The 140,833-nt window shown below is 46.4% G+C and overlaps 7 protein-coding genes across 13 annotated transcripts in view; 4 read left to right on the top strand and 3 right to left on the bottom strand.

Annotated features, from left to right (window-relative positions):
• Positions 1 to 6,365, top strand: part of LOC134396472 (major histocompatibility complex class I-related gene protein-like) — a 13,061-nt gene extending 6,696 nt beyond the window's left edge. Inside the window, exons 3-6 of the mRNA XM_063122996.1 lie at positions 1,747 to 2,034; positions 3,487 to 3,564; positions 4,401 to 4,434; positions 5,297 to 6,365. Of these exons, the coding sequence (XP_062979066.1) occupies positions 1,747 to 2,034; positions 3,487 to 3,564; positions 4,401 to 4,420 (386 nt within the window). The 3' untranslated portion in view covers positions 4,421 to 4,434; positions 5,297 to 6,365. The remainder of the gene's footprint in view (positions 1 to 1,746; positions 2,035 to 3,486; positions 3,565 to 4,400; positions 4,435 to 5,296) is intronic.
• Positions 6,366 to 22,813: 16,448 nt separating this feature from the next.
• Positions 22,814 to 77,569, top strand: LOC134396329 (zinc finger protein 345-like). 4 transcript variants are annotated; one of them, XM_063122791.1, is made up of 5 exons: positions 52,027 to 52,059; positions 57,879 to 57,958; positions 58,900 to 59,026; positions 59,270 to 60,646; positions 74,776 to 77,569. In XM_063122791.1, exons 2-5 carry the CDS (start codon positions 57,887 to 57,889, stop codon positions 76,719 to 76,721), a joined length of 3,522 nt encoding a protein of 1,173 aa, XP_062978861.1. In that variant the 5' UTR covers positions 52,027 to 52,059; positions 57,879 to 57,886; the 3' UTR covers positions 76,722 to 77,569. The 4 variants fall into 4 exon arrangements, with proteins under 4 accessions (XP_062978860.1, XP_062978861.1, XP_062978859.1 ...); XM_063122789.1 differs by lacking the exon at positions 59,270 to 60,646 and having other exon boundaries at positions 74,635 to 77,569; XM_063122790.1 differs by lacking the exons at positions 52,027 to 52,059; positions 57,879 to 57,958; positions 58,900 to 59,026; positions 59,270 to 60,646 and adding exons at positions 22,814 to 22,964; positions 26,437 to 26,563 and having other exon boundaries at positions 74,635 to 77,569.
• Positions 39,191 to 44,218, bottom strand: LOC134396940 (zinc finger protein 664-like). 2 transcript variants are annotated; one of them, XM_063123551.1, is made up of 5 exons: positions 44,154 to 44,218; positions 43,157 to 43,236; positions 41,833 to 41,959; positions 41,145 to 41,600; positions 39,191 to 41,060 (listed from the first exon to the last, which is right to left on the bottom strand). In XM_063123551.1, the coding sequence occupies exons 1-5, from the start codon at positions 44,200 to 44,202 to the stop codon at positions 40,690 to 40,692; spliced, it is 1,083 nt and encodes a 360-aa protein (XP_062979621.1). In that variant the 5' UTR covers positions 44,203 to 44,218; the 3' UTR covers positions 39,191 to 40,689. The 2 variants fall into 2 exon arrangements, with proteins under 2 accessions (XP_062979621.1, XP_062979620.1); XM_063123550.1 differs by having other exon boundaries at positions 39,191 to 41,600.
• Positions 77,570 to 81,631: 4,062 nt separating the features above from the next.
• Positions 81,632 to 87,303, top strand: LOC134396978 (zinc finger protein 1 homolog). The gene is made up of 5 exons (XM_063123594.1): positions 81,632 to 81,645; positions 83,164 to 83,243; positions 86,541 to 86,667; positions 86,904 to 87,134; positions 87,299 to 87,303. The coding sequence occupies exons 2-5, from the start codon at positions 83,172 to 83,174 to the stop codon at positions 87,301 to 87,303; spliced, it is 435 nt and encodes a 144-aa protein (XP_062979664.1). The 5' UTR covers positions 81,632 to 81,645; positions 83,164 to 83,171.
• A 5,898-nt stretch (positions 87,304 to 93,201) lies between these two features.
• On the top strand, positions 93,202 to 112,787 carry LOC134396348 (gastrula zinc finger protein XlCGF26.1-like). Of its 3 annotated transcripts, XM_063122815.1 has the most exons (6): positions 93,202 to 93,250; positions 94,612 to 94,691; positions 95,621 to 95,747; positions 95,992 to 96,050; positions 109,498 to 109,624; positions 109,869 to 112,787. In XM_063122815.1, the coding sequence occupies exons 1-6, from the start codon at positions 93,217 to 93,219 to the stop codon at positions 111,512 to 111,514; spliced, it is 2,073 nt and encodes a 690-aa protein (XP_062978885.1). In that variant the 5' UTR covers positions 93,202 to 93,216; the 3' UTR covers positions 111,515 to 112,787. The 3 variants fall into 3 exon arrangements, with proteins under 3 accessions (XP_062978885.1, XP_062978886.1, XP_062978887.1); XM_063122816.1 differs by lacking the exons at positions 95,992 to 96,050; positions 109,498 to 109,624; XM_063122817.1 differs by lacking the exons at positions 93,202 to 93,250; positions 94,612 to 94,691; positions 95,621 to 95,747; positions 95,992 to 96,050 and adding an exon at positions 108,684 to 108,775.
• A 9,716-nt stretch (positions 112,788 to 122,503) lies between these two features.
• Positions 122,504 to 129,497, bottom strand: LOC134395736 (putative zinc finger protein 56). Its single transcript, XM_063121899.1, has 6 exons — positions 129,405 to 129,497; positions 129,170 to 129,221; positions 125,670 to 125,749; positions 124,475 to 124,601; positions 123,889 to 124,224; positions 122,504 to 122,676 (listed from the first exon to the last, which is right to left on the bottom strand). The coding sequence occupies exons 1-6, from the start codon at positions 129,495 to 129,497 to the stop codon at positions 122,504 to 122,506; spliced, it is 861 nt and encodes a 286-aa protein (XP_062977969.1).
• An 8,780-nt stretch (positions 129,498 to 138,277) lies between these two features.
• Positions 138,278 to 140,833, bottom strand: part of LOC134395735 (zinc finger protein ZFP2-like) — a 10,680-nt gene continuing 8,124 nt past the window's right edge. Inside the window, exons 4-5 of the mRNA XM_063121898.1 lie at positions 140,811 to 140,833; positions 138,278 to 140,585 (exon numbers count right to left, since the gene is read on the bottom strand). The exon at positions 140,811 to 140,833 is cut by the window's right edge and continues 104 nt beyond it. Of these exons, the coding sequence (XP_062977968.1) occupies positions 138,943 to 140,585; positions 140,811 to 140,833 (1,666 nt within the window). The 3' untranslated portion in view covers positions 138,278 to 138,942. The remainder of the gene's footprint in view (positions 140,586 to 140,810) is intronic.

The following is a 140,833-nucleotide window of genomic DNA, read 5'->3' as shown; positions in this document are numbered from 1 at the left end:
TGTAGAACGAAAGGGAACTTGATGTTTCAAAGCTTTTTCACCTTATAATCAGGAAAAACCTTCACCCAGAATTGGTCCAGTCTATATTCTTTGAAAAACGATTTCAATGAACGATCACAAGTCACGTCAGCAAGTGCACCTTGCTCTTCCGCAGATAGAGTTGTTGGTTGCACATCACCACATTCAAAAGGATTCCTTCTCCCTGAGTTTTCAGGATTAGGTGCAGGGAAGTAATCTCTGAAGATTGTCGCTAAATCACGCAGGTGCTTTTGTGCATGATGTCACCGTTGAAGCAAACGGAGCCTGGGAGATGGCGTATTTTGTTTTATTAAAATGCGGACCTTGCAGAGCTAATATGTGAGTGGTGCCACGGAGCCTCTGGGTGGGTTATGCGGACCCCCTGGGGTCCACGGACCAGTGTTGTCCCTCAACCAGGGATTTAAAGGCCTGTTTCCCCGGCGCATTAATAGCCAATCAAACACACGAGGCTGGAGAATACACTTTATCCATTTACTTCCGAAACTGCAGTATGGGGGTGCTCTCCGGTTCCACAAGATGGAGGCGCCCAGAACAAAGGAATCTCACAGTATATATAGGCCCTGACTACAAGAGGGTGTTAGTCTCTTTCTAACCCTTCTATTGGTCAGTTCTGGATTAGCAAGTTATGTTACATTCAATTTTCAAGTTAAGGTGCACAATCTCAACGAGTCATAGGTTACATTGGATGCTCTATTGGTCGAAAGTTTTTCCCTTTGTCTGCTAGGACATGATGTCCACCATTAAGGAATGCAAATCTGGCATATAGCCATATGCAGCCACTCTTTGGCAAAGAAGCCATCTTTAACCCTTGGCACATTACATTCATCAGAGAGATGAAACCTCTCCCTGGGGCCATCACCACCAATTGGGAACCACTATTTTAGAGCAACTCGGAGGACTATAAGAGATTCTGTGTCTTTCCAGGACCTTATGCTTTTTCACGGAAATGAATAGGAAACTCTGTAAAATCTGAAAAGAGGTTAATGGAGGAACCAAGGGATCATCTACACCAAGCAGGATATTCCATTATGAAAGCGGTATATAAAAGGCAGAAGCCACGCCACTGCTTGATAGCGGTCTTGAAGTGCACTGATGACTGTTGGGGGGCCCATGGACACAGACCATATCCCGCTATCATACCACTTTCATAGTGTTATATCCTGCTTGGTGTAGATGTGTCACGGGCCCCAATAGTTGTTGGTGCACTTCGGTACCACTATAAAGCAGTACTGCGGCTCCTGCGTTTTATATACTGCTTTCCTACCACTTTCGTAGTGGAATAGCCTGCTTGGTGTAGATGAGCCCCAAGAGAGATGTTTAGGAGAGCAAAGAACCGCAAGAGCAGCGTCCCTCCCTTGAAGGGAATAGTCAACATCAGTTTGAGTACAGTTCAGTTTATGACATTCATTTCAGAAGAATCTGAATCAAACTGAGTCATGGAGACAGGTGACGTTTGCCCCTAAGATACACCGGAACGGTCTCAGAACCATGTGCTCTATTTGGGTATTCAGATGCCAATGAAGGCTGAGGAATCCCCTAGCTTTGAGGTCTTTCAAAATCTCTTGGGTGGTCCTACAGGGAGGGATGTTCAGTCTGTGGTGGGACAAAATGCCCACAGGGGTTGTTTTCCTGCTCTAAGAGCAAAGCATCCATCCTGCCAAGCGCTGGAGAGGCTCTGGGTTAACTCTGAAGCTGCCTGTCTTGCAGAGCCCCCCGTGGTGAGGGTACTGAGCCAGGCGGACGATGATGGCACGGAGACCCTCTTCTGCCAGGCCAAGGGCTTCTACCCCATGGACATCGATGTCACCTGGAGGAAGGACGGGGAGGTCATGGAGCATAAAACCTTCCACAGGGATGTTGGCCCTAATTTGGACGGGACCTACCACGCCTGGATCAGCATCCAGGTCGACCCCAAGGATCGGGACCGCTACCGGTGCCACGTGGAGCATGACAGCCTGCTGGAGCCCCTGGACATGGCCTTGGAGGAGAGTGGTGGTAAGGACTGGGGTGGGGCGTGTCGTTATCATTATTATTATTTAGGATGACCCTATGGAAAGGAGGACCGGGCTCCTGTATCTTTAACAGTTGCATAGAAAAGGGAATTTCAGCAGGTGTCATTTGTATATATGGGGAACCTGGTGAAATTCCCTCTTCATCACAACAGTGAAAGCGGCAGGAGCCCTGCCCAGAGGGACCAGATATAAAAAAGGGCAGGGTTCCTGCCGCTTTCACTGTTGTGATGAAGAGGAAATTTCACCAGGTTCCCCATATATACAAAAGACACCTGCTGAAATTTCCTTTTCTATGCAACTGTTAAAGATACAGAAGTCCTGTCCTCCTTTTCATATGGTCAACCTGTAGGCATGCGATTGCACCCTAAGTGTTAAAGAGACATCCTGTTTGTTTATGACGTCATGAAAATGACCCGCAAACTTCCATGAGTGGCTAGTCACAAGCATGCTTTAAATCGTTCATTTAGCGATCCTGGTAATCTCAAGTTACAGGAAGCCAGATTCCGTCTGGACATCAGGAAAAATGTAAACACAATAAAAACATAAACACAATAAAATAGCAATTTAAAACAGCAAAAACAATAAAATGGCAGACTGTTCTTTGGATATTTTGCTGTCTTCTCACTCTGTCATAAGAAGAGAGGGGTCAATAATCAGAACAAAAGAATCAAAAAGTACCAATAATACATGTAAAAACTATTGTAGTAAGTGACAACTATTTATAACACACTGAACAATGACTGTGAACATATAAAAGCAATGATAAATGCCAAACACTCCCAAGTGGTGTTTCATTTCTTCATCAGATCACTCTTAACTCTGGGCATGTTTAGCCTGGAGAAGAGGAGACTGAGGGGAGACATGAGAGCCCTCTTCAAATACTTGAAAGGCTGTCACACAGAGGAGGGCCGGGATCTCTTCTCGATCCTTCCAGAGTGCAGGACACGGAATAACGGGCTCAAGTTACAGGAAGCCAGATTCCAGCTGGACATCAGGAAAAACTTCCCAACTGTTAGAACAGTACGACAATGGAACCTAGGGAGGTGGTGGGCTCTCCCACACTAGAGGCCTTCAAGAGGCAGCTGGACAACCATCTGTCAGGGATGCTTTAGGGTGGATTCCTGCATTGAGCAGGGGGTTGGACTCGATGGCCTTGTAGGCCCCTTCCAACTCTGCTATTCTATGGTTCTATGAAATGCAGGAAGCTGGTCTTGAACAGCCACTGGATGATAATCTTCCTTCAGTTAGAGGAAGCAACATATTGGACAAACACTGAATTGTGTATTGCGTCTAATGAGCATCATACCTCCCAAAGCTAGGTCAGATGGAGAAACCAAAGGTGCTCAGTCCTACAGCCGTGGAAGGCCTCCCCCATAACACGAGAAAGTTGTTTTGGGGTTTCCTTGCTTTACTCTTTCTCTCAATTTATCTTTAGCATACTACTTGGGGTTCATTATCGTCGGCGTCACCATCATCCTGCTAGCAGCTGTGAGTGTTGGGATCTCTTTGCACAGTAAGTCAACTTCCCTGCTGAGTCTACCCCTTATTTGCAGTTGGAGGTGGGGAGATCCAGTTTAGCCCATGACTTTGAGAGCTTCATCACACCAGCGTTAGACTGTGCAATCACTGTGAACAGCATGCAAAGGACTCCGAAGTTTTCCACCTTATAATCTGCTTTGATTGTGAAGTACAATGGAACCAGTGACCTAGGGAGGTTGTGGGTTCTTTTCCCACACTGGAGGCCTTCAAGAGGCAGCTGGAGAACCATCTGTCAGGGAGGCTTTAGGATGGATTCCTGCATTGAGCAGGGGGTTGGACTCGATGGCCTTGTAGGCCCCTTCCAACTCTGCTATTCTATGATTCTATGATTCTATACTCCCAGGCACCCTGCTTTAATTGTGCTTCAAAAGGAAAAGATTCGCCGTATTTAGCCCCTGCTTTTTGAGCTTATCTTCCAAGCTGCCGCCGAGCGCAGGAGGAGGATTTTAAAGAAATGCTTACATCTGCGTAAGCTTTAAAGATAAAGACACCAAAATTGGCACATTAATAGATATTAGAGAGAGCTCTAAGCATACCAAAGTTGAATTGAATAGCGTCATCCGTTGATTTTTTATGATTTTTTTTTTTTACATTTCCCCCCTTCAATTCACTTCCTGGTATGCAAAGGATCGCTGTTGCCAGGTAGCAAAACAACAGCAGCAGCGAAAGCTTAGTGCTACGGGGATAATCCGGGGAAGCAGGTACATGTGATAAAGCTCTAAGACAGGAAAAGTCCCCACCCCCCCTTCAAACTGTCAGTCACGAGTTCTGCTCAGGGAGAGGCTGACGCCGTGTTCCTTCTCTCTGCAGGGAGCAACCAGGCCATCTAACAGCCCCGAACGAGGTGAGTGGTAGATGAAGGGGGTCATTGGTGGGGGGCGGGGGTGGAAAGAGGCCCATACCGCGAGAGGGAGAGCCCAATAATAACCAGCCACTGTGTCTGAAGAAGCCCCTCTCTTCAGTGGGGAGGCATTGGGGCTACGGAGAAGATTGAGGTGAGGCATGATAGCACTTTTCAAAGACTTCAAAGGTTGTCACACACAGGAGGGCCAGGATCTCTTCTCCATCCTCCCAGAGTGCAGGACACGGAATAACGGGCTCAAGTTAAAGGAAGCCAGATTCCAGCTGGACATCAGGAAAAACTTCCTGACTGTTAGAGCAGTGCGACAATGGAATCAGTTACCTAGGGAGGTGGTGGACCCTCCCACACGAGAGGCCTTCAAGAGGCAGCTGGACAAGCATCTGTCAGGGATGCTTTAGGGTGGATTCCTGCATTGAGCAGGGGGTTGGACTCGATGGCCTTGTTAGGCCCCTTCCAGCTCTATGGTTCTATGAAATCTATGAAATGGGAATTTCTGCAAGTGTCATTTGTATATATGGAGAACCTGGTGAAATTTCCTCTGCATCACACCAGTCAAAGCTGCAGTGCCCTGCCCTCTTTTAAATCTGGTCACTCTAGTATAGCTCCTGCACTTTATCTGTTGTGATGAAGAGGGAATTTCACCAGGTGCTCCGTATATACAAATGACACCTGCTGAAATCCCATTTTCTATGCAACTGTTAAAGATTCAGGAGCCCTGTCCTCCTTTTCATAGGGTCACCCTTCCCAGAAGCCTTTGCAAGAAGCCATGGTTTGCCAGCCACTAGGCCATACAGTTTCACTCTGGAGTTTCCCTCTGTGTTTCTCTCCCTCTCTCTCTCTGCAGATGAACTCTGGTCTAGTAGGACTCCTGATGGAGAAGAGTTGATCCCTCCATGTTCTGAATTCTACTCTGTCCTTCAGTGTGTTCCTTTGGGTGTCTCAGATCCTTTCTGATTGCAAAGAGCTTAGCTGGATCTGATTTGCTTCCTGGCAGGGCGGCAGCCCTAAGAGTAACAGCTTCTAGACAGAGCAAGAGAAGATGGAGGAGGGTGTTATGGTCCATCAAATAAGGGGTGGGGGGCAGGAAATACTTGGGAATCCTTCTGACTGCAGAGAGCTGAGATGGACTCACAATGGCTTTCTCCTGCTCTTCTTCCTTTTCTTCTTCCTTCTCAAGGCAATTGCCACTTTTGACCTAATCCTGGAAGAACAGGCCAACTTGGTCTATATCATGGAAATCTCGTTGGACAAATGGGGAGGTGCAAACTTCTCCCAAATGTTTCCTGAAAGACTTCCAGTGCAGCAGCAGGCATGACTGAGGGATGGGGACCAGGGCCAGCAGTGGTCCACGTGGAATCCATCTCTCCGGTCAGATACCTTCTCCAACAATCTTTTCAGTTTTGAGCGTCTGCACCTGGTCTTGAGAACCTGAGTCAGGACTGGGCCTTGTGGCATTACACCCCACAAGTCAGTTCCCAAATGTGTGTCTGCAGTTTGTAAGTCTGTGGTGAGTTTAGAATGTTAGCCTGAGTGGGCGGAGTTAGAATGTCTTGGGAGGGGGAGGAGTGATATATAAGGGAAGGACTGAGGGGATTGGGAGGGACTTTTAAGGTCCTCTTAGAGTCTTTAGTGCTCTCTGTGTTTAGAGTACTTAAGTTCTGGGAAATTTGAGTTTCAGGGTAGAGAGTGGTGTCTTTGGAGTGTGGTGTGCACATAGTTGATGTATATTAATCAATACAGATCATAAAGAAAACTCAAGAGGGATTGTGTGAGAGAAAGGAAAGCGCGTATGTGAATGAGTGAAAGGATTGGATGAAAGCTTTCAAAAAGGTTTTTAAATGTTTTATTTGAAACAAAGCTTGTGAACTTTTAAAAATAAATTTCAATTATTTTGTTTTTAACTACCACAAAAACCCCACGTGTCTGTTTGGCATTTATCATCTGAGGTTTACACATTTAGCACCCACTCTGACAATAATTCACCTCAGCACATATAACTCACAGTTTTATTTTATATATTGAAATCCATTCTCCATTTTAAACCCCTTTCTCCACAGAGTTTGGAGGAAGGTAGTTTTTATCCCTCGCCTCAGGCGTATCAAGCGGTGGTGCTTGGCTTGAGCAGGGAGTAGCCGCGGCCAGGCTTGGGGCGTTACTAGACGAGGCTCTAGCGCGCGTTACCTTCCGCAGTCACGTCGAGGCTTCCAGATGACGTTCACGAGGATCCGCCGTTATCCTGCGGCGAAGCCTCTTTCTCCCGACTTTAAAAAAGTGAGTTCTAGTGCGCCTTTTCCTGCCGTCCCGCGGTAATTTGGAGTACGTGTGGGAGGATGTGAGGTCACTGCGGTCCGCACTGGGCAGGAAAAGGCGTGCTAAGGGGGAGTGGTCAGCGGCTTCGGTCAAGCCGCCTCCGCCATTTGCGCGCAGTCTGCCAGCTGGGGCAGCGCGGCGGAGTGGCTTTTTTTTTTTACTCACCCACTGATAGTTTGCGCAGGAACGGAGGAACGGAAAAGTGGCTAGTGTGCTGCTGGGGTGTGTGGGGGATGGGTGGGGGATGTGCGCCTGTTCTAGTGTTTTTTTTTATTTCCCCAGTGACAGTTTGCGCAGGACCGGAGGACCGGAAAAGTGGCTGGTGACTCCTTGCGGTGGGCAGCTACCGTGGCCGCATAATGGCGGTGCTGTACGCTGCCTGTTAGTGTGGGTACCAGGCTGGCAGAGGGCAGAGCTGTTTGTGGGCTGCTGCCATGGCTACGGCCAGATGTGGGTTGGCTCCTTGGGATGGGGCACAGGGCACAGAGGCGGTCATCGCCGCCGACACCTCAGAGGCATGATGGGAGATGTAGGCACAGAGTGGCCATGCAGACGATTGACCTCGGGTCATATGACACCCGCCACGACCCCCATCAGGAAGTGAGCGCATCAATGTTGACCCTCAACAGCACCAGCAGCACTTCAGCTGGCACTGGCACTGCCGCCGCCGCCGCCGCTGCCGCCGGGGCCGGCGGCGGCATCGCTGACGGCTGCGCAAGTTTGCGGTCTTTCGGACGTGCGCAAACCGTGCAGCGAGCGAAAAAAAAAGCCGCGGCAATCAGGCCGGTGTGGCTGCGCAACCGTGCTCGCGGCGGCAGCAGCACAACCGGCGCAAACTTCCGCCACAAATCGAAGGCAGGTGTGGAGCATGAGGCGTCACGGCTGAACGGGAAAAGCCGCTTTCACCGCTCCTCAACGACGGAACACCCGGTAGGTCTAGCAACGCCCTTGGTGTTCAGAGCTTGTGTCGTGACAGTAGTCTGTTCCTTTTCCTTGGCACCCAAGTTGTGCATCAAATTCACAGTGTTTTATTTTATATATTGAAATCCTTCCCCATTTAAACCCCTTTCTCCACATAGTTTGGAGGAAGGTGGTTTTTATCCCCTGCCTCAGGCGTATCAAGCTGTGGGGCTTGGCTTGAGCAGGGAGCAGCCGCGGCCAGGCTTGGTGTTCAGAGCCTGTGTCGTGGCAGGCCTTTTCAGTGGTGGCCCCAAACATGTGCAACTTCCTCCCTGTATTGCTTTAATGAGGCTGTTAATTTTATTTCTGTATTAAATGTGTTTTCATATTTTAATAAAAAAAAAATCATTTTTTGTTTTGTAAGCTGTCTTGGGAGGGCTCTGCCCTGTAAAGTGTGCTAGAAATACAGGTATAAATAAGGTGGTGTACGCTTCCTTAAGAAAGCCCAGGGGTCTGTAATAGTAGGGCCAGATATAAAACAGAATAGTGTGTAGTGATTGGAGCATCAGGCTAGGACTGGGGAGACCCAGGTTCAAACCCCCACTTGGCCACACTGCTCCCATGCAACCATGTGGGTATTTTTGCCCCTGTTCCTCCCACCACTGAAAAGGCCCCGCAAGAGTTTGGAATTTGGCCCTCAGACTGAAAGTGGTTCTGCAGCCCAGCGTTAAGGAGCCCCCCCCCATACACACTCCTCCCCTCCCCCTCTTGGCAAAGTGCTCCATGACTAAAGCGAGGGAGAGGTTCTGAACATAGCCTCGTTTACATGGCCCCGAGAGATCACTACATTCAGGGAAGGGATTTCTAGGGTGGCGGGGAAGTGCCTCATCTTAACAACAACAGTGAAATTCCCTCTTCATCACACCAGTTAAAGCTGCAGGAGCCCTTCCTTCTTGATCAGATACAAAAGAGGACAGGGTACCTGCAGCTTTAACTGTGGTGATGAAGAGGGAATGTCACCAGGTGCTTCCTGCATAGGAATGACACCTGCTGAAATGCCCTTTTTGCCACAACTGTTGAAGATACAGGAGCCCAGAGCTTCATCCCACGTGCCTGCTTCCCTGGATTATCCCCATATCGCTTTCACCATTGTTGTTTTTGCTACCAGGCGACAGCGATCCTTTGCATACCAGGAAGTGAGTTTAAGGGAGGAAATGTAAAAAAATCATTAAAAAATCAAAGGATGGCCCAATTCAATTCAAGTTTGGTATGCTTAAAGCTCTCCCTAATATCTATTACTGTGCCAATTTTGGTGTCTTTATCTTTAAAGCTTACTCAGATGTAAGCATTTCTTTGAAATCCTGCTCCTGCGCCCCAGTGGCTACTCGGAAGATACGCTCAAAAAGTAGTGGCTAAATACAGCGAATCTTTTGGCTTTATTGCACAATTAAGGCAGGACGCATGGGAGTACTTCACAATCAAAGCAGATTATAAGGTGGAAAGCTTTGGAGTCCTTTGCATGCAGTTCGCAGTGACTGCACCAGTATAATTCTGGTGTGATAAAGCTCCCTGTCCTCCTTTTCACATGGTAAGCCTACCTCCTTGCTTCCTCCCCAAACACAAACACAATTTCTTGGAAGGGAACTGTGAAAAATGCAGGGAGCAAACTTTCCCTTTCTCTTTCCAGCATCCAACAGCCTGGCGGTGCGTCGTCTGCCCAGCAACCACAGTCGAAATCTGATCTCCATTTTTCGATTGGCCAAAGGCTCCCCCCTCGACCAATCCCAAGGCTCCTTTGGTGGAGTGAGAGTGGAGTCCACCCGCCAGGCAGTGGGCTGCAAGGGACAGAAGCCCTGTGGCGTTTGGCAGCTCCGGTTGGAGATGGGGCGGCGAAGGAGAACCACCTTGCTCCTAACCCTAAACAATTCCAACAAGGAGAAAAGATAGAAGACAACAGAGGAAACCAATGTGGCTCCACAAAAAGCTTAGAGATGACCTGAAAACAAAAAAGGATACATATAGGAAGTGGAAGGAAGGCCAGGCTACAAAAGAAGAGTACAGACAAGTGGCGCAGAAGTGCCGAAATGGCGTCAGGAAGGCTAAAGCTGAGAATGAGCTGAGATTAGCAAGGGATGCTAAAAGCAATAAAAAGGCTTTCTTCAGATACGAGAATAGTAAAACACACAGGAAAGAAATGGTGGTTCAACTGCTTAATGACGATGGCAAATTGATAACAGATGACAAAGAAAAGGCTGAAGTGCTCAATTCCTACTTTGCCTCAGTCTTCTCCCAAAAGCGGGTCTATGACCCCCCTGGAAAAAGTGAAGCAGAAGTTGAGGGGGCAGGATTGCAGTTTGAGATTGATAAACAAATGGTCAAAGAACACCTAATTTCCTTGAAAGAGTTCAAATCTCCAGGATATGTGTGCATTAATAGACCTCACAACAGTAGTCTAGTCACACAAATACTAAGGTATACATGAAGAGCGGCCAGAAAAATGTCTTCCAAGAGCCATGTCAGGGTTCAAAAGCTGGGATGTGTGATTGTGCCCCTTATTAATTTCTTGCTCAGTTTTAGCTGCATGCATATAGCAATGTCCAAAGGCCCAAATGGGAAAGTGAATCCCCTTGATTCTGAGGGATTGTTGACTTCACCAGAGCTCAGCCAATCCCTGAGGCTCAGGCTGCCTTGGTGGCTCAGGCCGCTGGGTCTTTGTGACATCACAGGTTCATCTCAACCAATGGATGAAGAGGGCTTGCTCACTAGGGTAACGGCCGCTTCAGAGGAAAACACGCAGCAACAGCAGGAGGCAACTGATCCTGGACAGGGCAGTGAACTGCCGAGAAGACTGGAGTGGTGGGAAGGAGTGGTCCAGCAATGGGTTGGTGGAGGAGAAAGAAGAATTGGAAGATGCCACCTTATCCTAAGTAGGGATGAGGTGGAGTTATATTCATTTTGAGGAAAGTTGCTGAGGATGACAGTTGTGGAGGTCTAGTGGTTTGTGTGAAGAATACCAGGTCAAGATGGTTCCAAGACGGTTCTAGTTTAAGGAAGACACTGTGCAACAATGAACAAGAGGCAGAAGGTAGGTCAACCAAGAAGAAGAGAAGAGTAGTCGTTGTGGGAGACTCCCTGCTGCGTGGGATTGAAACCCAAGTATGTCGTGAAGACCCATGGACTCGCCAGGTGTGCTGTCTCCCTGGAGCACAGATTGGAGATGTGACTGAAGGGTTACCGAAGCTCATAAAGCCCACAGACACATACCCCTTTCTTCTCATCCATGTGGGAACAAATGATGTCGCCAAGCAGAGCTACGAAGAAATCATTTCAGACTTTGAAGCTCTGGGAAGGAAACTGAAGAACTTTGGGGCCCAGGTAGTTTTCTCATGCATCCTCCCGGTTCTTGGAAGAGGATTAGAAAGGGAAAGAAAAATACTCCGGATGAAAGACTGGCTACGAAGGTGGTGCCAACGTGAGAGTTTTGGATTCTGGGACCACGGGCTACACTACTTGGAACATGGACTGCTGGCAAGGGATGAGTTGCATCTCACAAGGGCTGGAAAGAATGTGTTTGGCCACAGCATGAAGAACTTGATCAGGAGGGCTTTAAACTGAATCTTACGGGGCCGGGAGACGTAAACTTTGAGGCAACAATGGATGAAAGCCAATGCACCACAGTACAGAGAACAGCTCCAATAGTGCCCCAAAATAGTGTCTGTGACAATGAAGGAACAAAGCCAGACTATAAATATTGTATTGTATTGTATATTGTATATTATATTGTATTTTATATTATGGTTTTATACTGTTGTTTTATACTTTGAATGGTTTTAATTTTTGTGAACTGCCCAGAGAGCTCCGGCTATTGGGCGGTATAGAAATGTAATAAATAAATAAATAAAACACATGGTCTTCTATGTCTATATACTAATGCCCAGAGCATGGGAAACAGAATGAACTTTAACTCTTTTTACATGAAGGCAAATACAACTTGATAGGTATAACTGAAACTTGGTGGGATGACTCCCATGACTGGAATATAGCAATTGAAGGATATAACTTGTTCAAAAAGAACAGAAGAAATAGAAAGGGAGGTGGAGTTGCACTATATGTTAAAAATACCTATCCCTGCACAGAAATACAGGCGGATGAGACTGGGAGCCCCGTCGAGAGCATCTGGATTAAAATAAATGGGGCAAGGAATAAAAAGAACATGATAATCGGAGTCTACTACCGACTACCCAATCAAGGAGAAGACGAGGACGAAACTTTTGAGAATCAAATTGCCAGTGTTTCAAGAAAGTGTGATGTAGTAGTGATGGGGGACTTCAATTACCCTGATATCTGTTGGGAGACCAATACTGCCAAAAGCGGCCCTTCCAAGAAATTCCTGACATGTGTGGGTGATAACTTTCTCCTACAGAAAGTTGAGGAAGGAACATAGAGGATCGGCAATCCTTGACTTGATATTGACCAACAGGGATGACTTAGTGGATAAAGTGGCAGTTACGGGAACTCTGGGAGAAAGTGACCATGTCATACTTGAATTCTTGATTATGAAGGAGACAAAAGTTTAGTGTAGCCATACACGTACTCTGGATTTTAGGAAAGCTGATTTTAATAAACTCAGAACTATGATAAGTAGGGTCCCATGGCAAATGAGCCTAATGAGAAAAGGAGTGTAGGATGGGTGGGAGTATTTAAAAAAGGACATTTTAAAGGCACAGTTACAAACAATTCCAACAAGGAGAAAAGGTAGAAGACAACAGAGGAAACCAATGTGGCTCCACAAAAAGCTTAGAGATGACCTGAAAACAAAAAGGGATACATATAGGAAGTGGAAGGAAGGCCAGGCTACAAAAGAAGAGTACAGACAAGTGGCGCAGAAGTGCCGAAATGGCGTCAGGAAGGCTAAAGCTGTGAATGAGCTGAGATTAGCGAGGGATGCTAAAAGCAATAAAAAGGCTTTCTTCAGATACGTGAGTAGTAAAAGACAGAGGAAAGAAATGGTGGTTCAACTGCTTAATGAGGATGGCAAATTGACAACAAATGACAAAGAAAAGGCTGAAGTGCTCAATTTCTACTTTGCCTCAGTCTTCTCCCAAAAGCGGGTCTATGACCCCCCTGGAAAAAGTGAAGCAGAAGTTGAGGGCAGGATTGCAGTTTGAGATTGATAAACAAATGGTCAAAGAGCGCCTAATTTCCTTGAATGAGTTCAAATCTCCAGGGCCCGATGAACTGCATCCTAGAGTAATGAAGGAGCTAGCAGAAGAACTCTCAGAACCTTTGTCTATTATCTTTGCAAAATCATGGAAGACGGGTGAGGTGCCGGACGACTGGAGGAGGGCTAACGTCCCTATCTTCAAAAAGGGCAAAAGGAGGAACCTGGGAACTACAGACCAGTCAGTCTGACATCCATCCCTGGGAAAATTCTGGAGCAGATTATAAAGAAGTCAATCTGTAAACACCTTGAAATCAATGCAATGATCACTGGAAGCCAACGTGGATTTGTCAAGAACAAGTCCTGTCAGACTAATTTGATCTCATTTTTTGATCAGGTAACCTCCCTTGTGGACTGTATAGAATCATCCCAGCCCTGGGAAGGCAGGCAACTGAGAATTCAGTCCTTCCAGGCCTCCCACTGGCTTGTGACCTGGTAGGGTGGGATATACAAGAGACTTACGTGGCCCATCTTCCACAGCCTGGGAGACCTGACCTTGATGGAAGCCCCTGCTTTTCAGCCAAGGACTTTTTCCATAGGAATGGGGTGGCAGGAGGAGGTCTCTGCAGGAGATGGGATTTCAGTGGTCTCTCCTTTATTTATGAAAACATTTCTACCCTACCTTATATCACTGGGATCCCAGGGTGGAGTTCAGATAAAATCAGAACAATGTAATCATAAATATAACACCCACAGCTAAAAATGTATTAAATCATGAACAAATTAAAACCTGTAGAAAATTTGTAAAAACAATAAAAACAATTAAAACTACGTGCAACCATGGAGAACCAGGGTGCCTTTAGAGCAGCCTTCCTCAACCTGGGGCGCTCCAGATGTGTTGGACTGCACCTCCCAGAATGCCCCAGCCAGCTGCAAAGTTTAGAGCATTGCCAACTATTATTATTATTATTATTATTATTATTATTATTTATTTATATAGCACCATCAATGTACATGGGTGTTTCAAACGTGTCCAGTGAGGCAGAGCAACCGCCTGACAGCCACGTTTCTCTGCCAGGGCTGAATGTTTGTTACTTAACCTTATCAGCTGCTCTTTCGTATTTAAACCAGAGCAAAGAAAAAATTATGGAAAATGGTGTTTAAGAGCAGTAAACTTTGGTGGAAACAACGCTTTGATAACCCGGAAGCTTCTCCACTTTCCCTCGAAGGCCCTGACCCATAGGCATGCGCAGCACATTTCATTAGATGGTTCGCCAGGGATTTTTTTTTAAGGTAAACATTGATTGAATATACAGTAATAAAGGACTTTTTTCATTCATCAAACAAATGAAATAAACGAAAACTGAAGTAAACTGTATTTTTTTAATTAACAAATAATCTGTACTGCACTGTTGTAATTATTTGATTGGGACTGAAGTAGAGGAGCACTAATTTTACTGTACTTATTGTCTTTAAATATGGTTAAATATCCCCCAGTTACCTTGCTATTCTATTTCTACAATTCTTTTTCTCCTGTCTTTTTTTCATCTTCTCTTTGTTTTCAGGTTGAATCCTATGCACTTTTACCTCAGAGTAAGTTCTATTGATCTCAGTGGGGCTTCCTTCTGAGTAGACGTACCTAGGATTGTGCTGCAGCTCTGTTTTAAAGTGACACAAGATACACACATACCATGTTTACCAAAAGAACGGCTTGAAAAAAGGGGGTTGGACACCCTAAAATCAGCAAGGGCAGATAGGAATGGTTTTAGCAAGCATTCTGAAAAAGGTGCTGCTGAATGAACCCTCCTGAGCCAGGAGGTCCCGGGGGGCGGGCATTGCAGTTCTCCCCCCTTCCCCTTTTCTTTCCTCTTGCTGGAGTCCAGACTGGGGTGGGTGGTGGGGCAGCGATGAGGAGAGAAGGCACGTAAACATACAGCTTCTCTCTCTCTCTCTGTTTCCCCCATACATTACAGTACCTGCAGGGCTGATGACGAGAGGAGGGCAGGGCAATCTTACTACTTACACAAACAGTCCCCTCCTTGGCTCCACCATGTGCTGCTTCCTGGCCCCAGCGTGGCTGCTGCTCCCACCTTGTTCAGCAACTGTCAGCTGGGAGCAGGGAGCGGCTGAGTGAGTGAGTGAAAGAGTGAGTGAGCTGGGTGGGTGGGGGCAGCGGCTGCACCAGTGAAAAAAACCTTCCAGAGGAGGAGCGGGGTGGGGAGCAGCTGAATTTGTCACTCTTTCCTACAGCTAGCACCGGCCCTGCTACTGCAGGGGGGTATCCGCACGTCGCTCCCAGAGCGATTCTATGCAGTCCCAGTGCACCCCGAAAACTATAGTGTGACTTCCCTGTAAAAGAAACGACGAAGAGCCATCCATGTCACTGCTGGCGCCGGCGAGGAGAGCTCTCCGCCGGCGAGGAGAGCTTGGCAAAAGAAGGAGGGGTGGAGAGCTTCTTCCGTTTTTCACCCCGCCTTCTTTTGCCGAGCTCTCCTCGGCGGCGGCGGTGGCAGTGGCGGCGGCATGGATGGCTCTTCGTCGTTTCTTTTACAGGGAAGTCAGACTGTCGTTTACGGGGTGCACTGGGACCGCATAGAATCGCTCTGGGAGCGACGTGCGGATCCCCCCAGATTAGGGTGTTCAACTGAACCCTTTGAACCTGTTGTCCGCACGCCAATGCCCTGACCCTATTTACATTTATTCTGTGTGCGGAAACCAAGGGCTTTTTTGTGATGCTTACGAAGGACTTTGGTCGAGAACTTCTGTTGTGATCTCTTAACAGTGGTTGTTTATTGGGATTGTAAATGCTTATAGGGAGTTACTGGAATTACCGCAATAAAAGGTTTGCCTGTAACATGTGCCTCACCAGGAAGACCGGTTCTGGCAGTTCGCAGCGTTCTCCCCAGTCGGCTGTGAGAGGCAAGATCGGGAGTTGGCTCTCTGACTCCCTCTTCTGAGGCCAGAGCACTGGTCCATGTTTTTACATCAGATCCACGGTTTTTTGCATCATGCTGGTTCCTTGAAATATATTAGGACTGTGCAGTGCCTCGGGCCAAGGCCCCGAATCCAAACTGAAGCGGGCTGATTCGGGGGCCCTCAGCACGGTTCCAAGGCGGTTCGGGCGAAGCCCAAGGCACCCTGAAGTTGAAGCAAATTGGTGCTTTGGAGTGGCCCTCGGCAGTCCCTTACCTGCTGCCTCTGCCACCGCTGTCATCTGCCACCACTGTCCACCGTCCGCCTCCATCCTTGCGTCTGGCAGCTTCTGCCGCTGCCGCATATGACCAGGGCCAGATCTACACGTCGTTGTGAAGGCGCCTTTTTTAAAGACGTACCTAAAAGAAGCGCCTCTTTCTTTACTGTGTGTACTGTGAGCTAGGCAGCGCCGCCTGCGGAAGAATCTCTACCCCATTCAAAGATGCTGCTCGGGCCGCTTCCCCCTCGCGTGTTCTTCCATTCAAATAATCCCCCCTCCCACCTGGCGGCTCTTCTGGCGCATCCCGGCGGTGGCGGCTCCTCCTGCAAAACACTTTTCTCCCTTGGTGTGTTTGTATTTGCATTTGTGTGCGCGCTGCGGACGAGTTCAGCTCCTGCCTCTCGCTCTCCCCCGCGGTTTCATCTCCCCGGGACTCTCTTCGGTGTGTGCTCACACACGCAAACACACCGAAGGAGAAAAGTGTTTTGCAGGAGGAGTGTTTTGCATGATTCCAATGTCGTACTGCTCTAACAGTCAGGACGTTTTTCCTGATGTCCAGCTGGAATCTGGCTTCCTTTAACTTGAGCCCGTTATTCTGTGTCCTGCACTCTGGGAGGATCGAGAAGAGATCCTGGCTCTCCTCTGTGTGACAACCTTTCAAGTATTTGAAGAGTGCTATCATGTCTCCCCTCAATCTTCTCTTCTCCAGGCTAAACATGCCCTGTCTTGAGGGGTATTATTTTTATAAACCCTTTATTCACTATACCAGTGAATTAGCAGAGTAACAACGGTTCTTAACTATGAAAGTCAGCAAAGACCAAATTAACTTCAAGACAGAGTCTGTTTTGTTTGGTACAAAAATAAAGTATTTTACTGATAGAAAATAACACAGTTTATGGCAATACAAATTTACACCAACATACTCACACACTTGGTCATACACATTACAGCAGGGCTCACAGCAGCAGAGAGAGAATATTTTAATCTGGTTACAAAGTTCCAAAACTCTCTTTATATACACTTCCCTGAACAAATGATGAAACCACTAATTGGCAATGGCAAGACAATTAGACTTTTGCATCATCCCAATAAGTCAATAAAGTCCACCTGCAAACTTGACCTTTAAGCTGATTGACTGATGCTGAGTCTTCAGTTTCTTCCAGGTTTTGCAGACTTGTACAGAAATATGGAAATCACAAAAACCAGTCCTAATCTAGGACTTCAACACCCTGTTGTTTCAGTCTCTCTTCATAGGGCTTTGTTTCCAGACGCCTGATCATCCTGGTTGCCCTCCTCTGAACACGCTCCAGCTTGTCTGCATCTTTCTTGAATTGTGGAGCCCAGAACTGGACGCAATACTCTAGATGAGGCCTAACCAGGGCCGAATAGAGAGGAACCAGTACCTCACGTGATTTGGAAGCTATACTTCTATTAATGCAGCCCAAAATAGCCCCAAAAAGTCCTGGATCTCCCACCAATCAGTTTCAGGGGATGACCCCAGGGTTCTAGTATTTTGAAAGAGGGAGAAAAATGTCTCCCTATCCACATTCTCCATATGATGCATAATTTTGTACACCTCTATCATGTCTCCCCTTAGCCTCCTTTTCTCAGGCTAAACAATCCCAGCTGATATAACCTTCCCTCATAGGGGAGATTCTCCAGCCCCTTCATCATTTCAGTTGCTCTTTCCTGCACTTTTTCCAGCTCCATATATCCTTCTTTAAGTGTGGTGACCAGAACTGTACACAGTATTCTAAGTGTGGTCGCACCATCGATTTGTATAAGGGCAGTATGATACTGGCTGTTTTATTCTCAATTCCTTTTCTTTACAGCGGCCACACACTGGGTGGACATTTTTATCGATCTGTCCACCACAACCCCAAGATCTTTTTCTTGTTCGGTCACCGCCAGCTCAGATCCCATTAGGTTATACTTGAAGCTGGGGTTTTTTGCCCCAATGTGCATCACTTTACACTTGCTTCCATTGAACCGTATCTGCCTTTTGGACGCCCACCCTTCCAGCTTGGAGAGATCCCTTTGGAGCTCTTCACAATCCCTTTGTGTTTTAACAACCTTAAATAAATTGGTGTCATCCAATTGGCAAACTTGGCCACTTCACTGCTCACTCCTAATTCCAGATCATTTATGAACAAGCTTGCTCCATTTTAGTTCCTTAAAAGGAAATGTGCTTTTCTTTGCTCTTTTACGTTGTCCTTTTGTCGTTGGAATTAGCAATTCTCTGTCCCCATACTTCTTTTCCTGTCTGGTTTTATCCATCCCACCCAAGGGTTAAAGGAAGCGAGCTCTGCTTCCTGGAGGGGCAGGAAGTTCGAAAATTGGGCGGGAGGAAGAGACTTTCTGCTGCTGCGTTTTGTAGTCCAGGAAAGGAAAGTAACCTGGTGAGGTTTCATGGCGTGGGAGCCGCGAGGGAGGGAGGGAAGGAGGGAGGGGAGGCTGGTCTGGGGGTCGTGGGTGGGTGTGCAAGATGTCGGGGGGGGGGGTTGCATTGCAAGGGGAGGCATCGATATTTTGCTTTTGGGGGAGGGGAGAGAGAAAAGCCCCCTCCCCATTCCTCTTTTGGGCTCGTAAGGGAGGGGGGCTTGAAGCCATGCTGCCCAGTCGCCATGATTTGCATGGCTGCTATCGCAGGACCCACTCAGAGATCAGCCCAAGCCCTATGTTTGGGGGGGATGAATTGGGGTAGGGGTGGGGGGGCTTGGTGCACAGCAAATAGTCTTGGTTGGGGCAGTGTGGGGGTGCAGCAGAGGGGGGTAGAAACAGCTCCCAGGAGAAAAAAGAAGGGACACCTTGAAGTAAGAGGTCCGTGTACTGCAATGGGACAGTTCAAAGGTGCTTGGCGATATCCCCCCTCCCAACCTGGGCAATGGTTCTGGCTTTTATCAGTGACTTGAATGTCCTAATGGCAAAATTGGGCTTTTTCAGCAGGCCCAATAAAACATTGTGTCCCCCTCCCCGCTCTCTGTGAGGCTTTGGTGCTACCATCCCTTTTAGTATGCTTTAAGGGTGTTTTTTTAAAGGATGTTTTAACAATGTATACTATGTTTTTAATCAGTATTTTCTGTATTTTGTACTTACTGCTGTTCCCCGCCTCGATCACAATGGAGAGGCGGGTAAGAAATGATGATGATGATGATGATGACCACATGTGTGGGTGCCTCCTCTGTTACGTCTTACGCAGGGCAGGGGAGGAAAGGGAGGGGACCGCACCACCCTGGCTTCCTCTTTAACTAGCTTTTTAGAAATAAAAATCGTAATATAAGTACGGCTGTGCATGCCCTCCCCGAACTGCTTCAGATCCTGATCTGGAACTTCTAGATCGGGCCCAAACCGGTTCAGGTCAATCCGAATGTCCCCCGATCTGCTCTGGATCCGCAGTGAGATCCAGAGGTCTGGATCGATATTCAGACGCAGCAGATGGCGGAGGCAGGTAAGTGGGGAAGAGGGGACAAAATGCGGGCTGAATAAGGCCCCCCTTACCTGACTCCGCCATCCACTGCCACACAGACCGTGTCAGCGGTCAAGCCAGGTAAGCCCCCCTCCCCCCCTTACCTGGCTCCGTCATTTGTTGTCCACCAAGGTCCTCTGCAGGAGCTTCTACTGCCGCTCAGGCCTAATGCTGGAAATAGGCCTATTTCCGGCCTTAGGCCTGGGCAGCAGTTGAAGCTCTATGATTTGATTATGGTTCCTTGTGGATCCCGTATAAGATTCAGATTTGTGTTTTTGTGTTGTGAACAGTGTGTGTGTGTGTGTGTGTGTGTGTATCACCAGCCTTTGTCCCACTTCCTTTGTGGGTTTTGTGTTGTGAAATCGTGAACGGTGGAGCCATGATTTTTCTGATTCAATCATGGAAACATATATGATCTGTGATACCATAGTGTTTGGGGGTATTTGTTTTATAATCATGTGGATCCCAGCCCCAAATTGTTGTTTCTGCACTGTGGCAGAATTGTGATTTTTGTGGTGCCTCTGTGGAGGCAGATGTGGACAACGATATGCAGGTGTTTTGGAGTATTTTCCCTGTAAAATGCACGAAGATCCTTGCCTCAAATCCAGGTTTTTGCACGGCAGCCACGGAGTGGTGAATTTCTGATTAGGCCTCAGGATATTCGAGTTCTAGTCCCCAACTGGCCATGAAGCCCACAGGGGCCGTGTCTATATGACCCCACTTCGCCTCCTGATTCCCTCCAAAACCTTTTAGCATTGCTGCTGCAAACCGGAATCAAAAGTATTAAACGTCAGGCATGAGCACAACTATCCTGCCTGGGGAAAATCAGAGGAGTATTGTCAGACGGTGGGAACGGGGAGGAAAAGGGCTTACTTCGAAGGAGACCTGCACAGGATTGCACTACTGGCCATGTAAATAGGGGCACGCTGGCCCCACGCCAATTCACTCTCCTGCCCTTGTTATTCATTACAGTCGCAGACCAGCAAAATCAACACCAAAACATGCAAAGGATAGATAAAAAGTGACATAAGAACAAAATACAGCTTGGTGAGTTCCTTGTCTCAGGAGGATTGCGACGTTATTTTTCTAATTTGCGTTGAGGTCATGAGAAACTTAGAGACCCTTTCAGTAATATGGGAGGACACATCCCTTAAACAGATTAATACCAACGTTCATAGAATCATAGAATATCAGAGTTGGAAGGTGCCTATAAGGCCATCGAGTCCAACCCCCTGCTCAATGCAGGAATCCACCCTAAAGCATCCCTGACAGATGGTTGTCCAGCTGCCTCTTGAAGGCCTCTAGTGTGGGAGAGCCCACAACCTCCCTAGGTAGCTGGTTCCATTGTCGCACTGCTCTAACAGTCAGGAAGTTTTTCCTGATGTCCAGCTGGAATCTGGCTTCCTGTAACTTGAGCCCGTTATTTCGGGGTTGTGCCCGTTATTCCGTTGTGGGGTTACATCTAGAAAAGACTGTTAATAAAGGAAAGATTAACTTTTTTCTGCATTCCTCATACATGTTACAATGCAAAATGACATGTTCAAGAGATTCTATTGCTCCAGAACCACAGGGACATAACCGTTCATTAACCGGGATTTTACTAAATCGTCCTTCTCGTAATGCTGATGGCAACACATTAAAGCGAACAAGGGTAAATGCTCTCCTATGCTTGGGAATGGTTAAAGCATACAGATATGAAGCTGCAGTGAGCCCATAGTTATTAAAATTATTGTCGAGCAGTGGAGTGCAAGATTTGTTATCAGTAGTTCTTAAACGCTGTCGATCTAGGTCTATTAATCTTTGAACAACAAGAGATTGGGCCTTCTGGAGTCCATAGCTGCCCATAGCTTCCACAGAGAAGCCCAGACCAAGTAGCTTCTTCTCCATCTCCCTCATCCAATGAGTGACTGCCTTTTTACTGCCAGCCACGTGGGTTGCTCCATTCCTTTCTCTTACAGGCGATGGCAAGTGGGTGGAAGGGGGGAGTTAGAACCTTGAGCGGTTTGAATGGTGCCTTCTGATTGGTTGTTCCATTTTCAGTTGGGGGAGAGGGAGGGAATAAGGATCAGTGGGTTTTTCTTTGTGAGGTAGATGAGGGTGGGCGTTCGGAGCGGGGCGGGATGAGGTAATCCGGGTTTAGATTTGGGGAGTGGTTAGATTTTCCCGGGAGGTGGAACGTGGCATATTTACTTTAAAATTTGATTAATAGGAAAGGAATTAATAATTACGGCATTTATTTTAACACCATGGAAGATAGGCTGCATTAAAACATCTTTGTTCTTGTAAATGCCCACACTGCTATCTTTCCGGCACCAGGTTAAGACTTTCCTCTTTGCCCAGGCATATGGCGGCACATCTTAATCACCCACATGTTTAGTTTCTTAATGGTTTTTAATGATTTATGTGTGTATGTTCTGTGTTTTAAGATTTTAAATTTTGTATACTTGTTTTTAATCTCAATTTTAGAATTTCTGTAAACCGCCCAAAGAGCTCTGGCTATGGGGGTGGTATATAAGTGAAATAAATAAATAAATAAATAAATAAATAAATAAATAAATAAAAGTTTTCAGTATTGTTTTGTTATTTTTAATCCACACCTTTCTCGGTAATGTGGGCTGAAAATAAAGGGGGAAATGAAACCAAAAAGGGAGTGAGACAAATCATAGAATCATAGAATAGTAGAGTTGGAGGGGGCCTACAAGGCCATCGAGTCCAACCCCCTGCTCAATGCAGGAATCCACCCTAAAGCATCCCTGACAGATGGTTGTCCAGCTGCCTCTTGAAGGCCTCTAGTGTGGGAGAGCCCACAACCTCCCTAGGTAGCTGATTCCATTGTCGTACTGCTCTAACAGTCAGGACGTTTTTCCTGATGTCCAGCCGGAATCTGGCTTCCTTTAACTTGAGCCCGTTATTCTGTGTCCTGCACTCTGGGAGGATCGAGAAGAGATCCTGGCCCTCCTCTGTGTGACAACCTTTTAAGTCTTTGAAGACCCACAGACCCACAAAAACGTTTCTGGAATTCCCAGATGTGTCCATGGGCCCAAAATGGTTGAGGACCCCTGCTTCGGAAGGTGGTGGACTGCAATGCCCATCATCCCACACCACTGGCAATACTAGCTAGGGCTGATGGGAGTTGCAGTCCACCCCCATTTCCAGAGCCACCTGTGGAGGAGATGCTTTTCCCCCTCAGCCTCTCCCCTGGTTTCCACATGGCTGAGGTTTTCAGCAATCTAAGATGTCCTGCATGCAATCCAGGAACTGGAATAGACCCCAAGAACCAATGTCAGGAGAATTCCCCCCCACCCCCCAAAGTCCAACCCCACAAACTTGAAATATTATACTCGTATAAAAACCCAAACTCTGCAGAAAGGATTCTTCCTGACACCTTTCTCTCCTTCACAGGCGATGGAATGCCGGTAATACCTCACAAGTCTTCCCTTCTTCATGGTGGAGGAGAAATGGGTCCTGTGCGACCAGATCAGGTAGGGGGAGAAACCAATGAGGAGACAGACAGGGGGTGGCCTGGGGGCCTCTCTCCCTTGCACCCTCGCTTTCTCTTTGCTTTTGTCAAAGATGCCTACTTTGAAAGCTCTTGGTAGTGTCAAGGGAGGATTGACTCCCCTGGGTAAATCAGGCGGAGGTCGGAGCTCAGTGGCAGAGGCCCTTCTTTGCAGCCAGAAGGTCCAGGTTTGATTCCCGGCATCTCCAGGACGTGACAATACCAGGCTAGATGGATCAATGGTATTAGGCAACTACCGCCCAGTTGCTAACACTCCTTTTTTAGGGAAGGTACTTGAGAGGGTTGTGGCGGAGCAACTGCAGGCACTCTTGGAGGATACTGATTATCTAGACCCATTCCAGTCTGGGTTCCAATCTGGTTATGGGACTGAACCAGCCTTGGTCGCCCTGATGGATGACCTTTATCGAGCGAGGGACAGGGGGAATGCAATCCTGTTAATCCTGCTTGATCTCTCATCGGCTTTTGATACCATCGACTATGGTATCGTCCTGGATCGACTCCGTGGGATGGGCATCGGAGGCACTGTGCTACACTGGTTCCAGTCCTACCTGCAAGGTCGTTTTCAGAGAGTAGCATTGGGTGACCAGTCCTCGGCCTCCTGGCAATTGAGCTATGGAGTGCCGCAGGGCACCATCTTGTCCCCAATGTTATTTAACATCTATATGAAGCCGTTGGGAGCGGTCATTAGGGGATTTGGAACTAAATGCCGTCGATACGCTGATGACACGCAGCTCTATCTCCCTGTGACAACTGAATCAGGTGAGGCGGTGCAGGTCCTGGACCAGTGCCTAGACTCAGTAATGGGCTGGATGAGGGCCAATAAACTGCGACTAAATCCTGGCAAGACGGAAGCCCTGTGGGTGAGTGGTTCCCGAGTCCGGGAGACAGGCTCATTGCCTGTTCTGGATGGGGTTGCTCTGCCTCTGAAAGAACAGGTTCATAGTTTGGGGATAATCTTAGACCCATTTCTGTTGTTGGAGGCTCAAGTAGCCGCCATGGCTCAGAGTGCCTTTTACCAGCTTCAGTTGGTTCGCCAACTACGGCCTCTCCTGGACAGGGATAGCTTGACCACGATGGTACAGGCATTGGTAACCTCAAGATTGGATTACTGCAATGCGCTCTATGTGGGGCTGCCCTTGAAGCTGCTCCGGAAGCTGGAGCTAGTGCAGAATGCTGCAGCTCGGCTGTTGTCTGGAGCTGCCCCTTTCCAGCATGTAACTCCTCTGCTGAGGGAACTGCACTGGCTGCCTATTCGCTACCGGGCCAGGTTTAAGGTTCTTGTACTTGTGTACAAAGCCCTAAACAACTTGGGACCAGGATACCTGAGAGAGCGCCTTCTCCCTTACCAACCTGCCCCGGTCACTGAGGTCATCCGAGGGCCTGCTCCTGGTGGTTCCACCTAGATCCATCCTCCGATTGGAGTCCACCAGGGGAAGAGCCTTCAGCGTGGTGGCCCCCCTCCTGTGGAATTCCCTGCCTCTGGAGGTCAGGCAGGCATCAACTTTGTATTCCTTTCGGCACCTCCTGAAAACATATTTATTCCAAGAAGCCTTTCTTTAACATGCAGCCTTGGATTTCTGTTTTTGCTTCTTTTTAAATTTTGTTTTAACTGTTTTATTCTGTTTTTTTCTTCATTTTACCTTGTACACCGCTCTGAAATTTTTCAATGGGGAGCGGTATATAAATATTCTAAATAAATAAATAAAGCATCCCTGACAGACGGCTGTCCAGCTGCCTCTTGAAGGCCTCTAGTGTGGGAGAGCCCACAACCTCCCTAGGTCACTGGTTCCATTGTCGTCCTGCTCTACCAGTCAGGACGTTTTTCCTGATGTCCAGCTGGAATCTGTCTCACTGTAACATAAACCCATTATTCTCTGTCCTGCACTCTGGGAGGATCGAGAAGAGATCCTGGCCCTCCTCTGTGTGACAACCTTTTAAGTATTTGAAGAGTGCTCTCATGTCTCCCCTCAATCTTGTCTTCTCAAGGCTAAACATGCCCAGTTCTTCCTATCTCTCCTCACAGGACTTTGTTCTCTTCGCAAGGCTAAACATGCCCGTTTCTCCTCACAGGGCTTTGTTTCCAGACCCCTGAACCTACCAAAGAAGGTTGTTGTTGTTAGGATAATATGGAGAGGAGGAAGATTATACACACCACCTTGGCTTCTTTAACATGCAGCCTTGGATTTCTGTTTTTGCTTCTTTTAAATTTTGTTTTAACTGTTTTTATTCTGTTTTTATTTTCATTTTACCTTGTACACCGCTCCAAAATTTTTCAATGGGGAGCGGTATATAAATATTCTAAATAAATAATAAATAAATAATCAATTCACTCAGTTCCTTTTTATTCACTCAGTATTTTAACACTTAATTTTAACTTAAATTTAAATTTTACTGTTCTAACTCTGTATTTTAATCTTATATCAACTTTGCTGTGTGGTTTTATCCTGGTTGCGCTTTTTATACTGTATTTCGTAATTGTGTTTTTAACCTGTTGGGTGTTTTATTGTGGTTTTAATTTTTGTGAACCGCCCAGAGAGCTTCGGCTATTGGGCGGTATAGAAATGTAATAAATAAATAAATAAATAAATAAATGGCCTTTGGAGGATACTTACAATCTAGACCCCTTCCAGTCTGGATTCTCAAGTCTGGACAGGGTTAGGCTCTCTGAAAGATCAGGCTCGTAGTTGGGGTACTCCTAGACCCATCACTGGGTCTGGAGGCCCAAGTTGCCATGGAGGCTCGGAGTGGCTTTTACCCGATTCCAGAAGAATCGCAACATTGTCTAGCATGGCTGCAAGAAAGGGAAATGCTATTTTGAGCGGCATTAATAGAAGTGTAGCTTCCAAATCGCGTGAGGTACTGGTTCCTCTAATTTGGCCCTGGTTAGGCCTCATCTAGAGTATTGCGTCCAGTTCTGGGCTCCACACTTCAAGAAGGATGCAGAGAAGTTGGAGCGTGTTCAGAAGAGGGCAACCAGATGATCAGGGGTTTGGAAACAAAGCCCTATGAAGAGAGACTGAAAGAACTGGGCATGTTTAGCCTGGAGAAGAGAAGATGGAGGGGAGACATGAGAGCACTCTTCAAGTCCTTGAAAGGTTGACACACAGAGGAGGGCCAGGATCTCTTCTCGATCCTCCCAGAGTGCAGGACATAGAATAACGGGCTCAAGTTAAAGGAAGCCAGATTCCAGCGGGACATCAGGAAAAACGTCCTGACTGTTAGAACAGTACGACAATGGAATCAGTTACCTAGGCAGGTTGTGGGCTCTCCTACCCTAGAGGCCTTCAAGAGGCAGCTGGACAACCATCTGTCAGGGATGCTTTAGGGTGGATTCCTGCATTGAGCAGGGGGTTGGACTTGATGGCCTTGTAGGCCCCTTCCAGTTCTGCGATTCTATGAGTAGAAACCGTATTATTTTCTTTCTCCTGCTTCAGGGCTTGGTGCTCTTCAAAGAGGTGGCCGTGCATTTCCCCAAGGAGGAATGGTTTTTGCTGGATCCGAGCCAAAGGACTCTGCACGAGCAAGTTATGATGGAGAACTTTGCAAACGTGGCATATTTGGGTAAGCTCTGCTTTTTCCACAGATTGAGAAGACCGTCTTGTTTACAAATGGTAAAAAACATTTAGCACGTCATGATACTAGTCACGTGATTCAACATCCTTCATATTCCTATTATGGGCTCTGTTCTGCAGGTGGAGTGATGACACCACGCCAGAGGTTTTGCATAGATCTTTCCTGTTCTGTCACAATGAATTTTATTTATTTATTTATTTATTTAAGCATTTTTATGTCGCCATTCAGCCAAAAAAGGCTCTCACAGCGGCTTACAAAAATATTTCTTGACAGTCCCTGCCCACAGGCTTACAATCTAAAAGACATGACACGAAAGGAAAGGGGATTGGGAGGGGGGAGCAGGGGGGAAAGGAAAGCAAATTCAGGCACTACAATCTTAGTTGCAAAGTTCAACAGTGACAGTTGGCAGCAGGAGGGAGGGGGCTCTCAGCTGGAGCTGGACCCAGGCACGATGGAGAGGTGCCTGGCTGCTGCTTCCTCCCTCATTGGAGGCCTCTGCAGTGACAGTTGGTAGCAGGAGGGAGGGGGCTCTCAGCTGGAGCTGGACCCAGGCACGATGGAGAGGTGTCTGGCTGCTGCTTCCTCCCTCATTGGAGGCCTCTGCAGTGACAGTTGGCAGCAGGAGGGAGGGGGCTCTCAGCTGGAGCTGGACCCAGGCACGATGGAGAGGTGCCTGGCTGCTGCTTCCTCCCTCACTGGTGGCCTCTGCAGTGACAATTTATTTTGTTCCTTGTTTTCTCTCTGTAGCGGCCGATGGTGTGCCTGGGATCAAGGCAGAAGATGAACAGGGAGCATTCTTAGAAGGAGTCCGTCATAAAGAGGGCAAAGAGCAGAGAAAACGAAAACCTCATTTGAAAATCCATACAGGAGGGAAGCGAGTGAAATGCTCGAAGTGTAGTAAAACGTTCTATGATAAATCCACCCTCAGCAAACATCTGAGACTACACACAGGGGAGAAACCGTTTGAATGTCCGGAGTGTGGAAAGGCCTTTAGTCGAAGTGATCATCTTTCTTCACATCGAAAGAGTCACACACGGAAGAAGGCATTTAAATGCCTGGAGTGTGGGAAATCCTTCAGTCAGAGTGATCAACTTACTGCACATCAGAGGATTCACACATGTGAGAAGCTATTGAAATGCTTGGAGTGTGGGAAATCCTTCAGTCAGAGTGATCAACTTACTGCACATCAGAGGATCCACACATGTGAGAAGCCATTGAAATGCCTGGAGTGTGGAAAGTCCTTCAGTCAGAGTGATCAACTTATTGCACATCAAAGGATTCACACATGTGAGAAGCCATTGAAATGCCTGGAGTGTGGAAAGTCCTTCAGTCAGAGTGATCAACTTACTGCACATCAAAGGACCCACACATGTGAGGAGCCATTGAAATGCCTGGAGTGTGGAAAGTCCTTTAGTCAGAGTGATCAATTTACTGCACATCAGAGGATTCACACATGTGAGAAGCCATTGAAATGCCTGGAGTGTGGAAAATCCTTCAGTCAGATTGATCAACTTACTGCACATCAAAGGATTCACACATGTGAGAAGCTATTGAAATGCCTGGAGTGTGGAAAGGCCTTTAGTCAGAGTGATCAACTTACTGCACATCAAAGGACCCACACATGTGAGGAGCCATTGAAATGCCTGGAGTGTGGAAAGTCCTTTAGTCAGATTGATCAACTTACTGCACATCAGAGGATTCACACATGTGAGAAGCCATTTAAATGCTTGGAATATGGAATGAGCTTCTACAGGGGAGCTGAGCTGACTAAAGATAATCAAATACACACAGGAGAAAAACCATTCAAGCGCATGGAATGTCGGAAGAGCTTTAGAGGGAAATATTGCCTTACATTACATCAAAGAATTCACACAAAGGGGAAGCGAGTGAAATGCTCAAAGTGCAGTAAAAGTTTCTATGATAAATCCACCCTCAGCAAACATCTGAGACTACACACAGGGGAGAAACCGTTTGAATGTCTGGAGTGTGGAAAGGCCTTTAGTCGAAGTGATCATCTTTCTTCACATCGAAAGAGTCACACACGGAAGAAGGCATTTAAATGTCTGGAGTGTGGGAAGACCTTTAGTCGGCGTGGTAGTCTTTATTCACATCAAAGAATTCACAAAAGGACAAAAACTTTCAAATGCCTGGAGTGTGGAAAATCCTTCAGTCAGAGTGATCAACTTACTGCACATCAGAGGATCCACACATGTGAGAAGCCATTGAAATGCCTGGAGCGTGGAAAATCCTTCAGTCAGAGTGATCAACTTACTGCACATCAGAGGATCCACACATGTGAGAAGCCATTGAAATGCCTGGAGCGTGGAAAATCCTTCAGTCAGAGTGATCAACTTACTGCACATCAGAGGATCCACACATGTGAGAAGCCATTGAAATGCCTGGAGTGTGGAAAATCCTTCAGTCAGAGTGATCAACTTACTGCACATCAGAGGATTCACACATGTGAGAAGCCATTGAAATGCCTGGAGTGTGGAAAAACCTTCACTCAGAGTGATCAACTTACTGCACATCAGAGGATTCACACATGTGAGAAGCCATTGAAATGCCTGGAGTGTGGAAAATCCTTCACTCAGAGTGATCAACTTACTGCACATCAGAGGATCCACACATGTGAGAAGCCATTGAAATGCCTGGAGCGTGGAAAGTCCTTCAGTCAGAGTGATCAACTTATTGCACATCAGAGGATCCACACATGTGAGGAGCCATTGAAATGCCTGGAGTGTGGAAAATCCTTCACTCAGAGTGATCAACTTACTGCACATCAGAGGATTCACACATGTGAGAAGCCATTGAAATGCCTGGAGTGTGGAAAATCCTTCAGTCAGAGTGATCAACTTACTGCACATCAGAGGATCCACACATGTGAGAAGCCATTGAAATGCCTGGAGCGTGGAAAGTCCTTCAGTCAGAGTGATCAACTTATTGCACATCAGAGGATCCACACATGTGAGGAGCCATTGAAATGCCTGGAGTGTGGAAAATCCTTCACTCAGAGTGATCAACTTACTGCACATCAGAGGATTCACACATGTGAGAAGCCATTGAAATGCCTGGAGTGTGGAAAATCCTTCAGTCAGAGTGATCAACTTACTGCACATCAGAGGATCCACACATGTGAGAAGCCATTGAAATGCTTGGAGTGTGGAAAGTCCTTCAGTCAGAGTGATCAACTTATTGCACATCAGAGGATTCACACATGTGAGAAGCCATTGAAATGCTTGGAGTGTGGAAAATCCTTCAGTCAGGGTGATCAACTTACTGCACATCAGAGGATCCACACATGTGAGAAGCCATTGAAATGCTTGGAGTGTGGAAAGTCCTTCAGTCAGAGTGATCAACTTATTGCACATCAGAGGATTCACACATGTGAGAAGCCATTGAAATGCTTGGAGTGTGGAAAGTCCTTCAGTCAGAGTGAACAACTTACTGCACATCAGAGGATCCACTCATGTGAGAAGCCATTGAAATGCTTGGAGTGTGGAAAATCCTTCAGTCAGAGTGATCAACTTACTGCACATCAGAGGATCCACACATGTGAGAAGCCATTGAAATGCTTGGAGTGTGGAAAGTCCTTCAGTCAGAGTGATCAACTTATTGCACATCAGAGGATTCACACATGTGAGAAGCCATTGAAATGCTTGGAGTGTGGAAAATCCTTCAGTCAGAGTGATCAACTTACTGCACATCAGAGGATCCACACATGTGAGAAGCCATTGAAATGCTTGGAGTGTGGAAAGTCCTTCAGTCAGAGTGATCAACTTACTGCACATCAGAGGATCCACACATGTGAGAAGCCATTGAAATGCTTGGAGTGTGGAAAATCCTTCAGTCAGAGTGATCAACTTACTGCACATCAGAGGATCCACACATGTGAGAAGCCATTGAAATGCTTGGAGTGTGGAAAGTCCTTCAGTCAGAGTGATCAACTTATTGCACATCAGAGGATCCACACATGTGAGAAGCCATTGAAATGCTTGGAGTGTGGAAAATCCTTCAGTCAGAGTGATCAACTTACTGCACATCAGAGGATCCACACATGTGAGAAGCCATTGAAATGCCTGGAGTGCGGAAAATCCTTCAGTCAGAGTGATCAACTTATTGCACATCAGAGGATCCACACATGTGAGAAGCCATTGAAATGCTTGGAGCGTGGAAAGTCCTTCAGTCAGAGTGATCAACTTATTGCACATCAGAGGATTCACACATGTGAGAAGCCATTGAAATGCTTGGAGTGTGGAAAATCCTTCAGTCAGAGTGATCAACTTACTGCACATCAGAGGATCCACACATGTGAGAAGCCATTGAAATGCTTGGAGTGCGGAAAATCCTTCAGTCAGAGTGATCAACTTATTGGACATCAGAGGATCCACACATGTGAGAAGCCATTGAAATGCTTGGAGTGTGGAAAATTCTTCACTCAGAGTGATCAACTTACTGCACATCAAAGGATTCACACGTGTGAGAAGCCCTTTAAATATTTGGAATGTGGAAAGGCCTTCGCTCAAAGTTATAAGCTTACCGCACAGAAGCGAGTGAAATGCTCAAGCTGCAATAAAAGTTTCTATGATAGATCAACCCTGAGAAAACATCAGAGAATACACACAGGGGAGAAACCATTTAAATGTCTGGAGTGTGAGAAGGCCTTTAGTCGGAGCGATAATCTTTCTTCACATCAAAGAATTCACAGAAGAGAAAAGCTACTTAAATGCCTGGAGCGTGGAAACTCCTTCGGTGCTTGTGATGAAGTTACTTTCTTTTTTATCTTTTTTTTCTCATTTATTTTACATTTCGTACAGAAATGCAGAATTGATGAAACAGGACAAAACATCCCTCCCCTCCCCCCTTTCAGGAAATCGGTGATGCTATTATAACTATTACAAAATGTATCTATTACTATATATCCGTCTTCAGATCTTAAACATTTCCTTCCTTTCTTTGTAGGCCAGTAAAAATATACAGCATAAGTTAACTTACCACATGGGTTAAATATTCCACCAATAGGAAAAATGCCCTGAGGTGCTGGCAATGCTATTGGGCCGCATTTGCAGTCCAAGAATAGTGACACATGTTTAGTACAGGGCCTGGCACCTGATGGATGATGGCATACAAGTATTATATAACAGTAGTCCAAGTGAACGTTTTTGCCAGCATAAGAGGAAAGACGCAGAATAAGCAAATTCATTGGCAAGAGCCCACCCCAGCTGAGAGACAGTGTGGTGCAGTGGTTAGAGTGCCTTTCCCCCCCTCTCTTGCAAGTAACCCAAAGTGGCTTGCATGAACCTCCTCTCCATTTGATGGTCACAACAACCCTGTGAAGTAGGTAAGGTTGGAAGTCAGTGACTGGCTCAAAAGGATCCAACATGCTTCATAGCTGAGTGGGGACTAGAGCCCAAATCTCCCGTGTCCTAGTCCAAGATGTGATTTGGAAGCTACACTTCTATTAATGCAGCTCAAAATAGCATTTGCCTTTCTTGCAGTCATATCGCACTGTTGGCTCATATTCAGCTTGTGATCTACAACAATTCCAAGATCCTTTTCGTTTGTAGTATTGCTGAGCCAAGCATCCCCCATCTTGTAACTGTGCCTTTGATTTCTATTTCCTAAATGTGGAACTTGGCATTTATCCCTATTAAATTTCATTCTGTTGTTTTCAGCATATAATATAATTATAATCAATAAACAAACACACATCCTTGGGAAGCAAGGGGTGTCCCCAGCCCTAACCTGCCATTTTCTGAACTCTGTGGCCGGGCAAGGGAGGCAGGGAAAGGCAGCGAGCGGAATCCGGAAGTCCTGTCTCTAAACAATGGAACTGTAACTCTTCTTTTTCTCTCTCACCCTTACGTGGATTCTCACTGGAGAGCTCAGGCCAGACCACTGCAATCCTCTCTTCCCTCGTAGACGGTCCAGAAGAGACAGCTGACAGCTGTTACATGATGTGCTGTAGTTAGACCTGTGTATAAACTCGCACACGTTCTAACGAGACTTACACACTCGCTTAGAAGGAATCTTTAGACATTGGCAATAGAGCATCTGGGGCTACGTAAGGCCATTCCCACCCAAAGAGATCCCCACACCATGGAAGAGGATAACACCACAATGGCACATGGCAACTAGTGTGTGTTGCGGTCTCAGCGAAGAGGAAGGAAAATGGGGTCAACTAGGGAAGGCAAAACACCCACCAATGGCATCTTGCTCTGGCAAGCAAGAAGCCTAGTGACCTCAGGAGAGTTTCGGTGGTTTCAGCAGCAGTGTGGCACCTTATCCCTACGGGTGGGGGTGGGGGTGTTAATGCACCCAGTGATTTCAGCAACATGGCCCCATGCCTTCGGTGAGAGGGGGACTCTGACTTTCAAAACTTGAGGGGTTATATACAATTTAGAGTAAAGCAGTGACATTTTCCAGGCCTTCACATCTCTACCAGTCTTTTCCAGCTTTATTGGCTGCCAGTCCAGGTCCGGGCCTGATTCATCAGGAAAAACTTCCGACTGTTAGAGCAGTACCACAATGGAATCAGTTACCTAGGGAGGTTGTGGGCTCTCACACACTAGAGTCATTCAAGAGGCAGCTGGACAAGCATCTGTCAGGGATGCTTTAGGGTGGATTCCTGCATTGAGCAGGGGGTTGGACTCGATGGCCTTGTAGGCCCCTTCCAACTCTGCTATTCTATGATTTAAAGCCCTGAACAGCTTGGGGCCAGGTTATCTGAAGGAACGCCGCCTCCCATATGTACCTGCCCGGAGCCTAAGGTCATCCTCATGGGTCCTTCTCCGTGAGCCCCTGCCAAAGGAAGTGAGGCAGGTGGCTACCAGGAGCAGGGCCTTCTCTGCTGTGGCACCCCGGCTGTGGAATGAGCTCCCTAAGGAGGTTTGCTTGGCACCTACACTATATGTCTTTAGACGCCAGGTGAAGACCTTTTTATTTTCCCAGTATTTTAACAGTCTATAAATAAATTTTAACTTGGTATTTTAAATTTGTAATTTTGCACTGCTGCTGTTTTTATTTGGTTGAGCTTTTATATTGTATTTTATATTATGGTTTTATACTGTTGTTTTATACTTGAATTGTCTTAAATTTGTGAACCGCACAGAGAGCTCCGGCTATTGGGCGGTATAGAAATGCAATAAATACATACATACCAGGAACTGGTATTTGGGTCACATTCCTGCCTCGAATCCCGAAGACAAGAATTTCAAAGGCGGTCCTTCTAGTATGTACACCATGAATCGGGCCCCATAGCGCCGTGCCAGCACAGATTTCAAAGCTGTTGTCAGCTGCCCGCGTGTGACAAAGCAGCTCTCTTGTGAACAAACAGGACTGACTCCATTTTGCAACAGCGAAAAAGAAAGCAGAGACTGAATGTGACAGCTATAGCTCAGAAAATGAGTTTGATTAAATTTCATGCATATTTATTGAAACATTTTTCTCATTTTTTATGGGAATGGGTGCTTTATGTCCGCTTGACACTACGGAGGACTAGTGGAGACATAATTTTCTTTGTTACTAATATTGATGGTTTCCTCCATTGTTTTTTAAAACTATTTTTGCCTGCTCCTCATAAACTGGCAAAACCAAAGTGGTTCTTTACAGTTCAGGTCTTCCTAACAGTTCAGGAGCTTGTAGCTCCATTTGTTAACAAAAAGATAAAAAGTACATTCAGTTTGTAATAATTGTTTGAATACACTGTACTTTTAATATACCAAATGTAATAATTTTATGCCAAACCAACTTGGACATAATTACATTTTATGTTCCTAAAGTAACAAAGTGACTTTCAATCTGTAAAAAAGTGCTAATATTTTATTTATTTATTTATTTATTACATTTTTATACTGCCCAATAGCTGAAGCTCTCTGGGCGGGTCACAAAAAATTTGCATTATTTCCATTTTTCTGAGAATTCCCATTTTTTTCCAACGTCCCCCCCCCCCCCCGGTTTTTTTCCCATGGCTTCAAAATTTTCGGAAATTTTACATCTCTAGTTCCTGTGAAAGAGTCCACTTGACCCACTGGAAAGACCTGGATGATTTGAAAGCAGGCACATTCTTTGGTAGTATTTTGGACTCTCCAAATAGAACTATATTGCCTAACTGAATATTGGATTCCTTCCTTGATTTTGGATGATTTTCCCTCTCTGTCAAAAGTGTGTTTGGTGTAATGGGATTTATTGGTGGTCTTTTATTTAAGAGGCACTGAACATAGGTTGCCTGGAAGCATGGGTTCCTGCATCCTTACATCAATGTCTCTTTAAGTTCCCCCTCTATAGTAGATGAAAGAAGATCTGGAGATAGACACCCAGAATGACTGACTTCATTCAGACTCACAAACTCGATGAAACTTGTTACAGTTTTAAAATATTTATTAGAACAATTTAAGAAAGTTAAAGTTAAAAGAATATCACAAGCCCGGCAGATTTCTGGAGAACAAGATCTTTGCTAAGACAAACACAGACAATCACACCCCCAATGACAACACGACAACACTACTCATACTCTTCTCCATAGAGGGGCTTCCATTTCTCCCAGGCAAAACTACCCTATTCGATTCTAAGACACACTTTTTTCCCCATATAAACATCTCTAAAAACGGGGTGCGTCTTAGAATCGCGGATGTGTCTTACGGTTTTTTTTCTGTTGGTGGTACTGAAATTAGTGTGCGTCTTACAATCGAAGAAATACGGGTATGTCATGTCTGAGGGTAAGGCAAACCATGTTTTTCCTCTGGGTTCAGAGTTAAATACCTTTCTCAACGACCTTCCTAATACATACTAATTTATTCTAAAATAGCTACATCTGTTGGTCCACATCATCAATTTAGATCACCCTCTTCCCAGAATGTTCCATCCTATTCTGATGTCAGTACTGGACATTACTTCTGCTTTACATGTGGTCAACTATCTGCTTCTCTATTCTTATAGACACTGGGGATTCTTCAGACCACAACCGCACCTTTCTATAACCCTGACCCTTTCGCCTAGTTCCATTAAGAGGAATACATACAGTTGGTCCTTATGAGTAATGTCTTTTGAGCGATACCAAGTTGCACGTTCTTATGAGCAATGTCTTTTGAGTATTATCAAATCATTTTTCATCAGGCCTTCTCTAAAACATCTAATCCTTGATACAGTTTTATATGTGTATACCTACTTGTCCTTTAAGAATAAAGCATTTCCATTCTATGCCCCCAAAAGCTTTCTCTATGCTATGCCAACAAGTTCTTATAACCCAACTCTTACACACATTCAGTAAAAGTTCAAATGGAGGGGAAAAAATCTTACACAGAATCATAGAATAGCAGAGTTGGAAGGGGCCTACAAGGCCATCAAGTCCAACCCCCTGCTCAATGCAGGAATCCACCCGAAAGCATCCCTGACAGATGCTTGTCCAGCTGCCTCTTGAAGGCCTCTAGTGTGGGAGAGCCCACAACCTCCCTAGGTAACTGATTCCATTGTTGTACTGCTCTAACAGCCAGGAAGTTTTTCCTGATGTCCAGCTGGAATCTGGCTTCCTTTAACTTGAGCCTGTTATTCCGTGTCCTGCACTCTGGGAGGATCGAGAAGAGATCCTGGCCCTCCTCTGTGGGACAACCTTTGAAGTATTTGAAGAGTGCTCTCATGTCTCCCCTCAATCTTCTCTTCTCCAGGCTAAACAGGCCCAGTTGTTTCAGTCTCTCTTCACAGGGCTTTGTTTCCAGACCCCTGATCATTCTGGTTGCCCTCCTCTGAACACTCTCCAGCTTGTCTGCGTCCTTGAATTGTGGAGCCCAGAACTTGACGCAATACTCTAGATGAGGCCTAACCAGGGCCGAATAGAGAGGAACCAGTACCTCACGTGATCTGGAAGCTATACTTCTATTAATGCAGCTCAAAATAGCATTTGCCTTTCTTGCAGCCATATCGCACTGTTGGCTCAGCTTGCGATCTACAACATCTATCGATCTATTCAGCTTGCGATCTACAACAATTCCAAGACCCTTCTCGTTTGTAGTATTGCTGAGCCAAGTACCCCCCATCTTGTAACTGTGCAAGTTACAAGTATCCCCCATCTTGTAACTAACTGTGGGACCCAAAGCCTCCCGCAATAGAGGAACAACTCTGCACCCTTCCAGACACTAGGGGGTGAAAGAGAACGTGTTCTATCAACAGTCAGTTGGCTCGTTCATCCCCCTTGTTGTCTGATCAGCTGCTTTTTCTTGCTCCTTCCCCCTTCTGCAACAAGGGCTGCGTGCTCCTTCCAGAAAGGAAGCAATAGCCCTCTTTCATGCCTTCACTTACTTACACTGTAGTTAAACCGTGATAGACAGCTCTCTGATGAGATGTATAAAAGCACTTATGAAGTCAAGTTGATTGGAACTTCCTCCAAACTGGTTCTAGCCAGTGAGAAGGTAGCAGAGAGAGGCTTCAGGACCAGGAACCATCGCTAGCCTACACAAATTTGTGTAACCCGCTTTTAAAGCTATCCAAATCGGTGGCCATCACTAGGACTTATAGGAATGAATTCCATATTTTGATTTCCCTGTGATCTGTCCTGAACCTCCCACCATCAGCTTCATTAGATTACACCAGGTTCTCGTATTATGAGAAAGGGAGAAACGTATTTTTATTCTTAACAGTCCAAGGACGGAAGGAAAGGAAAGGAACCTCTCATGCAAGCTCTGAGTCATTACTGACTCTTGGAGGGACGCCAGCTTTCGCTGACGTTTTCTTGGCAGGCCTTATAGCGGGGTGGTTTGCCGTTGCCTTCCCCGGCCATTATTACCTTACCCCCAGCTAACTGGGTACTCACTTTACCGACCTCAGGAGGATGGAAGGCTGAGTCAACCTGAGCTGGCTGCCTGAAACCAGCTTCCGCTGGGATCGAACTCAGGCTGTGGGGAGAGTTTCAGCTGCAGAAACTGCTGCTTTACTGCTCTGCACCACACGAGGCTCTCACACAGTCCAAGAAGGGTGGTATCTATTCATTGGTAAGACTGACAGACTAATCAACACCAGCTGGAAGGAATCCTCTTCTAGAGAACTCGGCCGTTTCAGAGGATCTTCCTTATCCTCTTGGGGATAAACCAAAGAACTCACCGGGGCCTGACTCCTGGCCTGTAGTAAGTACGTACACCCAGAAGGAGCACTAACAAGTCCCGTTTATTCGCCTATTTTCCAAGCTAAACAATCCCAGCTGTTGTAACCTTCTCCCAGAAGGCAGTTGCTCCAACCCCTTGATCAATTTAGTTGCATGGTTTGAGGCACAGCTCACTGCTAGCACACCTCCCGGGGACAAAGCATTCCTCACCCCTGCTTTAGACCAGGAGGAGACAAAGGGTGCATTCGGACAACACTTTAGTCAACGGAGGGTGAATAATCCACCCCACAGATGACTATTTGCATGCTGCACTTGGGCAACACGGAATTGGCACGTGCGGAGTAGAGTATTCACACTCTGTTGGCTATTTGTCTCCCTGCCCCACCCCCCGCTGCGCCCTGCCCTCTGAATGGCGGCGCTGGTTTCTGCTTATCTTATCAGGGCGCCGCGATTACATGGGGAAGAGAAGGGTGGCGTCAAAGCCATCATAAGAGAAAGGAGGCGTGTGTGCCTGTTGGTGCTCGCTGTGGCGGCCGCGGAGGAAAAAGCAACACAGGCAATGATGCGTTCTTTGCCGGTGGATGGATCCCATCCCCTGACATGCAAGGAGACTGTTCTGCAGCTTCTGTGACAGGCACGGCGTGTTGCTCTGCCCGGGCACCACAGACGCAAAAAGCTGCGGAATGGTCCCACTTGTCAGAGGATGAGATCCATGTGCTGGCAAGGGACGCAGTGACACGGATCCACCTGATCCCGACAGGGCACGATGTCGCTCGGCACCGACGTGTCCTTCCCGTCGGCGCTATGGGGAAGGGGGCGGTTATAGCAATGCCGCCCCCTTCCCTGTTGCGTTGGCTTGGAAGGGGAAGGAGGGGCATTGGTCCTGTCCAAGGATCTGTCCTGCAGCTGTGATAGGCAGGCACCACGTGCCCATCATGGGAAGCACGTGGGGAGCCCGATTGCGCCGCCTCATAGAATAGCAGAGTTGGAAGGGGCCTACAAGGCCATCGAGTCCAACTCCCTGCTCAATGCAGGAACCCACCCTAAAGCATCCCTGACAGGTGCTTGTCCAGCTGCCTCTTGAAGGCCTCTAGTGTGGGAGAGCCCACAACCTCCCCAGGTAACTGATTCCATTGTCGTACTGCTCTAATAGTCAGGAAGTTTTTCCTGATGTCCAGCTGGAATCTGTCTTCCTTTAACTTGAGCCCGTTATTCCGTGTTCTGCACTCTGGGAGGATCGAGAAGAGATCCTGGCCCTCCTCTGTGTGACAACCTTTGAAGTATTTGAAGAGTGCTCTCATGTCTCCCCTCAATCTTCTCTTCTCAAGGCTAAACATGCCCAGTTCTTTCAGTCTCTTCATAGGGCTTTGTTTCCAGACCCCTGATCCTCCTGGTTCCCCTCCTCTGAACACGCTCCAGCTTGTCTGCATCCTTCTTGAATTGTGGAGCCCAGAACTGGGCGCAATACTCTAGATGAGGCCTAACCAGGGCCGAATAGAGAGGAACCAGTACCTCACGTGATTTCGAAGCTATACTTCTATTAATGCAGCCCAAAATAGCATTTGCCTTTCTTGCAGCCATATCGCACTGTTGGCTCATCTTCAGCTTGCGATCTACAACAATTCCAAGATCCTTCTCGTTCCAAGATCATTCTCGCCTCACCAAGGGATGAGATGACTGGTGGCTCTCCAAGATCTTCCCCAGAATGGATTATTGCCCATCCCGACAGAGTCCTACTAGGCAACAGTGGCAGGGGTTTCTGCCGCTCTTGCCTCGTGACTCTAAGCATGGGAAATAATCCACAGGGCCTGCCACACGACATGATAATCAACAGCTGTGCAGATAAACCGCTCTGTAAACCATAGGTTATCTCCACTGGTTATATATAGCATGTTTTTTTCCAGACAGATCACACATTAGTCAACAGGGGACTATTTAAGCAACGGTTGCTTAAATAGTCCACCATTGGCTAACGTGTCGTCCAACAGAATCAAAAAGTGATTCTTGATTTACTGGTAGATCTGAGGGATTTGCAGTGGATCAGCAAGGATTTTTGACACACCATTGTTAAACCACTAAATGACACCCCACCACTACCGAATTGTCCTGTTCAAGTGGTTGGGAAACCAGGGGTGGATTTTGGTGCAGAAGAATCATTGTGAGCTCAATCTAGTTTTCAAATGTTCAGATGTGAATTCCATGCTCAGGGCACTCTTTGTCCCATGTGTGAATTCTAAGATGTAAAGTAAGTTGTCCGTTCCAAGTGAAGTTCTTTCAAATCTCCAGGCAGTCAAATGTCTTTTCACCACTGTGAATTCTTTGATGTTTTCTATGGGTGGATTTATCACAGATGCCTTTCTCACACTTTGAGCTTTTAAATGGTTCAGCCTCCATGCGAATGCTTTGATGGGTAGTTAGGTTTACTGGATTCTCACCAGTGTGAATTCTTTGATGTACAGTAAGTCAATGACTCTGACCGAAGGACTTTCCACAGTCCAGACATTTAAATTGTGATGTTTTACTGTTTATTGTTATTTATCCAGAATGTAAGTGCTGTTTGGATTTTGGATGGTAAGGATGGTAAGTGGTTAATGCAGTTGGGAGGGGAAGTGAGTGAATAGAATGTTGGTATGAATGCTGATTGGCTGGTGGATTGAAGCATTTGAAGAGCAGTTAGCAGTAGAGTGTGTGCGGAAAGTGAACAGAATGAGAGGAGAGTCTGGGTTTGTCGGCTGAAGGGTGTAGATCAGAGTAGGAAAAGAGGGAATAGAAGGAGATAGATTAGGTTAGGGGGTAGAGTAGGCGAAACATAAGATACTGTATTGTAACAAACAAGTATTTCAACAAACGAAACCATAAGATGGATAAACTGCATGAACTTACTTCTTGTTAAATAAAAGTTATTTTGTTGCACAAACGGGATTGGATTCTTCGGTAAGGTACAGTGTCATATGGTGGCAGCGGTGGGGAAAAAAGGGTGAATCGAGAAGAGCTGGGCTGTTTGCTGTGACGCCAAAAAAGGTCAGAGAATCACAGAATCCGGGAGCAGCAGTATGCCGACTTGATCCTTGGTTGGGAACCTTTCATAGAGAGGAAGAAAAAAAAAAGGAGACCCAATGGGACAGGTTGTGACACTTCTCCCTGTATGAATTCTTTGATGGGCAGTAAGCTGATCACTCCGAGCGAAGAGCTTTCCACACTCCAGACATTTAAATGGCTTCTCCCTTGTGTGGATTCTTTGATGTGCAGTAAGCTGAGTACTCCAAGCGAAGGGCTTTCCACATTCCAGACATTTGAATGGCTTCTCCCTTGCGTGAGTTCTTTGATGTGCAGTAAGTTGATCATTCCGAGTGAAGGCCTTTCCACATTCCAGACATTTAAATGGCTTCTCACCTGTGTGAATTCTTTGATGGGAAGCAAGTTCACTATTCCAACGGAAGGCCCTTCCACACTCCAGGCATTTCAATGGTCTCCCACCTGTGTGGATTCTTTGATGGGAAGTAAGTTCGCAATTCCAACGGAAGGCCTTTCCACACTCCAGGCATTTAAATGGTTTCTCCGCAGTGTGTATCCTTTGATGTAACGTAAGGCGGTATTTCCATCCAAAGCTCTTCCCACACTCCAAACACTTGAACGTTTCTTCTCCTGGGTTTATTTGATTATGTTTAGTCAGGTCATCACTCCCACAGAAGCTCTTTCCACACTCCAGGCATTTAAACGTTTTTTCCCCTGGGTGGATTCTCAGATGATTACTAAGGACAGATTTATCATAGAAACTTTTACTGCACATTGCGCATTTCAGTCGCTTCTCTCCTGTATGGATTTTCAAATGAGCATTTTGATTTCGCTGCTCCTTCCCCTCTTCATGACTGACTTTTTCTAAGAATGTTCCCTGTCTGTCTTCTGCCTTGATCTCTGCCACATCACAGGACGCTACAGAGAGAAAATGGAGTCCTGAATAAATTCTTTTGAATAAAACAGGAAAGATCTATATAAAACTTGTAGCATCATCTCACCCCCATAGAACAGACCCCACAATCATATTGGATTGGCATAGGAGTCTGAAGGGTGCTGAATCACACCACGATTATCAAAACGTACTAAATGTTTTTTGGCATTTGTAAACAAGCTGGATTTCTCAACCTATGGAAAAGGCGGAGCTTACCCAAATATGCCACGTTTGCAAAGTTCTCCATCATAACTTGTTCGTGCAGAGTCCTTTGGCTCGGATCCAGCAGGGACCACTCCTCCTTGGTGAAATACACGGCCACCTCTTTGAAGAGCACCAAGCCCTGGAGCAGGAGGAGAAAGAAAATCATACGGTTTCTACGCATAGACAATGTTGCGATTCTTCTTAGAGCTAGCAAAAGCCACTCCGAGCCACCATGGCCACTTGGGCCTCCAGAGACTGTGATGGGTCTTGGAGTACCCCCAAACTATGAACCTGATCTTTCAGAGGGAGTCCAACCCTATTTAGAACAGGCAATGAACCTCTCTCCCAGACCCGGGAACCACTCACCCACAGGGCTTCCATCTTGCCAGGATCCAGCTTCAGTTTGTTGGCCCTCATCTGCATGTCATCCGCATACTGATGGCACTTGGCTCCAAATCCCCTACTGCTGGCTCCCAGCGGCCTCATATCTATTATTTTATTTATTTATTTATTTCATTTTTATACCGCCCAATAGCTGAAGCTCTCTGGGCGGGTCACAAAAATTATAGACGTTGAACAACGCTGGGGACAAGATGGTACCCTGTGGAATCCCATAGTTCTCTCTGAAATCACCTTCCACATAAGACTCCTGGGTCAACCCACAGAGTTGACCCAGGAGGATACCAAGGCTGATGAGTGATTGAGTAGAATTAACAGGGTTGCACTCCCCTTGTTCCTCTTGCGATAAAGGCTGATACAGGCTGATAAAGGCTGACCAAGGCTGATACAGTTTCATGATCCAAACTGGAAGGGGTCTAGATGTTCAGTATCCTCCAAAGGCCATTGATCCCTCTAGCCCAGTATTGTCAACACTGACTGGCAGCTCATTCCAAGCCTCACCACCTGGGGATGCATAAAAAGCAGGGCCTCTACCACTGAGCTCCGCCCCCTGCCAGGTTTACCCTGGGGGACTCAATGCTCTCTTGACTGTACCGAGAGCTTTTGAAGTAGTCATCTTTGACAAAATCGAAGAGAAAGCGAGTGATTCCTTCAGGCCCAGGGAGAGGTAAAAGGGAGAGAGGCACCCACCCAGGCTGTCTCCCCACTGACACTGCTGGACATCAGGAAAAACTTCCTGACTGTTAGAGCAGTATGACAATGAAATCAGTTACCTAGGGAGGTTGTGGGCTCTCCCACACTAGAGGCCTTCAAGAGGCAGCTGGACAACCACCTGTCAGGGATGCTTTAGGGTGGATTCCTGCATTGAGCAGGGGGTTGGACTCGATGGCCTTGTAGGCCCCTTCCAACTCTGCTATTCTATGATTTCTCCCCCTACCTGATCTGGTCGCACAGGAACCATTTCTCCTCCATCATGAAGATGGGATGACTTATGAGGTAGCACCGACATTCCATCACCTGTGAAGGAGAGAAAGGTGTCAAGAAGAATCCTTTCTACAAAGTCTGGTTTTTTAATATGAGTATAATATTTCGTTTGTGGGGCTGGACTAGGGGAGGTGATTCTCCGGACATAGTTTCTTGGGATTCATTCCGGTCCCTCGATTGCATGCAGGACCTCTTAGATAATTGAAACCCTCATACATATGGAAACCAGGGAAGAGGCTGAGGGAGAAAAGCAGCTGCACTGGTGGCTCTGGAAATGTACAGCAACTCCCATCAGCCCTAGCCAGTATTGTGAGTGGTAAGGGATGATGGGCATTGCAATCCACCAACATTTGAAGCTGTGGTCCTCAACCTTTTTTGTCCCACGGGCACATTATGGAATTGCAGATCCCGATGTGGTCACCAACACAAAATGTCTCATCATCCCAGAGTGCAGGACACGGAATAACGGGCTCAAGTTACAAGAAGTCAGATTCCGGCTGGACATCAGGAAAAACTTCCTGACTGTTAGAGCAGGTTGTGGGCTCTCCCACACTAGAGGCTTTGAAGAGGCAGCTGGACAACCTTCCGTCAGGGATACTTTAGGGTGGATTCCTGCATTGAGCAGGGGGTTGGACTTGATGGCCTTATAGGCCCCTTCCAGGGGTCCATCTAGTCCAGCACTCTGTTCACACAAGGGCCACCAGCTGTCAAACAGGGACCCACAAGCAGGACAGGATTGCAACAGAATCCTCCTGCCCATGTTCCCCAGCTACTGATGTATGTAAGCTTACTGCCTCTGGTACTGGATACTAGCCATCAGGACTAGTAGCCACTGATAGCCTTCTCCAACAGGAATTTGTCTAACCCCCTTTTGAAGCCATCCGAATTTGTGATCCTCGCTGTCCAATGCACTTCACTTCTGGCGAGCTGCAGGCCTAATGTGGATGTACCTTCTAAAAGCAACTTGTTGGCACTTTTTTCCATTGTAAACTTCTTCATTGTGATCTAATCGGAAACAAAAGAGGAAAGTTAAAATTAAGATTATTATGCTTCAAATCAATCTCAAATAAAAAGCAGCCTCTTATAGAAATTTCACATTATTTGCACTAATACTCCCCCACTCTATTGATGCCTCAATACATATTCCTGTTCAAAAAGGTGTAAAATATCATCTCTGAAAGTTTCAGGCTTGCAACAGAAAGTACAAGATTGAAATGAGGGTGAGATAGTGCATCTCGTTGACTTCTCAGGCAAAAGGGCAGGAATGAAAGCTGGAGCGTGTTTAGAGGAGGGCAACCAGGATGATCAGGGGTCTGGAAACAAAGCCCTATGAAGGGAGACTGAAAGAACTGGGCAGGTTTAGCCTGGAGAAGAGAAGATTGAGGGGAGACATGAGAGCACTCTTCAAAGACTTAAAAAGTGGTCACACAGAGGAGGGCCAGGATCTCTTCTCGATCCTCCCAGAGTGCAGGACACGGAATAATGGGCTCACGTTATATAGGAAGCCAGATTACGGCTGGACTTCAGGAAAAACTTCCTCACAGTTAGAGCAGTATGACAATGAAGCCAATTGTCATGGAGGATTGTGGGCTCTCCCACACTAGAGGTATCCAAGAGGCAGCTGGACAATCATCTGTCAGGTATGCTTTAGAGTCGATTCCTGCACTGAGAAGGGGGTTGGACTCGATGGCCTTATAGGCCCCTTCCAACTCTACTATTCTATGATTCTATGAAAACCTTAATATCCCAACAAGGGTTCCTCCCGGAAAAGATTGATAAGACCTTTTTTTTATAGCAAATGTTATGCTCTTTAATTTCATACTGAGACATCTTTTCTCTGAGATTAAAAAAAAAAAGAGCCTTTTTGAGAAAACTGAATTTTGGGTGTCTTTTTCCGAGATGGCAGCCGTTATGATGATTTCCTGAGATGCCCTTATATCTAATTTTAATCGATATGGTAATAAATGCCACCATGCCAAATTTCACACTTGTATCACAATGGGTATGGTTTTGATGCTAAGCTGCTCTACTAAATCAAGCCCATAACCAAGCATTCAAATCAATATACCTCTATAAACAACAAAATAAAATAGCATTTCATCACAGAAGTGCAGCTGAAATATTCTTAAGAACAGCACTTTGGCAGCCAGAAAGGGAGCGGAAGGCAGAAGAGCTGAAAGTGATGGGCGCAGGGAAAGTGTGCCCTTATTTACACGGCTGGTAGTACAATCCCCTCCAGGTCTACTCCAAAGTAACCCCTATGTGCTCTACATAGGGCTACCTTTGTGCCTAGTCCGGAAACTTCAACTAGTTCAAAATATGGCATCCAGGCTGGTACACCTAGGGGGGAACATATTACACCAGTCTTAAAATCTCTTCTCTGGCTGCCAATTAGTTTCCGGGCGAAGTACAAAGTCTTGGTCATCACCTTTATAGCCCTGCACAGTTTGAGTCCAGGCTACCTGCAGGATCGCCTTCTCCCATACAATCCGCCCAACACACTCAGGTCCTCTGGGAAGAATTTACTTCCGTCAGCCAAAACTAAGCTGACAACCAGAAGGTCCCAGAGGACCTTCTCTTCTGCTGCCCCCAGACTGTGGAATGGCCTGCCAGAGGAGATTCATCAGCTTAATGCTCTCTCTGAGCTTAACACAGCCGTAAAGACTAGTTTCTTCCAGCAGGCCTACCCAGATGAATTTTAAACCTAAGAATTGTAAGATGCTGTGATTGTTATTTTAATATTGTATTGGTTTTATATGCTCTTTTAACTAATTTTAGGTATTAATTTTATTTAGTCTAGTTCCCTGCCTCGATCCAGAGGGAGAGGTGGGTAATAATAATAATAATAATAATAATAATAATAATAATAATAAATTATTATTATTATTATTATTATTATTTCTCCTCCCCATTTTCACCACCATCTGACAACACTGCTCCAATTTTCCCCAAGGCTCTCTGCTGTTGCTTAACTCCTTTGATTCTGCTTTGCAGCAGCGCAGCTAAGGGGTTTGGGGGAAATCAGGATGTGAAGTGGAGTAGGGTGACCATATGAAAAGGAGGACAGGGCTCCTGTATCGTTAACAGTTGTGATGAAGAGGGAATTTCAGCCGGTGTCACTTGTATGCATATGCAGCACCTGGGGAAATTCCCTCTTCATCACAACAGTGAAAGCTGCAGGAGCTATACTAGACTGACTAGATACAAAAGAGGGCAGGGCTCCTGCAGCTATACTATACTCCTGCAGCTATACTAAACTGACTAGATACAAAAGAGGGCAGGGCTCCTGCAGCTATACTATACTCCTGCAGCTATACTAAACTGACTAGATACAAAAGAGGGCAGGGCTCCTGCAGCTATACTATACTCTTGCAGCTATACTAGGCTGACTAGATACAAAAGAGGGCAGGGCTCCTGCAGCTTTCACTGTTGTGATGAAGAAGGAATCTCGTCACCATCAACCCCCTCCCCTGACTGCCAGGCACCTCCCCGCCAGCCCTGCAGTGCAGGCTCCCTTCCCCCTTGGCCCAAAGGCACCTCCGAGGAACTCACCAGGAACCAGCCAAGGAAGTTGAGCCCGAAGGGAAGCCAGCGGCATGGCAGGAAGTGACTTCATTCCTCCCGTCTCCCCGTTTGCCTCTCTAGGAATGAGGACGGTGGAAAAGCTGGAACGGAACGGAACGGGCTGGGACGAGCCTTTTCTACTAACAACCCGTGCCCAAAAGGGAGGCATGTATTTGAAACATTTGAGAACAATACTTTAGGACTAAAACCTTGCAATATTATATTTTTATTAACCTCATAACTCCCAGAACACATCCGGAACAGAATGACCACTTCTGAATGAGTGGAATCCACCAAACTCGCCACTCACACATAAATCCGTGGCAGGGATGCAATAATAGGGTGACCCTATGAAAAGGAGGCCCGAGCTCCTGTATCTTTAACAGTTGCATAGAAAAGGAAATTTCAGCAGGTGTCATTTGCATATATGGAGAACCTGGTGAAATTCCTTCTTTATCACCACAGTTAAAGGTGCAGGAGCTATACTAGAGTGACCAGATTTAAAAGAGGGCAGGGCTCCTGCAGCTTTAACTGGTGTGATAAAGTGTCAATTTCACCAGGTTCCCCATATATACAAATGACACCTGCTGAAATTTCCTTTTCAATACAACTGTTAAAGACACAGGAGCCCGGTCGTCCTTTTAATATGGTCACCCTATAATAAGCCACAAAAACATTACCGAGCAACCACGTTCTGATACTTCCAAGTGTGTCAAATCAAACCAATTCACCGGTCACTCCAGACTAGATGGGTTTGATGAAATTAGACACTGAAAAACCAACAACAAACCACATTTCATGATAAATTTATTTATTTATTTATTTGTTACATTTCTATGCCGCCCAATAGCCGGAGCTCTCTGGGCGGTTCACAAAAATTAAAAACATTCAAAGTATAAAACAACAGTATAAAACCATACTATAAAATACAATATAAAAGCCCAACCAGATAAAAACAGCAGCAATGCAAAATTACAAATTTAAAACACCAAGTTAAAATTTATTTATAGACTGTTAAAATGCTGGGAGAATAAAAAGCTCTTCACCTGGCGTCTAAAAGCATATAATGTAGTTGACAAGCGAATAGTAATAATTCCACCAAGGAAAATGATAATGGGGTATAGGGTGACCATATGAAAAGGAGGACAGGGCTCTTGTATCTTCAACAGTAAAGTGGAATAGGGAATTTCAGCAGGTGTCATTGGTATATATGGGAAACCTGGTGAAATTCCCTCTTCATCACAATAGTTAAAGCTACACTAGCTATAGTAGAGTGGCCAGATACAAAAGAGGGCAGGGCTTCTACAGCTTTAACTATTGTGATGAAGAGGAAATTTCACCCTCTTCAATTGACACCTGCTGAAATTCCCTTTTCTACATTACTATTAAAGATACAGGAGCCCTGTCCTCTTTTTCATATGTCACCCTAGTATTTGGTTAGCTTAACTCACTCAGAAACTACTCTTTCGGTAGGGTGACCGTATGGAAAGGAGGACAGGTCTTCTTTAGCACTTGTACAGAAAAAGGAATTTCAGCAGGTGTCATTTTTATGCATGCAGCCCCTGCTGAAATTCCGTCTTCATTACCACAGTGAAAGCTGCAGGAGCCCTGCCATCTTTTGTATCTGGTTACTTTAGTCTAGGTCCTGCAGCTTTCACTGTGGTGATGAAGAGGAAGCTTCACCAAGTGCTGCATGCATCCAAATGACATCTGCTGGAATTCCCTTTTCAATACAACTGTTAATGATACAGGAGCCCTGTCCTTCTTTCCATATGGTCACCATATGTGCAGGCATCGTAGGCACCCCAGGGTGCCTGCACACAGGCAGAGAAGGCCCTCTTTCTGCCTGTCCTCCCAGATGGAACCCCCCCCCCAGCATACCCGGTCCTAGTTTGCATTCAACATTTCCCTTCCAACACATTCCCCACTCCTCAGGCCCACTCCTAGAAGGCATAAAATAGGAGTAAGGACACCCCCTTGTAACTTCTTACTTTGGCCAAACAAAGAGCAAGGACAGATGGGAAAACTGCTAGTTGAGGAAACATTGACTTTAATTTTCTTTTTTTAGAGAAACCAGATCCATAGACCTGAAAATATAGAGCATCCAGGAAGTTAGCAGGCATAGCTTGTATACATGGAAAATGCCACCATGGAGCAATTAAAGGCCTCAGGGGTGCACCTGCTCCCTCAGAAGCCCTGTTGGGGACGCCGGCCTTATCGCATCTCCAGCAAATTCTGCCCTCCCCAGGAGGCAGTAACCCCTAGAGGTATTACTCAGAGCAGCCCCCCTGCCCCATGACGACTGTGGCCACCCCACTCTGTCGCTTACGAGTCCCAGAACTAGGGAGTGGTGCAAAGACCTCTTTCCTCCCCGCCTGAAGAATCTGAAATAAGAGCCAGGATTGGCCACGGGGGAAAACATTCCACCAATAGGAAAAATGCCCTGAGGTGCTGGCAATGCTATTGGGCCGCATTTGCAGTCCAAGAATAGTGACACATGTTTAGTACAGGGCCTGGCACCTGACGGATGATGGCATACAAGTATTATATAACAGTAGTCCAAGCGAACGTTTTTGCCAGCATAAGAGGAAAGACGCAGAATAAGCAAATTCATTGGCAAGAGCCCACCCCAGCTGAGAGACAGTGTGGTGCAGTGGTTAGAGTGCCTTTCCTCCCCCCTCTCTTGCAAGTAACCCAAAGTGGCTTGCATGAACCTCCTCCTCTCCATTTGATGGTCACAACAACCCTGTGAAGTAGGTAAGGCTGGAAGTCAGTGACTGGCTCAAAAGGATCCAACATGCTTCATAGCTGAGTGGGGACTAGAGCCCAAATCTCCTGTGTCCTAGTCCAAGAATACACCACACTGGCACTTAAACGTGTTGCTCTGATTCTTAACTTTGATTCTCTTTAGTATTTTTAACGTTTTAATATGTTGAACTTTTTTTATTGTTGTGTCGATTATCTTGGCTGTTACTGTGTTGTTGCTTTGCTGTGTGTGTTTTATAAACCATAGCTTTTGGTATTTTAGCCTGATTTACTGTTCTCATTGCTATGATTATTCCCTTATTTCTGTTTTGTGTAACCCCTTCCTCCCTTCACATGTTTTAATGTGATTTCAGACTGTAAGCCTCTAGGTAGAGTATTGCTGTTTTATTTGTATATTCTGTACAGCACCAAGTACATTGTTGGTGCTATATAAATAATATTAATAATAATAACAACAACAACAACAACAACAATAATGTTATGATTGTAAAGCACCCTGAGGGCATCTGCTAGTTGCAGGTTGCAGAAATTTAATCCATAAACAAACACACCCATGGGAAGCAGTAGGGAATCTACATGTCGTTGTGAGGGCGCTTGCATGCGCCCCCAGTGCGCCCTCACGACTGTGTAGACGGAGAAAGAAGAGATGGAGGAAGAGGCGGAGAAGGAGGAGGCTGGGGAACCGGCTGCGTCCTTGCTGCCGCCGCCTCCCCACCGGCCTCCTGCTGCCGGGGTAAGAGCCACCCGGGTCGGAGAGCTTGGCTTCCCTTCCGCCAAGCTCTCTGACCTGGTTGGCTCTTAGCCCGGCAGCAGGAGGCCGGCGGGGAGGCGGGGGCGGCAAGGATGCAGCCGGTTCCCCAGCCGCCGCCTCCTCCGCCTCGTCTCTTCTTTCTCCGTCTACACAGTCGTTGTGAGGGCGCACTGGGGCGCATGCAAGCACCCTCACAACGACGTGTAGATACCCTCCAGGAGTGTTCCCAGTGCCAACCTGCCATTTTCTGAACTCTTTGGCAGGGCAGGGAAAGGCACCAAAAGGAATCCAGAAGTCCTATCTCCAAACAATGGAACTGTGATAATCTTCTTCTTCTTCTTCTTCTTCTTCTTCTTCTTCTGAAGAAGAAGAAGAAGAAGAAGAAGAAGATACTACAAACTACAAATGAGAAGGATCTTGGAATTGTTGTAGATCGCAAGCTGAATATGAGCCAACAGTGTGATATGGCTGCAAGATAGGCAAATGCTATTGCCTATTGCAAATGCTATTTTGGGCTGCATTAATAGAAGTATAGCTTCCAAATCACATGAGATACTGGTTCCTCTCTATTCGGCTCTGGTTAGGCCTCATCTAGAGTATTGCGTCCAGTTCTGGGCTCCACAATACAAGAAGGATGCAGACAAGCTGGAGCGTGTTCAGAGGAGGGCAACCAGGATGATCAGGGGTCTGGAAACAAAGCCCTATGAAGAGAGACTGAAAGAACTGGGCATGTTTAGCCTGGAGAAGAGAAGATTGAGGGGAGACATGATAGCACTCTTCAAAGACTTAAAAGGTTGTCACACAGAGGAGAGCCAGGATCTCTTCTCGATCCTCCCAGAGTGCAGGACCCGGAATAACGGGCTCAAGTTAAAGGAAGCCAGATTCCAGCTGGACATCAGGAAAAACTTCCTGACTGTTAGAGCAGTACGACAATGGAACCAGTTACCTAGGGAGGTTGTGGGCTCTCCCACACTAGAGGCCTTCAAGAGGCAGCTGGACAACCACCAGTCAGGGATGCTTTAGGGTGGATTCCTGCATTGAGCAGGGGGTTGGACTCGATGGCCTTGTAGGCCCCTTCCAACTCTGCTATTCTATCATTCTATGATTCGATGATGATGATGATGATTACCCTTGCACTGGTTCTCACTTGGAGAGCTTAGGCCAGACCACTGTGATCCTCTTTTCCCTCATAGACAGTCCAGAAGCTGTAGCGGACAGGGGCAGCGAGGGTGCTCTGCAGAATACCTCTGTAGGTTAAACTGCCTCATGGGGGGGGGGGCAGAATTTGCAGCCAGCCAACAGGAAGGGGGTGTCTGTGGCCACAGCAAGACCTAAGGTTTATCCTGGGATCATCCAGGGTTCGCCCCTGCCTGAGCACTGAATCCCTTGTGTGTCACCTAGATGAACAGGTTTGACCCCTGGACGATCCAGGGATAAACCTTAGGTCTAGCTATGTCCTGTGTCTCTCTCTGCCAGGCACACACTGGAGAGGCGATAAGGCCGGGCTCCCCAACGGGGCTTCCCAGGGAGCAGGGCCGCCTTCGAGGCCTGTAATTGCGCCGTGGTGGTGATTCCTAGGCCTCCCTGCTCACTCCCTGGCTCGAGGGACCTGCTTTCTCTACCTTTTTACGTCTATGTTTCCTTGCCGTTTTGACAGGCCCCTTGCTTCTCTGATTGGCCAAAGGCGTGGGTTACGCGCCCGTGTTCTGACTCGCTGCCTTCAGTGCCCGCGAGGACGGGGCGTGAGCGGCGGGGAGGCTGCGTGGAAGGGGCAGGTAAGGAGAGGTCCCGGGAATGCGAGCCTTCGGGGACACCTGGGCGGCTGCCTTGGAAGGGAAAGACCGGGGGCGAACAGACGGTTCGGGGATGGGAGCGGGAGGGCTGGGGCTCTGCTTTCCAGGCCGGAGAGGCCAGCTCTGGCACGGGGGGGGGGGCGTTGTTTTCTGCTTGCGCGCTCCCGTCCTCTGTGCCCTTTGGGCGGCGAGGGGGCTGGTGCTGGGTCTCCTAGGGTTGAGCTGAGTGGCTGGGTCGGGAAAGGCGGCGGACCCCCCCCAAGCCCCCCCTTTCGCCCCCCCACCCCGGACGCCTCCGTTGCGAGCGCAGGAGCCCCCTGCAAAAGGGCGCGTTTCTTTTTTCGCCGGGCTGCAGCCGTGGTCGCGAGGGGCGGAAAGGCGCCATTTGCGGAGCAGCCTGCGAAGAAGGCCCGTTCAGTGCAGGCGAGGGCAGATGCTGGTGGGGGAGGGAAGAGAGAGAGAGAAGCGCCCCCTTTCTCCCCCTCCCCACAAGTGCTTCTCCAGCCCCACTGACTCCGGAGCCCCCCTGCGCTCCCCTTGTTTTTCCTTTCCCCAAACGCTTCTTCTTTCCTGCAAGCGCGCACAGGCAGCAGCGGCGGCGACAGGGCCAGCGCCCTTCCCTCTCTCCCTCCCTCTTTTTCTCCCTCTCTCCTTCCCTCTCTCCCTCCTTCTCCCCCTCCCTCTTTCTCTCCCTCCCTTCCTTCCTCTCTCCTTCCTTCTCTCCCTCCCTCTCCCCCTCCATCTTTCCCTCTCTCCTTCCCTCTCTCCCTCCTTCTCCCCCTCCCTCTTTCTCTCCCTCCCTCCCTCCCTCTCTCCCTCCTTCTCTCCCTCCCTCCCTCTCTCCCTCCCCCTCGGAGCCCGGCGCTGGGGGCTTCACACACCCCTCTCTCCAACCCTTTCCCTTGGGTGTTGGGAGATGCTGCTGCTTCTCCTCTGTGCCCTTCGGTTTCTTTGTTTTTCCTCCAAGGAAGCCAAGGTGGTGTGTAGAATCCCCCTCCTCTCCGTATTATCCTCACAACAACAACCCTCATTGGTAGGTTCAGGGGTCTGGAAACAAAGCCCTGTGAGGAGAGGGCTTTGTTTCCAGACAAGGCTAAACAAGGCATGTTTAGCCTTGCAAAGAGAACACTGGGGGAAGACATGAGAGCACTCTTCAAGTACTTAAAAGGTGGTCACACAGAGGCGGATCTCTTCTTGATCATTCCAGTGTGCAGGACAGGGAATAATGGGTTCATGTTACAGTGAGCCAGATTCTGGCTGGACATCAGGAAAAACGTCCTGGCTGTTAGAGCAGGACGACAATGGAACCAGTGACCTAGGGAGGTCGTGGGCTCTCCCATACTGGAGGCCTTCAAGAGGCAGCTGGACAGCCGTCTGTCAGGGATGCTTTATTTATTTATTTAGAATATTTATATATCGCTCCCCATTGAAAAATTTTGGAGCGGTGTACAAGGTAAAATGAAAATAAAAAAAAACAATATAACAATTAAAACAAAATTTAAAAGAAGCAAAAACAGAAATCCAAGGCTGCATGTTAAAGAAAGGCTTCTTGGAATAAAGATGTTTTCAGGAGGTGCTGAAAGGAGTACAAGGTTGGCGCCTGCCTGACCTCCAGAGGCAGGGAATTCCACAGGAGGGGGGCCACCACGCTGAAGGCTCTTCCCCTGGTGGATTCCAGTCGGAGGATGGATCTAGGTGGAACCACCAGGAGCAGGCCCTCGGATGACCTCAGTGAGCGGGCAGGTTGGTAAGGGAGAAGGCGCTCTCTCAGGTATCCTGGTCCCAAGTTGTTTAGGGCTTTGTACACAAGTACAAGAACCTTAAACCTGGCCCGGTAGCGAATAGGCAGCCAGTGCAGTTCCCTCAGCAGAGGAGTTACATGCTGGAAGGGGCAGCTCCAGAGAACAGCAGAGCTTCAGCATTCTGTATTAGCTCCAGCTTCCGGAGCAGCTTCAAGGGCAGCCCCACATAGAGCGCGTTGCAGTAATCCAATCTTGAGGTTACCAATGCCTGTACCACTGTGGTCAAGCTATCCCTGTCCAGGAGAGGCCGTAGTTGGCGAACCAACCGACGATGGTAAATGGCACTCCGAGCCGTGGCGGCTACTTGAGCCTCCAACGACAGAAATGAGTCTAAGAGTACCCCCAAACTATGAACCTGTTCTTTCAGGTTTAGGGTGGATTCCTGCATTGAGCAGGGGGTTGGACTCCTTGACTTTATAGGCCCCTTCCAACTCTACTATTTTGTGAATCCACTATAATATGATAGGTTGGCCTGAGTCTGGGGCTGGCCTAAAGACAGCCAATGAATTCCATGACCCCAGAGGACATAGGCACTTGTGGGCCGCCAAATGCATACTGGGAGGTATAGTACTGCCATGTAGAGTGGCTGATTTTAAATAAAGCATGGTTTAAGAAACCAGGTCACTATGTGCGAACTAGGTCACTATCTCCCAATCCTAATTTAGCTCCCGCTTTCCTGATCTCTCACTGCCTTTGTTCTCCTTCTACCTAATTTTCTCCCACTGCCACTAACCCTGACCACCATTCCATTCTAGCCTCAGCCATTCCTCCGCTTCAATGGTATAGTTCGGCTTTTACATAAAAATCATAACCTTTATACAGTAATTCTTGTATCATTTTTTGGAATGTTGTGGTTTAGTTATAACACAGGAGAGGTGGGGGGAGAAATGCAGCATGAAAAAATCTCATCAAACTAAAAGGTCTTGGATTTTTTTTTAAGAAGAAATCTCTTGGCACTGGAAAGCCATTAATGCAATCACTAGGCAAGCTTGCCTGGGACAAAGAAATCCATAAGCAGGGTGCCACAACTAAGAAGGCCCGCTCTCCAGTTGTCTCCCACTACACCTCAGACAGTGTTCAAAGATTAACGTGTTATTCATGGGCCTTGGCTTACGCCTACAACTCCCAGCATGCCTTGGGTGGGGAGGGAAGACTTATTGGGCTTTGGTGGCCATCATCTGGAAGTGGCTCACCATCCCGGGCCTGAAGGGAGAGTGCCTGGGGCCGGCTACCTCAGTCACTAGGCACCAGAAGGCGGGCACAGCGTCGCCAACAGCAACAACCAAGCTAACCATCAGTCAGTCAGCCAGCCGGCTCCCTCAACGCCTACCTATGAGTGGCCTTCACTTCCCGAGAACTTCAATGGCAGGACTCCCATTGGGCAAGTTGGGCATCGCAGCGAAAGGCATGCTGGGAGTTGTAGTTTTTGTTGTCTGTAGGGATAAAGAAAATCATGGGGACAGCTTCAAGGTGGCCCTGGCCAAGCATTGAGGATTAGAGAGAGCAGGGGGGTGGGCGGGGCAAGAAACCAATTAAATTTGTTTTAAGGTGATGTCACAGGCCTAGGAACGGCCTACCCTACAAGGTTGTTGTGAGGGTGAGAGAGGAAAGAATTGAAGTAGCATCAGCCTAGTACTTTAAGAGTATTACTTCACAGACATATATCTTAGGGGACCCAAGCAACTCCTGGGGGTTTATTTATTTATTTAAATACATTTATATCCCGCCTTTTTTCCTCCAAGAAACTCAAGGCGGCATACATCTTTATTATCTTCTTTATTCTAAGAAGCCCTTCTTCAACATGCAGCCTTGGATTACTGTTATTGCTTCTTTTAAATTTTGTTTTAACTGTTTTATTCTGTTTGTTTGTTTGTTTGTTTTTCATTTTACCTTGTACACCGCTCTGAAATTTTTCAATGGGGAGCGATATATAAATATTCTAAATAAATAAATAAATAAATAATACATAATCCTCCTCCCTTCCATTTTATCCTGACAACAACACCCCTGTGAGGTAGGTTGGACTAAGAGTCTGTGACTGGCCCAAACTGGGTTTCCGTGGCTGAGTGGAGACTAGAAGCCGGATCTGGTGGATCTCAGTCCAACACTATGGTGTAGTGGCTAAAGTGTTGAACTGGGAGTCGGGAGATCCGGGTTCTAGTCCCCACTCGGTCATGGAAACCCACTGGGTGACTTTGGGCCAGTCACAGACTCTTAGCCCAGCCTACCTCACAGGGTTGTTGTTGTGAGGATAAAGTGGAGAGGAGGAGGATTATGTATGCCACCTTGGGTTCCTTGGAGGAAAAAAGGTGGGATATAAATGAAATGAAATAAAAAAATAAAATAAATAGCCACTACACCACACTGCCTATGTTAGCGAGTTGAGAATAAAAATACCAGTATCTTACAGCCTTCATACTTGGAGGCGGTAATCGGCTGGATGAGGAAAAACAAACTGAAGCGGAATCCAGACAAGACAGAGGTGCTTGCTGTCAAGGGCTCTGACCTAGGTTTGGAGGTGTGTCAGCCAGTTCTGGATGGGCTACACTCCCCCTGAAAGACTGTTCGCAGTTTGGGGGTGCTCCTGGATCCGTCGCTCCAAATGACAGCCCAGATGGATGCAACGGCCAGGAGTGCCTACTATCAGCTTTGGCTGATACGCCAGCTCCGCCCCTTCTTCGAGTCAGAAGACCTAAAGGCAGTAGTGCACGTGCTGGTAACCTCAAGGCTTGACTTCTGCAATGCGCTCTATATAGGGCTACCATTGTACCTAGTTCGGAAACGTCAACTAGTTCAAAATATGGCAGCCAGGTTGGTCACCAGTACATCTAGGGGTGAGCATATTACCCCAACATTAAAATCACTCTACTGGCTGCCAATTAGTTTCTGGGCAAAGTACAAAGTGTGGGTCATTACCTTTAAAGCCCCAACTGGTTTGGGTCCAGGTTACCTGCGGGATCGCCTTCTCCCATATAGTCCGCCCCGCACATTCAGGTCCTCTGGGGTGAACTTACTTCAGTCAGCTAAAACTAGGCTGACATCAGTTTCCCAGAGGACCTTTTCTTCTGTCGCCCCCAGATTGTGGAACGGCCTGCTGGAGGAGATTCGTAAAATTAACTCTCTGTGTGATTTTAAGGCAGCTTTAAAGACTAGTCTTTTCCGGCAGGCCTATCCAGATCAATGTTAAATCAAGAATTTTTAAGATGTATTGATTCCTGTTCTAATGTTGTTCCCCACCTCGATCCAAAGGGAGAGGCAGGTAAGAAATTATTATTATTATTATTATTATTATTATTATTATTATTATTATTATTATTATTATTATTCAACTCTGTGGTGCGACCAAACTTTCAATACTGTGTACTGTTCTGGTCACCACGCCTAAAAATGGATATTACAGAGCGAAAGGGCAACATATGTGGGAGCGTTGTGTTTCACCGTGTCCTGCTTGTGGGTCCCTGGTCCTGTTGGCCACTGTGTGAACAGAGTGCTGGACTAGATGGACCCTCGGTCTGACCCAGCTGGGCTCCTCTTATGTTAAACGTCGGCGTAGACCTGGACAGGATTGCATTTCTGGCCACGTTAATCGGAGCACACGAGCCCCGTGCCAATCCAGCGGCCACTTCCGCTCCTCTCGAGCCTGTCGGTTTTTGTAAACCCACAGCTTTGCATACTCGCTTCCGTGACGAAATGGTATTTTATTTTATTGTCTGTCTATTTATCTGAATGTTTGGTTGTGGCAATACTAGCCAGGGCTGATGGGACTTGCAGTTCACCATTTCCAGAGGTGCTTTTCCCCCTCAGCCTCTCCCCTGGTTTCCACATGTAGGAAGGTTTCAACCGTCTAAGATGTCCTGCATGTAGTCCAGGAGCTGGAATGGTCCCCAAGACCAACGTGAGGAGAGTTCCCCCACCCCCACACACCTGAGATATCAAATGTGTATAAAAATCCAAAATAAATCGAAAGGATTCCTCCCAACACCTTTCTCTCCTTTGCAGGTGAAGAAATGCCAGTAATACCTCACAAGTCATCCCTCCTTCATGGTGGAGGAGAAATGGGTCCTGTGCGACCAGATCAGGTAGGGGGAGAAATCAATGAGGGGGCGGACAAGGGGCGGCCTGGGTGCCTCTCTCCCTTGCACCCCTCCCAGGGCCCAAAAGAATTTCTTGCTTTCTTCAAAAGCTCTCAGGACTGTCAAGGGAGGATAGAAGCCCCCAGGCTAAACCTGGCAGGGGCCAGAGTTTAGTGGTAGAGGCCCTGCTTTGCATGCACCTCCAGGTGGTGAGACTAGGAAAGGAGCTGCCAGTCAGTGCTGACAATACTGGGCTAGAGTGATCCATGGCCTTTGGAGGATACTGACCATCTAGACCCCTTCCAGTCTGGGTTTCCACCAGGGGTGTCTGTCTAGGTTCCCTATTTACACCAGGGTGGCTGCGCAGTAGTGCTAAGTTTGTTATACGACGCAGTCACCACCTCGCAGCCACCATGGAGCTCTCCCCTCAAGCTGTGAATTTAGAAAGTCGAGGATTTAGAACAATGTCTTTGCTTTGATGCGAGGTCTCGTCGTTCCACCTTCTGTCTACGTTGACTTCTCTTTGGCATTAATTTTGGGTGGATCGGGACCATTTATCCGTCACTGGGAGACTGGGGAGGCTGGGCAGAGTGCAGTGGGGGGGGAACACTGATGAGCTGAATGGCCATGGGGAAGAACACAGTCCCTCCTGCCATGGGGATTAGCTTTCCCCACACAAAAGCTGCAATGCTGCAGGGTTTTAAGTGAATGCTGGGACGGGGCAGCACCGTGAAGATACCCACCCACCTCAGGTCATGGGACCGAATCAGTCTTGGTTGCTCCCTCTGACAGATCAGGTTCGTGGTCCGGGGCTACTCCAAGACCCATCGCGGTCACTGGCGGCCCAAGTGGCCATGGTGGCTCGGAGTGGCTTTTACCAGCTTCTAGAAGACTCACAATATTGTCTATGAGTAGAAACTATGATTTTCGTTCTCCTCTTGCTCCAGGGCTTGGTGCTCTTCAAAGAGGTGGCCGTGTATTTCACCAAGGAGGAGTGGTCTCTGCTGGATCCGAGACAAAGGACTCTGCATGAGCAAGTTATGATGGAAAACTTTGCAAACGTGGCATATCTGGGTAAGCTCCACTTTTTCCATGGGTTGAGAAAAACAGCATGTTTACAAAGGCTAAGAAATGTTTAGTCTTGATACCTGTGGTGTGATTCAACAACCTTCAGACTCCTATGCCAGTCCGGCAGGATTGTGTGATCTGTTCTGCAGGGGGGTGGAGTGAGACGGCACCACAGGTTTTGTATAGATTTTCTCTGTTCTGTCACAAGGAATGAATTCTTTGTTTTGAGACTCCATTTTCTCTCTATAGCGAACTGTGATGTGCCAGGGAGCAAGGCAGAAGATGGACAGGGAGTATTCTTAGAAAGAGCAAGTCATGAAGAACGAAAAGAGCAGAGAATAAATCCTCATTTGAAAATCCACACAGCAGAGAAGCAACAGAAATGTACAACTAGCAGTAAAAGTTTCTACGATAAAGCTACCCTGAAAAAACATCTGAGGATCCACACGGAGAAGAAAGCATTTCGAAGTTTGGAGTGCAGAGAGGCCATCTGTTGGCGTGATGATCTTTCTTCACATCAAAGGATTCATACAGGGGAGAAACCATTTAAATGCTTGGAGTGTCAAAAGAGCTTCACTCAGAATGTACAACTTACAGAACATCAACGTATCCACACAGAGGAGAAGTCATTGAAATGTCTGGAATGTGGAAAGGCTTTCCGTTACAGTAGTTTACTTACCATTCATCAAAGAATGCACACCGAGGAGAAGCCATTTAAATGCCTGGAGTGTGGAATGGTCTTCAATTATAGTAGTAATCTTACTTCACATCAAAGAACCCACACAGGTGAGAAGCCATTTAAATGCCTGGAATGTGGAAAGGCCTTCCACCGTAGTAATAATCTTATTTCACATCAAAGAATCCACACAGGTGAGAAGCCATTTAAATGCCTGGAGTGTGGAAAGGCCTTCCGTGAGAGAGATAAACTTTATAGACATCAAAGAATCCACACAGGTGAGAAGCCATTTAAATGCCTGGAATGTGGAAAGGCTTTCATTTGTAGTGGTTCACTTATCTCTCATCAAAGTGTCCACACAGGGGAGAAGCCATTTAAATGCCTGGACTGTGGGAAGGCCTTCCATCATAGTAAAAATCTTATTTCACATCAAAGAACCCACACAGGGGAGAAGCCATTTAAATGCCTGGAGTGTGGAAAGATATTTGCTAGGAATCATGGTCTTACTGCACATCAAAGGATACACACAGGGGAGAAGCCATTTAAATGCCTGAAGTGTGAAAAGAGGTTTGCTTGGAGTTTTAGTCTTACTGCACATCAAAGGATGCACACTGGGGAGAAGCCATTTAAATGCCTGCAGTGTGGAAAGCATTACCGTCAGAGTGGACACCTTACTGAACATCAAAGGCTCCACACAGGGGAGAAGCCATTTAAATGCACTGAGTGTGGAATGGCTTTCCGTTGCAGTTCTTCACTTACCACCCATCGAACTCTCCATACAGGGGAGAAGCCATTTAAATGTCTTGAGTGTGGAAAGGCCTTCCGTTGCAGTGCTACACTTACCATCCATCGAAGAATCCACACAGGGGAGAAGCCATTTAAATGCCTAGAGTGTGGAAAGGCCTTCCATTGCAGTGGTTCACTTGTCAACCATCGAAGAATCCACACTGGTGAAAAGCGATTTAAGTGCCTGGAGTGAGGAAAACATTTCATTCTGAGTAGTCATCTTACTTCACATCGAAGAATTCACACAAGGGATAAAGCAGGGTGACGTTTTGTAATTAAACTACGGGGAGTCAGAAATCCTTGCAGATCTACTGCAAACTATTTTGTCCCTGGGAGGGTGAGTGGCCTAGATTCTAGCAGTGAGTGGGCCCATGCCCCTAAAGTTTGTGAGGCACTGAGCTGTGCCTTAAGCAAAGCAGCTAAAACGATCAAGGGTCTGGAGCAACTCCAACAGCTGGGATTGTTTATCTTGAAAAGTGGTGAGTAAGGTGAGATATGAACGTGCTCCCTCATTTATCCCCAAGAGGAGAAGGAAGATCCTCTGAAACAGCATCGTTCTCTGGGAAAGGATTCCTTCCAGCTGGTGCTTAAGTCATGTCAGATTAATCTGTCAGTCTTACCAATGAATAGATACCACCCTTGTTGGAATGTAAAATCAGATGCAACATATTTTTTGTACTCTCTTCTCCAGTGTAATCTTAATGTTACTGATTTCCTGAGTGTCAAGACCCTCTATACTATAGTCTACGCAACACGTTCTCTTTCGCCCCCTAGTGTCTGGAAGTATGCGGAGCCGTTCCTATTAGCCAACAGCCTCCCCCCTCCCAGTCACTGCAGAAACCTCCAAGGCCGCTCCCGCTCCCATAGGTGGGCTGGGTTAGAGGTCCCAATCCAGCACTCTGGTGTTCCTCACATGACCATTGTTTGCGTGTGGATTTCTGTCCCGGGACTTCATTGTGTGAGGGTTCATCTCCAATTACTAGGGAAAATGACCTAAATTTATTTCTAGTTTAGTTAATATAAAGGCAGCATAGAAAATCCCTGCTTCGAGTTTCCATCAACTGAGGAACTTTTACTGCCTCCCATCCTTGGGCGGACCAGATTTTATGCGTAGTATCCAATGTGAGCCCTATGTAGAGTAGACCCAGACCACAGCTAGACCTAAGGTTTATCCTGGGATCATCCAGGGTTCGCCCCTGCCTGAGCACTGGATCCCCTGTGTGTCACCTAGATGAACAGGTTTGACCCCTGGACGATCCAGGGATAAACCTTAGGTCTAGCTATGGCCCCAATTACCTAGTGTGGGCTCTCCCACACTAGAGGCCTTCAAGAGGCAGCTGGGCAACCATCTGTCAGGGATGCTTTAGGGTGGATTCCTGCATTGAGCAGGGGGTTGGACTTGATGGCCTTATAGGCCCCTTCCAACTCTACTATTCTATGATTCTGTGATCTATTGAAATGGGATTTTGGTTATTTGTGACTAACTTTATCTAGGACTAAAATGAGACGATAGCCTTCATTTTTCTTGCAACCAGAGAGCATCATATCATGCATTCCTTCTTATCTCCCCCATCCGCAGGAACCTGCATTTTGTATCATCCTGCCTGGAGATCAAAAGACCTTGCACATTTTTTATGAACTTTGAGATGGTCTAATTGAGATATCGGATTACAGGGATTGGGGTGTTTTTTTCTCCTTAGGGCCAACAGGCTGCCTTTGTTTTTTCAATATCTCTGATATGTCAGAGCAAAACAAACAGAAGAACATTTGCTGTTCTGTCCATAAGTGAATCATCTGAAATCCGGGGAGGGAGAAGGAATCCAATATCCACACTTAAGCAATAGTTCCATTTGGAGCATCCAAACTGCCACCAAAGAATATGCCCGCTTTCGAATCCTCCAGATCTTTCCAGTGGGTTAAGTGGAGGCTTTCCCAAGAACTGGTATTCAGGTCTCATTCCTGCCTCGAATCTCGAAGACCAGGATTTCAAAGGCAGTCCTTCAAGGACAAACACCATGAATTGGGCCCAATAGCGCCCTGGCAGCCTGCAGAGAGATTTCAAAGCTGGTGTAATCTGGGGGCTGTCTGTACGCCCTCCCGACCCCATGGCGGCTGTGCAGTGGCGCTGTGTTGTTTATATCAGGCAGTCGCCAACTCGCAGCCACCACGGGGCATTCCACCGACACAGCGCGTTTCAAAGGTCGTGGACTGACCATGATTTTTTCATTTGCTGCCAGGTCACCCCTGTCTTTCCTCTGTCTGGCGGTGGTCACTTTGTTTCAGGTCCATCCTGAGGGCGTTCCCAGGTGGACCGCATTGAGCAGTGGCCTTATAGGCCCCTTCCAACTCTACTATTCTATGATTCTGTGGGTCGCTGCAAGCACGGGGAGGCTTGACAGGTCGGGGGGTGGTGTCTTGATGAGCTGGATGGCTGACGGAAAGCCTGCTCTCCCTTCTGCAATGGGCCATTGCCCCTCCCACCACTGAGCTGCGATGCCACGGGGTTTAAAGGAAGGAGCGGCAAAGTGGCGCTGGGACGATACCCCCCTGCTCCCATCCCACTGCCCCTGTAAGCTGCAGCTTCTGGACTGTCTAAGGGGGGAAAGGGGAATGTAACGGTCTGAGTTTTCCAGTGTATAGATGAGAGGGGAAAGAGAAGAGACCGTCACAGTTCCATTGTTTGGAGACAGGACTTCTGGATTCCTTTTGGTGCTTTTCCCTGCCTCCCCTACCCTGCCACAGAGTTCCAAAAATGGCAGGTTTGGGGCTGGGGACGGCCCTGCTTCCCAAGGGTGCGAGAATGTAAGAAATGCCATGCTGGATTAGGCCGAGGGTCCATCTACTCCAGCACTCTTTTCACACAGTGGCCAACCAGCTGTCGACCAGGGACCAACAAAGCAGGACACGGTGCAACAACGCCCTCCCACCCATGTTCCCCAGCAACTGGCACATGTAGGCTTACTGCCTTGGACGCTGGAGGTATTGCAGAATGTAACTGGAAACAGCTGTTCTTCAAAGCAATTTTGCCTTTAATATTAAACGTGAAATTGTAGGACCACCATTAGTACACCATGGGAAAGATACATTTCATAAGATAAAAGAGCCCTTGTTTGGGACAATAAAAATAGTAAAGACTGAAAGGATTCTTTTAGAGAGAGAAGCAAGGTGCATTTTTAGGTTGAATACAGTCACTCCCTTCAGCCTTAATGGGTCTCTTGATCTTACAGTACTGCTTTGAAAAACAGCTGTTTCCAACGACTTTCTGTGCGTTCAAATACCCGGCGTCTTTTCTTGCAGTTAGCAGAGCGTCGGACACCGGAATCTTGCATTTATCGAATAAGTGTGTTTACTTTCATATATAAGTTGGAAATAGTTTCTAAGTTTTAGCCTCTTATTACTATTTTTCTATGCTCTTCATTTGGAACCATTCGTAATTTTAACATGTTTATACTGGCAAGAATATTGTGATAAACAATGGTGACCATGTGGCTCAATAAAACTTACTGTTTTCCTTAGATCACCCTAAGGAAGGGCCCTTAGGGTCCGTCATGTGTGGGATTTTGGTTTTTAAATAATCTACAACCTTTTCCCCCCACCTTTTTGCCTTTTACTCTTTTGGCATCGCTATTGGGGGTTTCCTCTTTCTTTGGCTTTTGCTTTAAAGGTCAAAACCAGCATTTCATATTACATGGTTTTATGGAACGATGTTTATCAGAAAAACACTGGTAACCAGTGCAGCTGGTGCAGAATAGGGAATTATGTGGTCAAATCGCTCCGCCATTACTAGTACTCCGTAGCAGTTGAAGTTTCTGAACCGTCTTCAAAGGCAGCCCCACATATAGCACATTACAGTCATCCAGCCTGGATGTGTGACTAGTGTTGAGGTGCAAAATTTATCCACAGATTAGTTACAGCCCTGGTGGACTTGGACATAAAGCCATGACAGGTGCTGGTGACTCATGAAGAATCTGGAAAGGTCACAGATAAGAAATGAAGAATCAGCTAATTGAATAATTGGACAATTGCATGAGTCATGTAGATATGAAAGTGTATATAAAGAGTTGTAATTTTAATCATGTCTGAACTCGGAGATGTATGTGTCGTGATATGCTGTGTTGTGTATGGAGAAACTGAATGTACTGGAGAACGCTGTTCCTCAGTAAAGTTCTGTGCTGAAGTAAGACACCTCTGGTGTGAGTATTTCTTTGAACAAAGACTTTCTAAACTCTGCTACGTTGAGATTCCCAACAACTAGTGCATGTAGAACTGGGGCCAGGCTATCCCATATGTACCTGCCTGGACCCTAAGGTCATCCTCAGGGGTCCTTCTTTGTGATCCCCTGCCAAAGGAAGCGAGGCAGGTGGCTAGCAGGAGCAGGGCCTTCTCTGCTGTGGCACCCCAGCTGTGGAATGAGCTCCCTAAGGAGGTTCGCCTGGCACCTACACTATATTCTTTCAGACGCCAGGTGAAGACCTTTTTATTCTCTCACTATTTTAATGGACTATAAATTAATTTTAACTTTGCTATTTTAAATTTGTATTTCTGCACTGCTGCTGTTTTTATCCTGGTTGTGTTTTTCTACTGTATTTTAAATCATGTTTTTCTACTGTTGTTTTATACTTTGAACGGTTTTAATTTTTGTGAAACGCTCCAAAAGAGCCTCCAGGCACACTGGTTCCAGAGTTCCACAGCCTCGCAGGGATGTGCAACTGGAAACGAGAGGTAGAGCTGCGTATCGTCCCCATACTGATGACACTTTGGCCCAGAGCTCCTGATGGTTTCATGTAGGTGTTAAAAAACATGACAGACAAGATAGAACCTTGGGGCACCTTGCAGGCTAACGGCCATGGGGTGGAATAGAAGTCCCCCAGCACCACCTTCTGAGACTGCTCCTCCAGAAAGGGCTGGAACCACTTTCATACCGTGCCTCCCAAACCCAATCCAGAAGGATACCACGGTCGATGGCACCGAATGCTGCTGGAAGGTCCGGAAGCACCAACAGGGTTGCACCAATCAACTCCATGGGATGATGCTGTGTTCTTGTATTATGGCAGAGGGAGAAAAATGTCTCCCTCTCCACATTCTTCACACCGTGCATCATTTTGGACACCTCTATCATGTCTCCCCTTAGCCTCCTTTTCTCCAAGCTGTGCTATGTATTCCTATGGGCAAGTGCTGTCCTATGGATCCCTATGGGAAGTGTCCTATGGATCCCTATAGGCAAGTATGGTTTCCCTATAAGCAAGTGCTAGGGTGACCATATGAAAAGGAGGACAGGGCTCCTGTATCTTTAACAGTTGCATAGAAAAGGGAATTTCAGCAGGTGTCATTTGTATATATGGAGAACCTGGTGAAATTCCCTCTTCATCACAACAGTTAAAGCTGCAGCTGTCCTGCTGTCTCTTAAATCTGGTCACTCTAGTATAGCTCCTGCAGCTTCAACTGTTGTGATAAAGAGGGAATTTCACCAGGTTCCCCATATATACAAATGACACCTGCTGAAATTCCCTTTTCAATACAACTGTTAAAGATGCAGGAGCCCTGTCCTCCTTTTCATAGGGTCACCCTAGCATTATTATTTATTATTATTTATTTATATAGCACCATCAATGTACATGGTGCTGTACAGATTACACAGTAAATAGCAAGACCCTGCCGCATAGGCTTACAATCTAATAAAGTTGTAGTAAACAATAAGGAGGGAAAGAGAATGCAAACAGGCACAGGGAAGTGTAAACAGGCACTGGGTAGGGTGAAGCTAAACAGTATTGTGTCAGAACAAACTATTTAAAAGCTATAGGGAACAGAAAAGTTTTTAGCTGAGTTTTAAAAGCTGTGATTGAGTTTGTAGTTCTCAAGTGTTCTGGAAGAGTGTTCCAGGCGTAAGGGGCAGCAGAAGAAAAAGGACGAAGCCGAGTAAGGGAAGTAGAGGTCCTTGGGCGGGCAAGAAGCATGGCATCAGAGGAGCGGAGAGCACGAGCGGGGCAATAGTGTGAGATGAGAGAGGAGAGATAGGCAGGAGCTAGGCCGTGAAAAGCTTTGAAGGTCAACAGGAGAAGTTTGTATTGGATTCTGGAGTGAATTGGAAGCCAATGAAGAGATTTCAAAAGTGGAGTGACATGGTCAGAGCGGCAGGCCAAGAAGATGATCTTAGCTGCAGAGTGGTGGACAGAGACCAGCGGACTGATGTGAGACGAAGGAAGGCCAGAGAGAAGAAGGTTGCCGTAGTCCAACCGAGAGATAACCAGTGCGTGAACGAGAGTCTTGGCAGAAGAGACAGACAAAAATGGTCGAATCCTGGCAATATTATACAGGAAGAAACGACAGGATTTAGCTACTGCCTCAATAAGAGGAAGTGCTGTCATTTGTTTTAATATGTCCCCTTATTTCGGATTCTTCAGGTGGGGAGAAAGGTATTTGCACCACTACAGGGTGCAGGGGGGCGTTCATGAGGTCACGGTGTTGCTGTACCCCCCCCCCCCCCCGGCGTCCTGTGCTGCTCCAGGGGGCAGCTGCCTTCCTGCTGGGGGGCTGCTCAGAGGAATACCTCTGGGGGCTAAATGCCTCATGGGGAGCAGAATTTGCAGCTAGCCAACAGGGAGGGAGGGTGATGTGTGCCTCTCACTGCATCATTTTGGACACCTTTATCATGTCTCCTCTTAGTCTCCTATAAATCCCAAGGGCAAGTATGGTTTCCCTATGGGCAAGTGCCGTCCTTTGTTTTAATATGACCCTTTATTTCAGGGAAAGAGGTATTTGCATCACTACGGGGCGCAATGGGGTTCATGAGGTCACGGTGTTGCTGTACCCCCGGCGTCCTGTGCTGCTCCAGGGGGCGGCTGCCTTCCTGCTGGGGGGTTGCTCAGAGGAATACCTCTGGGGGCTAAAGGGCCTCAAGGGGAGCAGAATTTGCAGCCAGCCAACAGGAAGGGGCTGTGTGCGTCTCTCTCTGCCAGGCGCACACTGGAGAGGCGAGAAGGCCGGGCTCCCCACCAGGGCTTCCCAAGGAGCAGGGGCGCCTTCGAGGCCTGCAAATTGCGCCGTGGTGGTGATTCCTAGGCCTACAAGGCCTCCCTGCTCACTTCCGGGCTGCTCTTTATCTTTTCGACTTTTCTATAGTTTACGTCTATGTTTCCTTGCCGTTCCGACACGCCCCCTTGCTCTCTGATTGGCCAAAGGCGAGGGTTAAACAGTCGTGTTCTTACTCGCCGGCTTTAGTGCCCGGGAAGACTGGGCGTGAGCAGTTGGGGGACTGCGTGGAAAGGGCAGGTAAGAAGAGGTCCTGGGAATGCGAGCCTTCGGGGACAGATTCTGGGGGCGGCCGGAATGGGGGAGGGAAGAGAGAGAGAAGCGCCCCCTTTCTCCCCCTCCCTCCCAAGTGCTTCTCCTGCTGCCCCACTCACGCCGCAGCCCCCCTGCGCTCCCCTCTCCCCCTCGGAGCCCGGCGCTGGGGGCTTCACGCGCCCCTCTATCCGTCCCTTTCGTTTGGCTGGTGGGAGGTGCGTTGCTTCTCCTCTGTGCCCTTCGCTTTCTTTGTTTTTCCTCCAAGGAAGCCAAGGTGCTGCCTAGAATTTATTTAGTTAGTTAATTATAGTTCGATACCGCCCCACAGCCGAAGGTCTCTGGGCGGTTTACAAAAGCTAAAGACAGTAAACATTTAAAAAATATACAAAATTTAAAACCATCAGAGACGTAAAAACAACAGTATAAAAACAGCAGCATCCATTTAAAACAATTCTGGGGGCCATTAAAAACAAACTTCGCGTGCAATGCCTTTAAATGCCTGGGAGAAGAGGAAAGGCTTGACCTGGCGCCTGAAAGATAACAGTGTTGGGGCCAGGCGAGCCTCATTGGGGAGATCATTCCACAGTCGGGGGGGCCACCACCGAAAAGGCCCTCTCCCTTGTGGCCATCCTCCGAGCTTCCCTCGGAGGAGGCACTCAGAGGAGGACCTTCGATGTTGAGCGCGGTGTACGGGTAGGTTCATGTCCGGAGAGGCGTTCCATCAGGTATTGCGGTCCCAACCCATGTTAGTCAACACATTGACTAACAGGGATTGGTCTGTTTGAATTTCAGCATCTGCTCCTCCCCTTTTCAGGTACTTCAGCCTCCAGTCTGCAGTTTGAAGAGCAGCAGCAACTTAGCTCTCCTGAGAAGCCATTGAGCAACATTGGCTAACAGGGATTGGTCTGTTTGAATTTCAGCATCTGCTCCTCCCCTTTTTCAGGTACTTCAGCCTCCAGTCTGCTGGAGGCGCGAGCCTTCGGCGCGCCGGTCAAGCGGAACTTCTACTCCGGAGGAAAAACCCCAGCCACGGTCCGGTCGCTACCACTTTCTGATTCAGGACACGATCTTCTCATTGTCTCCTCTCAATTCTTTTCTCCTCATATCTGTTCCTTATGGCTCGTTCCAATCTCGTCTCTCCTAACTTCGTTCCTATTCGGTGTCTCCCCTCTTCTCAGCTGCCTTTTTCGTGTTCCTTATGGAACTGTCGCTCTGTTGCTTCTAAGGCCCCTGTCATCCAGGACTTGTTTATCTCTAGGTCTCTCCACCTCCTTGCTCTTACTGAAACCTGGCTTCCTGCCCATGATTTTTTTATTTTTTTATTTTTATTTATTTAAGGATTTTTATGCCGCCATTCAGCCAAAAAAGGCTCTCATGGCGGCTTACAAAAGTATTTCTTGACAGTCCCTGCCCACAGGCTTACAATCTAAAAGACATGACACAAAAGGAAAGGGGATTGGGAGGGAGGAGGAGGAGGAGGGGGGGAAAGGAAAGCAAATTCAGGCACTACAATCTTAGTTGGAAAGTTCAGCAGTTACAGGTGACAGCAGGAGGGAGGGGGCTCTGAGCTGGAGCTGGACCCGGACCCAGGCACGGTGGAGAGGTGCCTGGCTGCTGCTTCCTCCCTCACTGGTGGCCTCTGCAGAGACAGTTGGTAGCAGGAGGGAGGGGGCTCTGAGCTGGAGCTGGACCTGGACCCAGGCATGGTGGAGAGGTGCCTGGCTGCTGCTTCCTCCCTCACTGGTGGCCTCTCTCTTGGAGGACTCTCTTTCTCTCACACTAGTCGCCCAGAGCGTTGGGGTGGTGGTGTGGGTCTTTTATTATCTAGTTTGTGCCAGTTCCAGCCTCTTTCCATTCCATCTTCACATTGCTTCTCCTCCTTTGAGGTACATGTGGTGAGGCTCTTCGCTCCATTGCGACTGCGGATTGCAGTTCTGTACCGCCCCCCAGGCTCGTCCTCAAAATTTATCTCTGATTTTGATTCGTGGCTGTCCTTATTATTATTAATAATAATAACCTTCTTTTCTCTGGCCTTCCTTCTTCTCACATCAGTCCGTTGGTTTCTGTTCAACACTCTGCCGCAAAGATCATCTTCTTCGCTCGCCGCTCTGACCATGTTACTCCGCTTCTGAAATCTCTTCATTGGCTTCCAATTCACTTCAGAATCCAATATAAACTTCTCCTGTTAACCTTCAAAGCTTTTCACGGTCTAGCTCCTTCCTATCTCTCCTCTCTCATCTCACACTGTTGCCCCGCTCGTGCTCTTCGCTCCTCTGATGCCATGTTTCTCGCCTGCCCAAGGGCCTCTACTTCCCTTGCTCGGCTTCGTCCATATTCTTCTGCTGTCCCTTACGCCTGGAACGCTCTTCCAGAACATTTGAGAACTACAAGTTCAATCGCAGCTTTTAAAGCTCAACTAAAAACTTTTCTTTTTCCTAAAGCTTTTAAAACTTGATGTTGTGCGGACATTATACTGTTAGTTTTACCCTACCCTGTGCCTGCTTACCCTACCCTGTGCCTGTTGGCATTCTCTTCCCCTCCTTATTGTTTTACTATGATTTTATTAGATTGTAAGCCTATGCGGCAGGGTCTTGCTATTTACTGTTTTACTCTGTACAGCACCATGTGCATTGATGGTGCTATATAAATAAATTATAATAATAATAATAATAATACTCTGTACAGCACCATGTGCATTGATGGTGCTATATAAATAAATTATAATAATAATAATAATACTCTGTACAGCACCATGTACACTGATGGTGCTATATAAATAAATAATAATAATAATAATAATAATAATGATGTAGGGCTTTATAGGTTAAAACCTCTCCATTTTAGCATCACAACAAGGTGTGTTGCTTCTTATTTATTTATTACACTTCTATACCGCTCCCATAGCCAGGGCTCTCTGGGCGGGTTACAGAAAGGCTTCTCCTCTGTGCCCTTCTGTTTCTTTGTTTTTCCTCCAAGGAATTCAAAGTGGTGTGTGCAATCTTCCTCCTCTCCATTTTATCCTCACAACAACAACCCTAGGAGGTAGGCTCAGGGGTCTGGAACCAAAGCCCTGTGAGGAGAGACAGGCATGTTTAGCCTTGAGAAGAGAAGACTGAAGGGAGACATGAGAGCACTCTTCAAGTCCTTGAAAGGTTGGCACACAGAGGAGGGCCAGGATCTCTTCTCGAACCTTCCAGAGTGCAGGACACAGAGAAGTTACAGGAAGCCGGAAGCCAGCTGGACCTCAGGAAAAACATCCTGACTGGTAGAGCAGGACGACAATGGAACCAATGACCTAGGGAGGTTGTGGGCTTTCCCACCTTACAGGCCTTCAAGAGGCAGCTGGACAACCATCTGTCAGGGATGCTTTAGGGTGGATTTCTGCATTGAGCAGGGGGATGGATTCATTGACTTTATAGGCTCCTTCCAACTCTACTATTTTGTGATTCCACTATAATATGATAGGTTGGCCTGAGTCTGTGGATGGCCCAAAGTCACCCAATGAATTCCATGTTTTCAGAGGACATAGGCACTTGCAGGCCGCCAAATGCATACTGGGAGGTGTAGTACTGCCATGTAGAGTGGCTGATTTTAAATAAAGTGATAAAGAAATCTGAAAGACCCCTCTGAACCCCCTTGCAAACCCCAATTCCAATAGGAACAAAGTACATATGCACGGCCATAGTTGTCCTGGCCCCTACCTTTGTGCCCTTTCACAGAGAAAAATAAAGTGCGTAAGTCTTCACTTCTGGCCCAAGGTTGCTCTAAGATGTCCTGCGTGTAGTCCAGGCGCTGGAATGGTCCCCTAGACCAATGTGAGGAGAGTTCTCCCACCCGCACCCCCCTGAGATACCAAATGTGCCTAAAAATCCAAAATACGTCAAAAAGATTCTTCCCAACACCTTTCTCTCCTTCATAGGTGATGAAATGCCGGTTATGCCTCACAAATCACCCCTTCTTCATGGTGGAGGAGAAATGGGTCCTGTGCGACCAGATCAGGTAGGGGGAGAAACCAATAAGGGGACGGACGGGGAGGCGGCCTGGGCGACCCTCTCCCGTGCACCCCTCCCAGGGCCCGAAAGAATCTCTTGCTTGTTTCTTCCTCAAACGCTATGTTGCTCTCCCGCCTAAGAGTCTCTATGGGCCCTTCCACACGCCGTAGTGAAGGCGCGTGCATGCGCCCCAACTACGGCGCCAAAACGATAGTGTGTACCAGCCTGAAGAGATGGAGGCGGCGTCGGCTGGGGAATCCGGGCACGTCTGCCGTCGCCGCTGCCGCCGCCCTCCTGCTACCTGGGTAAGACCCGGGTCGGAGAGCTTGGTTTCCGCCTCCGCCGAGCTCTCCAACCCTCGCGGGCTTTCCCCCCTCCGACCCGGGTTGCTCTTACCCCGGCAGCAGGAGGGCGGCAGCGGTGGTGGCAGACGCGCCCCAAGATGCTGCCGGGGTAAGAGCGACCCGGGTCGGAGGGGGGAAAGCCCGCGAGGAAAGCGGCGCGCCTCCTCCTGCCGCCACCGCCACCTCCTCCCCTTTCCTCGCCTCCTCCTGGCGGCTCTTCCGGAGCCCCAGCTGAGGCAGGGAGTCGGCGGCGGATTCCTCAGCCGCCTCCGCCCCCCCCCCCCCCCGCCGGCCTCCTGCTGCCTGGGTAAGAGCGACCCGGGTCGGAGAGCTTGGCGGAGGTGGAAGCCGAGCTCTCCGACCCGGGTCGCTCTTACCCAGGCAGCAGGCAGCAGGAGGGCGGCAGCCCGGATTCCCCAGCCGCCTCCGCCTCCGCCTCTTCAGGCTGGTACACACTATCGTTTTGGGGCCGTAGTTGGGGCGCATGCACGCGCCTTCACTACGGCGTGTGGAAGGGCCCTCTCTCGTTCGGCTCTGCCCATTCTCTTTGGCTGCCCCTTTTGCTTGGAATGCTCTCCCAGAACATCTACGAACTACGAGTTCTCCCCTAGATTTAAAAAAAGCGTTTTGAAAAATTTTCCATAGCATTTGGAACACCGGTCTGATTTAATGTTCACAATGCTTCGATGATTCCCTTATTCTGACTTTGTGTAACCCCTCCCCCTCATATGTTTTGATGTCATTATAGATTGTAAGAGAGAGCCTCGTGTGGCGCAGAGTGGTAAAGCAGCAGTTTCTGCAGCTGAAACTCTCCCCACGGCCTGAGTTCAATCCCAGCGGAAGCTGGTTTCAGGCAGCCGGCTCAGGTCGATTAAGCCTTCCATCCTCCCGAGGTCGGTAAAATGAGTACCCAGGTAGCTGGGGGAAAGGTAATCACGGCCAGGGAAGGCAACGGCAAACCACCCCGCTATAAGGCCTGCCAAGAAAACGTCAGCGAAAGCTGGCGTCCCTCCAAGAGTCAGTAATGACTCAGTGCTTGCACGAGAGGTTCCTTTCCTTTCCATAGATTGTAAGCGCCTGGCAGGATACTGGTGCTGTTTTATTTGTACATAGTGTACAACACCAAGTGCATTGTTGGTGCTGTATAATTAAATATTAACAATAATTGCTTTCTCATTGGTTTTGTCAAAGATGCCAACTTCAAAAGCTCTCAGGGGAGGACTGGGTCAAGGGAGGATTGGGTCCACCGGATAAATCAGGCAGAGGCCGGAGCTCAGTGGTAGAGGCCCTGCTTTGCAAGCATCTCCAGGTGGTGAGGCTAGGAAAGGCGCTGCCAGTCAGTGTTGACAATACTGGGCTAGAGGGATCAATGGCCTTTGCAGGATACTTGATCATCAAGACCCCTTCCGGTCTGGGTTTCGACTAGGGGTGTCTTTTAGACGCCCTGTTTACGCCGAGGTGGCTGCGCAGTAGTGTTAAGTTTGTTATACAACGCAGTCACCACCTCGCAGCCACCGTAGGGCTTCCCCTCAAGCTGTGAATTTAGAGGGTCGAGGATTTAGACCAGCCTTCCTCAACCTGGGGCGCTCCAGATGTGTTGGAATGCATCTCCCAGAATGCCCCAGCCAGCTGGCTGGGGCATTCTGGGAGATGCAGTCCAACACATCTGGAGCGCCCCAGGTTGAGGAAGGCTGATTTAGACCAATGTCTTTGCTTTGATGAGAGGTCACGTCGTTCCACCTTCTGTCTACGGTGACTTCTCTTTGGCGTTGAGTTGGGGTGGATCGGGACTATTGATCCATCACTGGGAGACTGGGGAGGCCGGGCAGAGTGCAGGGGGGGACGTTGATGAGCTGAATGGCCACAGCGAAGGACACGGCCCCTCCCGCCATGGGGATTGGCTTTCCCCACACAAAAGCTGCAATGCTGCACAGTTTTAAGTGAATGTCTGGACACGGCACCACCGTGAAGATACCTCCAAAGGTCATGGGACGAAATCAGTCTGGGTTGCTCCCTCTGAAAAATCAGGTTCGTAGTCTGGGGCTACTCCAAGACCCATCATGGTCACTGGCGGCCCAAGTGGCCATGGTGGCTCAGAGTGGCTTTTCCCAGCTTCTAGAACAATCACAATATTTTCTATGAGTAGAAACCGTATGATTTTCTTTCTCCTCCTGCTCAAGGCCTTGGTGCTCTTCAAAGAGGTGGCCGTGTATTTCACCAAGGAGGAGTGGTCTCTGCTGGATCCAAGCCAAAGGACTCTGCACGAACAAGTTATGATGGAGAACTTTGCAAATGTGGCATATTTGGGTAAGCTCCGCTTTTTCCACGGGTTGAGAGGACTAGCATGTTTACAAAGGCTAAAAAACGTTTAGCACATCTTGATACCCGTGGTGTGATTCCACAACCTTCAGGCTCCTAGGCCAGTCCGGCAGGATTGTGGGCTCTGTTCTGCAGGGGGGCTGGGTGAGATGGCTTTCTGTCACAAGGAATTAATTTTGTTTCTTGATTTGAGTCTCCGTTTTCCCTCTATAGCGATCTGTGATGTGCCAGGGATCAAGGCAGAAGATGGACGGGGAGTATTCTTAGAAAGAGTAAGTCCTAAAGAACGAAAAGAGCAGAGGAAGACCTTCAGTTGCTGTGATGATCTTTATTCACATCAAAGGATTGACACAGGAGAGAAGCCATTTAAATGCCTGGAGTGTGGAAAGGCCTTCCGTCGGAGTGGAGAACTTACTAAACATCAAAGAATTCACACAGGAGAGACGCCGTTTAAATGCCTGGAATGCGGAAAGGCTTTCAATTGGAGTAGTCACCTTACTGCACATCAAAGAACTCACACAGGAGAGAAGCCTTTTAAATGCCTGGAGTGTGGAAAGGCCTTCCGTTGGAGTGGAGAACTTACTAAACATCAAAGGATTCACACAGGAGAGAAGCCATTTACATGCCTGGAGTGTGGAAAGAGCTTCACTCAGAGTGGAGCACTTAGTAAACATCAAAGAACTCACACAGGAGAGAAGCCATTTAAATGCCTGGAGTGTGGAAAGAGCTTCACTCTGAATGGAGTACTTACTAACCATCAAAGGATTCACACAGGAGAGAAGCCATTTACATGCCTGGAGTGCGGAAAGGCTTTCAGTCAGAGTAGTAATCTTACTGCACATCAAAGAACTCACACAGGGGTGAAGCCATTTAAATGCCTGGAGTGTGGAAAGGCCTTCCATTGGAGTGGAGAACTTACTTCACATCAAAGAATTCACACAGGGGAGAAGCCATTTAAATGCCTGGAGTGTGGAAAGGCCTTCCGTCGGAGTGATAAACTTACTAAACATCAAAGGATTCACACAGGAGAGAAGCCATTTACATGCCTGGAGTGCGGAAAGGCTTTCAATCTGAGTAGTAATCTTACTGCACATCAAAGAATTCACACAGGGGTGAAGCCATTTAAATGCCTGGAGTGTGGAAAGGCCTTCCGTTGGAGTGGAGAACTTACTTCACATCAAAGAATTCACACAGGGGAGAAGCCATTTAAATGCCTGGAGTGTGGAAAGGCCTTCCGTCGGAGTGATAAACTTACTAAACATCAAAGGATTCACACAGGAGAGAAGCCATTTACATGCCTGGAGTGCGGAAAGGCTTTCAGTTGGAGTAGTAATCTTACTGCACATCAAAGAACTCACACAGGAGAGAAGCCTTTTAAATGCCTGGAGTGCGGAAAGGCTTTCAATCGGAGTAGTGATCTTACTGCACATCAAAGAACTCACACAGGAGAGAAGCCTTTTAAATGCCTGGAGTGCGGAAAGGCTTTCAATCGGAGTAGTACTCTTACTGCACATCAAAGAACTCACACAGGAGAGACGCCATTGAAATGCCTGGAGTGCGGAAAGGCTTTCAATTGGAGTAGTAATGTTACTGCACAGCAAAGAATTCACCCAGGAGAGAAGCCATTTAAATGCCTGAAGTGTGAAAAGGCCTTCCGTTGGTGTGGAGAACTTACTAAATGTCAAAGAACTCACACAAGAGATAAGCCATTTAAATGCCTGGAATGTGGAAAGGCCTTCCGTTGGAGTGGAGAACTTACTAAACATCAAAGGATTCACACAGGAGAGAAGCCATTTACATGCCTGGAGTGCGGAAAGGCTTTCAATCGGAGTAGTCATCTTACTGCACATCAAAGAACTCACACAGGAGAGAAGCCTTTTAAATGCCTGGAGTGCGGAAAGGCTTTCAATCAGAGTAGTAATCTTACTGCACATCAAAGAACTCACACAGGAGAGAAGCCTTTTAAATGCCTGGAGTGTGGAAAGGCCTTCCGTCGGAGTGGAGAACTTACTGCACATCAAAGAATTCACACAGGAGAGAAGCCATTTAAATGCCTGGAGTGTGGAAAGGCCTTCTTTTGGAGTGGAGAACTTACTAAACATCAAAGGATTCACACAGGAGAGAAGCCATTTACATGCCTGGAGTGTGGAAAGAGCTTCACTCAGAATGGAGTACTTACTAAACATCAAAGAATCCACACAGGAGAGAAGCCATTTAAATGCCTGGAGTGCGGAAAGGCCTTCGATCGGAGTAGTCATCTTACTTCACATCAAAGAATCCACACAGGGGAAGCCATGTAAAGGCCTGCAGTGTGAAAAAGCTTTCAGTCCCGTTATGTACCACGACCTCTCAAAGCATTCGCATGGAAACAAAACCATTTAAATGCTTGCAGTGTGAAAAATCCTTCTGTGATAATTCCACGTCAAAAAATTCACACAGGAGATGAGCCATTTCAATGCCTGGAGTGTGGAAAGAAATTCACTCAGAATGGACAAATTACTTTGCATCATTGAATGTACACACAGGACAAAGCAGAGTGTCATTGTGATTTAACAATGGGGAGTCAGAAATTTATATACCGCCCAACTGGCAGATGCCATCAACCTACTTTGAAACCATGAAATAAACCCTCAAAGGAATAATACAGGAACAGCCAAGACAATCGACCCAACAATTAATAAATGAACATACTGAAACGTTAAAAAATATTAAAGCAATTATTAAGTAGTTAAGAATATGTTTTTTTAATTTTTTATTGAGTTTTCCAAAGATGCAGAGAAAGCAAAAACAAAACACTATTCCAAGGTGTTATATTAATTTATCCTATTCCATTAATTTAGAATCTTCTTTTCATGAATCCCACAAATTTCTATAAGCTGCTTAAGCTTTTTCCAATGTTATTCTGTTTGATTCTGTTTTCATATAGCCTATGTGTTTCTGCCAGTCCTTCTTAAAAGTATCTCTTTTCTTATGCTATTTTTTTCTGACCTAAAAAAATGGAAGGAAATGTTTAAGATCTGAAGAATGATATATATGTTTTGTAATAGATATGTATTGTGATAGTGATAATATCAAAGTGAACCGCCCAGAGAGCTCTGGCTATTGGGCGGTATAGAAATGTAATAAATAAATAAATAAATAATAGGTTCACTGGTTTCCTATGAGTTAGGGGGCGGGGAGGGATAATTACGTTCAAGTTTATTTTGTATTCATTTCTTTATTTCTGAGTGAAATTTAAAATAAAAATTATTTACAAAACATTTTCAGCTGAGCCTTAAAAGCTGAGATTGAAGGAGCAGTCCACAGATGATACTACTACTAACAATACAATAAAAAAGAAGACAACACCAGAAGGCAGTGTTGCATCCAGATCCATGTAAAAAGTGGAACTAACGCTGTGCCAAAGTCCATCCTCCAATTTCCTGAAAGTTCTCTTCCTCCATGAAAGAGGCTTCCATTTTTCTGCCTCATTCTCAGGGCATTTTGTTATTTATTTTGAATGTGTGCTGGTGGTGTTTTTGAACTTTCTCAATCACTGTGAGGTGGCCAAGGGTACTCTGTGTGTGTGTGTGTGTGTGTGGTCCCCCATCCCCCATTACACCCTAACCCTAAACCATATCCATGAAAATATTTCTCCTCCTTTGAATTTCTTTTCGAAAGCAATTTCCCCTCTATGAAATTGAATGAAAATGGTTGAAATTTTCATGAGTGACATTTTCGGCACAGCACTGGTTAGGGTACAATTTGCTGATGCTTTGAACACACTAAACACAATACCATCCAATCCCAACAAGAGTACCAAGTGTATTACAAACTACGGCTCATAACCGTGCAACATAGGAATGATAGAGCTCATAAAACTAAGAATACCATGTTTCCCCTATGAGCAACCATGTTTTCACTAAAGGCAGGTGCTGTCTTACGTTTCCCTGTATGCCACTATATTTTCCCTATGCAGAAGTACGGTTCCCCGATGGGGTGGTATATTTTTTCCTATGGGCAGGTATTATCCTATGCTTTATGCGAAGGAAGCTCGGAGAACAGCAACCAGGGAGAGGGCCTTTTCAGTGGTGGCCCCTCAATTATGGAATGATCTCCCCGACAGGGCTCGCCTGCTGCCAACGTTATCTTTTCGGCACCAGGTCAAGGCTTTTCTCCCAGCCATTTAACAGCAGATGATCAGTTTTTTTAACTGACCCCAGTATAGTTGTTTTTAAATGGACGTTGTCTATTATTGTCTGCTTTTTTTTGTTTTGTTTTGCTTTTAAATTTTGTATGTTTCTTCTTAAAGTTCACTGGTTTTAATTTCTGTAAACTGCCCAGAGAGCTTCAGCTATTGGGCGGTATATAAAAGTGATTAATAATAATAATAATAATTGATTTATTACATTTATATTCCACCTTTTTTTCCCTTCAAAGAACTCAAGGCAGTGTACATAAACCTCCTCCTCTCCATGTTATCCTCACAACAACAACAACCCTGTGAAGTAGGTAGGGCTGAGCTTCTGTCACTGGCCCAAAGTTACCCTGTGGGTTTCCATGGCCGAGTGGGGACTAGAAACAGGATCTCCCAACTTCCAGTCCGACACCTTAGCCACTACTACACCACACTGGCTCTCTGCGTTTTCTTATGGACAAGTGCGGTCCTGTGGATCCCTATGGGCAAGTGCTGTGCTAAGTGCAAGTATGGTTTCCCTATGGGCAAGTGCTGTTGTGGGGAAATGCACAAAGTCCTTGAGCTACATAGATGTTAGTCAGCTATAGCTCAGTCAGCTATAACCGATGGGAAAATAACTCCCGCTTTGACTTTAGATGCCAGAAGCACACAGTGTGTAAAATGGAAGAGATGTAGCCACCAGGAAGTTGGGGGTTGGAGCGGAAACTTCCGTTGCTAAGTAAAAGTTAGAGGTATCACTTCCCACTGAGAAAACTGGGCTTATGGCCATGCCTTGAAAGAATAGCAACAAGGGTTAGGTAAGAAGATGAAGTCTGTGAAAGAACAAATGAGTGTAAAATACCTGCTATAATGATAGAAGGGGGCTCATACTCCCTTGCTTGTATGGGCCTGAGGCAATTGCATCAAAATAAACTAGGGTGACCATACGAAAAGGAGGACTGGGCTCCTGTATTTGTAACAGTTACATAGAAAAGGGAATTTCGGCAGGTGTCATTTGTATATATGGGGAACCTGATGAAATTTCCTCTTCATCACCACAGTAAAAGCTGCAGGAGCAATACTAGAGTGACCAGATTTAAAAGAGGGTAGGGCTCCTGCAGCTTTAACTGTGGTGATGAAGAGGAAATTTCACCAGGTTCTCCATATCTACAAATGACACCTGCTGAAATTCCCTTTTCTATGCAACTGTTAAAGATGCAGGAGCCCTGTCCTCCTTTTCATAGGGTCACCCTAAATAAACACATTTTTGGAATCTTACCCGCTGGTCCATCTCACGTTGACTCCCGGTTGGACAACAAACTCCCTCCATAGGGAGGAGCTGCATTCCCGCTCTTACCACACTGCCCTATGGATCCCTATGGGAAGTGCTGTCCAATGGATCCCTATGGGCAAGGATGGTTTCCCTATGGGCAAGGATGGTTTCCTTATGTTATTATTATTATTATTATTATTATTATTATTTATTTATTTATTTATTTATTTATTTATTTATATAGCACCATCAATGTACATGGTGCTGTACAGATAACACAGTAAATAGCAGGACCCTGCCGCATAGGCTTACAATCTAATAAGTTGTAGTAAACAATAAAGAGGGAAGGAGAATGCGAACAGGCACCGGGAGGGTGAAGCTAAACAGTATAGAGTCAGAACAAGCTCAATATTTGAAGGCTATAGGGAAAAGAAAAGTTTTTAGCTGAGTTTTAAAAGCAGTGATTGAGTTTGTAGTTCTCAAGTGTTCTGGAAGAGCGTTCCAGGCGTAAGGGGCAGCAGAAGAAAAAGGACGAAGCCGAGTAAGGGAAGTGGAGGTCCTTGGGCAGGCGAGAAGCATGGCATCAGAGGAGCGGAGAGCACGAGCGGGACAATAGTGTGAGATGAGAGAGGAGAGATAGGCAGGAGCTAGACCGTGAAGAGCTTTGAAGGTCAGCAGGAGAAGTTTATATTGGATTCTGGAGTGAGTTGGAAGCCAATGAAGAGATTTCAGAAGTGGAGTGACATGGTCAGAGCGGCGGGCCAAGAAGATGATCTTAGTGGCAGAGTGGTGGACAGAGACCAGCGGACTGATGTGAGACGAAGGAAGGCCAGAGAGAAGAAGGTTGCAGTAGTCCAACCGAGAGATAACCAGTGCGTGAACGAGAGTCTTGGCAGAAGAGACAGACAAAAATGGTCGAATCCTGGCAATATTATACAGGAAGAAACGACAGGATTTAGCTACTGCCTCGATGTGAGGAGTAAAGGAGAGCGAGGAGTCAAATATAAAGCTAAGACTACGAGCTTCCGTGACCGGAGTAAGCGTGACATCGTTGACAGTAAGAGAGAATGAGAGGTGAGGAGAAGGTTTAGGAGGAAAAACAAGCAATTCAGTCTTTGCCATGTTAAGTGGGCAAGTGCTGTCCAATGGATCCCTATGGGCAAGTATGGTTTCCCTATGGGCAAGTGCCGTCCTTTGTTTTAATATGCCCCCTTATTTCGGGTTCTTCAGGTGGGGAGGAAAGAGGTATTTGCACCACTACGGGGCGCAATGGGGTTCATGAGGTCACGGTGTTGCTGTACCCCCGGCGTCCTGTGCTGCTCCAGGGGGCGGCTGCCTTCCTGCTGGGGGGTTGCTCGGAGGAATACCTCTGGGGGCTAAACTGCCTCCTGGGGAGCAGAATTTGCAGCCAGCCAACAGGAAGCGGCTGTGTGTGTTTCTTTCCCTGCAATGCACACACTGGAGAGGCGAGAAAGCCAGTCTCCCCAGCAGGGCTCCCCAGGGAGCAGGGGCGCCTTCGAGGCCTGTAGATTGCGCCGTGGTGGTGATTTCTCTGCCTGCAAGGCCTCCCTGCTCACTTCCGGCTGCTCTTTATCTTTTAACTATGGGGACCTGGCTTCTCTGTCATTTTACGTCTATGTTTCTTTGCACTTTTGACTCGCCCCCTTGCTCGCTGCTTGGCCAAAGGCGTGGGTGCCACACCCGAGTCCTTACCCCTGCGGAGTGCCTGCGAGGGCTGGGCGTGAGCGGTGTGGGTGGGGTGGGTAGTGTGGGGCGGTGCGCGTGGAAGGGGAAGGTAAGAAGAGGTCCCCGTGATTGCCCGCCCGGGGTGGGGGTTGGAAGGAAAAGGCCGGGCGCGAACCGGTGGTTCGGGGACGGGAGCGAGCAGGCTGGGGGTCTGCTTTTCCGACCGGAGAGGCGACCACAAGCAGAAGGGGGGGGGCATTGGCTCTCTCTGCATATTTGGGGGTTGAAGCGCGGGTGGTGCTTGGTCCTAGGTTTGTGCCAAGCGCCCGAGTGGATCCGGAAAGCCGGCGCAGCCTCCCCACCCACTCCCACGGACCCACGCGGACGCCTCCGTTGTGAGCCACCGCAGGGCGCTTGCGAAATGGCACCTTTCCGCTCTTCATGCCAATGGCGGCAGCCGTTGTTGCGAAAGGGCCTTTCCGTAGCCTCGGAAAGCGCGCCGGACGCACGCGGGGACTGGCTCTGGAAGCTTGAATGGGTGGGGGGGAGATAAGTGCCCCCTTTCTCCCCTCCCCCTGAAGTGCTCCTCCTGCCCCACTGACTCTGGAGTCGCCCCCCCCCCCGTGGCCTCTCCTTCCTTCAAATCTTCCTTCCGTACCCCCAAGCGCTTGTTTCCCCCCTCCTTTTTCCGTCGTATTGGTTGAAAATGAAGGGGTAAATGTCACCACAAAGGAAGTAAGAGAAAGGCTGGTGATACACGCAGGGAAAGATGTTTCTGTAATTCCCAAATAGGCCCACGGCCAAAAAAAGGTTGAGGACCCCTGCTTCGGATGTTGGTGGACTGCAACACCCATCATTCCTCACCACTGGCTGTACTGACCAGGGCTGATGGGAGTTGCAGTCCACTTCCATTTCCAGAGCCACCTGCGGAGGAGATGCTTGTCCCCCTTAGCCTCTCCCCTGGTTTCCAAATCATAGAATCATGGAATAGCAGAGTTGGAAGGGTCCTACAAGGCCATCGAGTCCAACCCCCTGCTCAATGCAGGAATCCACCCTAAAGCATCCCTGACAGACGGTTGTCCAGCTGCCTCTTGAAGGCCTCTAGTGTAGGAGAGCCCACGACCTCCCTAGGTAACTGGTTCCATTGTCGTACTGCTCTAACAGTCAGGAAGTTTTTCCTAATGTCCAGCTGGAATCTGGCTTCATGTAACTTGAGCCCGTTATTCCGTGTCCTGCACTCTGGGAGGATCGAGAAGAGATCCTGGCCCTCCTCTGTGTGACAACCTTTTAAGTATTTGAAGAGTGCTCTCATGTCTCCCCTCAATCTTCTCTTCTCCAGGCTAAACATGACCAGTTCTTTCAGTCTCTCTTCATAGGGCTTTGTTTCCAGACCCCCGATCATCCTGGTTGCCCTCCTCTGAACACGCTTGAGGGTGTGTATGTATGAGGGTTTTAACAATCTAAGATGCCAAGCATGCAATCCAGGGACCAGAATGGTCCCCGAGATCAATGTGAGGAGAGTTCCCCCACCCTGAAGTCCAGCCCCACACACCCAAGATACCAAATGTGCATAAAAATCCAAAATACGTCGAAAGGATTCTTCCCAACACCTTTCTCTCCTTCATAGGTGATGAAATGCCGGTAATGCCTCACAAGTCACCCCTTCTTCAAGGTGGAGGAGAAATGTTTCCTGTGCAACCAGATCAGGTAGGGGGAGAAACCAATGAGGGGACGGACAGGGGGCAGCCCGGGTGCCTCTCTCCCTTGCACCCCTCCCAGGGCCCAAAAGAATTTCTTGCTTTTTCTTTGGTTTTGCAAAGATGCCAACTTCAAAAGCTCTCAGGACTGTCAAGGGAGGATAGAGGCCCCCAGGGTAAACCTGGCAGGGGTCAGAGCTTAGTGGTAGAGGCCCTGCTTTGCATGCACCTCCAGGTGGTGAGACTAGGAAAGGAGCTGCCAGTCAGTGCTGACAATACTGGGCTAGAGTGATCCATGGCCTTTAGAGGATACTGACCATCTAGACCCCTTCCAGTCTGGGTTTCCACCAGGGGTGTCTGTCTAGACGCTACATTTACCCCAGGGTGGCTTCGTAGTAGCACAAAGGAATTAACGTACATAGCTTGGGAGTACTCCTTGATCCATCATTGTCACTGGAGGCCCAGGTGGACTCTGTGGCACGGAGTACTTGGGGTCATCTTCGGCTGGTCCACCAGCTACGGCCTTTCCTGGACAGGGACAATCTAGCCACAGCAGTGCATGCACTGGTAACTTCCCTATTAGACTACTACAATGCACTCTACGTGGGGCTGCCCTTGAAGACGACGCGGAAATTGCAGCTAGTGCAAACAGCAGCTAGACTGCTGGCAGATACATCTTACAGAGCCCACATAACACCGGTTTTACTGCACTGGCTGCCTATATGCTTCCGGTCGGAATTCAAGGTGCTGGTAATGACGTTTAAAGCCCTAAACGGCTTGGGACCTCGATACTTGAGAGAGCACCTCTCCTTATATGTACCTGCCCGAGACCTTAGATCTGTTGGAGGAGCCCTTCTCCGCATCCCACCAATGCAACATATACACTATGATGGGACAAGGGAGAGGGCCTTCTCTGTGGTGGCACCCCGACTGTGGAATGCCCTCCCCTTGGAGGCCCAATTGGCACCAACATTGATTGCATTTCTACGCCAAGTAAAAGCATGGCTTTTTAACAAAGCCTTTGATGGTTAAACTCACTGGCACATTGTTTTAACTGTTTTAACTGCATCTATTGCTTTTAAATTATATATTGTTTTAACTTGGATTATGGTTTAATTTGTTTTTAACTGTGTATATTTATTGTTTTATACTGTATGTTTTTATCTGTATGCCGCCCTGAGATCTTAGTGATGTAGGGCGGGATATAAATATTTTAAATTAATAAATAAATAATTAAGGCAAAGGTTGGTAATACCCAAAATAAAAGGAGAGCATTGAACACAAGTCAGAAAAAGAGAAACGGGTTCTCAGAACGCAAAATGCTCATTTTCACGAAGCCCAACATGTTTCAGTCTGTACCTTATTGAAAGGCCTTCCCCAGGGAGGCTGTAAAATTAATAATACAATAAAACGCATCAAGATAACACATAATATTATATGTTTAGTTTAAGTACATTGCCACAAAGGCCTATGCCCATAGGTGAGTGTTATACACTTTTTAACATAACCAGATGCCGCTGGAGTCCTCTACATCTGTGGTATTTAAAATCATTTAAAAAAAAAACTATAACAAAAGTAAAATATGCAAATCCTTGCTAGTTAGAAGTTAGTGTCTTTAGAATTTCTTCTACAAAATAACTAATCTTCAAATCCATCCCAAGAAAATGAACTAGGAATGTAAGGATGGATTTGAAGCTTACTCTTTCCAGTCGCCATAGATCAGCCTTCCTCAACCTGGGGCCCTCCAGATGTGTTGGACTACAACTCCCAGAATGCCCCAGCCATTCTGCAAGATGCAGTCCAACACATCTGGAGGGCCCCAGGTTGAGGAAGGCTGCCATAGATCATGACAGGAGACAATTATTTTGCTAGAAGAAATTCTGAGGACGTTATCTTCTAACAAGGAAGGGGAAGGCCTTTGAATAAAGTATGGGCCGAAATGCGTCGGGCTTTGTGAAAGTAAGCATTTTGCATCCCGAGAGCCCTTTCCTCCTTTTTCTGACCTATACGATGCAGCCACCGTGGGGCTTTTCTCTCAAGCTGTGAATTTGGAAAGTTGAGGACTTACCCCAACTCCTTTGCTTTGATGCGAGGTCACCACTCACTGTCTTTCTACCTTCTGTCTGTGCTGACTTGGCTGACCACTCCTCGGCCCCTTGGCATTGACCTATGAGGTTCCACAGGGTCCTATGTTATCCCCAGTGTTGTTCAACATGTACATAAAGCCACTGGGAGTGGTCAGCAGGGAATTTGGAGCCAGGTGCTTTGAGTTTGTCAGTGATCTTGATAGGCTGGAGTGCTGGGCTGAAAACAACAAGATGGAATTTAATAGGGATAAATGCCAAGTTCTACCTTTAGGAAATAGAAACCAAAGGCACAGTTACAAGATGGGGGATACTTGGCTCAGCAATACTACAAACGAGAAGGATCTTGGAAATGTTGTAGATCGCAAGCTGAATATGAGCCAACAGTGCAATACGGCTGCATGAAAGGCAAATGCTATTTTGGGCTGCATTAATAGAAGGATAGCTTCCAAATCACGTGAGGTCCTGGTTCCTCTCTATTCGGCCCTGGTTAGGCCTCATCTAGAGTATTGCGTCCTCCCAATATTATGATATATATATATATATCACTCATTAGTAGAAGCTATATATATATATATATATATATATATATATATATATATATATACACACAACTCATTAGTAGAAGCTCCACAACATACAACTCAATTATCTTTGTTTGCTCTTTATGCACCCATGATCAAGTAATGAAATCTGTGCAGAGACAAAAGAATTAGGAATTTGGACATAGTGATTCTAAGCCCTGCTTATAGAATTCTAAAAAAAAAAAAAATCTGGGAGCGGTCAGCAGGGAATTTGGAGCCAGGTGCCTTGAGTTTGTCAATGATACGCAGGTGAAGGCAAACAAACTGAAGCTAGCAAGATGGAAGCCCTGTGGTTCCTGTTTCCTGCTCATTGCCTGTTTTGGATGGGGTTGGACTCCCTTTGAAAGATCAGATTTGTAGTCGGGAGTACTCCTAGAGCCATCACTGTTGCTGGAGGCTATGGTGGCTCAGAGTGGTTTTTACCAGCTTCTAGAAAAATCTCAACTTTGTCTATGAGTAGAAACCATATTATTATTATTATTATTATTATTATTATTATTATTATTTATTTATTTATTTATATAGCACCATCAATGTACATGGTGCTGTACAGAGTAAAACAGTAAATAGCAAGACCCTGCCGCATAGGCTTACAATCTAATATTAATATTAATATTAATTTTTTTCTTTCCTGCTCAGGGCTTGGTGCACTTCAATGAGGTGACGGTGTATTTCACCGAGGAGGAGTGGTCTCTGCTGGATCCGAACCAAAGGACTCTGTATAAGGAAGTTATGATGGAGAACTTTGCAAACGTGGCATTTTTGGGTAAGCTCTGATTTTTCCACGGGTTGAGAAAACCATCTTGTTTATAAATGCTAAAAAACGTATAGCGCAACTTGATTCAACACCCTTCAGACTCCTATTCCAGTCCAGCCGGATTGTGGGCTCTGTTCTATGGTTGGGGGTGAGGTGACGCCACAGGTTTTGTATAGATTTTTCCTGTTCTGTCACAATGAATTTATTTTGTTCCTTGATTGGAGGCTCTGTTTTTCTCTCTGTAGCAGCCTGTGATGTGCCAGGGATCAAGGCAGAAGACAGACAGGGAGTTTTCTTAGAAAGAGTCAATCATGAAGAGGAGAAGGAGCAGAGAAAACGAAATGCTTATTTGAAAAACCACACAGGAGAGAAGAAAACTTTCTCTGATAAATCCACCCTCAGTCATCATCTGAGAATCCACACAGGGGAGAAACCATTTAAATGTCTGGAGCATAGAAAGTTCTTCCGAGGGAGTGGTCAACTTACTGCACAGGAAAGGATTCATACAGGGGAGAAGCCATTTAAATGCCTGGAGTGTGGAAAGGCCTTTGGTAGGCGTGATCATCTTACCAGACATCAAAGGATTCACACAAGGGAGAAGACTTTTAAATGCCTGGAGTGTGGAATGGCTTTTGATCAGAGTAATAAGCTTTCTGCACATCATACAGTACACTCAGGGGAGAAGACATTTAAATGCTTGGAGTGTGGAATAACCTTTGATCAAAGTAATAGTCTTACTGCACATCAAAGAATTCACACAGGGGAGAGGCCATTTAAATGTCTGGAGTGTGGAAAAGCCTTTCGTCTGAGTGATCATCTTACTGGACATCAAAGGATTCACACAGGGGAAAGGCCATTTAAATGCCTGGAGTGTGGAAAGGCCTTTGTTCAAAGTAATCATCTTACTGCACATCAAAGAATTCACACAGGGGAGAGGCCATTTAAATGCCTGGAGTGTGGAAAGGCCTTTGTTCAAAGTAATAATCTTACTGCACATCAAAGAATTCACACGGGGGAGAAGCCATTTAAATGCCTGGAGTGTGGAAAGGGCTTTCGTCGGAGTGATCAACTTACTGAACATCAAATAATTCACACAGGGGAGAAGCCATTTAAATGTCTGGAGTGTGGAAAAGCCTTTGGTCGGAGTGATAAACTTACTATACATCAAAGGATTCACACAGGGGAGAAACCATTTAAATGCCTGGACTGTGGAAATACCTTTAGATGGAGTTCTGCACTTCATATACATCAGAGAATACACACAGGGGATAAGCCACTTTAGTAACTTCACTTGGAATGGACAACTTACTTTGCATCATAGAATTCACACATGGGACAAGGCAGAGTGCAGTTTTGCCCACAACCTCCCTAGGTAACTGGTTCCATTGTCGTACTGCTCTAACAGTCAGGAAGTTTTTCCTGATGTCCAGCTGGAATCTGACTTCCTGTAACTTGAGCCCGTTATTCCATGTCCTGCACTCTGGGAGGATCGAGAAGAGATCCTGGCCCTCCTCTGTGTGACAACCTTTTAAGTATTTGGAGAGTGCTCTCATATCTCCCCTCAATCTCCTCTTCTCCAGGCTAAACGTGCCCAGTTGTTTCAGTCTCTCTTCATAGGGCTTTGTTTCTAGACCCCTGATCACAGTACAGCACGTAGTTAAACTATGGAACTCCCTCCCACAAAATATAGTGACGGCCACCAATTTGGATGACTTTAAGCAGGTTGGATTCAATGGCCTTGTAGGCCCCTTCCAACTCTACTATTCTATGACTCTGAAAAAGGAGTTGGATAAATTCCTGGAGAAGAAAGCTATCACTCACTGCTAGTCCTGATGGCTATGTGCTACCACCAGTATCGGAGGCAGTAAGCCTATATTCACCAGTTGCTAGGGAACATGGGTGGGAGGGTGCTGTTGCACCATGTCCCTGGTCGACAGCTGGTTGGCCACTGTGTGAGCAGAGTACTGGACTAGATGGACCCTCAGTCTAATCCAGCATGACATTTCTTAATGTTCTTACACTCTTGGGAAGCAAGGCTGCCCCCATCCCTAACCTGCCATTTTCTAAACTCAGGCAGGGAAAGGCATCCAAAGGAATCTGGAAGTCCTGTCTCCAAAGAATAGAACTGTGGCTCTCCTCTTTCTCCCACACTTGCACTGATTATATTAAGGAAAAATTGAGGTTCCCTAACATGAACCCCTTCTGTCTGATGTGGAAAAGCACAAAAGCACCCAGTTCCCTGACACATTACCCCTCCCTTTCTGAGTATTAATAAAGAGTCATCAAAAACCTTTCTGCCACACCACTAAAGTTATCCTGAACTTTATGCCTGGTCCCCAGGCACCCTAATCAGCAATGCTCAAATGTTGCATAGTACAGCTGCTGAGCCTTGAATTCCTGAACCAAGCGCCCATATCACCCAGACAGTAAGGCGTGCTTGTTCCCCATTATCACCTCTAGCCCCCTCCTAACTGGACGGCAAAGTCTGCTTTGCATGCCCTTGGAAGGGCGGGGGCTTATCAGAAACAAAAGTTACGTGTACGGGATGTAGTTGTCACAGTATTCATATTGTTTAACTGTAGAATAGTTTCGTTCATGGAAAATGTATAAGTTTATAATCAATAAGGTATGGGAGGAGGGTTGTTTGTGGATGATGGGTAGAGAATCCTGCCCAGTTCGCTGAGGTGAGTGTTTCTCTCCTACACGTGTAGTTCAAATAAAGGTATCTGCATCTGGACATGCCTGGTTCCTTTCCCTTCCCTCTGGTTGGGGAAGATATTGATTGATTGATTGATTGATTGATTGCATTTCTATACCGCCCAATAGCCGAAGCGCTCTGGGTGGTTCACAAAATTAAGACAATTCAAAACAACAGTATAAAACCATAATATAAAATACAATATAAAAGCACAACCAAAATAAAAACAGCAGCAATGCAAAAATACAAATTTAAAACAGCAAAGTTAAAATTAATTTATACAGAATTAAAATACTGGGAGAATAAAAAGGTCTTTACCTGGCATCCAAAAGAATATAGTGTGTGTGCCAGGCGAACCTCCTTAGGGAGCTCATTCCACAGCTGGGGTGCCACAGCAGAGAAGGCCCTGCTCCTCCTGGTAGCCACCTGCCCCACTTCCTTTGGCAGGGACTCGCGGAGAAGGACCCCTGAGGATGACCCTAGGGTCTGGGCAGGTATATATGGGAGGAGTTCCTTCAGACAGTCTGGCCCCAAGCTGTTTAGGGCTTTAAATGTTAATACCAGCACTTTGAATTGGGCCCGGACCTGGACTGGCAGCCAATGGAGAGCTCAGGCCACACCATTGCAACAGTCCAGACGCTACAGCTGATGGGGGCAGGGGAGTGTGTTCAAATGGCACTGCTTTGCCACTCCTTCCTTTAAAACCCCACGGCATCACAACTGAGGGGTGGGAGGGGCAAATCCCCATGGCAGAAAGGAGAGTAGGCTTTCTAGCGTGTCGAGGCCCACCCCTGCCCTCTGCCAAGCCTACCCGTGTTTGCCGCGACCTATTAGTGGCCGTGATTCGTCCCTGGAACTCGAAGCGAGGTGACCACTGACAGACATAGGAGAGACAGGGGTGACCTTGCAGCAAATGAGAAAATGGTGGTCAGTCCAATTCTTTTTAAACGTACTGGCCTGGTTTAGACAACATGCTAAACCATGCTGCTTAACCACGAAATGGTTAAGGGAACGCCCCGTGGTGGCTGCGAGTTGGCGACTGTCTGATATAAACAACGCAGCGCCACTGCACAGCCACCATGGGGTCGGGAGGGTGTACAGACAGCCCCCAGATTACACCAGCTTTGAAATCTCTGTGCTGGCTGACAGGTTGCTATGAAATCCTTGCCTTTGGGATTCGAGGCAGGAATGTGACCCGTATACCAGTTCCTTGGAAAGGGCCCACTTGGCCCACTGCAAAGATCTGGAGGATTTATTTGGTGGCGTTTTGGACGCTCTGAATAGAACTATTGCTTAAGTGTGGATACTGGATTCCTTGCCGCTCCCCTGGATTTTACATGATTCACTTATGAACAGCACAACAATCTTTATTCTTCTGTCTGTTTATTTTGCTCAGCCTGTTGGACCTAAGGGTGGGTGGGGGAATCCCAATTATTTATAAGCTTTTGAGATCTCCAGGTCTCTTTTTCAGGCAGGATGAGAGAAAAAGCAGGTTCAGGGAGTGGGGAGGGATAGGAAAGGCAAAACAAGGGGAAGGCTGGCTGGGCGTTGTAGTCCGGGAGTCTGTGTAATCAGACTCTTTCGGTGATAACCCCTAGGGTTACAATGAAGGTAGCCAGTTGGTTCTCTTTAGGGTGACCATATGGGAAAAGAGGACAGGGCGTCTGTATCTTTAACAGTTGTATTGAAAGGGGAATTTCTCCAAGTGTCATTTGTATGCATATGCAGCACCTGATGAAATCCCCTCTTCATCACCATAGTTAAAGCTGCAAGAGCGATGCTAGAGTGACCAGATTTAAAAGAGGGCAGGGCTCCTGCAGCTTTAACTGTTGTGCTGAAGAGGGAATTTCACCAGGTGCTGCATGCATACAAATGACCCCTGCTGAAATTCCTTTTTCTATGCAACTGTTAAAGATATAGGAGCCCTGTCCTCCTTTCCCTAGTTAAAATAAAAGTCAACAGAAGCCAAATCCGGTATAGTATAAAGGGGTCGTTCCAGAACATGGAGTTCCGTTCCAGCTTTTCCACCGTCTCCATTCCTAGAGAGGCAAAAGGAGGGGGGGGAATGAGGTCACTTCCTTCCGGGCTGCCGGCTTCCCTTTGGGGGCAGCTTCCGTGGCCGGTTCCTCCCGGGGGCCCTTGAGCCAAGGGGGGGGGGGGGGGGGGAGACAGGAGCCTGCACTGCAGGGCTGGCGGGGAAGGGCCTGGCAGTCAGGGGAGGCGGAGATGGTGAGTGCTCAGGTGGTGGAGACCCACGGCTCAACGCAGAGCTACTGGTGGAGGTGGAGGTGGAGGTGGGAACTGGGGGGGGGGGGTACTAGTGGTGGTGGGGGAACTGGAGGGTACTGGTGGTGGTGGGGGAACTGGGGGGGGTACTGGTGGTGGAACTGGGGGGGTACTGGTGGTGGGGGAACTGGGGGGTACTGGTGGTGGAGGTGGGAACTGGGGGGTACTGGTGGTGGAGGTGGGAACTGGGGGGGATACTGGTGGTGGTGGTGGGAACTGGTGGAGGGGGGCGACCTCCCCATACAGGATTGCGCTCTGGACCACTTACTCGCGGGCAGCGGTGAGTAAACCAGGCAAAGGCCCCGGTACGCAAAATCTGGGAAAGAACCGAGACTCCAGCTGCCACCATCCTCCTGTCCGCATGCAAGCATTTGGTGTGGCCACATGGAGAACGCTATAGGAGAGGCAGTGTGGTCTAGTGGTTGGACTGGGCCTCGGGAGGTCCGGGTTCTAGTCGTCCGTCCCCCGGCCATGAAGCCCACAGGGGACGCGGTCTGCAGGAGCCTCGTTTTGCTGCCTGCTGCAAAGCGGAATGGAAGGCATGATACTCTGCTGCCTGGGTAGAATCGGAGCAAGGGGCAGCAAGTGGGTCTTACTTTGGAGTAGACCTGGCTGGAATTGCACTACTGGGCGTGTAAAAGAGTTGTTTAAGGATCGGATTGCAGCAGCCACCTCTGCTCCCCTCTAGCCTGTATTTATTTATTTTTTTGCAAGCTAGCTGCTGCGCTTCTGGTACAAAATGCTATTTTATTTTCATTCATTACATTTTTATACCACCCAATAGCCGACGCTCTCTGGGCGGTTCACAAATATATATATATATTCATCCTTCTGAGGGAGGGAAGAACTGTACCTGGGGTTGTTTTTTCTTTGCCAGGTAGGTGGGGACTGGCTTTCGGAGGGGTGGGACGAGGGAATCCGGGCTCAAGATTTGGGGGTTGGTTAGATTTCCCTGGGAGGTGGAGGCTATCAATGGCTACTAGTCTTGATGGATGTGTGCGACCTCCAGAATCAGAGGCAGTGGCTGGGGAACATGGGCGGGAGGGTGACGTTGCACCCGTGTCCTGCTTGTGGGTCCCTGGCTGACAGCTGGCCGGCCACTGTGTGATCTGAGTGCTGGCTTAGATGGACCCTTGGTCTGATCCAGCAGGGCTCTTCTGATGTGTCTCCCAAGCCCCATCTTCCCGTTCTATTGCAGATGTCTGCAAAGAGGATTTGTATCCCGCCTTTTGCTCAATACTGGGCCTCAAGGCAGCCTTACAAAATTAATGACATATAAACTTTAAAACCTATGAAAAGAAATATACAGAAGTTAAAAATGTATTAAATATATTACAATTACATTAAAACCGTCGCACATTTGGAAAGTAGGGGAGAGGCTGAAGGGGGAAAGCATCCTCTCTGGTTGCTCTGGCTAGTATTGCCAGTGGTAACGGATGATGGGCATTGTAGTCCACCAACATCTGAAGCAGGGGTCCTCAACCTTTTTTGACCCACGGGCACATTTTGGAATTTCAGGCCCCACAACAAAATGCCTCGTCAGTGAATCAGCGCTTTTGCATCCTGTGGCGCCTATGGATCGTAAGCTGCGTCGTGTTCAGCAGAAAGGTTTGTTGCATTTCTGTTGCGTCCTGCAACATCTCTTTATATGGAGCTGCCTAATTCAGCTGATTGCTGGTGGGGGAATACAACTCATGCTTTTTTTAGAAGACGGCCTTTTCTGCTGTGGCACCCGGGTTATGGAACGAGCATCCAAGAAAAACTCGCCTTGCACTGTATTGCGTGCTTTCCGGCGCCAGGTGAAAACCTTTTTTTATTTTCCCTGGCATTTTAGACTTCCAGTTCTGTTATTGTAAATTGGTTCTTTTATTTCACTATTATTAAAACTCTGCATTACTGCTAGGTTTATTTTAGCTTTTTTTTAAAAAAAAATACTGGAGTTTTAAACTTTTAAATTTCCTATTTTATTTGAGGCAGTATTATATGGTTTTGAGCCTCGTGTGGCGCAGAGTGGTAAAGCAGCAGTTTCTGCAGCTGAAACTCTCCCCATGGCCTGAGTTCGATCCCAGCGGAAGCTGGTTTCAGGCAGCCGGCTCAGGTCGACTCAGCCTTCCATCCTCCCGAGGTCGGTAAAATGAGTACCCAGCTAGCTGGGGGAAAGGTAATAACGGCCGGGGAAGGCAACGGCAAACCACCCCGCTATAAGGCCTGCCAAGAAAACGTCAGCGAAAGCTGGCGTCCCTCCAAGAGTCAGGAATGATTCAGTGCTTGCACGAGAGGTTCCTTTCCTTTCCTTTATGGTTTTAAGATTTTAACTGTTGTGAAGCACCCAGAGAGCTCCAGCTATTGAGCGGTACGGCATTTCTATGCTTTCAATATTTGAATGGGTGGTGTTGAGACATAAGAAGAGCTATGCTGGATCAGACCATGGGTCCATCTATTTTATTTGATGCAGTGTGTTATGATATTAGGGTTTTAATTGTTGTGAACCGCCCAGAGAGTGGCATAGACATATAAGAAGTACATAAATAACAAATAACTACATTTTAAAGATATGTTTTGGCAATGTCCGGTTGCTTTCTTTTGGGGAGAAGGTTATTACACAGATAATTTTCTCCTCATTGGAAGAGCCTTTGATATTCACTGATGTACACACTCTTTGAAATTATTTACCTGCTTCATGGCAGTGAATGAGTGAGTAACGTACATGGATTCTCAGTGTCCTTTGGCAGCTAATATTACAGCCCTGGAAGGCTAAAACACTGGCCTCTTAAAATGCAAAGGACTTCCTACGCTTTCAACCAGCTAAGATGTCCTGCATGCAATCCAGGGACCATAATAGTCCCCAAGACCAATGTGAAGAGAGTTCCCCTGCAGCTCCACCCCACACACATTTGAAATATCATATTTGTGTAAACATCCAAACTCTGCAGTAAGGATTCTTCCCAACACCTTTCTCTCCTTCACAGGCGGTGGGATGCCAGTAATATTGCAAAAATCATCCTTTCTTCATGGTGGAGGAGAAATGGTTCCTGTGCAACCAGATCAGGTAGGCTGAGAAATCTGTGGGGAGAAGGACGGGGGGGGGCCTGGGGGCCTCTCTCCCTGGGCCCAAAAGAATCCCTCACTTCCTCTTCACTTTGGTCAAAGAAGCCTCCTTTGAAAGCTCTCGGTACAGTCAAGGGAGGATTGGGTCCACTGGATAAATCAGGCAGAGGCCGGAGGTCAGTGGTGGAGGTCCAATTCCCAACATCTCCAGGTGGTGAGGCTAGGAAAGGAGCTGCCAGTCAGTGTCCACACTACTGGGCTAGAGGGATCAATGGCCTTTGGAGGATACTGGCCATCTAGACGCCTTCCAGCCTGGCTTTCGACCAGGTCCCGGGACTGAAACAGGCCTGGTCGCCCTGATCGATGTCCTTTATTGTGAGAGCGATTGGGGAAGTACAAGCCTGTTAATTCTGCTTAAATCACTCATCGGCGTTTGATACCATCGAACATGGAATCCTCCTGGCTCAACATCAAGGGCTGGGCATTGAAGTTGAGCGGGTTGATTTCAGAGAGAAGCATAAGTGACCACTCCTCAGCCCCTTGGCATTGAGCGATGCGGTTCAGCAGGGTACCATCTTGTCCCCAATATTGATCATCATCTATACGAAGCCATTGGGAGTGGTCAGTAGGAGATTGAGGGCCAAGTGCCATCAGTAGACTGGTGACATGCAGATCAAGGGTAAAAAGCTGAAACGGCATCATGGCAATATGGAAAACCTTTGGGGGAACGATTCTCAGATCTGGGAGAGAGGGTCACTGCCTGTTCTGGATGGGGTTGGACTCCCTCAGAAAGATCAGGTTCCTAGACTCGGGTACTCCTAGACCCATCACTGTCATTGGAGGCCCAAGGCTGTGGTGGCTCAGGAATTGTAACATTGTCTACCATTGTAATATGGTAGAAACCATATTTTCTTTTTGTTCCTTCTGCAGTGCTCAGTGCTTTTCGAAGAGGTAGCAGTGTACTTCACCAAGGAGGAATGGTTTCTGCTGGATCCGAGCCAAAGGACTCTGCACGAGCAAGTTATGATGGAGAACTTTGCAAACGTGGCATATTTGGGTAAGTTCTGCTTTTTCAATGGGTCAAGAAATCCCGCTTGTTTACAAAGGCTAAGAAATGTTTAGCACATCCTGATACCCATGGAGTGATTCAATACCCTTCAGGCTCCTATGATAGTGCAGCAGCATTGTTGGCTCTGTTTTATGCTTGGGGTGAGAGGACGCTACAGGTTTTGTGTAGGTCTTTACTGTTCTGTCATAATTTATTTTGTTCCTTGATTTGAGACTCTGTTTTCTCTCTGTAGCGGCCTGTGATATACAAGGAATCAAAGCAGAAGGAGGACAGGGAGCATTCTTAGAAAAAGTCAGTGGTGAAGAGGGGAAGGAGCAGAAAAATATAAATGCTCATTTGAAAATCCACACAGGAGAGACACAGCTGAAATGCTCAAAGTACAGTAAAGGTTTCTGTGATAGATCGACTCTTAGAAAACATCTGGGAATCCACACAGAGCAGAAGCAGTTTAATTGCGTGGAGTGTGGAAAGAGCTTCACTCGTAATACTGACCTGACTAAACATAACCGAATCCATACAGGAGAGAAGCCATTTAAATGCCTGGAGTGTGGAAAGAGCTTCAGTCGTAGTACTGACCTGACTAAACATAATTTAATACACACAGGAGAAAAACCGTTCACATGTATGGAGTGTGGGAAGAGCTTCAGATGGAAAAATTGCCTTACATTACATCAAAGAATTCACACAGGGGAGAAGCCATTTAAATGTCTGGAGTGTGGAAAAAGCTTCACTCGTAATACTGGCCTGACTAAACATAACCAAATCCATACAGAAGAGAAGCCATTTAAATGCCTGGAGTGTGGAAAGAGCTTCAGTCGTAGTGGTGACCTGACTACACATAATGGAATACACAGAGGAGAAAAACCATTCAAGTGTATAGAGTGTGGGAAGAGCTTCAGAATAAAATTTTGCCTTACAGTACATCAAAGAATTCACACAGGGGAGAAGCCGTTTAAATGCCTGGAATGCGGAAAGGCCTTCAGTCAGAGTACTAAGCTTAGTGCACATCAAAAGATACACACGGGGGAGAAGCCGTTTAAATGCCTGGAGTGTGGGAAAAGCTTCACTTTTAGTACTGGCCTAATTAAACATAACCGAATCCATACAGGAGAGAGGCCATTTAAATGCCTGGAGTGTGGAAGGAGCTTCAGTCGTAGTGGTGACCTGACAAAACATAATCAAATACACAAAGGAGAGAAACCATTCAAGTGTATGGAGTGTGGAAAGGCCTTCAGTCAGAGTAATAACCTTATGGTACATCAAAGAATTCACACCGGGGAGAAGCCATTTAAATGCCTGGAGTGCGGAAAGGCCTTCAGTCAGCGTAATAAGCTTACTGAACATCAGAGGATACACACGGGGGAGAAACCATTTAAATGCTTGGAGTGTGGAAAGACCTTCAATCGTAGTGCTGAGCTGACTACGCATAATCGAATACACACAGGAGAGAAACCATTCAGGTGTATGGAGTGTGGAAAGGCCTTCAGTCAGAGTTATAGACTTTCTGCACATCAAAGAATTCACACAGGGGAGAAGCCATTTAAATGTCTGCAGTGTGGAAAGGACTTCAGTCGGAGTGATCAACTTACTGCACATCAAAGAACTCACACAGGGGGGGAAACATTTAAATGCCTGGTGTGTGGAAAGAGCTTCACTTGGAAGGGAAAACTTACTGAACATCAAAGAATCCACACAGGGGAGAAGCCATTTAAATGTCTGGAGTGTGGAAAGGCCTTTGGTCACAGTTATAATTTAACTAAACATCAAAGAATTCACACAGGGGAGAAACCATTTAAAAGGCAGGGGTGTGGAAAGGCCTTTAGTCAACGTGATAGTCTTTCTTCACATCAAAGACTCCACACAGGGGAGAAGCCATTTAAATGCCTGGAGTGAGGAAAGCGCTTCCCTTGGAATGGACAATGGAATGACCATCATTCCCTTGGAATGAACATCAAAGAAGTCACAAACTTCAGCTGCAAAAGCCTGTAGCAGTAGTACACTTCACATAGATCAGAGAATACACACAGGGGAGAAGCCCTCTTAACGGCTTGAGTGTGGAAAGAACAACTTACATTGCAACTTAGATTTCACATACGGGACAAAGCAGAGTGTTATTTTGTGGTTTAACAATCATAGAATCATAGAATAGCAGAGTTCGAAGGGGGCCATAAGGCCATCGAGTCCAACCCCCCTGACAATGGGAGTCAGAAATCCTTGCTAATCCACTGCAACCCGTGCAGGTCTTCCAGTAGATCCAGAAACACTCTCTGCCTCCTCATCTAAAGCAGGGGTGAGGAACTATTTTGTCTGTGGGATGGTGAGGGGGGCTGGATGCTAGCAGTGCCCCCGAAGTCTGTGAGGCAGTTAGCTGTGTCTCAAATTATGCAATTAAATTGATCAAGGGGCTGGAACAGCTGCCCTGTGAGGGAAGGTTACAACAGCTGTTCTTTAGCTTCAAAAAGAGGTGAGTAAGGCAATAAATGATAGTGCTCCCTCGGTGCAAGTACATGGTGCAGGCCAGGAGTCAGGCCCCTGAGAGTTCTTTATCAAGAGTATGAGGAAAATTCTCTGAAATGGCAGAGTTCTCTGGAAAGGGATTCCTTCCAGCTGGTGCTTAAACCGTGTCTGATTAGTCTGTCAGTCTTACCGATGAATAGATATCACCCTTGGACTGTAAAATCAAATGCAACATATTTTTTTGCCCTCTCTTCTAAAATGTAGTCTTAATGATTTTGATTGACGGAGTGTAAAGACCTTCTACAGTCTCTCCTTCTTTAAAAATAAAAGGCCTAGAGTAACAAAAGGTTTGACCTCCAATCTTTATAAGTGGCTAGTAAGTCCAGAAGTCTTTACTAACGGATGGTCTGGGAAGCGGATTTAGGAATTGAAGAAAAAGATTGGAATGTTTTGTGGGACGGAGGTATATTTAAACCAATATCAAGTAAAAATATTGAATTAATGCTAAAGCTAACTCACAGATGGTATTTGATGCCCAGAAGAATATCCATGATGAGTCCAGGGTCATCTCCACTGTGTTGGAGGGGATGCGCCAGAGAAGGGACGCACATTCAAATGTGGTGGTTCTGCCCTAAGGTGAGTGTTTATTGGGGGGAAAAGTGTTCCGGAAGATCAGTTCGATAACTGGACAGTGGGTCCACCCATCTCCTCATTTAGTTCTGTTAAATTTATATAGGGGACCAGATATTTAGCTCTTAAATAAGGAATTAATAAACCATCTATTATTGGCAGCTAGATGGTTGATAGCAAAACACTGGAAGGATGGCAAAGGGCTTACGATAGAAAGCCGGTTTCAAAGGGTTTGGCAGAGTGCCCTCTTAGAAAAGCTGACGCAAAAAATGAGGAAAGTAAGAGGACAACAAAGTGAAGATGAATTTGAGGGGGTATGGTGGGGATTTATTAATTACACGAAGAAAGTGGGAGAACACCCTCGCTGGCACACTTAGAAATATGGAAAACATAGGTGGATGGGTAAAGAGAGTTAGTCTCGGGATGGCCTAAGTCAGCCTTCCTCAACCTGAGGTGCTCCAGATGTGTTGGACTACAACTCCCAGAATGCCCCAGCCTGGGGCATTCTGGGAGATGCAGTCCAACACATCTGGAGCGCCCCAGGTTGAGGAAGGCTGGCCTAAGTGGAAGTGTACTGAATGGAATTTAAATGAAATCAAATTTATGAATTAATGTTAAATATTTTTACCCAGGCTTGTATAAATTTGTATTATTTAGTAATTAAGTATATATATTGACTCCAAATGTACAAATGCGATACATTTGCTTCTTTGTTTTCCTCCTTCCTCCCAATCCCCTTTCCTTTTGTGTCATGTTTTTAGATTGTAAGCCTGTGGGGCAGGGACTGTCTTAAGAAATATCTTTGTAAGCCACCTTGAGAGCCTTTTTTGGCTAAAGGGCAGGATAAAATGCTATAATAAGAAGAAGAAGAAGAAGAAGAAGAAGAAGAAGAAGAAGAAGAAGAAGAAGAAGAAGAAGAAGAAGAAGAAGTTGACCCTTATAACCAGAATCACACAATAATAAAAACATTATTATAAAAACACACACACCAAAAAAACCCAATGAATAGATACCACCATTTTTGGACTGTAAAATTAAATGCAACATTTTTTTTTTTTGCCCTCTCTTCTAAAACGTAATCTTAATGATATTGATTGACGGAATGTAAAGACCTTCTACAGTCTCTCCTTTCAAAATAAATAAATACCTGCTCCCTTTTTCCACAACGTCTCTCCCTTCTCTGATTATGAAAAGGGAGTCATCGTGAAGGAGAGAGGGGTAGTGCCTACATGGCTAAAATCCTCCGACTTCTGTTAGTTACCTTTCTTGCCACGCAAGCCTCTGATTCTGCTCAACAAGGTGTTTGTGGGGCTGCCCTTGTGTGTAATCTCTTCCCCTGACCCCTGTTTGCTTGTGGATTTCTGGCTTTTGTGGGAAACCTCCTCTGCCGGGACTTTATTGTGTGAAGGTTCACTCCCTCTGTCTACTAGGTAAAATAGGGTGAGCCTATGGAAAGGAGGACAGGGCTCCTGTATCTTTAACAGTTGTATTGAAAAGGGAATTTCAGCAGGTGTCATTTGTATATATGGAGAACCCGGTGAAATTTCCTCTTCACAACAGTTAAAGCTGCAGGTGCCCTGCCCTCTTTTAAATCTGGTCACTCTAGTATAGCTCCTGCAGCTTTAACTGTTGTGATGAAGAGGAAATTTCACCAGGTGCAACATGCATGCAAATGACACCTGCTGAAATTCCCTTTTCTATGCAACTGTAGCTTTAGGGTGGATTCCTGCACTGAGCAGGGGGTTGGACTTGATGGCCTTGTAGGCTAGGGTGACCATATGAAAAGGCGGACAGGGCTCCTGTATCTAACAATTGCAAAGGAAAGAGAATTTCAGCAGGTGTCAATTGTATATATGGAGAACCTGATGAAATTCCCTCTTCATCACAAGTTAAAGGTGCAGGAGCTATACTAGAGTGACCAGACTTAAAAGAGGGCAGGGCACTTGCAGCTTTAACTGTTGTGATGAAGAGGAAATATCATCCAAAATCCAGGGGAGGCAGAAGAATGGAATATCCACACATAGGCAATAGTTCTATTCTGTGCATCTGCCAACAAATGTGTTCACTTCTGAATCTTTCAGATCATTTCAGTGCGCCATGTGCTCCCTTTCAAAAGGAACTGGTATTTCGGTCACATTCCTGCCTCAAATCCCAAAGTCAAGGGTTTCAAACGGGGCCCTTCAACTACGAACGCCATGAATTGGGTTCAATCACACTCTTCTAGGGTATTTTACAATAAAATAATTTTAAAAAAAAACCTCACCAAAGCAACAATACAGGAGCAGCCAAGACAACCGACACAACAATAAAAAGTTCAATATATTAAAACATCAAAAAGATTAAAGAGACCATTAAGTTGTTAAGAATCAGAGCCAGTGTGGTGTAATCTTTAGAGTGTTAGACCCAGGAGATCTGGGCTTTAGTGCAGCCTTCCTCAACCTGGGGCGCTCCAGATGTGTTGGACTGCACCTCCCAGAATGCCCCAGCCCTGGGCATTCTGGGAGGTGCAGTCCAACACATCTGGAGCGCCCCAGGTTGAGGAAGGCTGCTCTAGTGCCTTCTCAGCTAGTCACTGACTCTCGGCCTTATCTACTTCGCAGGGTGGTTGTGAGGATCAAATGGAAGCTGCGTAGTTGGGTTCCTTGCAGGAGGATAAAAAGTCACTTTGACCACTATACCGCACTGTTTCTCACTGTGTAGGGCTCTTGCCAACGAAATGGTTCTTTGGCACCTGTCCCCTTACGTTGGCAAGAAGGTTCGTGTGGGCTGCTGTTGTATAACACTTTAATGCCGTTATCTGTGAGGTGCCAGCAACTGTACTAAATGTGTGTCGCCGTTCTTGGGAGTGCAAATATCCCAAAAGCACTGCCTGAATGGGACGCAGTAAAAGCCAGAAGGGAATGGGCCGGAATGACCCCTTCATATTAAAAATAAATAAATGCCCAAATTAGTAGCGTGTGTTAGATACACTTGGGACCGCAATACCTGATGGAACACCTCTCCCAACATGAATCTACCCGTACACTGCGCTCAACATCTAAGGTCCTCCTCCGTCTACTCCGAGGGAAGCTCGGAGGATGGCCACAAGGGAGAGGGCCTTTTCGGTGGTGGCCCCCCGACTGTGGAATGATCTCCCCGATGAGGCTCGCCTGGCGCCAACATTGTCATATTTTTGGCGCCAGGTCAAGACTTTTCTCTTCTCCCAGGCATTTTAACAGCATTTAACAACGTTAAGTTTGTTTTTAATGGCCCCCAGAATTGTTTTAAACGGATACTGTTGTTTTTATACTTTTTTTTATGTTTTTGATGGTTTTGAAATTTTGTATACTTTTAATGTTTACCATTTTTAACTGTTGTAAACCGCCCAGAGAGCTTCGGCTGTGGGGCGGTATATAAATGTAACAAAATAAATAAATAAATAAATTGAGCACAATATTTAAAACCCTTGCAATATCATATTATGATTAACCCCATAATTCCCAGAACACAGCCAGAACAGAAGGGAATGGCCTGGAGCAGCCACTTCTGAATGAGTGAAATCAACCAAAGCCACCAGTCACATGTTAATGCTTGGCAATTTTGCCTTATTCCATCCCTGCCGCGGAGTTCTGTGTGACTGGCGAGTTTGGTTGATTTCACTCGTTCTGAAGTGGCTGTTCCTAGGGTGACCCTATGAAAAAGAGGACAAGGGCTCCTGTATCTTTAACAGTTGCATAGAAAAGGGAATTTCAGCAGGTGTCATTTGTATATATGGAGAACCTGGTGAACTTCCCTCTTCATCACCGCAGTTAAAGCTGCAGGTGCCCTGCCCTCTTTTAAATCTGGTCACTCTAGTATAGCTCCTGCAGCATTAACTGTTGTGATGAGGAGGGAATTTCACCAGGTTCTCCATTTATAGAAAAATGACACCTGCTGAAATTCCCTTTTCTATGCAACTGTTAAAAGATACAGGAGCCCGGTTCCTCTTTTTCATAGGGTCACCCTAGGCTGTTCCATTCTGTTCAGGATGTGTTCTGGGGTTAACAGTCATATAAATATTGCAAGGGTTTTAGTCCTAAAATATTATTCTCAAATGTTTCCCACTCGTGCCCCTGTTTTTGGCATGGGTTTGGTTTTTGGTTTTTAATATAAACAGCGTGCTGCGTCTCTTTCCAGCTTTTCCACCGTCTCCATTCCTAGAGAGGCAAAAGGAGGGGGGAATGAGGTCACTTCCTTCCGGGCTGCCGGCTTCCCTTTGGGGGCAGCTTCCGTGGCCGGTTCCTCCCGGGGGCCCTTGAGCCAAGGGGGGGGGGGGGGAGACAGGAGCCTGCACTGCAGGGCTGGCGGGGAAGGGCCTGGCAGTCAGGGGAGGCGGAGATGGTGAGTGCTCAGGTGGTGGAGACCCACGGCTCAACGCAGAGCTACTGGTGGAGGTGGAGGTGGAGGTGGAGGTGGGAACTGGGGGGGGGGGTGTTACTGGTGGTGGTGGTGGGAACTGGTGGAGGGGGGCGACCTCCCCATACAGGATTGCGCTCTGGACCACTTACTCGCGGGCAGCGGTGAGTAGACCAGGCAAAGGCCCCGGTACGCAAAATCAGTGAAAGAACCGAGACTCCAGCTGCCACCATCCTCCTGTCCGCCTGCAAGCATTTGGTGTGGCCACATGGAGAACGCTATAGGAGAGGCAGTGTGGTCTAGTGGTTGGACTGGGCCTCGGGAGGTCCGGGTTCTAGTCGTCTGTCGTCCCCCCGCCGCCATGAAGCTCACAGGGGACGCGATCTGCAGGAGCCTTGCTTTGCTGCCTGCTGCAAAGCGGAGTGGAAGGCATGAAACTCTGCTGCCTGGGGAGAACCGGAGCAAGTGGGTCTTACTTTGGAGTAGACCTGGCTGGGATTGCACCACTGGGCGTGTAAAGAGGGGGGGGGGCTCGCTTCCGGCTCTCCTGCCTACCTCTGCCCCCCCCCCTCTAGCCCGCATTTTGCGCATTTTATTCTGTTGTGTGTTGAATGTTTGGTTGCAGACTTGATTTACTTTATTGAATGCTTTCTTACAGCCTCTGGCAAGTTGGTGGGAGGGCAAGTTGGTCTGTTTGAATGGTGCCTGCTGAGGGAGGGAAGGACTGTCCCTGGGTTGTTTTTTTTGCTTTGCCAGGTAGGTGGGGGCCGGCTTTCGGAGGGGTGGGATGAGGGAATCCGGGCTCAAGATTTGGGGGTTGGTTAGATTTCCCTGGGAGGTGGAGGCTATCAATGGCTACTAGTCCTGATGGCTGTGTGTGACCTCCAAAATCAGAGGCAGTGGCTGGGGAACATGAGTGGGAGGGTGACGTTGCACCCGTGTCCTGCTTGTGGGTCCCTGGCTGACAGCTGGCCGGCCACTGTGTAATCTGAGTGCTGGCTTAGATGGACCTTTGGTCTGATCCAGCATCAGGGCACTTCTGATGTTCTTATGTTTATGATCCAGCAGGGCTCTTCTGATGTGTCTTCCAAGCTCCGTCTTCCCGTTCTGTTGCAGCTGTCTCTAAATAGAAAAGGAATCCTTGCTTTCTACCTGCCTGTAACCGACTTTTCCATGGTGTTTCTACCCAGTGAGATTCGTGGCTGAGTTGAACTGGGATCTGCTGAGGCCTTGTCCAACACTCTTAACTGCTACACCACACTGGCTCTTTAATCTGTTGATCTTAACGCATTAAGTATGTCTTTCATGTTTTTGAAGTTTTAATATGTTGATCTGTTGATTGTTGGGTTTATTGTTCTGGCTGTTACAGCATTGCTGCTTTGTGTTTTTTAATAACCTTAAATAGTACGTTGTAATGACTGAGCCATTCAGACAATCGGCTCAGGCCCAGTTGCAAACTTAACAGTGAACGTCAGCTCTGGAGTTCTCACCCTGAATTCTGCCTCTGAAGTTTCTTTGTCGCAAGGCAGCTGCTGTGAACTGACCTGGGAAGCTGAAATGCTCCCCCACAGGGTCGTCGGTACCTTTTCTTAACGTCAAATTTGTGCCCACTTATTCTCCTGCCTCAGGACTGTGTCGTTTGGCCTCTGTGCATGGCAGGAGGGCATTTCTGGCACAGGAGGGCATATGCCACACTTGAGGAGGTGCAGCTGAATGGCCCCCTGCAGCTCTTTGGCCCATAGAATCATAGAATAGCAGAGTTGGAAGGGCCCACAAGGCCATCGAGTCCAACCCCCTGCTCAATGCAGGAATCCGCCCTAAAGCATCCCTGACAGATGCTTGTCCAGCTGCCTCTTGAAGGCCTCTAGGGCGGGAGAGCCCACAACCTCCCTAGGCCATTGGTTCCATTCTCATACTGCTCTAACAGTCAGGAAGTTTTTCCTGATGTCCAGCTGGAATGCCCAGTGTTAGTGTTGTCTGTGTAGGGTCCTTTCCCCAAATTTCTTTCCCAATCCTTTCCCCTATCGCAGCACTGCCCAGCATGGTGCCTGCAGGGGCCTCCAATAGCACCCAGGATGGTTTTCCCTCACTGCCTCCGTCTAAAATATAGTTGTCAGAAAAACCTTGGGACAAGTTAGAACAATCTTCTTTCTCTCCCTTTCTAGACTCTAGCCTTCCTCTTTCCCTCCCCTATACGCCCTGCCTTGCTATTCCTCCCCTCTTTAAGTCACTGTTTCTCTCCCCTTCTGTCTCTGAGCCTCCAGCTTCTCTGTTTCTCTTTTCCACCCCTCTGGAGCTCACGTTTGACTAGCCAGGCCCAAACAGCCACGTTGTGGTGGTGCCCAGAGCAGTTTCTCACATTCCCAAGTGTGCCCACAGGTCCCAACACCTTGAGGTGGCCCTGGCCTAAGCTTTTCCTGGGATTCCATGTTCTGTTTCAGGAGCAGGGGTCTTCTGAAGTGGCCCCCGGCTTCTATGGGTGGAAGAGCCATCCATCAGGTCCCACGCAGGGGCCACTGTTGACGGGGATGAGGCCGGAGGCAGAGCGGAGTGGTGTGCGGCCGGGTAAGGATGTGTGGGAGGTGTTTCAGCTCAACCTCCTTCTCTGGGCTCTTGAAAAAATAGACCGGCTGCATTCTTGTTCCCCAAGTGTAGCCAAAGCAGGGTGCCTGCATAACTCTATTATTATTATTATTATTATTATTATTATTATTATTATTATTATTATTATTATTCTCTATTTAGATTTGTACATATCATAAGAATATGAGAAAAGCTATGCAAGAACAAACCCAGCGGCCATCTAGTCAAGCATTCTGTTCATACAGCGGCCAAAAACTTGCCCACAGGAAACCCACAAACGTGGTGGTTGCTAATTTGGATGGCTTTAAAAGTGGGGTATTATTATTATATTTATTTGTATCCCGCCTTTTGCCCAATACTAGGCCTCAAGACAGCCTTACAAAATTAAAGACATATACATTTTAAAACCTATAAAAAGAAATGTGCAAAGGTTAAAACATACTAAATATATTACAAAATTAAAACTTTTAAAATACATGACAATTTAAAAGTCCTTAGCATAGACAGAAACCCAGATTATTCGCCAAAGGCCTGCTAGAACAAAGAACTTTTTAACCTGCTTTCAAAAGCATATCAAGGAGGGAGCCAGCCGGGAAGAGAGTTCCAGAGCACTGGAGCAGCCACCGAGAAGGCCCTGTCCTGCGTTCCCACCAGGCGTGCCTGGGATGTTGGTGGGACTGAGAGAAAGGCCTCCCCAGAAGATCTCAGAGCATGGGCAGGCTCATACGGGAGAGTACAGTCTTTCAGATAACCTGGACCTGAGCTATATAGGGCTTTATAGGTCATAATCAGCACTTTGAATTGTGCCCGGAAACAGACTGGAAGCCAGTGGAGCTGTTTTAACAGGGGAGTCGTCTGCTCCCTGTAACCAGCCCTAGTCAACAATCTGGCTGCAGCTCTTTGAACCAGCTGGAGTTTCTATTATTATTATTATTATTATTATTATTATTATTATTATTATTTATTTATTTATATAGCACCATCAGTGTACATGGTGCTGTACAGATAACACAGTACAGTAACCCAATCAGGTAGACAAATTCCTGGAAGAGAAGGCTATCAACAGCTACTAGTCCTGATGGCTATGTGCTACCTCCAATATCAGAGGCAGGATACACCAGTTGCTGGGGAACATGGGTGGGAGGGTGCTGTTCCACAGTCCCCTGCTTTGTGAGTCCCCGGTTGACAGCTGGTTTGCCACCGTGTGAACAGAGTGCTGGACTAGATGGACCCTTGGACTGATCCAGCATGGGTCTTCTTAAGTTCTTATGACTCTATCTCACCCATTCCAATATTGAAAGTGTAGGAAGGCCATCAGTCCTTTGCATTTTAAGAGGCCAGTGTTTCAGCCTTCCAGGGCTGTAACGTTAGCTGCCAAAGGACACTGAGAATCCATGTACGTTACTCATTCAGTGCCATGAAGCAGGTAAATAATTTTAAAGAGTGTGTTCATCAGTGACTGTCCAAGGCTCTTCCAGTCGAGGAGAAAATTACCTGTGTGATAACCTCCCCAAAAGAAGCAACCGGACATTGGAAGCACGTATCTTTAAAATGTAGTTATTTGTTATTTATGTACTTCTTATACGTCTATGCCACTCTCTGGGCAGTTCACAACAATTAAAATCTTAACACGCTGCATCAAATAAAATAGATGGACCCATGGTCTGATCCAGCGTAGCTCTTCTTATGTCTCGATACCACCCATTCAACCCTTTTTGCTGAATACAACACAGCTTGTGCTCCATAGATGCGTCAGGAGGCGAAAGTGCTGATCCACTGATGAGGCATTTGGTTGTGGGGCCTGAAATTCCCCCCAAAAAGTTGAGGACCCTGCCACAACACAGGCTCTGAACAACAGACCTTACCACTACCACCACTTATTATGGGGCAACACAGGCTCTGAACACCAGACCCGGCCGAGGCTACTCCCTGCTCAAGCCAAGCACCACCACTTGATACGCCTGAGGCAAGGGATAAAGCCCACCTTCCTCCAAACTATGTGGAAAAAGGGGTTTAAAATGGAGAATGGATTTTAATATATATAATAATGCGCTGTGAGTTATATCTGCTGAGGTGAATGATTGTCAGAGTGGGTGCTGAATGTGTAAACTTAAGATGATAAATGCCAAACAGACACGTGGGACTTTTGTGGTAGTTTAAAAACAAAACAATCAAAATTTATTTTTAAAAGTTCATAAGCTTTGTTTCAAATAACAACATTTTAAAACCTTTTTGAAACCTTTCATACAATCCAGTCACTCATTCACATTCGCGCTTTCCTTTTTCTCACACAATCACTCTTGAACTTTCTTTATTATCAATATTGATTAATATACTACCACTACGTGCACACCACACTCTAAAGACACCACTCACTACACTGACTCTCAAATTTCCCAGAACTTAAGTACCATAAATACAGAGAGCACTACAGACTCTAAGAGTACCTAACAAGTCTCCCTGAAAAGCTTTCCTGAAAAGCACAAGAACAAGAACTCTCAATCCCCTCAGTCCTTCCCTTATATATCACTCCTCCCCACTCCCAAGACATTCCAACTCCGCCCACTCAGGCCAACATTCTAAAAACCACAGACTTACAAACTGTAGACATATATTTGGAATTGACTTGTAGGGTGTAACGCCACAGACCCATGCTTCTGGCAATACTGGCCAGAGCCACCAGAGGGGATGCTTTTCCCCCTGCTTTCCAAATGTGTGATGGTTTCAACCACCTGCATGCAATCCTGTGACCATAATGGTCCCCAAGACTAATGTGAGGAGAGTTCCCCAGCAGCGCCACACACCCACACCCCACATTTGAAATATCATATTTGTGTAAACATCCAAACTCTGCAGAAAGGATACTTCCCAACACCTTTCTCTCCTTCACAGGCGGTGGGATGCCAGTAATATTGCAAAAATCATCCTTTCTTCATGGTGGAGGAGAAATGGTTCCTGTGCAACCAGATCAGGTAGGCTGAGAAATCTGTGGGAAATCTGAAATCTAATTCTGCTTAAATCACTCATCAGGGTTTGATACCATCAACAATGGAATCCTCCTGGCTTGACTACATGGGTTGGGCATTGGTAGTTAGCCATACATGCGGGTTGATTTTGGAGAGAAACATTAGGTGACCACTCCTCAGCCCCTTGGCATTGAGCGATGCGGTTCAGCAGGGTACCATCTTGTCCCCAATATTGATCATCATCTTTAAGAAGCCAATGGGAGTTGGTCCATAGGGGATTGAGGACCAAGCACCATCAGTAGACTGGTGACATGCAGATGAGGGCTTAAAAGCTGAAACAGCATTATGGCAACATGGAAAACCTGTGGGTGAACGATTCTCAGATCTGGGAGAGAGGGTCACTGCCTGTTCTGGATGGGGTTGGACTCCCTCAGAAAGATCAGGTTCCTAGACTCGGGTACTCCTAGACCCATCACTGTCATTGGAGGCCCAAGTAGCCGTGGTGGCTCAGTGGCTTTTACCAGCTTGTAGAGCAGCCTTCCTCAACCTGGGACGCTCCAGATGTGTTGGACTGCATCTCCCAGAATGCCCCAGCCAGCATGGCTGGGGCGTTCTGGGAGTTGTAGTCCAACACATCTGGAGCGCCCCAGGTTGAGGAAGGCTGTTCTAGAGGAATCGTAACATTGTCTTTGAGTAGAAACCATATTTTCTTTTTGCTCCTTCTCCAGTGCTCGGTGCTTTTCGAAGAGGTAGCAGTGTACTTCACCAAGGAGGAATGGTTTCTGCTGGATCCGAGCCAAAGAACTCTGCACGAGCAAGTTATGATGGAGAACTTTGCAAACGTGGCATATTTGGGTAAGGTCCGCTTTTTCAATGGGTCAAGGAATCCCGCTTGTTTACAAAGGCTAAAAAATGATTAGCACATCCTGATACGCGTGGAGTGATTCAACACCGTTCAGGCTCCTATGACAGTCTGGCAGCATTGTGGGCTCTGTTTTATGCTTGGGATGAGAGGATGCTACATGTTTTGTGTATGTCTTTACTGTTCTGTCATAATTTATTTTGTTCCTTGATTTGAGACTCTGTTTTCTCTCTTTAGTGGCCTCTGATGTACAAGGAATTAAGGCAGAAGATGGACAGGAAGCACTCTTAGAAAAAGTCAGTGGTGAAGAGGGGAAAGAGCAGAGAAATCTAAATGCACATTTGAAAACCCACACAGGAGAGACGGAACTGAAATGCTCAAAGTGCAGTAAAGGTTTCTATGATAGATCGACTCTTAGAAAACATCTGGGTATCCACACAAGGGAGAAACCATTTAAATGCCTGGAGTGTGGAAAGGCCTTCAGTCAGAATTATCAGCTTACTGCACATCAATGTTTTCACAAAGAGCAGAAGCCATTTAAATGCCTGGAGTGTGGAAAGAGCTTCTGTGTGAGTGCTGACCTGACTAAACATAATCGAATACACACAGGAGAAAAACCATTCACTTGTATGGAGTGTGGAAAGAGCTTCAGATGGAAAAATTGCCTTACATTACATCAAAGAATTCACACAGGGGAGAAGCCATTTAAATGCTTGGAGTGTGGAAAGATATTCTCTTGGAGTGCAGCCCTGATTAAACATAATCGAATACATACAGGAGAAAAACCTTTCACATGTATGGAGTGTGGGAAGAGCTTCAAAATGAAATATTGCCTTACAGTACATCAAAGAATTCACACAGGGGAGAAGCCATTTAAATGCCTGGAGTGTGGAAAGGCCTTCAGTCAGAATAATAAGCTTACTGCACATCAAAGGATACACACGGGAGAGAAGCCATTTAAATGTCCAGAGTGTGGAAAGAGCTTCACTCGTAATACTGACCTGACAAAACATAACCGAATCCATACAGGAGAGAAGCCATTTAAATGCCTGGAGTGTGGAAAGAGCTTCAGTCGTAGTGGTGACCTGACTATACATAATGGAATACACAGAGGAGAAAAACCATTCAAGTGTATAGAGTGTGGGAAGAGCTTCAGAATGAAATATTGTCTTACATTACATCAAAGAATTCACACTGGTGAGAAGCCGTTTAAATGCCTGGAGTGCGGAAAGGCCTTCAGTCAGAGTAATAAGCTTAGTGCACATCAAAAGATACATACGGGGGAGAAGCCGTTTAAATGCCTGGAGTGTGGGAAAAGCTTCACTTTTACTACTGACCTGACTAAACATAACCGAATCCATACAGCAGAGAAGCCATTTAAATGTCTGGAGTGTGGAAGGAGCTTTAATCGTAGTGGTGACCTGACTAAACATAATCAAATACACACAGGGGAGAAACCGTTCAAGTGTATGGAGTGTGGAAAGGCCTTCAGTCAGAGTAATAACCTTATGGTACATCAAAGAATTCACACCGGGGAGAAGCCATTTAAATGCTTGGAGTGCGGAAAGGCCTTCAGTCAGCGTAATAAGCTTACTGAACATCAAAGGATACACACGGGGGAGAAACCATTTAAATGCTTGGAGTGTGGAAAGACCTTCAATCGTAGTGCTGAGCTGACTACGCATAATCGAATACACACAGGTGAGAAACCATTCAGGTGTATGGAGTGTGGAAAGGCCTTCAGTCAGAGTTATAGACTTATTGCACATCAAAGAATTCACACCGGGGAGAAGCCATTTAAATGTCTGCAGTGTGGAAAGGACTTTAGTCGGAGTGATCAACTTACTGCACATCAAAGTTTTCACATGGGAGAAACCATTTAAATGCTTGGAGTGTGGAAAGAGCTTCTATTGGAGTGCTGACCTGTGTAATCAAATACACACAGGAGAGAAACCATTCAAGTGTATGCCGTGTGGGAAGAGCTTCAAATGGAAAAATTGTGTTACATTACATCAAAGAATTCACACTGAGGAGAAGTCATTTAAATGCCTTGAGTGTGGAAAGGCTTTGGGTCGGCGTGATCAACTTACTGCACATCAAACAATTCATACTGGTGAGAAGCCATCTACACCCCTGCAATGTGGGAAAGCGTTCACTCCCAGGTAAACGTAATTACCCATTAAAGCTTTAGCAGGGAGACCAAACCATTTAAACGCTTGGAGTGTAAAAAAGGCATCTGTGATAAATCCACTCGTAGAAAACATCAAAGAATTCACACTGGCGGAAAGATATTTGAGTGCCTGGAGGGTGGAAAGCACTTGGAATGGACAACTTGCTTTATATCATATAAGTCACACATGGAACAAAGCTGAGTGCCTTGAGTGGGGAATGCATGTCTGAACATTTGAAAACTGAACTGAGCCCACAATGCTTCTGCACCAAAATCCACTCCAGGTTATCCAACCACTTGAACAGTACAATTTCATAGTGGTGGGGTTGTCATTTAGTGGTTTAACAATGGCAAGTCCAAAATCCCTGCTGATCCACTGCAAATCCCTCAGATCTACCAGACAAGATCTCTTCTCCATCATTGAGGAGCAAGGCATGCTGGGATGAAGATGAAGGGCTGGTGGCGTTTGCTGGTGTGTGAGAGTGAGAACCCTGGAAGAACGCTTCAAATCTTGTTTGAGCTGGCATTCCGGAACTTGGAGGTTTTATTTACCAACTAACAACCTAACAAGAGGCTAAGAATAAGTATGAATCACAACTGAATTGCAAAAAGTAAAAGAGCTGTGGAGGAGTTTTGCAATCAAGAGACCACGTGTAAAGACAAACGCTGGTTGTCAGGAATCGAAAGCACAAGTTCAAGTAAATTGGGATATTGTTATCGAATAGCTCCATTATAAATTCTGACATCCAGATATCTACTTAATTTACAGCTGAGGAGATATCTCCTAAAATAAGTAAGGCAATGGTGCTAACTAGGGTGGGTTACAAACCCATTCCTCTGGATCTCCATCTGGCGGTCTTGTCAGAAACTAAAGAAACCCAGAAGATAACTGTGAAAGATTGTAACTGGAGATTAGTATTGGGGCTGTGCACCCCCACCCCTCCCCGAACGGCTTCGGGTCCCGATCTGGACATTCCAAAACGGGCCCAAACCGCTTCGGGTCGATCCGACCCTCCCCTGATCCGCTCCAGATCGGGAGCGAGATCCGGAGGTCTGGATCGATATTCGGCCCCCATTTTGCCCCCCCTTCCCCACTTGCTTGCCTCCAGAGTGGACGGTGGAGGCAGGTAAGGGGGGACAAAATGGGGGCTGAATAAGCCCCCCTCCCCCCTTACCTGGCTCCGCCACCGCACAAACCGTGGTGGCGGACAGCGGCGCCAGGTAAGCCCCCCTCCCCCTGCACTTACCTGGCTCCGTCACGGTCCAGAAGGCAGCTTCAACTGAGGCCCAGGCCTCAGCCCAGAAGTAGGCCGTGACTGGCGCACAGCGGAGCCAGGTAAGGAGGGAGGGGGCCTTATTCAGCCCCAATTTTGTCCCCCCTTACCTGCCTCCACCGTCCACTGTGGAGGCAAAAAAGTGGGGAAGGGGGGGCAAAATGGGGGGGCAGCTCTACCCCACGATATACAAAATGACATTGTCATCAGACTCGATCTCTTAAAGTTGCATTTGTTAAATGTGAAGGTGGGGCAAAGAGGGCTGAGTGATCAGACCACAGCAAAGGAGAGCAGCGCTGGGTAGAAGACAAATGGGTGATGTAGTTGGGAAAGGGCAGTTTTAGCTTGATATTATTATGCACAAAGTTTTCATGACAAAGGACCCTTGGTCGACCAACTGGAGGGGGGAGGAAAGGCAGATAGCCAGGCCTCCGGGACAGGAAGACGCTTCTTATCAAAGGGAGGTGTGAAACGGAGGTAATTGGGCGGAGCCGAAGATGAAACAGGAGGGAAAAGGTATATAGCCCACCCCAAACTCCTTGTCTTGTCTTTGCCAAAAGGATGTGTAGAGAGCTATGGGATGGGTGGGTGGGCAAGGCCCTGCTTTGAGTACGTAGTCACAGCAGAGCTTTTATTGTTTTAGTCGTTACTGGGTTTCAACCCTACCGTTAGTATTAATAAAGTCTTCTACATCACAGAGTGAGCTGCTTTTGTCTTGGCTTGGGTACGTGCCAAATCCAGTGGTGGCAGGTCCCAAGAGGGCTTATCCTACCTTTACACCCTGCACCACAGAGTCCAGCAACAGCCCAACAAGTAAACAACATAGGAAGTTGGGAGTTGCGCTGAGCTGAGATCTCTGGGCGCTAAGATACGCCCTCGGTGCCACCAGGTCACCGCAGTGATAAATCCACTCACTTGCCAACATGTTTCTAAATGCACCTTGAAAGACCTTGTTACTCCATCAGGTAAGACTCTCAATCCTCCCGGAGTGCAGGACACGGAATAATGGGCTCAAGTTACAGGAAGCCAGATTCCAGCTGGAATTCATAGAATCGTAGAATAGTAGAGTTGGAAAGGGCCCATAAGGCCCCACTGGTAAGCCTAGGGGTGACCACATTACACCAGTTTTAAAATCTGTACACTGGCTACCAATTAGTTTCCAATCAAAGTATAAAGTGTTGGTTATCACCTTTAAAGCTCTACATGGTTTGGGTCCAGGCTACCTGCGGGATCACCTTTTCCCATACAATCCGCCCCGCACACTCAGATCCTCTGGCAAAAATCTACTTCAGCTAGCAAAAACTAGATGAACAACTGTTACCCAGAGGAACCTTCTCCGCTGCTGCTCCCAGACTGTGGAACAGCCTGCTGGAAGAGACTCGTCAACTTAACAGTCTACTCTGATATGTTGGAGCAAAAACAACAAAGATTGCTGTGCTGTCCATGAATAAATCATCCAAAATTCAGGGGAGGGAGAAGGAATCCAATATCCACACTTAAGCAATAGTTCCATTTCGAGCATCCAAAACAGAATGTACCTGCTTTCGAATCCTCCAGATCTTTTCAGTGGCCGAGTGGAAGCTTTCCCAAGAACTGGTATTTGGGTCACATTCCTGCCTCGAATCTCGAAGACCAGGATTTCAAAGGCGGTCCTTCAAGGACGAACACCATGAATTGGGCTCAATAGCTCCCTGGCAGCCAACACAAAGATTTCAAAGCTGGTGTAATCTGGGGGCTGTCTGTACGCCTTCCCAACCCCATGGCGGCTGTGCAGTGGCGCTGCGTCGTTTATATCAGATGGTCGCCAACTCGCAGCCACCACAAGGCATTTCACCGACACAGCGCGTTTCAAAGGTCGTGGACTAACCATGATTTTTTCATTTGCTGCCAGGTCACCCCTGTCTTTCCTCTGTCTGGCGGTGGTCACTTTGTTTCAGGTCCAAGAACTGGTATTTGGGTCACATTCCTGCCTCGAATCTCGAAGACCAGGATTTCAAAGGCGGTCCTTCAAGGACGAACACCATGAATTGGGCCCAATAGCGCCCTGACAACCAGCACAGAGATTTCAAAGCTGGTGTAATCGGTCTGTATGCCCCAACCACATGGAGACTGGGCAGTGGCATTGCGTTGTTTATACCACGACAGTGGCCAACTCCCAGCCCTGGGGCATTCCATTGACGCGGTGATTTTTTAATTCGCCGCAGGGTCACCACTGTCTCTCCACTATCGGTGGCCACCTTGCTTCAGGTTCACGCTAGGGGCATTCCAGGGCCAGCTTGTGGCCACTAATAGGTTGCAGGAAGTGTCTTGACAGAGGGCAGGGGTGGGCCTTAACGAGCTGGAATCCAAACTAAGAGCCAGGATTGGTTGAGGTGAAAATATGCAACCAATAGGGAAAAGGCCGTGAGGCGCTAGCAATGCTTATTGGGCGGGATTTGCAGTCCAAGAATTTGCACACCTGGCAGATGGCGGCATTAAGCCGGGCGGTGTAAAAGCTAGAACAGAAAAGAAAGGGAGGGGGTTGGATAAATTCCTGGAGGTGAAGGCTATCAATAGTTACTAGCCCTGATGTTTGTGAGCTATCTCCAGTATCCGAGGCAGTAAGCCTATGTGCACCAGTTGCTGGGGAACATGGGTGGGAGGGTGCTATTGCACCATTTCCTGCTTGTTCATCCCTGGCCATGGCTGGTTGGCCACAGAGTGCTGGACTAGATAGACCCGTGGTCTGATCCAGCAGGGCAATTCTTATGTTCTTAACAAAGCCTTTGTATTAAAAAAACGCCAAAACCAGTGGCATATGTTAGAAACACCCGAGAACAATATTTTAGGACTAAAATCTTTGCAATATATCACTATTAACCCCCATAACTCCCAGAATAACGTCTGAAACAAAATGGAATGGTCCAGAACAGCCACTTCCAAATGACTGAAATCAACCATACCCACCAGTCACAAGTAACTTCGTGGCAGGGATAAGCACCTAAACTTCCATGAAAACCACGTTCCAATACCCATTCCAGCCCATAGTCCATTTTGCGCAAAACAGGCCGTTACGGCATCTTCCAACTGAGCCAACTCAACTCAACTGGCTAGTCACACATTCCTAGGTGGGACAGATCTAATAAGCCACAAAACTTTCATGAAAACCACGTTCCTATACCCATTCTGGGCCATAGTCCATATTCTGCACAACAGGCCGGAATGGCAACTTCCAAGTCACACAGGTGTGACAGATATAAGAAGATCCAAAACTTCCACTGAAACTGTGTTCCGTTACCCGTTCCGGGCTGTAGTCTGTATTCCACAAAATTAGCTGGGAAAGAAAATGATGGGTGAGTAAAATGAGGCACAATCTATTGTTGGGGAGTTGCCTTGAATGGCAACTTCTCTGTGAGAATTAGAGTAAGGAAAGCTTCAGAACATCAGAGCTGATGACAATGGGTTAGACTGCGTCAAAGAATTGGTCCGCTTCGCTCCCTGTTATCCACACAGCGCTGAGATAGACAATAAACATCCATTTAGCAATTGCGTGATTGGCTTTTAAAAATAAATTCCATGTTTGGGCTGGGGGAGGGGGGGAATGTGGAATGGGGCTATTACCATTTTGTCTCCTGGAGTAATCCCAATCTGGATCGGGACCCTGCAACTACCGTCAGCATTGAAAAAAGGAGCTATTCACTCCAAGGAAATCATTTCTCAATATGCAAATAGCGATAGAGTCACAATATGGATTATACTATTTATTTGTTTGTTTCTTTAAAACATTTCTTAGCTGCCTTTCAGGGCAGACAACAATTGGATTACACCCAGCTGTGCTAGTATAGCAGTAAATGATATCCATTCCATTCGAACGAAGAACACTGAAGGACCTGAGAGCTGAAATGTGTTGGGAGTTCCTTCCTTACATTAAAGAACCTTTTTCTACCCCTTTGACCTGGGCTATTTTGGCAGAACACTTCTATCCCACCTACTTCCCAGAAACTCATGGCTAACTATAATGGTCTTCCCTCAATTTTGTCACTGCAACTACCCTGTGGGATAGGTTAGGCTGAGAGAAGATTGAGTGGAGACATGATAGCACTCTTCAAATACTTAAAAGGTTGTCCCACAGAGGAGGGCCAGGATCTCTTCTTGATCCTCCCAGAGTGCAGGACACGGAATAACGGGCTCAAGTTACAGGAACTATAGTAAGGAAGGCAATGGTGGTGAAAATGTGAACAAAAGGAGCCCAAAAGGCGGCCACCGTAGAAACAAAATAAATCCAATGAAATAAATCGTTACTCAAATTTCCCCCCACAACTATATTCTACTAGGATAACTGTTTCCAATACAATACTAATAAAAGTCTGCAACAATCCACTGTCACATCAGTGTAGCATTTCATTACATATCAGTGTAGCATTCAATTGTAGTTAACAATAATTTCAAACCAAATTTAAACAGTCATTGAACCCCATATTATGAACTAAGGAAGATGTTTAAAGACAAAAGAAAAAGAAAGATAGAAAGATATTTTGAAGGAAACAACAAACAATCAGATGGGAAACGAGCAAAGCAAGAATAAGGGGAGTATGTATAAAAGAATTAAGCATAATAAAGAAAAAGGATAAAGAGAAGGAGACATCGGATCCAGAAATCAACAGATTAACGGAGCAGTAGAAGTACACTGCAGGGATTGGGGGGGAAAGGCAAATCTGAGGAAGGCAAAAGAAGTACTAGAAATAAATAACAATAGGAATATGCTATATGTTAAGCAAAGGTATTATGAGTTTATGGGCAAAAGCTCAAAAATGTTAGCAAATAGTTTTTTTTAAAAAAGGAGGGTTAGGAACAGAATTTTAGCCTTAAAAACAAAACAGAGCGCTAAGAAATATGATCAAAAGGAAATGGGAGGAATATTACAAATACATTTCAAAGATCTTCATGAAGGAAAAGAGACAGAAGTAAAACAGATTCAGGAATATCAGGGTAAAGCAAAAATATCCCCATTAAAAGAAGAACAGAAACAGTATTTAGAAGCTGAGCTAGAAGATAAAAGAGGCTAAAAAAGTGCTAAAAAACAACAAATCACCAGGTTTAGATGGGTTTACATGTGAATTTTATAAAGCATATGTGGATGTGTTGGCGCTGGAACTGAAGAAATTATATCATGGAATACAAGAACTCAACCCTACCCAACCCCCAAAATCGACGCAGTTTGTGTCCAGGTTAACTGAAAGACTGTATTCTCCCATATGAGCATGTCCGTACTCTGAGATCTTCTGGAGAGGCCTTTCCCTCACTCCCACCGACATCCTAGGTACGCTGGAGAGGGCCTTCTTGGTGGCTGCTCCAAAGCTCTGGAACTCCCTTCCCGGCTGGCTCCCTCTGTGCTACAGTTTCGGAGGCAGCCAAAACCATTTTTGTTTGAGCAGGCTTTGGGAATTATACTGGACCTGTGTTAATGTATTGGATTAGACCCCTTTTTTTAACCTGTTACACGGTTTTTTAAAAAATAACATGTTTTTAATACAGTGGTGACCAAAATTGTGGACGCGGTTTGAAATTTTCATGTTTTGCAACTTTGCATGCTTATAGAAAATGTTCTGTTTCACGAAATTCAAATGTTTATATATCAATTAAAAGACCTGATTCGCGTAATGCAACCATCCTGCTTCTTTTCCTGGGTGTCCAATCAACTCTTTTCTTTTGTGCCGTTGCTCTATTTATGATGTACGGACGTACACTTTTAATTTGAGCAATACTTCAAATATTCACACAATCTCCAATTGCGCTTCAGTTTCAGAACAAACAGCAAAACTGACTTTCCCCAACTTGAAACATGTCGTATCGCAGCTACTGCCATGTGATTGGTCCCCAGAACAAGGACTGTGTATAACAACACAAATATATAGAATCTTAATAAAGCAGGAGATGAAGAGAAAGTAACAATAAAAGATACGGAAAGAGACATTGAAGAGGAGGTAGAGGATGGAAAATGGGGAAAACATTTTTGATAGATTTCCCTTTGAAATAACATCCACAAAAATAAAAGAAGGTGCACTAAAATGAATTCAGATGTGGTATTTGACACTGGTGAATTTGGCAAAAATGAATACGAAATTATCACCATTGTGTTGGAGAGGATGTAAAAGTAATGGAACCCAAATTCATATGTGTTGGGAATGTAGGAAGGTCAGGAAATTTTGGGATAAGATTCTTCAAGAAATAGGGGGGAAATTACCGATCAAGAGATTTGTAAACCACCAGAGTTGTTGTTTGTTGTTTATTCGTTCAGTCGTTTCCGACTCTTCGTGACTTCATGGACCAGCCCACGCCAGAGCTTTCTGTCGGCTGTCGCCACCCCCAGCTCCCCCAAGGTCAAGTCTGTCACCTCCAGAATATCATCCATCCATCTTGCCCTTGGTCGGCCCCATGGACTGGTTTGATCTTCTTGCAGTCCACAGCACTCTCAGAATTTTCCTCCAACATCACAGTTCAAAAGCATCTATCTTCCTTCGCTCAGCTTTCCTTATGGTCCAGCTCTCACAGCCATAGGTTACTAGGGGGAATACCATTGCTTTAACTATGCGGACCTTTGTTGTCAGTGTGGTGTCTCTGCTCTTAACTATTTTATCAAGATTTGTCATTGCGCTCCTCCCAAGAAGTAAACGTCTTCTGATTTCCTGGCTGCAGTCAGCATCTGCAGTAATCTTTGCGCCCAGAAATACAAAGTCTGTCACTGCCTCCACGTTTTCTCCATTTGCCAGTTATCAATCAAGCTAGTTGCCATAATCTTGGTTTTTTTGAGGTTTAACTGCAACCCGGCTTTTGCACTTTCTTCTTTCACCTTTGTCATAAGGCTCCTCAGCTCCTCCTCGCTTTCAGCCATCAAAGTGGTGTCATCTGCATAGGTGCTTAACCACAAAAAGGTTAATGGGATTAGATTCTTCAAGAAACAGGGAAAATATTATCGATCAAGAGATTTGTAAACCACCAGAGTTAGCTTTATTGAATACGTTTGTAAAAGAAAATAGAGATGAGAAAAAATAATAATTGGCTTTTTGTTGACAGCTGAGAAGCAATTAAGAGCAAGTAACTGGAAGACAGTTCACATGTTAACAATAGCTATGTGGAAAAAGAAAATTTGAGACATCGGCCCCGTTCAGGCAACACGCTAAACCACGCTGCTTAACCACAAAAAGGTTAATGGGACGCCACTTCATGGGATGATTGCTATTAATTGCTTCTCAGCTGTCAACAAAAAGCCAATTTTTCTCTCTCGTCTCTCTCTATTTTCTTTTACAAACATATTCAATAATGCCAACTCTGGTGTTTTACAAATCTCTTGATCGATAATATTTCCCCTATTTCTTGAAGAATCTAATCCCATTAACCTTTTTGTGGTTAAGCAGCATAGTTTAGCATGTTGTCTGAACGGGGCCATAGCATTAAACGAAAGCTGTGAATTTCTTGATGTGAATTTATCACAGAAGGATTTCTCACACTGCAAGCATTTAAATGGTTTTGTTTCCGTGTGAATTTTTTGATGTTCAGTAAGTTTATCGCTCCAACCAAAGACCTTTCCACACTCAAGGCATTTAAATCACTTATCCCCAGTGTGTATCCTTTGATGTGCAGTAAGAGCATGATTCCAAGTGAATCCCTTTCCACACTCCAGGCACTTAAACGGCTTCTCTCCTGTGTGAGTACTTTGATGTGAAGTAAGTTGTCCACTGTGAATGAAGCTCTTTCCACACTCAAAGCATTTAAATCGCTTATCCCCAGAGTGTATCCTTTTATGAGCAGTAGGAGCATGATTCCAAGTGAATGCCTTCCCACACTCCAGGCACTTAAATGGCTTCTCTCCTGTGTGAATTCTTTTATGTCCAGTAAGTAGTCAATTCTTAGTGAAACTCTTTCCACACTCTATGCATTTAAATGGCCTCTCCCCTGTGTGGATTGTTCGATGAGTGCTAAGTGAAGCACTGCAACGGAAAGCCTTTCCACATTCCAGACATTTCAATGGCTTTTCCCCTGTGTGGATACGTAGATGTTCTGTAAATTGTCCACACTGAGTGAAAAGCATACACTCCAGGTATTGAAATGGCTTCAACCTTGTGTTTATTCTTTGATGTGTATAAAGTTTATCACTCCGACAGAAGGCCTTTCCACACTCCAGACATTTAAACGGCTTCTCTCCTATGTGAATTCTCTGACGTTCAGTAAGTTTATTGCTCCAACCAAAGGCCTTTCCACACTCCAGGCATTTAAATTGCTTATCCCTAGTGTGTATCCTTTGATGTGCAGTAAGAACATGATTCCAACTGAATGTCTTTCCACACTGCAGGCATTTAAATGGCTTCTCCCCTGTGTGAATTCTTTGATGTGAACTAAGAACATGATTCCGACTGAATGTCTTTCCACACTCCAGGCATTTAAATGGCTTCTCCCCTGTGTGTATCCTTTGATGTGAAGTAAGAACATGATTCCAACCGAACATCTTTCCACACTCCAGTCATTTGAATGGCTTCTCACCTGTGTGAACTCTTTGATGTCCAGTAAGTTGTCCACTCTGAGTGAAGCTCTTTCCACACTCGAGGCATTTAAATGGTTTCTCCCCTGTGTGTATCATTTGATGTGCAGTAAGAGCAGAATTCGAAGAAACTGCCTTTCCACACTTAAGGCATTTAAATGACTTATCCCCTGCGTGGATATGTTGTTGTTCTGTAAGTTGTCCACTCTGAGTGAAGCTCTTTCCACACTCGAGGCATTTAAATGGTTTCTCCCCTGTGTGTATCATTTGATGTGCAGTAAGAGCAGAATTCGAAGAAACTGCCTTTCCACACTTAAGGCATTTAAATGACTTATCCCCTGCGTGGATATGTTGTTGTTCTGTAAGTTGTATACTCTGAGTGAAGCTCTTTCCACACTCCAGGCATTTACCGTATTTTCCGACTGGGCGTATAAGACAACCCCCAACTTTTCCAGTTAAAATATAGAGTTTGGGATATACTCGCCGTATAAGACTACCCCTCTTCCAACGCACACCAAATTAAAATTTAAAAAACATCAGATTTGATTTCAATATGGTAATTTTAATTCAAATGCTTATGACATGCAGGTACTTAGCAGGAAAACTGTCACTTATAAACATAAGGCTGTTTGTCATCAAACATGTAAACATAAAACAGTGCAAGTGGATTAAACTTTTCCTAATTCACTCTAAAGCTGAAAGGAAGGATAAGACAATAAACCCGTGGGAGCTGCCATGCTGTTTGTTTTCTAAGCTGTCAACCAAACTGGAACTGATGATGATAGGAGGAAGATAACAAACAATAGAGAGAGAGCAAGTGTTTTTCTTGCTAACTCCCTGGCGAGTTAGCAATGCCCATCATAAGTGCAAGCTACGGTATTTTTACAGGTTTTGCTGGCGTGACAATTTCCCTTTAAAAGCCTTCAAAATCTTCTTGTTCGTCATCTGATATCATAAGTACATCAATGACATCTTGTGATACATTTGAAAGGCAGTCATCGTATGGATCGAATTCCGTATCAGATGGTGTGTTCTCAGCTTCGGCTTCCTCTTCATCTTGCCACAAGTAGTCGTCCTCCATACCATCTAATGAATTTGATATGCCACACTTCTTGAAAGACTTGATTACTGTTTCTGCATCAATATCATTCCAGGCTTTTATGACAAACTTGCACAAAACATCCAACTGTGGAGCACGCATGTTTCCCTCCTTTTGTGAATGACTTTTCGCCACTAACCATCCATTCATTCCACTGTTCTCGAATGCGATCTTTAAATGGCTTGTTTAGGCACACATCCAGTGGCTGTACCAATGATGTCAATCTTGCAGGAATAACTGCCGCATCTGTGTTTAGTCTTGCAAGCCTTTACCTGGTGCTGGGAGTTAAATGAGCCCTGAACATATCCCACACCAGTAGACTATATTTTTGAATAAGTCCACCTGGTCGCCTGCTCCATACATTATCAAGCCATAGCTTTACCCCTTCTTCATCCATCCAGCCTTTTTCATTCACATGTACAAAACAACCAACAGGGAACTTGAGTTTCGGCATTGTTTTTCTTTTAAAAATAATCATTGGTCTCAGTTTGGCGCCAGTTTGGTGCACAGTTCAGCTGTGCATCCTAGTACCACTGTAAAACTGGACTTCTCATGTCCTTTGGTTTTAATTAAAATTGTTTTTTCACCTTTTTGATGGACAGTTTTATTTCCAACCATACCAAAATTCATTGGAGTTTCATCCATATTTCCAATACTACTTAACGCATAGCCATGTTTAGTGCGCTGTTATATTACGTATCGATGGAAACTATTTACTTTGCTATCAAGATCTGCAGGTAATTTCTGGGCAACTTTCGTCTTTTGCCTCAGTACCATATTATGCCTTCCCATGAATCTAGTACACCAGGATACAGTGGCCTTAAATCTGTTGCTGTGATCTGGGTTAGATTTGGCCCACTGAATTGCAAACAAACGTATTTTATTTCGTGTCACTACAGAACCGTTTTGGCGATGTTCATTCACCATGTCCGCTACATGTTTTTCGAGTTCTGGCCAATGTGGGGTGCCTCTTCTTAATGCACACTTACCCCTTGGCATACTCTTTAATGCTTTTTCATTTGCTTTCCAGTCCCGAACCATCTTTTCTGTTACTCCATATTGTCTTGCAGCAGCGCAGTTATTATGTTCCATGGCAAAGTTTACAACTTTAAGTTTGAAACTGGCTTCATATTGCTTTCTTCTTGCTGGTGGAGCCATGATGTGGTTTTGACTGTTGGACATTTGTATGAGTGAATCACTCTGAGTGAAGCTCTTTCCACACTCCAGGCATTTAAATGGTTTCTCCCCTGTGTGAATCCTTTGATGTGAAGAAATATTATCACACCAACTGAAGGCCTCTCTGCACTCCAGACTCATAAATGGTTTCTTCTCTGCGTGGATTCTCAGATGTTCTCTGAGGGTAGCTTTATCATAGAAACTTTTACTGCACTTTGAGCATTTCAGTTGCTTTTCTCCTGTGTGGATTTTCAAATGAGTATTTAGATTTCTCTGTTCTTTTCGTTCTTCAGGACTCATTCTTTCTAAGAATACTCCCTGTCCGTCTTCTGCCTTGATCCCTGGCACATCACAGGTCTCTACAGAAAGAAAACGGGAGTCACAAATCAAGGAACAAAAATTAATTCCTTGTGACGGAAAAGAGAAAATCTATACAAAACCTGTGACGCCATCTCACCCTTCCTCCCCCATCTGCAGAACAGTCCTGCAGGATTGGGATAGGAGTCTGAAGGGCGTTCAATCACGCCACAGTTATCAAGACGTGCTAAACATTTTTTAGCCTTTGTAAACATGCTGGTTTTCTCAACCCATGGAAAAAGCAGAGCGTACCCAAATATGCCACGTTTGCAAAGTTCTCCATCATAACTCGCTCATGAAGAGTCCTTTGGCTCGGATCCAGCAGAGACCACTCCTCCTTGGTGAAATACACGGCCACCTCTTTGAAGAGCACCAAGCCCTGGAGCAGGAGGAGAACGAAAATCATACAGTTTCTACTCACAGACAATGTTGCGAGTCTTCTAGAAGCTGGGAAAAGCCACTCAGAGCCACTATGGCCATTTGGGCCGACAGTGACCATGATGGGTCTTGGAGAAGTCCCAGACTACGAACCTGATCTTTCAGAGGGACCAACCAAGACTAATTCGATCCCATGACCTAGCGGGGTATCTTCACGGTGCTGCCCCGTCCCAGACATTCACTTAAAACCCTGCAGCATTGCAGCTTTTGTGGGGAGAAAGCTAATCCCCATGGTGGGGGGGACCGTGTTCTTCCCCATGGCCATTCAGCTCAACAGGCAGACCCCCTGCACTTGGCCCAGCCTCCTCAGTCTTCCAGTGATGGATCAGTGGTCCTGATCCACCCCAACAACACCAAAGAGACACCACCGTAGATAGAAGGTGGAAGGACGTGACCTTGCATCAAAGCAAAGAAGTTGGGCTAAATCCTCGACTTTCTAAATTCACAGCTTGAGGAAAAAGCCCTTTGGTGGCTGAGAGTTTGGTGACTGCATGGCATAGAGTGTTTTATGCTTACTGTTGTTCCCCGCCTCGATCCAATCAGAGAGGCGGGTGAGAAATATAATAATAATAATAATAATAATAATAATAATAATAATAATAATACAAACTTAGCTCTACTGCGCAGCCACCACAGGGTAAATGGGCATCTAGACAGGCACCCCTGGTCGAAACCCAGACTGGAAGGGGTCTGGAATGATGGTCAGTATCCTCCAAAGGCCATTGATCCTTCTAGCCCAGTACTGTCAACACTGACTGGCAGCTCCTTTCCTAGTCTCACCACCTGGAGGTGCATGCAAAGCAGGGCCTCTACCACTGAGCTCCGGCCTGTGCCAGGTTTACCCTGGGGGCCTCTATCCTCCCTTGACAGTACCGAGAGCTTTTGAAGTTGGCATCTTTGACAAAACCAAAGAGAAAGCAAGAACTTCTTTCGGGCCCTGGGAGGGGTGCAAGGGAGAGAGGCACCCAGGTCGCCCCCTGTCCGTCTCCTCATTGATTTCTCCCCCTACCTGATCTGGTCGCTCGGGACCCATTTCTCCTCCACCATGAAGAAGGGGTGACTTGTGAGGTATTACCAGCATTTCCTCACCTGCGAAGGAGAGAAAGGTGTTGGGAGGAATCCTTTCGATTTATTTTGGATTTTTATACACATTTGATATCTCAGGTGTGTGGGGAGTGGGAGAACTCTCCTCACATTTGTCTTGGGGACCTTTCCAGCTCCCGGACTACATGCAGGACATCTTAGATGGTTGAAACCCTCCTACATGTGGAAACTAAGGGAGGGGCTGAGGGGGAAAAGCCCCTCCTGTACGGTTGGCTCTGGAAATGGCGGTGAACTGCAACTCCCATCAGCCCTGGCCAGTATTGCCACAACCAAACATTCAGATAGAGAGACAGGCAATAAAATAAAATACCATTTCATCACAGAAGTGAATATGTAAAGCGATTTACAAAAACAGGCTACAGAGGACCGGAAGTGGCCGCTGGATTGGCACGGGGCTCGTGTGCTCTGATTAACGTGGCCAGTAATGCAAACCTGTCCAGGTCTATGCCGACGTTTAACTCTTTCGATGCCATAAGAAGATAAGAGGAGCCCGGCTGGGTCAGAGAAAGGGTCCATCTAGTCCAGCACTCTATTCACACAGTGGCCCACCAGACCAGGGACCTACAAGCAGGACATGGTGAAAGAGCATCCTCCCAGAGCTGTACACATTATTCTAACTGTGGTCACACCATAGAGTTGTATATTAGGCTGTATAATACGGGCATTCTTATTCTCAACTAGCTGACATAGGCAGTGTGGTGTAGTGGCTAAAGTGTTGGACTGAGATCCGGGAGATCATGCTTCTAGTCCCCGCCACGGACTTGAGCGGGGCCAATCACACACTCTTAGTCCAACCTACCTCACAGGGTTGTTGTTGTCAGGTCCCGATTATGAAGGTGGGTGCCAAAGTGCTGAATTCCTAATTTGACTCAGTCTTCTCCCAAAAGCGGGTCTATGACCCCCTGGAGAAAGTGATTGCAGTTTCAGATTGATAAACAAATGGTCAAAGAACTCCTAATTTCTTTGAACGAGTTCAAATCTCCAGGGCTCAAGGAACTACATCCTAGAGTAATGAAGGAGCTAGCAGAAGAACGCTCAGAACCTTTGTCTATTATCTTTGCAAAACCATGGAAGACGGGTGAGGTGCCGGACGACTGGAGAAGGGCTAACATTGTCCCCATCTTCAAAAAGGGCAAATAAGAACCTTGAAATAGCCTGAAATGGCCGTTTCGGAATGAGTGAAATGACCAAACTCAACAATCACAAATCACTCCATGGCAGGGATGTAATAAGCTATAAAAATGTCCACAGAAACCAGGTTCCAAGACCCGGTTCCGGGCAATAGTCCATATTGAGGAAAAACGGCCTAGAAAGGCAGAACTGTAAATACTTGACAAGTATAAATTTGTCTTTGGACCCCTCCTACCACTTAAGTGTTTTAAGATGTTAGTTGTTAAAGTCAACTGTGTTTGATAAGGTTTGTTTTCAGTTTTCTTACAGGTGTGTGTGTTTTTGGGTAAAATTTTCTGCACTTTTGATATTTAGTATTAACTTTACCGGTCAGAAGCATGAATCTTGTGGAAATCTGAAAGACCACCCTGTAGATACTTGTTTATTACAGGTAGGGTACAAATAATTTGTTTTCTTGTCAAACTTAAGTTCACCAAGCTTGTAATATCAGACAATGCATGTATTTAAGAATCATAGAATAGTAGAGTTGGAAGGGGCCTATAAGACCATCGAATCCAACCCCCTGCTCAATGAAAGAATCCACCTTAAAGGGTCGCTGACAGATCAGCTGCGTCTTGAAGGCCTCTAGTGCGGGAGAGCCCACAACCTCCCTAAGTCATTGGTTCCATTGTCTACTGCACTAACCATCAGGAAGTTTTTCCTGATGTCCAGCTGGAATCTGGCTTCCTGTAACGTAAGTCCATTATTCCGTGGATAATGGGAGGATCAAGAAGTTATCCTGGTCCTCTTCTGTGTGTCAACCTTTCAAGGACTTGAAGAGTGGTATCATGTCTCCCCTCAGTCTTCTCCTCTCAAGGCCAAACATGCCCGTCTCTTCTCACAGGGCTTTGTTTCCAGATCCTTGAAACTACCTCACAGGGTGGTTGCTGTGAGGCTAAAATGGAGAGGAGGGGGATTGACTCTTCAAATACTTAAAAGGTTGTCACACAGAGGAGGGCCAGGATCTCTTCTCGATCCTCCCAGAGTGCAGGACACGGAATAACGGGCTCAAGTTAAAGGAAGCCAGTCCTGACTGTTAGAGCAGTACGACAATGGAATGAGTTACCTAGGGAGGTTGTGGGCTCTCCCACACTAGAGGCCTTCAAGAGGCAGCTGGACAACCATCTGTCAGGGATGCTTTAGGGTGGATTCCTGCATTGAGCAGGGGGTTGGACTCGATGGCCTTGTAGGCCCCTTCTATGATTCCTTGGAGGAAAAACAAAGAAACCAAAGGGCACAGAGCAGAAGCAACGGCACCTCCCAACACCCAAAGGAGCGGGTTGGAGAAAGGGGTGTGTGAAGCCCCCAGCGCCAGGCTCTGATGGGGGAGGGAGGGGGAGAAGGAGGGAGGGAGGGAGGGAGGGAGGAAAATAAAGAGGGAGGGGGAGAGGAAGGAGGGAGGGGGGAGAGGAAGGAGGGAGGGAGGGAGGGGGAGAAGGAGGGAGGGAGAGAGGGAGGGAGGGAGAGAAGGAGGGAGAGAGGAAAGGAGAGAGGGAGGGAGGGAGAGAAAGAGGGAGGGGAAGAGGGAGGGAGAAGGGAAGGAGAGAGGGAGGAAGGGAGGGAGAGAAAGAGGGAGGGAGAGAGGGAGGGAGAAGGAGGGAGAGAGGGAAGGAGAGAGGGAGAAAAAGAGGGAGGGAAGGGCGCTGGCCCTGTCGCCGCCGCCGCTGCTGCCTGTGCGCGCTTGCAGGAAAGAAAAAGCGTTTGGGGAAAGGAAAAGCAAGGGGAGCGCAGGGGGGCTCCGGAGTCAGTGGGGCTGGAGAAGCACTTGTGGGGAGGGGGAGAAAGGGGGCGCTTCTCTCTCTCTCTTCCCTCCCCCACAAGCATCTGCCCTCGCCTGCCCTGAACGGGCCTTCTTCGCAGGCTGCTCCGCAAATGGCGCCTTTCCGCCCCTCGCGACCCCGGCTGCTGCTACTGACCTTCCAACAGGGGAAAGGGGCCATTTTGCAGCCATGCGCTGCGAGCCCCGGCCGAGCCCTCGCAACCCAGGCGTCCGAGTGGGCCCGGGGGTGCGTTGGGGAGGGTCCGCTCGGCTCAACCCTGGGAGGCGCAGCACCACCCGCCTCGCCGCGAAAAGGGCACAGAGGGCGGCGTCTCCGGTCGGGAAAGCACACCCGCAACCCCCCCCCCCCGCCGCAGCCCATTCGCTCCCATGCCCGAACCGTCGGTTCGGACCGGCCCTTTCCCTTCCAACCCAGCACCCTGCCGGTCCGCATCCACGGACCTTTCCCTTCTTACCTTTCTTCTTACCTTTCCCTTCCACGCAGCTCCCACCCAGTCCTCGCAGGCACTAAAGGGGCGAGTAGGAACACGTGGGTGTAACCCACGCCTTTGGCCAAGCCGAGAGCAAGGGGGCGAGTCAAAAGTGCAAAGAAACATAGACGTAAAAGGATAGAGAAGTCCTGTACCCCGAGTTGAAAAGATAAGAGCAGCCAGGAAGTGAGCAGGGAGGCCTTGCAGGCAGAGGAATCACCACCACGGCGCAGTTACAGGCCTCGAAGGCGCCCCTGCTCCCTGGGAAGGCCCGCTGGGGACCCCGGCCTTCTCGCAGCTCCACGAAGCGCATTGCATCGAGAGAAACACACACACCCTTCCTGTTGGCTGGCTGCAAATTCTGCTCCCCATGACGCAGTTTAGCCCCCAGAGGTATTCCTCAGAGCAGCCCCCCGGCAGGAAGGCAGCCGCCCCCTGGAGCAGCACAGGACGCCGGGGGTACAGTGACCTTAGGAACCCATCGTAGCCCTATATAGTCATGCACACAGTCGCTTGCAAGACCCAAAAGTTCAAGAGTGGTGCAAACATCTCTTCCCTCCCCACTTAAAGAATCCAGACTAAGAGCCAGGATTGGTCGAGGGGAAAATGTGCAACCAATAGGAAAAAGGCCCTGAGGTGCTGGCATCAATGCTTATTGGGCAGCATAGTTAGCAGAGGTGCCTCCATTTTTAAAAGGAAACTGTGAAGTAGCCCAAAATGTCATGTACATGAGAATATCTGCTTGAGTACATCCTTGCATCTCTTATCTAACATAAACAAGAGCTTCGGCTCCAGTGCTCCTGTGTCAAAGTTAGCTTAATGTAAGGCAAAGGGATTGTTTATAAAACAAAGGAGATTGTTTAGCAAAATTAGCTATGCCCCAGTGTTATGTTCTGATTGGTTTATGCTGCTACTGGGCCCTGCCCCTTGCAGGCTCAAATGCTGTGCTGAATTCCCAATGTCTTTGTCTGATTGCTCCCTTTGAAGAGACCAGGCCTTGATTACTAATCAATAAAGCGCTTTTGAACCCTCTGTCGCTGGAATGGTGGAGTCGTGCTTAAGAGCTGTTTGGATTTCGTCCTTGGGTGAAAGAACATTGATCTAACAAATGGCGCCTGACTCGGATGATAACCCAGGTCGGATCTATGCCTGCCAGTGGAACGGAGAGCCTTGATTGAGAGGGAGCGATCACCGGGAGAAATTTCTTCCACCCCTCAGTTGATGCAGTGCACTGTGCAGACATGGTGACCGAATTGACGGGACCATTCGAGCCAAGGTTACAAAACCGATGGAAGGGAACTAGGCAACAACAAATTGCAATCAGACATGATAAGAAAGGGCGAAGACGGGAGACAGCTATTTGGTGAGTAAAAGCCCCCCCCCCCCAGGGAAAAGGGAGTGGGTGGTAACTCTATTGTTCATAGTCCGTATTGGGAAAGAGTCCCTGAGCCCATTGGTTAGGTTGTTGTCTTTGGGAAAGCTTTCATTGAAATTGAAAAAGAAATTTTGAAACTGTGTATGAATGAGTTAAAAATGTTTTGTGAATGTCTTTTTATGTTGGATTGCCCCCTTGTGGATCTTTCGATCCAAAGTTAATTTCATCTGTGTCATTGGAATCAATTTGCAAACGTAAACGTAGAAATGTAATTAAGTGAATGTACCCTCTCAAAGGATCGCCGGCTCCTTGAGTGTTGTTGATGTTTGTACAAAAGTGAAAGAAATTTGATGCTTTTGTTTCCCTCCTACGGCTAGATACCCCTTTCGTCTAAGCAGAAAGAATGTTTTGTTTTCAGTGAAAGTAGTCCAAGGATTTTAAAGACTTTGTGTATTTTGTCTTTCACAAACCTTAGATAATTAGAAAATGTAGAACCCCACTTTCACCAGCTTAAATGTCTTTGCTTTGAAGATTTACTGCCTGAGTTAAAGCTCATGTCCTTGTAAGCATAAAAAGCGCAGACGTTTTGCCAACTGAAATCACATGCAAGAGAGAGAGAAAGAGAGGAAGTTGCAGAAAGCCAGAGAAATGTGAAAATGTGTAATAGAAGGAAAGTGGAGAAGAAAGTGTCTGAGAAAAGAGAGAGAGAGGGAAAGCTGTGCAAAAGCAGAACGAAAGTAGGGGGGGAAAACAGTTGTTCTGAGAATGTTAGTTTGAAAGACTTTTAGAAAGTTGTTTTGAAAAGATGTAGAAAAGTTGAAACATGGTGAAACAGGAAAGTGTTTGAAGGTTAGTGTACGTGGCATGGTTTTTGGCCAGAAGGAAAAGATGTGAACCCTGCCTTGAAAAGGTTTTGAAATACATTTTATTAGAAGAAAAGACATTTGAAAGGACATTTGAAGCACTAGTCAGTGCCCCAGCATGTGTTTTGAATATTGTGTTCTGAAAATTGCCCGTTGGCTCTTTTGGGCAAGGATATTCTTATTACAGGCCCAAATTTCCTTTGGCCTAATAGAACATTTGAAATGCTTTGAGCCCTGAGCCCTAAATACAACTACAATTGAAGCCTAAAAGTACCCCTGTGTCCTTGCGTCAGTATCCTTTGAAATTAGAAGCCAGAAGAAGAATACAGCAATTGATTGCTTTTTAAAAATGGACTTGTGAAATAATTAAAGCAATTAAAAACTCCAGCTTGCATTACTGTGTTTGTGCCAAAAAGTCCCACCTGGAGACCAGTGGAGTACAATAGAAGAAGCCGACACCTGAACCCCAACCGCCAGTCCAGATATGAGATCAGCCTCCTCATGGACCCAAGGCTTGCCTTATTGAAACCTGCCACGTTGATACCTGAACTACAAAGAAAAGAAGTTGTTCCAGAGCATGAATGTCTTGAAGCCTTGCAATTTGGCACCAAACCTCACCCAGACCTATATGATGACCTCGAGTTGTTTACCGATGGATCCAGCTACAGTTGTACAACAAGCAGCTGAACTCGTAGCATGCACTGAAGCCCTGTGGCAAGTTTCAGGCAAAAGACTATATTTACTGATTCAAAATATCACATGGACAGATTTGGAAAGAAAGGAGATTTGTGACTGCCAGTGAGCAGCCAGTGACCCATGGAGCATTAACAGTTGGTCTGTTAGAAGCCCTGATGTTGCCAAAAGAATTGGCTAATTTGTCTACAAACAAGCTGCCATGACTGGAGCTAGCCGAATTTCTCAGCATTTGAATCCACCTTATGAAAAAGAAGACTTGAAATTAGCACAAGAACTCAAAACTTTCAAGAGCCCAGAAAGATGATTTGTTACCCCTGATGTGCCAAGAATCATCATGCTTAAAGACCTCTTCAATGACTGAAAGACTTTTTGAGAACCATGATTAGCCAAAGAATATGGATAGATGTTCATTTGTAAATGCATCAAATGCATCAAATACAGCCATGAGAGAATCCAGATTGACTTTGCTGAAATGTAAAAGTTTTTTTTGAATACCTACTTGTTTTTGTTAACTAACTGACTGGTTAAATAGAAGTTTTTCCCTGCCTAGAACCACAGAATCAGATCTAGAAAGCTATTTTGCTTCTTAGGTAGTATAGAACATGGCAAAAGCCCTAAAAATAGACTGGCACATCCATACCCTATGGAGACTCCAGTCTGATAGACTAGTAAAGTGAATAGGACCCTGAAAAAAAAAGAAACCCTAGCAAAAATTAAATTAGAAATTTCCTTGAAATGGGTGGATGTATTTCCAATTGCATTGTTAAAGTCAGAAAAAGTCTTAAATTGTTTCCTTTTGAACTAATGTTTGGCTTTTCTCCTCAGGTTTTAGTAGTAGTGGAACAAGAAGAAATTAAATAGGAATTGAGGAATGATTTATTCTAAGAATATGTAATTGCCCTGCAGTTTTCTTTTTCAGCTCCAGCGTTATGCTGCACCTTTCCAGAGATTGTCATTAGAAGAACCCTATCCACCTGTTCCAGCCTGCCTGCTCAAAAGTAGAATCCTAGAAGTGGGAAGGTCCTTACTGCATTGTACTTGTAAGTCATTCTGCTGTGAAATTATTAGAGACAGGTAAATGGACACATTGTTCTAAAAGAACGGCCATCTGCCTTCTGGTGCACCGGAAGCTGCCAGAAGCACAGGCGAAGAAACCAGCACGGAGCAACCTAAGTACTCAGCCCAATATTTAAGGGGGGCACTAAAGTTAAATTTGATAAGCAAAATTAATGAGCTTACATTTCTGTGAAGATTGTGTAGCTGTAATTTTGATAATTCTTATCTTGTTCAAGTTTCTTACTTTAGTAGTTCCAAGTGTTTCTTTGATTGCCATAGCAAATGTTTTTAAGAAAGGATTTTGCCTATATTTGTGCCTTTTACCACTCATAAGTAACTTAATTTCATTCCACAATTGCCAAACGTTCCTTGCAAACCCTTATCTTCCTGCCCTGCAAAAGCTTGTGACCACCACACAAGCCAAAAACTGTTAGATTTGTGAACAACTAGAAAAGAGGGATTTCTTGCATTGGATTTTGTTCTATTGTAATGATTTTTGCTTATCCTTGCTTTTTGTCTTCCCTGTATTTTGTCTCTTGTGAAAAATCTTGCAAAATCTGTAATCCACCAGCAAATGTATTTGCATTATGAAGCCTTAGCCATAGATGATCAAAAAAGAAGCTAGCAAGCTTAAGTTTTAAATCGCTTTAAAGGGGGGAAAATGTTAGCAGAGGTGCCTCCATTTTTAAAAGGAAACTGTGAAGTAGCCCAAAATGTCATGTACGTGAGAATATCTCCTTGAGTGCATCCTTGCATCTGTCTTATCTAACATAAACAAGAGCTTCGGCTCCAGTGCTCCTGTGTCAAAGTTAGCTTAATGTAAGGCAAAGGGATTGTTTATAAAACAAAGGAGATTGTTTAGCAAAATTAGCTATGCCCCAGTGTTATGTTCTGATTGGTTTATGCTGTTACTGGGCCCTGCCCCTTGCAGGCTCAAATGCTGTGCTGAATTCCCAATGTCTTTGTCTGATTGCTCCCTTTGAAGAGACCAGGCCTTGATTACTAATCAATAAAGCGCTCTGTCGCCGTGCTTAAGGGCTGTTTAGATTTCGTCCTTGGGTGAAAGAACATTGATCTAACAATATGACAAAGGTGAAAGAAGAAAGTGCAAAAGCTGGGTTGCAGTTAAACCTCAAAAAAAAACACCAAGATTATGGCAACCAGCTTGATTGATAGCTGGCAAACAGAGGGAGAAAACGTGGAGGCAGTGACAGACTTTGTATTTCTGGGCGCAAAGATTACTGCAGAGGCTGACTGCAGCCAGGAAATCAGAAGACGTTTACTTCTTGGGAGGAGAGCAATGACAAATCTTGATCAAATAGTTAAGAGCAGAGACACCACACTGACAACAAAGGTCCGCATAGTTAAAGCAATGGTATTCCCCGTAGTAATCTATGGCTGCGAGAGCTGGACCATAAGGAAAGCTGAGCGAAGGAAGAGAGATGCTTTTGAACTGTGGTGTTGGAGGAAAATTCTGAGAGTGCCCTGGACTGCAAGAAGATCAAACCAGTCCATACTCCAGGAAATAAAGCCAGACTGCTCACTTGAGGGAATGGTATTAAAGGCAAAACTGAAGTACTTTGGCCACATAATGAGAAGACAGGATACCCTGGAGAAGAGGCTGATGCTAGGGAAAGTGGAAGGCAAAAGGAAGAGGGTCCGACCAAGGGCAAGATGGATGGAGGATATTCTGGAGGTGACAGACTTGACCTTGGGGGAGCAAGGGGTGGCGACAGCCGACAGAAAGCTCTGGCGTGGGCTGGTCCATGAAGTCACGAAGAGTCGAAAGCGACTGAACGAATAAACAACAACAAAGAGGCATTCAAGAGGCAGCTGGACAGCCATCTGTCAGGGATGCTTTAGGGTGGATTCCTGCATTGAGCAGGGGGTTGGACTTGATGGCCTTGTAGGCCCCTTCCAACTCTACTATTCTATGATTTGCAGTCTAAGAATTTCCACACCTGGCAGATGACAGCATGGATGGTGTAAAAGTCAGAACAGAAAAGAAAGGGGATTGGATAAATTCCTGGAGGTGAAGGCTATCCATGGCTACTAGCCCTTATGGTTATGTGCGATCTCCAGTATTCGAGGCAGTAAGCCTATTTGCACCAGTTGCTGGGGAACATGGGTATGAGGGTGCTATTGCACCATGTCCTGCTTGTTCATCTTGATAGGCTGGAGTGCTGGGCTGAAAATAACAGAATGAAATTTAATAGGGATAGATGCCAAGTTCTACATTTAGGAAATAGAAACCAAATGCACAGTTACAAGATGGGGGATACTTGGCTCAGCAAAACTACAAACAAGGATCTTGGAATTGTTGGGAAGATCTTGGAGAGCCACCAGTCATCTCATCCCTTGGTGAGGCGAGAATGATCTTGGAACGAGAAGGATCTTGGAATTGTTGTAGATCGCAAGCTGAAGATGAGCCAACAGTGCGATATGGCTGCAAGAAAGGCAAATGCTATTTTGGGCTGCATTAATAGAAGTGTAGCTTCCAAATCACTTAAGGTACTGGTTCCTCTCTATTCGGCCCTGGTTAGGCCTCATCTAGAATATTGCGTCCAGTTCTGGGCTCCACAATTCAAGAAGGATGCAGACAAGCTGGAGCGTGTTCAGTGGAGGGCAACCAGGATGATCAGGGGTCTGGAAACAAAGCCCTATGAAGAGAGACTGAAAGAACTGGGCATGTTTATTATTTATTTTATTTATTTATTACATTTCTATACCGCCCAATAGCTGGAGGTATTTAGCCTGGTGAAGAGAAGATTGAGGGGAGACATGATGACAGCACTCTTCAGTCACACAGAGGAGGGCCAGGATCTCTTCTTGGTCCTCCCAGAGTGCAGGACACGGAATAACGGGCTCAAGTGACAGGAAGCCAGATTCCGACTGGACATCAGGAAAAACTTCCTGACAGAGCAGCTTGGGGCCAGGTTATTTGAAGGAACGCCTGCTCCCATATGTACCTGCCCCGACCTTAAGATCATCTACAGGGGCCCTTCTCCGTGAGCCCCTGCCAAAGGAAGTGAGGCAGGTGGCTACTAGGAGGAGGGCTTTCTTCGCTGTGGCACCCCGGCTGTGGAATGAGCTCCCCAGAGAAGTCGGCTTGGCACCTACACTGTACTACTTTCGTCGCCAGCCGAAGACCTTTTTATTCTCTCAGTATTTTAACACCTAATTTTAATGTACAATTACATTTTACTGTTCTAATTCTGTATTTTAATCTTGTATCAATTTCTGCTGCGTGGTTTTATTCTGTAAGCCTATGCGGCAGAGTCTTGCTATTTACTGTTTTACTCTGTACAGCACCATGTACACTGATGGTGCTATATAAATAAATAATAATAATGGTTGTGCTTTTTTATACTGTATTTTGTATTTGTGTTAGATTGTTGGTTGTTTTATTATGGCTATAGCTTCGGCTATTTGGCGGTATAAAAATGTAATTAATAAATAAATATTTTGGCAGAACACTTCTATCCCACCCACTTCCCAGAAACTCTTTGTTAACGGCCTTCCCCCAATTATATTATTGCAACTACCCTGTGGGATAGAGTAGGTTAGGCTGAGAGATGTGAATGGGAACATGTCACTGCAAGCTTCATAATAGAATTGGTCCCCCCTCCACACACACATCGTAGTCTGCTATTTGAAGCACTACACCACACCACAACTATGGGCTTCTGTAGGAAACTGTCTTTGCAGATCCTTGCTTTGAATTCTGTGAAAGTTTATTAACTGTTCCATTTAGTATAATGAATGTGGTTTATTTAATTGCCTTCATGCACAGAGAAGTTGCCATGCTGGGCAATTTCCCAACAACAGATTGTGCTTCATTTTGCTCACCCATAATTTGCTTTTCTAGCTTATTTTGGGAATATGAACTATACCCCGGAATGGGTATTGAAACCTGGCTTTCATGGAAGTTTCAGAGGTTATTTTATCTTTCCCATCTAGTAATGTGTGACCGGTGAGTTTGGTTGACTTACCTCACTTGGAAGTGCTGTTCCGTTCCAGCCTGTTTTGTGCAAAATGGACTACGGCCCGGAATGGGTATCAGAATGTGGTTTTCATGGAAATTTTGTGGCTTATTATATCTGTCCCACCTAGTAATCTGTGAGTGGTGAATTTAAATGGAGTTGGCTGCCGTTCCATCCTGTTTTGCACAAAATGGACTTTGGCCCAGAACGAGTATTGGAACGTGGTTTTCATGGAAGTTTTGGCGCTTTCTGCATCCCTGTTATGGAGTTACATGTGACTGCTTAGTTTGGTTGATTTCAGTCATTTGGAAGTGGCTGTTCTGGGCCATCAATTCTGTTCTGGATGTTATTCGGTGAGTTATGGGGTTAATAGTGATAGAATATTGCAAGGATTTTAGTCCTAAAATATTGTTCTCAAGTGTTTCTAACACATACCACTGTTTTTGGCATTTATTTTTTTAAATATAAAGAGATTGTTCCGGCCTATTCCATTCCGGCTTTTACACAATCCCACGTTAAACTGTAATAAAACAGTAGCTCAAGCAAACCTTCTTGCAAGCATATGGCAAAAGGTGCAGAAGAACCCATTTCATTGGCAAGAGTCCTATGTAGTGAGAGACAATGGGCCCATTCAGAAGACACCTTAAACCACAGCTTCTTGCCTTAATCACCATGGTTAAAGCTGTGGTTTAAGGTGTCTTCTGAATGGGGCCAACGTGGTGCAAGGAACCCAAGGTGGCTTGTATGAGACTCCTCCTCACTATTTGATCCTCACATCCACCCTGCGAAGTAGGGAAGGCTGAGAGTCAGCGATGGGCCCAAAGGCACCCAATGGCCTTCAGGGCTGAGTGGGGACTAGAACCCACCTCTCCCCTGTCCCAGGCCAACACTTAATAATCTCTTTAATATTTTTAATGTTAATATCATAATCTATTTATTGTTGTGTCGATTGCCTTGGCTATTAGTGTATTATTGTTTGTGGTTTTTTTTTTTTAAAAAAAATGATTTTAAAGTAGCTCGAGTGCATCTGCCAGTTCGCCGGTATAAATTACCGGCGAATTATATAAATTATATAAATAAACCAATACAATAAACAAACAAAAGGACTTGAGAATAAAACTGCCAGCACTATACTGCCTTTATCCACGGAGCGACCTCACTTAGAATACTGGGTACAGTTCTGGTCACCACACCTAAAAAAATATAGAGCTGGAAAAAGTGCAGAAAAGGGCAACTAAAATGATTAAGGGGCTGGAGCATCTCTGCTACGAAGGAAGGTTACAACAGTTGGGATTGTTTAGCTTGGAAGAAAGAAGGCTAAGGGGAGACATGATAGAGATGTACAAAATTATTCCGAGTGCAGAGAACGTGGAGAGGGAGACATTTTCCTATCCTCTCCCATAATAGTAGAACGCAGTATCATCCCATGCAGCTGATCGGTGGAAAATTCAGAACAGATCAAAGGAAGGACTTACTCAAACAGCGCATAGTAAAACGATGGAATTCACAAGATGTAGGGATGGCCACCGATTTGGATGACTTTGAAAAGGGGCTGGATCTACTGGAAGATCTGTGTAGTTTGCAGTGCATCAGCAAGGATTTCTGACTCCCCATCATTAAATCACAATGACACTCTGCTTTGTCCTGTGTGTGAATTCTATGATGCAAAGTAAGTTGTCCATTCTGAGTGAAGTTCTTTCCACACTCCAGGCATTGACATGGTTCATCTCCTGTGTGATTTTTTGATGTGGATTTATCACAGAAGGATTTTTCACCTGCAAGCATTTACATGGCGTTCCCTGTGTGGATTCTTTGATGTGAAGTAAGATGAGTACTCTGATTGAAGGCCTTTCCACACTGCAGGCATTTAAATGGCTTCTCTCCTGTGTGAATTCTTTGATGTCTATAAAGTTTATCTCTCCGCCGGAAGCCCTTTCCACACTGCAGGCATTTAAATAGCTTCTCTCCTATGTGAATTCTTTGATGTTTAGTAAGATCTTTACTCTGAGTGAAGCTCTTTCCACACTCCAGGCATTCAAATGGCTTCTCTCCTGTGTGAAATCTTTGATGTTTAGTCATTTGTCCACTGTCAGTGAAGCTCATTCCACACTGCAGGCATTTAAACGGCTTCTCTCCTGTGTGTATTCTTTGATGTCTATAAAGTTTATCACTCCGACGGAAGGCCTTTCCACACTCCAGGCATTTAAATGGCTTCTCTCCTGTGTGAATTCTTTGATGTGAAGTAAGTTGTCCACTCTGAGTGAAGGTCTTTCCACACTCCAGGCATTTAAATGGCTTCTCTCCTGTGTGTATCCTTTGATGTCTATAAAGTTTATCACTCTGAGTGAAGGTCTTTCCACACTCCAGGCATTTAAATGGCTTCTCTCCTGTGTGAATTCTTTGATGTGAAGTAAGTTGTCCACTCTGAATGAAGGTCTTTCCACACTCCAGGCATTTAAATGGCTTCTCTCCTGTGTGTATCCTTTGATGTGCAGTAAGAGCATGATTACAAGTGAACACCTTTCCACACTCCAGGCATTTAAATGGCTTCTCTCTTGTGTGAATTCTTTGATGTCCAGTAAGTTGTCCACTCTGAGTGAAACTCTTTCCACACACCAGGCATTTAAATGGCTTCACCCCTGTGTGTATCCTTTGATGTGAAGTAAGATTACTGCTCTGATGGAAGGCCTTTCCACACTCCTGGCATTTAAATAGCTTCTCTCCTGTGTGAATTCTTTGATGTTTAGTAAGTCCTCCACTCCGAGTGAAGCTCTTCCCACACTCCAGGCATTTAAATGGCTTCTCTCCTGTGTGAATTCTTTGATGTCCAGTAAGTTCTCCACTCTGAGTGAAGCTCTTTCCACACTCCAGGCATTTAAATGGCTTCTCTCCTGTGTGAATTCTTTGATGTCCAGTAAGGTGTCCACTCTGAGTAAAGCTCTTCCCACACTCCAGGCATTTAAATGGCTTCTCTCCTGTGTGTATTCTTTTATGTTTAGTAAGTTGTCCACTCTGAGTGAAGCTCTTTCCACACTTCAGACATTTAAATGGCTTCTCCCCTGCGTGGATATGTTGATGTTCTGTAAGCTGTATACTCTGAGTGAAGCTATTTCCACACACCAGGCATTTGAATGGCTTCTCACCTGTGTGAATCCTTTGATGTGAAGAAAGATCATCACACCAAGTGAAGGCCCTTCTGCACTCCAGACTCGTAATTGGTTTCTTCGTGTGTATTCTCAAATGTTCTCTGTGGGTATCTTTATCATAGAAACTTTTACTGCACTTTGAGTACGTCAGTTGCTTCTCTCCTGTGTGGATTTTCAAATGAGTATTTAGATTTCTCTGCTCTTTTCGTTCTTCAGGACTCACTCTTTCGAAGAATGCTCCCTGTCCATGTTCTGCCTTGATCCCTGGCACATCACGGGTCTCTACAGAAAGAAAACGGGAGTCTCAAATCAAGGAACAAAAATTAATTCCCAGTGACGGAAAAGAGAAAATCTATACAAAACCTGTGGCACCATCTCACCCCCCCACACACACACCTGCAGAACAGTCCTGCAGGACTGGGATAGGAGCCTGAAGGGTGTTCAATCACGCCACAGGCATCAAGATGTGCTAAACATTTTTTAGCCTTTGTAAACATGCTGGTTTACCCAAATATGCCACATTTGCAAAG

This window comes from Elgaria multicarinata, chromosome 3, assembly GCF_023053635.1.
Source record: "Elgaria multicarinata webbii isolate HBS135686 ecotype San Diego chromosome 3, rElgMul1.1.pri, whole genome shotgun sequence".
NCBI classification, from domain to species: domain Eukaryota; kingdom Metazoa; phylum Chordata; class Lepidosauria; order Squamata; family Anguidae; genus Elgaria; species Elgaria multicarinata.
Note: the sequence above shows the minus strand (reverse complement) of the source record. Positions and strands in the feature narration are given on the sequence as shown.

Excerpts from the sequence above, each read along its gene's own strand:
- LOC134396940 (XM_063123550.1), bottom strand. The coding sequence starts at position 44,202 with ATGAAGAAGTTTACAATGGAAAAAAGTGCCAACAAGTTGCTTTTAGAA. Across the intron at positions 43,237-44,153 it reads CAACAAGTTGCTTTTAGAAG|GTGATGGAATGTCGGTGCTA; the intron begins GTACATCCACAT and ends TCTCCTTCACAG. Across the intron at positions 41,960-43,156 it reads TTCCTGTGCGACCAGATCAG|GGCTTGGTGCTCTTCAAAGA; the intron begins GTAGGGGGAGAA and ends CTCCTGCTCCAG.
- LOC134396329 (XM_063122791.1), top strand. The coding sequence starts at position 57,887 with ATGCCAGTAATACCTCACAAGTCATCCCTCCTTCATGGTGGAGGAGAA. Across the intron at positions 57,959-58,899 it reads GTCCTGTGCGACCAGATCAG|GGCTTGGTGCTCTTCAAAGA; the intron begins GTAGGGGGAGAA and ends CTCTTGCTCCAG. Across the intron at positions 60,647-74,775 it reads CCATCGAAGAATCCACACTG|GAGAGAAGCCATTTAAATGC; the intron begins GTGAAAAGCGAT and ends GGATTGACACAG.
- LOC134396348 (XM_063122815.1), top strand. The coding sequence starts at position 93,217 with ATGGATCGTAAGCTGCGTCGTGTTCAGCAGAAAG. Across the intron at positions 94,692-95,620 it reads TTCCTGTGCAACCAGATCAG|TGCTCAGTGCTTTTCGAAGA; the intron begins GTAGGCTGAGAA and ends TTCCTTCTGCAG. Across the intron at positions 96,051-109,497 it reads AGGGAGCATTCTTAGAAAAA|TGCTCGGTGCTTTTCGAAGA; the intron begins GTCAGTGGTGAA and ends CTCCTTCTCCAG.
- LOC134395736 (XM_063121899.1), bottom strand. The coding sequence starts at position 129,497 with ATGCGCTTCGTGGAGCTGCGAGAAGGCCGGGGTCCCCAGCGGGCCTTC. Across the intron at positions 129,222-129,404 it reads CCTGTAACTGCGCCGTGGTG|TGCCTGCGAGGACTGGGTGG; the intron begins GTGATTCCTCTG and ends TCGCCCCTTTAG. Across the intron at positions 122,677-123,888 it reads TGGAAAGAGCTTCACTCAGA|ATGGTATGGAGGACGACTAC; the intron begins GTGATTCACTCA and ends CAAATTCATTAG.
- LOC134396978 (XM_063123594.1), top strand. The coding sequence starts at position 83,172 with ATGCCGGTAATGCCTCACAAGTCACCCCTTCTTCAAGGTGGAGGAGAA. Across the intron at positions 83,244-86,540 it reads TTCCTGTGCAACCAGATCAG|GGCTTGGTGCACTTCAATGA; the intron begins GTAGGGGGAGAA and ends TTTCCTGCTCAG. Across the intron at positions 86,668-86,903 it reads TGCAAACGTGGCATTTTTGG|CAGCCTGTGATGTGCCAGGG; the intron begins GTAAGCTCTGAT and ends TTCTCTCTGTAG.